The following is a 144,179-nucleotide window of genomic DNA, read 5'->3' as shown; positions in this document are numbered from 1 at the left end:
CTTTTCAATTGGAGTTTAGATGTAATTCACCCCATAGTTATGGACCCACATAGGGGGAGCGCACTTCTCTAACTTCCTTCTCAGAAGCTGGTTTTACAATGAGAACTTGCATAAACACAACATTAATTGCTCCGGTTCAGCAATCCTCATCCCATAATAGAAAATCAAACAACGATGGCTCAACCAACCATTTCATTATGGATACATATCTGCTCTTCCACATGCCACGTTCCCTTTCAGTGTCCTCTGTCCTTGCAAACGATCTGTTGGCCCACGTATCTGCTGCCTCCATGAATAACCCATTAATGGCACTTTTCCAAAGTGTGGGCTGGCTACCAATCCTTTTGCTTGTGAAGGATGCAATATTGTCATGGCCAGTAATTCCTTCTATAGCTACACCCTTTCTTGTGATTATGTATACTACTTTTAATTAGAGTGCATAGATCTAGTCATTCACTCCACAAATGGGCATATTACTGTGCTTTTAGACAGTGATCTCGTGTTACCGAAGTCTGGAGTCCATTAGCACTTCACTGTGATAAAGTGATGAATCTTCATATTCCATTGCAGCAAGTCAAGATCCATTCGGTGGCTCAGCATTGCATCCTAGCCGTGCGTTAATATCATTGTTAATGTTCCATTCAATGTGCTTTGTTTGCGTCAGAAATCTGGATATGTATTTAAAAATGTATTTCTGGAACCCCCCTCTCAGAGCCTATTCTGGGCAACGGCTTGCGCAGATGGGTGATGTCCATGGGAATCGAACCTTGACCGTCCGTCTAGCAGCCAAGTCCCCACCTCACTAACATAAAATATATATTTTATATTTTCTTATGACAAGGAACCCTCACCAAAGCGAGAAAAAATCCCCGCTGAAGCCCCCACAATCACCCTGCTTTACATGGCCCACCTTTGAAAGCTACAAACACATCATGCATCAGTGGGGTTTGATCCGATGTCTTCAACTCAACATCTTCACAACTACCCCGCTAGCCACACAAACACGATATTGCATGAGACGAGCTAAACACCTTGTGTTCAAGATCGATTCATTTAAGGCAATTAAGTTGTTCATGACTCGAGTACTTACCACCTATAAGAACTATCATGAATGAGTTTTTGATGAGCCAAACTGAGCTGAGTCATAAGTTGCTTGATTCTTTTACCAGCTCTAAATATAACGATGGGGCGGCATTTTTCTTTGTCTTTTCCTATTCAAATATGTCATAGTCCAGTTGAGCGAATCGCTTGACCTCTTTTGAAACAACTGGAAATTGCATTGGTTCGTGCCATGATTCTCCTTTATTATAAACATTAGTTTATAAAATCAAGTTGGCATTTTGATGTAACCTCCTTTGATGCTAAAGGAAAATCACACAACTGGCATTGACCTTTCTAACTACTGCTCGTATGCATTTCAATATTAAAAGGATAGAAAAGGAGAAAAGCCAGCAAGTGCCACAGGTCCAATGCACCCGCACATGACGAAGAATAGTCCTGCACGATGGCAATAATATGGAACTTTGAGGGGACATTTTTAAATACATATCCAGATTTCTGACGCAAACAAGGCACATTGAATGCAACATTAACAATGATATTAACGCACGGCTAGGATGCAATGCTGAGCCACCGAATGGATCTTGACTTTCTTCAATGGAATATGAAGATTCACCACTTTATCACAGTGAAGTGCTAATGGACTCCAGACTTCGGTAACACGAGATCTCTGTCTATAAGCACAGTAATATGCCCATTTGTGGAGTGAATGACTAGATCTATGCACTCTAACTAAAAATAGTATACATAATCACAAGAAAGGGTGTAGTTATAGAAGGAATTACTGGCCATGACATTGCGTCCTTCACAAGCAAAAGGATTGGTAGCCAGCCCACACTTTGGAAAAGTGCCATTAATGGGTTATTCATGGAGGCAGCAGATACGTGGGCCAACAGATTGTTTGCAAGGACAGAGGACACTGAAAGGGAACATGGCATGTGGAAGAGCAGATATGTATCCATAATGAAATGGTTGGTTGAGCCATCGTTGTTTGATTTTCTATTCTGGGATGAGGATTGCTGAACCGGAGCAATTAATGTTGTGTTTATGCAAGTTCTCATTGTAAAACCAGCTTCTGAGAAGGAAGTTAGAGAAGTGCGCTCCCCCTATGTGGGTCCATAACTATGGGGTGAATTACATCTAAACTCCAATTGAAAAGGATGCTTTTGATTTTGCATTGCCAGGAAAACTTGTACACTGGTGGGATTCCGGCGATCCCAAAGCCAGTTCCTAATGTGGATCACATTTAAATGTTAGATGTGGCAAAAAAAACTTCAGTTTGCTAAGTGGGTTGCGCATACAATCGATTGTAACAAATCAAGCACGACAAAGCTAGTGAACATACAAAATGATTAAAGTGATACCTCCCGCTGAACTTGATAAATTGCAGACCCCCTCTCTCTCCTGGTTTGCATGGGGTCTGCCCCGATGTGTTTTTTTGGTTTTACCTGCGTGGTCTCGATTTCTCTTTGCATGTCACAACAAACTCAATTTTTGTGTTCGACGGACTGCCTACCCGATCAAGACGGGGGTTGTCCTGTGGAGGATCTCGGAGCACCTGTTCAGGGGGTCTCTTGCTCGCAACTTGTGCATCCACAACCTTGCTCAGATTTGTTACGTTCGGATTGTGTGGCACAAGGGGTCGAGGACAAGTTCGTCATTTGGGGTATGTCCTTCACCGAGGCTGCACGGGCATTAGGAGTGCAGATTTCACCCAGGCAACTTTCTTCGATCCAGCAACAGATTGTTCCTCGAGTACAATCGGCGGACAAGGTTGCAAATAGCCTTCGTAGAGAGAAATCATTGGCCCGTTTGCAAGCCCAGATTCAAGAAGATGGATCAAGCTCAGTGCGACGCTCAGTTAGGCAAAGGCGCACTAGGGTGCTCTCTGATTTCTTATCATGAAGATGTGTATTTGGAATATTAGGGGCATGAATTGCTCTCGTAAGCGATTATTTTTAGCTAATTGGATTAGATATGAAAGTTCGGACATCGTTGCAATTTGTGAAACCAAAATGGAAGATATTTCGTTATCAGTGGCGTCTTACTTATGGAGAGGTGCAACATATGCTTTTAAACCGGTCGTTGGGTTTGCTGGAGGCATCTTGGTTCTTTGGAAAGCTTCTCTTAAGGCGACATTAGTGGATATTGGTCTCTATTCTATCTCTCTTTGTGCAAACTTGTTGTCGTTGCTACAAGATGTCGTCTTCACATTTGTGTATGGTCCTGTTGTGTCGTCCTCGCGACAAACTTTCTGGGCTGACTTAGACCGAGTTTTGGTTACCTTTGGAGCTCTTCAGTGCTTGGGAGGAGATTTCAATTGCCTATTATCTACGCAGGACTCTAGTCTACCGGTTCTTCTCAACTCTTCTATTAGGGGGTTTCAGGAGTTTGTTCAGCGGAACCAGCTGTACTCGGCACCTCATGTGGGGGAGCAATTCTCGTGGTCAAATATGAGGTCTCGCCCTTGCTTACGGATACTAGATCGTGTATTTCTCTCGCCAGATCTATTTCACGCAGTCTCGGATGTCACTGCTTGCATGATGCCGCAGACCATGTCCGATCATGGACAACTAATTGTTTCTTGGGGCGCAGGCTTTAAAGCATGTCGCAGGTTCTCCTTTGAGGAATGGTGGGTTCGTGTGCCAGACTTTCAGCAGCTGGTTGGTCAATCGTGGACTCAACCGGTTTCAGGATCTTGGGTGGCCATCCGCATCCATGCAAATCTTCTTCGTCTTCGGCATCGTATTAAGGAATGACTCATCGTTAACAACCTGAACAAGTTTAGGTTCATCGATCCGTGGGAAGCTGAGCTCTCCTCCTTGGCCCAACGTCAGGTCGATCTTGTTGGTGTATCGAAGGGTCAAGTGCTTCAATTGCAGGAGCGTATCGTTGCCCTCTCTGCCCTCATTGCAGAATGGAGAGCGCGAGATGAACTTAGATGGAAATTGAGGGCCAAAGTTACATGGTTGGCAAATGGTGATGATAATACACAATTTTTTCATATGAACGCATCAAATAAGTACAGAAAGAAACAGTTCCTCTCGATCGAGATTGATGGATGCCAATTTGATTAGCATAATTGCCTGCCAGCTATTACTTCTTATTTTTCCAGGATGTATTCGACTGACGTAGGCGTTGGGGGGGTCATCGACGATATGGGTTATAAGTGGTTGGTGGCAAACCAAGTTGTTCCTCAGCAGACTAGATTCACCGAAGTTGAGATTTCAGATGCTATTAGCAGCCTCTCAGGATAGAAGGCCCCAGGCCTTGATGGTTTTCACATAAACTTCTTCAAAGTTTTTGGGTCAATTGTTAAAGCTGACCTGCTCGAGTTGTTCGATGAATTTTATCGTAATGCCAGACTGCCTAAACCATACCATGTGACAGTCATTTCTTTGATTCCTAAAAGGCAAGGGGTGTCAGACATATCCAACTTCAGGCCAATTTCGGTGATGGGTGCTCTGTATCGCATTATATTTAAGGTGTTGGCTAACCGGTTGTGCGCTGTCATTGATCAACTTGTCTCTCCGAATCAGGGGGCTTTTATTCCAGATCAAAGTGTGCAACGGTCATTTATTTGTGCAACTGAGCTTCTTCACTCTTTACAGTCGACTGGAGCACCGTACTTCTTGTTAAAATTGGATTTTCACAAGGCTTATGATAGTCTGACATGAGATTTTTTGTTTGAATCTCTAACAAATATGGGGTTTGACAACTGATTTATTACATGGGTTAATGAGCTGGTCAAAAAATCAGTGTCGTCGGTATGCATCAATGGAATGAGAGGGGAAAAATTCAAGTTGGCTAGAGGCGTGCGACAAGGTTGTCCCCTAGCACCCATCCTCTTTAATATCGCGGCAGAGGGTTTGCCTATTCTCATGAAAAGGGCAGAACAAGCAAGCTTCTTGAATTCGTTGGGCATTCCTGGTTTTGTTGGTCACACAATTCAATATGCAAATGATACTTTAATATTTGGTCATGCGAATGTTAATCAAATGTCTAGGTTGTGTTTCATTATTAAAATATTCGCTGCAATGTCTGGCCTTCGCCTGAACGAGAGTAAGTGCGCTCTGGTCTTACTCAATGCTGACCCTCTCTTCCAATCGGCTGCTGCAAGGATCTTCAACTGCCCGATATCCGACCTTCCTGTTAATTTCTTGGGTCTATCATTGCACTCACTGCAGCCGTTGAGAACTTCGACTTGGATGTCTACTATAGAGCGGGTGCAAGGGAGATTGCAGTCTTGAAAGGCCCGATATTTATCTTTTGCGGGACGATTGACACTTATTCGCCATGTTTTGGCCAGATTACCAGATTGTCGTATGAGCATGTCCATTTTACCGACGACAGTAGAACGAACGATTAACTGTTTGCTTTCGCACTTTCTTTGGTCTGAGAATGCGTCTCACAAAAAGTACCCGTTTGTTTCTTGGCAGCAGATCGTTCTCCCGAAGCAACAAGGCGGCTTGGAGATTCCGGCTCTGAGAAAGAGGAGCATCGTTTTAGTCTTGAAGTGGGCTTGGGTCGCTTCCACATCTCCATCTTCTTGGGCTACGTTTGTTAGGGAAAAATATAGTAGTTTACGTGACTCCCTTCTTTCGACGTCCAGTTGAGTGTGCCATTCGTCCCTCTGGTTGGAGTGGCGGAAAACACTTCGCTCCTTCAGTGACAGGGATCTTAGGCCTGGCCATGGCCACCCGTGACTTCACTGGGCCATGGCGAGCGGAAATAGGTTCTCCATTAAGCAAGTTTACTATTCCTTGTTGCCATCCGGGATGGATTGGTTTTCCATTGATTGTATATGGGGTAAGGGGCCCGCTCCAAGGGCAAAGGCGTTGGCGTGGTTAGTGGCTCTGGATTGTGTTCAAACCCAGATTAATGTCAGGAAACATGGGCTTCAGTTTCCAAGCATGTGTGTTTTTTGCGAGAAGGCGATAGAGGACACAACTCACCTATTTTGGTTTTGCCCGATAGTTTTAGACCTATTTTTTCAAACTTGGGGTGCACTGCCGGTTCAAACGCGTTCGAGTTCTGTTATTCGAGACCTCTTGTTTGGTCCCATGAGTTTACGAAACAAAAAAAAAAGGGAGATTATTGTGTCGGGTATGGTTGTTTTCAGCATGGTGGGTGATATGGACTTAAAAAAACAATATCTTTTTCAGGGGCATCAAATTCAATTTTGGAAGGCTACGTCAACGGGTTATTTTTGATGTGTATCTGACTCTTAAATTACATAGTAGAGACGGGGGTTTGAGGGTTTGGATCTACTTGTACTCTGAACTGTGCATAGTCACCATCTAGATGGTGGCTGTCTTACTCTTATGTTCCTCTCTCATCCAATATTCGGTTGGATGTATTTTGGTAATGTTGAATGATAAATGTTCTCTCTCAGTACTATAAAAATCCCTGAATAAGAAGCCAAACAAGATTTTCATAATCCCCCATGGGTTGAAAAAAAATTGGCTAGCAGGGGCTGTGTGAAGATGCTCCAGATGGACACCTGATCAAATCTCATTGCTTTTAGAATGCACCCCGGGCACAACTTTTACTGGTCTGTTCCCGTAAGAAATGGGGTCTGGTGGACTGCACAAAGTTTACTTCATATGGAAGCGGGCCCATTAAGTGACTTATGTCCCTAGGAAGTTTCCTTGTCATAAAATAAAATAAAAGATTGTCATACAGAGACACACCTTGTTCATTGATTTATGTTATTGTTTCGACAGACTTTGTTGGACACGATCTGGGTCGATCTATTTTGCCTCTGTACTTTTCAAAGCAGCTTTTCTTAGTTTTACATGGGAGTATGTTGAACTGGGAATCCTCAAAGATATGCACTGACCCTTAGCTTCTTAATCCTTGTATAGGATCCCCTGGATTTGTATACTGGGTAGCTCTCTTGTCATCATTGAACAGCAAGGCATCATGCGGGACAATTTACCAAGATATTGCTGGCAAAAACAGCAAAATATTTTGTGGAGATGAAAGGCTAACATTGTCTCTCTCTCTCTCTCTCCCTATATATATATATATATATATATCTCGGTGCGAGTCAATGTTATCAAAATCGGTCTGAATCGCCTTGAGTCCACCCCTTAATAAAAGGAAACAGGTTGGGCCCTTAGTGAAAGAGGGGACATGGCCCCCTTTAAAAAAAGAAAAACAAAGGGTTAGGGGGCATGGGCTAGTGGAGTATTTTAAGAAACTATTGATTTTTTCTTGGAGGCAAGGGCTAAACCTTCAGAGTTTTACACTTCCAGGACAGCGACCGTATGCACGGAAGGCAGAGCCAGTGCATGCGGCTTGGTCTCTGATCTTTTAGGGTGGTTTCTTCATGGAACTAAAAAAAAAAGAAACCGCTGTTTTTCGGCAAATAAGCAGAATTTCAGCTCTAAGTGGTCAAATTCTACCCTTAATTGATTCATTAACATATTTTAAAATATATTTGTATAGATAATATTAAATAAGAATATTGCAATGAGGATAAGAGAGGTTTCACATGGTACAGAGAGTGAAGTATATGTGTGGGAGTGAAAAAATATCAAGATCAGTCGATAAAAAGCTAAGTCAGATCATAACAAGCTCAAGGGTCTTGTTTAGGGCCCTACAGCACGGGAGGGGGGCATTAAGAATTTTTTTTGGGGGTGCCGAGAAACTTTGTTAATGGCACAAGTGAGTTAATAAGCCTGCCTCCCTATAGAATTAAGAATGGCAAAATTTGTCCTCAACAATGAGGTTAAATTTTTTTTACCTTTATTTACAAGGGGTTTAAAAAAAAGTTTAAATATTATTTTAATATGTTACTGAGATGTGTCATCTGTTGATTAAAAAATTGGCCGATTCATTTCACTTTGCTCAGAGTCTGAATCAAAATCATTTTGAAAATTGATTCAGGCGGCCCTGGTACTGACAACATTGATGAGAACAAGAAACACATGCCACTTTTAATGTGTGCATTGAATATTTCTGACATAGCCTGTTGCCATAGGGTAGTCTCTAATGGCAGCCATGAATAGACCCTGCTATATGCTCATGGAGCAAATTGAGCAAAGTGCTTCTGACCTTTTAGTGGCAACAAAGGGCCTCTAGCTTTCTCCATAACAGAGAATCACCCAGGATTGGATTTTTTGCTGGGTACCTGACATAAAATGAACAGCATACTCAGGTCCAGTCAAAAGATGTGGAACCCCAGTGATATTTAGATTGACCCGAAACCAACTTGAGTAATATGCGGGTCAAGTTTGATCAATTATTTTCATTGGACAGAGGCTCTGCCAGCCTATTTTAAGTACAAAACATATAGTTGAAAGCACTTTTTAAATTATAGGTTTATTTTCAGAGTATCCACCAAAACTTTTTTTTTATTAGTATCAGCACCAAACTTTCTACGGTCCTCAAACTTCCTTCAAAGGAAGTGACAGTTAAAACTTGCTGTTAGATATCAGTTTAAAAAATATCAACGGGGTTCCGCGTGGTTGGTAGGAACTATCAGTGTACGTCTCCCTATGGTGGGACGTTGCAGGTTCGAAACCCCCAATGATATGTTGAATAATAACTGGTGGGGTAGGCCTAACCCCAGCTTGCCTTTAAAACAAAATGATATCTGTTAAGGGACTTATTTAATATATACAAACAGCTGATGACGAATCAGTCACAATGCATTCACTTCCGTCCAGCTGCTTCAGAATGACCTGATACCGTTCAGATGCAATAGAAAGCTAGGGAAATTCAGCTGCTACAGTAGAAAACCAGATTCAATTTAGCTGGCTATGCTGGAACCAGACCAGCCGCCTGTATCGAATCATCTTGTCCTACAGAAGTGCACTTAAGACCTGCACCTCCCTTGATGTGACTTTGGGTTTGTGCGAGCCAAAGAATGTCGAAAAAAAGAACTCCAACAGGACAGGCTAGCAGCAGTGGCACCAATCCAACTCATGTCTTGGTGTGGCCATTTCAGTAGCAGGCATTCTCGTAGGTCCGTTTTGATTATGAAGAACAAGGTCTGAATTGGTGTCGAAGACCCTTTGAAATACCCTGTTATTCCTCTCAAGCCATAAACAGTGCCACATACACAAGATCCAGAACCTCCATACGAATTTTCATCACTTTGGTCCTAGCTTGTTGACAGTACTAGCAACGAGCAAGCATCTAGGAGTAGTGCTTGATGACACACGCGTGCACGACAGTGATACCTACACCACAATACAAACCCGAGACACACACTCATACGCTGATACACATGTATACACACAACACACGCACCCAGGTACATATACCTACACACGTACACACGCACACACAGTTACACATACCTACAAGGTACACACTAGAGGGAGGAAGGAGCAATGTCGTTGTGATCAGTCCATCAAAACTGTAATCCATAATGCTGCGCTAGCTATAGGATTACTTTGTTACCCCCAATCCATACCATTGGTTGTCCAGGCCATTTCCTGCTTGCTACATCCCTAATTTCTCATCTTAGTTGTTTTAGGATTCTCTCTATTCCGTACTGTTGGTTCTTAAAGATACGATGATTTCTCTCCATCCATATTAGCTTCCAAGCCAGTAGTATCCAAGCTCACCAAATAAACTTCTAGCGTTTACCATTTGAGTTGAGATGTGCTGCAGTGAGGAGGTCTATGGGAAAGACGTAGTAGTCCCATGCAACGTTGCAATCGCCTCAAGCATGACGACGTCGTAGGTCACATTCTCAAAAGAGATGTTAAAGTGATTCTTTCTCACTTTTACTTAGAGAGCACATGTAACACTCCGATTTAAAACTTTGGTAGTCCAAGTTTGGTTGGTATACTTCTTAGAGAGAAAAAGTACAAAGTTTACACAGAGAAACATGGTTAATTTTTTTTATTATTATTATTCAATAGCTCACTTTCTCTCATAATGTTTATCATTAATAACAAAAGAAAATAACAAATACATTATTGTTCAATGACATGAAAGTAAAAACTACCAAATACTCTATAAAAAAAGAAATTGATCAAGTCTTGCTTGTACTAGTATGCTAAAAACCTACAGTTGTAATGAAACAAGGGGGTGAGTCTACAACCCAATAAGAAATAATTATAAGCAAATAAATACTTAAACTTATAACTGTAGTGGGCTCTAAGATCCTAGTCTGAGTTTAGTTTTCGACACACCACACAAGTTTGTATATTTTAATTACCTCCCATTTACTCTCTTAAACACTCTGATCACACCAAACTAATCCTAAGTTGATTATACCGGTCATAGGCGTCTATAGTAGTAGCAACCCACGTAGAACACCTAAATTCTACATGTTGGCCAGATAATGAATCATACACTCTCAGTGGTTTTCGGACCACCAAACACTGCAGTGAAACAAAAAAAGAACCCCTCGGGTAGCTAGTTGGGAGGTCAGACTCAATCATAATCTCGATATAATTTATGTTATATCTTAACCATGATGGTTCTCAACCATCTATGATCGTCTAGAGTCCCTAACCATTGTGTTCAACACATAGACTCACATTCTCAAACTCCTATTTCACTCATTCTCTTACAAGTGATATTGTAAAATGATCATGGCATATCTCATTCTTTAATCTCATGATGACATTAGGACCCACATTTATCTCATAATAAGCACGCAACGATATAAGGTCTCCACATCGTTAAATCATGGGTGACCCACTCTCCATGGTGGCTACACTTTGGTCGCGAACCAGACAACTCTTACCACATGTCACCACTTTCAGGATTTAAAGGGTTATGCATGCTAATCTTAATATATCCATTCATATAAAATAAATAGAATAAAAAATGAGACTCAAGTCTAAATACAATCTCATCACAATGCATGTCATTAGCAGTATATCACATAGATATGCTATCACAAGAATAATCTTTCTAACATGTATGACATACAACAACTAATATGTATTTTACAATTAACATGTGTATCCAATCATCTCATAATATCATGCATGATCAATTTGTGCATATTATTTTCACACTTAAAAGCTATCATGCTATTTATGTTAATTCATAACATGCAACGTAAAAATATTTATTTACATCTAAAATTACTTATAATATCCCTTACTTCAAATGTGAATATTATTCTCTAACCACAATCAAGTCTCAAGGTGCTCTAACAGTAGGATCTGGTCATAACACAAACATGTTTGTATTAATTCATATAATCTCTTATATTTTAACAAAATTACCAAAATACCTCTCCCAAATTGCCTCATGAAACGCCAATTTTTGTATCACTAATTTGACTAAAACCAATGAATAAATAGATTATCGTCTACGATATCAGTCCAACATACCAAACCTCACTCAATTTTGAGTTCGGAGTGCAAAGAAGTGCTTATTTTATCGAAATGAATCTTGGGTACCCATAAGCATATTTTGGTCATTTTGAATTTATTTTTAAAATTCAAAAATAAACATAACTGATCCATATCCACTTCTGATCTAGATCCAAAACTGACTATTTAGATCCAAACCTATCACTCATTTAGATCCAAAACTGTCTGATTGGATCCAGAATAGTTCGACTGGATCTAAATCTAATTTTGATCTAGATCCAAAATTGATCTAAATTTAGAACTAATTTAAACCAGGTCCAGTTCTGTTCAGGATCCAGAACAATCAGTCTGAATCCAGACCCATGTCTCCTTAGATCTATCTTTATTTGGATTGGTCCAAACTGACTAGATCCAGATCTAGATCCAGTTAAATCAATATGGACCAGAGATCCAGTCAGACCGAACCAGTTCGGTCTGACATAGGTTGATCCAAATTGGTAGGTCCAATTTTTTTTCCTTCTCCTTACTCTTCTCTCTCTGTTGTTCTCTCTCTCCCTCTGTCGTTCGCTTACTGCGTGGTGGAGGGAGAGGGACTGCGTGAGGGCTTTTATAGCCCTCACACAGAGTGAGGGATGAGGATAACCCTCACCCCCTCCCACGGATGTTGGGGGTGAGGTTTATTCTCACCCCTTTAGGGTTTACCGAAGATGAATCCCCTAAATGGGGAACCAAGCCTTTTTTGTTTTTTATGCTTATCCCCTTCAACATTTTAGTTGGAGGGGGTTTTACAACACATGCTGGCTATGTGCATACCTCTTCACTTTAATCACATTCGCTTATTTGCATTGACCTTTCCATGCAGTATTTGCCAACCCATAAGTAAACCTCGTAGCGGAAGAGATCTAGCCCATAACGCCTTCTAAGGAAGCCATAAAATCGAAGGAGCACATAATGTTCTATAAAAGGAAGAGGCAGTAAATGATCCACTGTTATTCAGTGCCCATGCTAGCCCATTCTCATGCTGTGATAGTGAAACTTTTGATAGATACATCATGAGCTCTGTCCATTGGGAGGCAATCAAATCATTCGGGTCCCTTAATAAAATATCCCGTGTTGAAGATTCGACTCCTTGAAATAAGGAGGCTTCTATTATCGTATTCATAGAATACAGTTTCCTTGAATTTAGGTGGTTGTTGTTATAGTGATCCTATCATTTCTTTTTACCAAATATTACCTTTGGTAACATTGGTTGTGTTGATCCGTTGGTATTCTTGAGGATTAGAATATTGTATATATGAGTCATGAAGTGGAAACAAAAGATATAACAATAAGAGAATATCGAGTGATTTTCTACCATGGATGTAGGCTATATACCGAACCACGTTACTTCCTGATCCTTTGATTGCTCATTGAGAATGCTAGCCGATCCTCACTTACCTTCATTCTGCTCAACCAAACAACCAAGCTATTTTTCCTTTCTGCATGCTATCATGGATGTCTCACAATGCTCTTTGAATGCTAAGATGGTGGTTCAAGAGCAGAATCCCACCCTCAAAATTACCTCTGCTCCATTAAATGGAACTAACTATCTTAGTTGGTCAAAAGTAGTTAGTTTATTTCTTAGTGGCAAAAAAAAGCTGAGATATGTTATTAGAAAAATCGCATGTCCAAGTCAAGATAACGCCGACTACGATGAATGGAAATCGACTAATCACTTGGTAATGTCTTGGCTTCTTAACTCTATGGATCCAAGCATTGCTTAGGGAATTTTGTTTCTGAAACTGCCCAAGAGATGTGGGAAAGCATTCGTGATGTTTACGGAGAGCAAAATAATCTTTGCTCAAATTTATCAAATCCAACAAGAAATCTCTCTTTACAATCAGCAAGAAAAACCCTTTCACTTCTATTTAGGGGCTCTCAGAGGTCTATGGGACGAACTGGCTCAATATTGCCCTATCACTACTGATCCTGAAATCATAAAATGGCGTAACGAGGATAAATTTTTTAAATTATTGGCGGGTCTTAGACCTGAGTATGAATTCCTCAGAAGTTAGATTCTTTTGTCAAAACCGTTGCCTACACTGAACAATGTTTGTTCAATCATTCAACGTGAGGAAACTAGACAAAAAGTTATGAATCTCGTCTCTCAATCATCTGAATCTACGACTAAGAAAATGGTGTTCAAGTTTGATCTCCTTTCTGCTGATACTGCTATGTTCAATCAAAAGGATATTCCAAAAAAGTCCAGATTAAAGTGCAACTACTATAAGAAAACCGGTTATACGAAGGATCGATGCTGAGAGTTGTATGGCAGACCTCCTAAAATTCGACCTAAGGAATCTTATGTGGCAAACTTAGTATCCATTGCTGATCTTACCAATGTCTTACAACTTAATATCACTCAGCCTGGTTCTCATGAATCAGCCATACCGTCTCATGATGATACAACATGTAATACGTTTTGACTTACTTCTAAAACTTTACTTGAGAAATGGATTGTTGACACTAAAGCATTCGACCATATGATCAACCAAGTATCCCAACTGCATGACATTCAACAATCTAATGAAAAAATCTGTCTGCATTGCCAATGGCAGCAAAGTCCCTGTAAAGGAAATTTGGTACAACTTGGTTCTTTGATGAATATGCTGATTTTAGAGTTCTCTATATTCCAAGTTTTCCCACTAGTCTATTATCAGTTAGCTGCATTACCAGAAGTCATGATTGCTTAGCTATTTTCTTTGCTGACAATGTGATTTTTCAGGATCAAAGGACACAAAAAGTGATTGGTAAAGTATACCAATGTGGTGGCTTATATTTTTTGGATGAAAGTGCTAAAGCCCTTGTGGCCTACAACCCCAAAGAATTAATCTTGTTGTGGCACACAAGATTAGATCATCCCTCAGAAAAGGTTCAAAACAAGTTACTGCCACATTTATCTTATGTTTTGGCCGCTTGTGATGCCTGAGAATTTGCTAAAGCTACTCATCTTTCTTTATCTCATTCTCATAGTAGATTTGAGGTTATTTTTCAATTAATATATTCTAATGTTTGGGGACCCGCCCCAGTAACATCTCATTTGAGATATAACTATTTTATTACATTTATTGACAATCATTTAAGTGCAACTTAGATTTATTTTCTTAAAAAAATGAGAAAGTTTCAAAAGTGTTTCAGGTTCTTTATCAACTGGTTCTCACCCAGTTTGATAAGAGAATCAAAGTCTTCCTGTCTAATAGTGGTTGTGAGTTTGTCAATGACACCATGGGAGAATTTTTTGCCAAACATGAAATCTTACCTCAAAATTCTTGCATTGGGACTCCTCAACAAAATAGAGTTGTAGAGCAAAAAAAGCATCAATTACTAAATGTTGCCATTGCTATTTATGTTTGAAAAGAATGTTCCAAAAGAGTATTGGCCTAAAGCCATTGGAATCACCTATTACATTTCAAATTGTCTTCTCAGATCCTCTATTGAAGGGCATGTGCCTCTTGGAGTTGTCTATGATAAATTCATATCCATTTCCCACCTACATGTGTTTGGATGCAAGGTGTTTGTTCATCTTCGAGCCCAAAACAAAGATAAATTTGATCCCAGATATGTAAAATGCATTTTTGGGGTCATTCTATAGTTAAAAAGGGCTACCGATGCTTTAATCCTCAATAGAAAAAATTCTATATCTCACGAGATGTACATTTCTTTGAGAATGAATATTTTTTTCATGAATCAACCACTTTTTTTTATGAGGTTCATCCACAGGGAGAGATTGGAATGAGACTCAAATTGGTTGTTCCAAATATCCAAAACTACAAACAAATTCCTGCTGCTGCAATCAACCCCACTCCTACCACTCAAATTGTGTAAGATCAAAATGTTGCTGATAAACCAACTGAATCCCAATGAAGTCATTGTTGGCCCCACCAGAAGATCAACCCGTATTTCTAGGCTTCCTGAACACCTGAATGATTTCTAGACCTATCTGGTGTCATCATCATCCACACACTCTACTTTCCATCATATCCAAAATGATGTCTTTTTTAAAGGCCTCTCATTATCATACATATCTTATGCTCTTAATGTTTACTCTCATCATGAACCTAACACTTTTCAAGAAGCCAACCTTGACCCAAAATAGAGAAAAGCAATGGAAAAAGAAATCCAGGCCCTCAAGAAAAATGATACTTGAGAAATTGTATCTAGATCGAAAGGAAAAAAACTGGTAGGATGTCGATGAATTTACAAAATCAAGTATAACAACAATGACTCCATTGAGAGTTACAAAGCAAGATTGGTTGCAAAAGGTTACATTCAAATAGAAGGAATTGACTATAATAAAACCTTCGCTCCAGTTGCTAAAATAAATTTCATAAGAATTCTTGTATTGGTAGCCACGAATAAAAACTGAAAAATGTACCAATCTGATATAAAGAATGCATTTCTTTATAAAGATCTAGAGGAAGACATTTATATGGAATTACCTCCAGGATATAGTGTTCAAAATCATGAAATGATAGCTTGCAAACTAAAAAAAGCTCTTTATGAACTGAAGCAGTCTCTACGGGCCTTGTTTGCCAAGCTAAGTATGGTTCTTGTTGAAATGGGTTTTAAAAGAAGTTTTGCTGATCATTACATGTTTGTGTCTATTCTGGGATAAAACGCTGCCATCATTTTTGTATATGTCGATGACATAATTATGACAAGGAACAATGAAGCCTTGATAGAGTGAGTAAAAAAGAGACTTCACAAAAAATTTGAGATCAAAGATCTCGAAACACTCAGATACTTCCTAGGTTTAGAAGTAGCCCATTAAAGGAAAGGGTTTTTATCTACCAAAGGAAGCATATTCTTGATCTTCTCAAAGATAAAGGATGCTAGGTGCCAAGCCAATAGACACTCTTGTTGATCCAAGCAACAAGTTAAGAAAGAAAGATGGAAAACATATAGCAGATATTGGGGAATTCCAAAGACTTGTTAGACATCTTATTTACCTCACTGTCACTCTGTCGGACATCACATATAGCTTGATAACTCAGTTCATGCATGAACCAAAAGAACCACATCTTGAAGCTACTTACAGAATCCTCAGGTACCTAAAAGGAACAACAGGAAAGAGAATCTTGATGAAAAGAAATGGCAACTTAAAAGTTGTTGGGTATACTAACGCCGATTGGGCTGGGACCTAAATGATAGGAGATCCACATCTGGTTATTGTGTATTCGTTGGGGGGAATTTGGTATCTTGGCGCAATAAGAAACAAAATGTTGTTGCTTGATCAAGCGCTGAAGCCGAATACCGCTCTATGGCTCTTGAAACCTGTGAGCTAATATGGATCAAGTCCCTACTTTCTGATATGGGAATCACAGTTGATGAACCCATGGATTTAAGGTGCGATAATCAAGCCGCCATCTATATTGGAGTGAATCCCGTCTTTCATCAACAAACACAACACATTAAACTCGACTGGCATTTTATTAAAAAAAAAAAATCAGGCTCAAGTTATTAAAGCTCCTCATATCAATAGCTTAGATCAACTAGCCGACATATTTACTAAAGCCTTGGAAAAAAAAGCATCATGGTATCATAAGCAAGTTGGGACAGATTGATATCTGCCTACAAACTTGAGGGGAGATTGTTGAAGATTCAACTCCTTGAAATAAGAAGGCTTCTGTTATCGTGTTCATAGAATACGGTTTCCTTGAATTTAGGTGGTTGTTGTTACCGTGATCCTATCCTTTCCTTTTACTAAATGTTACCTTAGGTAAGGTTGGTTGTGTTGATCCGTTGCTATTCTTGAGGATGAGAATAGTGTAATCTAAAGATAGAACAATAAGAGAATATCGAGTGATTTTCTACCGTGGATGTAGGCTATATGCCAAACCACGTTACTTCCTGATCTTTATTTTCAGAGCATTTGGTAATGTGAGGATCATAAAATCGGTTTTAACACCATGCACCCATCGAGTCTGACCAAACTTAATATACCTTTAAAAAACTTTGGCCTTGCTACATTATAGAGGTAAGGGAAGGAATCAGGAAGCAAGTTGTCTCCCCACCGTCTATGTTGCCAAAATAGTGTGAAGCTCCCATCCCCCACCACCACCCGTACCGCTTTGCAAAAATCTTCCATTACAGTTGACAAACCTTTCCAAACCCCGGAGCCCCTATTCCAATTGTAACTTTCTGAGCAGGTCCAAGGCCCACCCAATCAAATCATATTTTTTGTGGAATATAGTTGTTATTTGACCTTCCTACATATCTTCCACAACTAGTTTGCCAACAATGTTTTGTTGAATATGTGTAGGTTGTGAACCTCCAAACCCCCCAATTCACAGGGTTGAGAAATAGTATGTCAACTGACCATAGCATCTTCTGATTTTCCTGACCAAATGAACATTTGAAAGATGCAGTTAAGGTGCTTTTCCACGTTTGTTGGTAGCTTGAAAATTTGCAGAAAATGCAACACCAGAATATATGTTAAATCTTACCAAATTAATGCGACCCGCGCGCCCTAATAGTAGACGGGATGAACATTTTTGAACTTTCGCCCTTATGCGGTCATTCACCCTTCCCCAATGTAAGTCCCTTGATACACCCATATGTAGCGGCAGGCCGAGATACATCATTGGAAGAGAACCCACCTGGCAATTAAACATGTTAGAGGCTCGCTCTTGTAATTCGCCAGAAGGATCGTTCATCACCATGACTTGGCTCTTGGCCTCGTTCATGTGAAGTCCAGATATGTCTGCAAAGCATCTAAGTATATATAATCCATAATAATACCCACATATTCTTTTCTGAGTCTTCTCCAAACACCAATATATCATCAACAAACAAAAGATGAGATGTCGAGATGCTTTGTGATACTTTACAACCAATAAATTTTCCTTGAGCTTTCGCAGAGGAGAGCATGCATGATAAAATGCGTTTCCATTGCCATAATGAACAGAATGGGTGAGAGTGGGTCACCTTGGCGCAAGCCCCTTCTAGCTTTAAAGAATTCCCCCTTGTCCCCCATTAATCGACACCCCTATGCTAGCAAGCCTTAATTTGACCCATGAATGCCATTTTTCATCAAATCCCATCATCTGTATACAAGATAGGCAAAATTGTCAGTCCAAGGAATCAAATGTTTTTTCCAAGTCAATTTGCTTTCTTACCTGTGACCTTGATAGAATGAATTGCTCATTGGGCTATGATGCACAACTCATGTAATCGCCTCCCTGAGATGAAGGCGCCTTGTGGGGATGAGCTGAGGGGATTAATTACCTCCTTGACCCTTGAAGCAAGGATCTTAGAGACAATTTTGAACATCGTTCCCACCAATGATATGAGCTAAACCTTCCAATGTCATCAGTATTATGATACTTAGGAATGAGTATGAGAATGGACTTTCCCATTACTTTGATGAGAATCTTTGCATTCGCGTGAAACTCAGTCAAAGTCCCATGTTTCTTTAAAAAATTCTATCGGGAATTCATCCATACCTGGGTTTTGCCATTTGGCAAGCTCCATGCTACTTTCTTGATTTCCTCCAAAGAGAAGCCACTAGTGCTGCCTTCCCTTTTCTCTACATTCAATGTCTTGAATTTCATGGCCTACATGTCATAGCCTGTACTCATGCCTCCCCAGTAGCGGTTTTTAAAAAAGGATGTTGCATTTGGCAAGATAATAGTTCCTTGGAAAGTGTGGACATTAATCACCAAAGATACTAAATGATTGAATCTTCTCCTCATAGATGCACACATATGAAAGAACAGTATGTTAAGTTCCTCTTATTTTAACCAATGTGCTTTCGCCCACTGCATCAATTTAATGCAATCTCGCCTTCACCACTCATTTATGTTTTGAACCCAGTTGTTGACATTCCAATTTCAGAATTGAAGCCCTTGAGCTATCATTTACCCTCTCCTCTTTCAGCTGCAATGCCTTTATTTTTACTTCCCATTCCTCTATGTTCTTGAATTTAGCGCTACACTTGGCCCTGTTCCACTTAGTTAGCTTGTGCCTCACATGGGAGAGCTTTAGATGTAGCTTGATTTCCACATTTGCTTGAGCAAGGTGCGTGCCTCTTGCCACCACTGACTTAACGAGTCCAATAACCTTGTTTTCCTAAACCACCACAGCTCCATGCGAAAACCCTTAAGGGTTTATAGGGCCATCCCTAATCATAGCATGATCCGAGTTGGTAATTGGGTCAGCATGAAAGGACATGTCATGCAAACGTTATAACATTGGTAAAGAGACAAAAAACCTGTCCAATTTCTGCATAACCGGATATGCTCTCTTATTAGACCAAGTGTACTTTGGACCTTGCATTGGTAAATTCTATTGGTCCACAATTATCAATAAAGTTCCCAAACTTATGCAGGTTCCGCGTGTACCGCTGTGATCTGCTAGACTCCTCTATAAGCAAGATTGAGTTGGAAGTCACCTCCTGTACACCATTGATCCGTGAGAACAGGGAATAAGTTAGTTTACAACTTTTATTAGCTTCGTCCAAAATTTTCTCTTTAGAGGGATTTGTACAGGGTCCATACAGGGCAGTTAAGACAAATGCATTATTACTCATAGGATCTGATAGTAGGACAGAAAGCCCAAAACTCCCCAACATGAATGGCCATGCGAGAGAACTAAGACATTAAAATGCCAAATGATCTTCCTCTTGCTGGTCGAAACTCATACCCGCAATTCCGTCATGGATTGTTCATAAAAGCAGTAATCCTTGTGAATCACAAAGCAAATAAGTATTTCCATCTCAATATCTTGCTCTTTTCATTTGGATTCTACTTTGGTTTATAGGTTTCTTTTTTTGGTTTATCCATTGGAATTTATATCTTCACTAAGAAGTAGGTTTCCCTGAGTTGATGATATGGAAAATGCTTAATCTTTTTTCGTAATTTGCCTTTGTCCAATTGTGACCTGCTGACCAAGTTGTATCAGCAATGCACCCCCCAAAATTCGTGAGGAGATAGGAGAAACAATTCTTGGAAAATTGCTAAAAAGTTGTTCAGGTTGTATATGCTCAATGAAACATTGTGTAAAATTGTACAAGTTGTATTTGCTTAACAAAAACATTGTATGGAAATTGTATAAATAAAAATGGTCCGTTTTTGTATATATAGGTCTCATTACAAAGGGTTTCATAATCGAATATTTAAAATAGGTATTCAAATTAAAAATCAAAACAGTTATATTAAGAAAGAAACCAAAAACTTATTTTATTATACGTGAGAGGAAAAGAGTTGCAATCTCTCTCTCTCTCTCTCTCTGATAAAATCACAATACAGCAGAACACTGTGAAGAAGAATCATAGTTTTTCTATCTGTCCTTTCTGAGGTAAGATACAAATATCCATAACAGCATATCCAAATCCCTTGAAATCAGCTCTCAACAAATGAGATGATCACTCCACCTTATAGTCTTAGGCTGGTCACCGAACTTGGTGCTATCTTAATGTAGAAACTTTACATTTTACCATTTACATTTACCATCTAATGCACAGGTTTACATTTACCTATTACTACAAATATTTACACGACTTTCCTAATCTCTCTCTCTCTCTCTCCATGTTATTTGATGGGACTATAATAAGAATGAAAAAATAATAATAAAACAGTTATGTGAGAGGGAGCGATAAAGGTGTGTTTCCTCTCTTTTTTGTACGTGGGTAACAAGCTTTTTATACAAATTTGAAAAAGACATCCGTGTCCAATGTAATTGTTGTGTCATTTCGAAATCTTTCTAAAGCAAAAACATTTTGCTCACCAATACCCTTCTTCCGTCGTTAAGTAGTAGTAAAAGATATAAGATATACCGAGGTGGTATCCCATGTGGTAAGCGGGGTCCTGTGCTAAGCCGAAGGCCCAGGTTCCAATCCCTCTTCCACATGAGGCTTAAGAGATATCTGGTAGGGGGTCTGACTAACCCCAGCTTGCCTTTAAAAAAAAAATTAATTAAATAAATAAATATATATATATATATATATATATATATATATTTTATATAATATATGTCCTATTTATAACATATAAATGCATAAATACATTTAACAAAGCCTTGCAGCAATAGGTAGCTTTACTATAAGTCTTCTTTAGTTTTAGAGTGGTGGGAACAAAATATATGTTGATTTGGGCACACATACTGCAAACTGGGGAAGCTTTGTTTGATGAGAACACCTTGAAAGTTGAGAAAATTCTAATTCAGACAGTTGTTCTATGGTAGAAAATTCTAATTCATACTGCAAGGGGTGAGATTTGAGATGAGCTGCTTGTGGTTTCGCACATATTCGGCTGGGGAAGAGCTCTTTCAAGCTCATAAAATTGGCTTGACAATCCGAATGACTTGTATAAGCTCATTAAGTAGTAGTAAATATTCTTTAGACATATTTTATATCACATAAGACAGTGTAGAATAAATAGTTAAGTGTGTTTGGCTTGAAAACAATAGGTTTACAATTCAAATACTTTTCTAGAGTCCAAATCCTGTTATATATTTTCAGTTTTCAAACAATGTATTCTTTTTGTAAACGATCCATGTCGAACTTGGAGCTCAACATGAGATCGATTGAGCTCAGTTCAACTTGCCACAAAAGTGAGCTGAGCTTGAACACCTCATATTCAGCTTGTTTGGCTCATTTACCAGCCCTAGGTACAGAGGTTTCGTATTAACATAAAATGTTCACTCTTCCAAATTTACCTCTGATAGTGAGGCACTTGACCACCCTGGCTAGTATGTGTCTCTGCCACCGATCACAGCTCATTCAAGAGTTGACTCCAACAAGATGAACAGGATTTCAATAAAAAATTGTGCTGTTTATGCGTCTGTTCAAGAGTTATCTGGTGATTCGGTTCCACTAATCCCAAAATGTCATTGCCTTTGCCATGCCCGATCCATGATCTCATTAATACAAGTTGTTTTGATCAAGAGTTATCCCATAGATTGATTTAACATCGTCAATTTGATAAAATTCAACCATAAAATTGGGTTTTGTTGGCAATAAAATATGATTTTTAAATCAATAAAATTTAGCATTTTTACAGCCGTTGATTTTTGAATTGCCACAAAATCCTCTATAAATCAGATGTTGACAATACAAATGCTAATATTTACTAAATGGACCATGTAGATCACATCTATGGGGTCAGATTTTGATGAAAATAAATTGTACTATGATGGGTATGAAAATGGGGATGACATAAGGAATAAGTAAATTCTCACATGTACTAAATGAGTCATGTAGATCACGTCTATGGGTTCAGATTTTGATCAAACAACTTGGAACAATGAGATACCAAAATGTGGTATGAAAATAGAGATGGTACAAGAGATGAGTGAAACCGAGTTGGTGGGTAATTTGGATCCGTGTTAAATGAAACATGCTAAATGAGTTTTCAGGTTTTTTTCATTTTATTTTTAAAATTTGACCGTACAGGTCTATGTACTTGATTTTATAGGGATCTAACTCTTTGAAGTGTTTGGATTCCAACACATGGGTAGGTTTTTATAATGTTTGAAACATCAATAATCCAAAATCTTTGTAAAATTTTGAGGCTCCAAATATCATTTTTTTCATCCAAAACACATAATCCAGGTGTGAATTCCTAGTAAATCAACCATGCTCAACACATTTATGGGGTCGGAACTGCAAAAAAAAATACCGAAAGAGCAGAAAAACCTATTTAGCAAGTTTTATTTTAGCACGGACCCATTTCCCCCGAGTTGGTTATTTGGCCCATCAAAGAATCTTATGTTGGCAACTTTATTAATCCTGCAGGGTGGATCCACGGGCAGGGTAGCTTTGAATCATGCCATCTTACTCCTTTCCCCGTTTGTTTATCCCAATACCTTTTAAGATTTAGAACTACAAAGCGCAATTTTCCTGTAACCACATGGAAATATCACAAAAATCTAATTTCTGGATCTCTAAAGGCATGATCAATACCCATCCTTTGATACCATAAAAAATCTGAAATTTCTTGCCGCATTCCTGCTGTAGTGATAAACAATGTAGCCGTGATCAGCGATTCATCAGCTAAATCGCCAATGAATCACGATCGGGTGGAGAGAGAGAATATTGGTTTAGGTATAATATAAATAATTATTATTTTATTATATTGCCACCAAAAAGATTTTTGAAAAAGATAGCATAAATGTGAAAACTAAAATTATTATAAATATAAAATTATTAGAATTTAATGTGTGTTTAAAATTATTAGACTAATTAGCTTAATAAATTTAAATTTAAATTATTAATATTTATGTATATTAAAAATATTAGCTCTAGTAGGTTTTACAATAAATTATGACCGGCTATTTTTTAGAGTTAAGTACATTATATGCTTGTTTTTAATTTCATCAGTTTGCTGTCATAGATTATACATACTGATCTTTTGTTTTCAATTGGCATATATTTGAAAGTAATATAATTTTGACATAATATTGTTATATAATTAAAATATCAATGTGCCATCAATTTTAAGAATTCAATTAGATAAAAATTTCGTATTTATATTTTAAATGTAACTATATATAACTTTTAATGTGATATTCCTAATGTTGCCGATTAATCACGATTTATGATTTGCCTATCAATCACGATTTGGTGAGGACTTTGCATGCCAAGGTGAACCGATTTATCTCAGGATTAATCAGATTTGCTGAGGTTGATAAGCGCCGAGTAATCGGCGACTACGAGTTTGGCTATTATGTGATAAAAAAGAAAAAGAATTTTTATTTATGGGCCAACCTTTTGCCCTTAATTTCAAATACAGTCATTATATTTCTGAAATTCCAAATGTGGGCCAAACTTTATTCCATAAAGTCAAATTGAGGACATCAGATCAACATCTACCATCTTTAAAAAAAAGTGATTCCTTAATTTTCTGTATTGTCCCTTGAAAAATGAAAATTAATACTAATTCATTCTTAAAAAAAAACAGTAAACTGTTGAAAGTATTAATGATGAAGGTTATAACTTATAAGTAATTTGACTTGTGATTTAACTTGAATTAAAGGACAAAAATAAATGCAGGTCCATGTTTGGCAGCTTTCAGGAAGAGGCTCATATTTGAAATTTCAGAGAAGTGAAGACCATATATGAAATTACGGGGAAAAGATTGGCCGCTAAATATAATTTCCACAAAAGAAAAATTGAAATTAAACGCATTGTATCACATAGTCTAAAGTGGCATGTCCAGTAGGGGGTCAACGGGTCTGACCACTGCCAGAAAGGGGCGGGTCCAGATCCAGATCCTACTAGGAGCTTCTGATACTAGATCCAAACTTGAATCCAACTGGATCTTCCACTGGCAAAAAATACCAATTTAATAAAGACTATGTACACAGATCAAACCTGGTCCATACTCAGTAAAATAATACTTTTTACGTTTTTTACATTGAAATCTGAAAATAATTTTTACTAAGTTTATATATATGGTCACTAGAATATTTTAACTGGAAATATGTGAACCTGAGTTTGAACAAGCATTTCCATCACTGTTTTTTTTGTAAATGGAACCATTTAGATGCACTTGGATCATATTTGTTGATAAAAAACATGATTTATAAGTCTTGAATAGGTATGAAAATTTTAAACCATAAATTTTTAAATCTTATAAACCTACCTGCATGTCAATAGGACGATCCTTTGATTAATATAAAATCAACTATGTATAACACATATGTATGGTTAGATTTAAGAAAAACATGAAATAAATCCTTTAACAACCTGGTAGGCCAGAAGTGGCAACTACCACCACATCTCTCTCTCTCTCTCTCCACATATATATATATATATATATATATATATATATATATATATATATATATATATATATATATATATATATATATATATATGTGGGAATAGGGATGGTCCACCCCTTGTTTTCTTCTTTAAAACTTGTATGTTAGTATAAAACCTATAAATTTTGGATATTATTAATAAATAAATAATTCATCTTTATCTTTGAGTTAGAAATGTGTTTCTATCATTTAAATCAAATTTATTAATGTTTAAATGCTCAATTACTCATTTCTGGCTAACAAGGTTAAAATTGATATTTTTAAAACTATTTCAGATATTTAATAATCAATTATATTACTTTTAATCAAAAACATGTTTTTTAAGAGTTTTGTAAAATATTGGTGTGATATCATTGAATTTTAAAATTTACTAGATGAATTTAACAAGTTAAAAATCTTATTTTTTAACCAAAGAGCATTTTGGTCATTTTAATAAAAAATACTATTTAAAATATTTAATCTATATTTTGGAGTAACCAAATTTGGTGAGATGGAGATGTTGGTGTATGCAGCGTTTTCTGCTCAACAGTTAATATTTATTGGTGATTTACCCTATCTTTCTAGATTTTGGGAGATTTTATAGTTTTAGAGTTTTTGGCATTTTCGATCATGCACCAAGTGTTCGGTGCATCAATGCTTGGGCGATCTTTACGAATTTCGAAACCCCTCGATCTTTTGAGTTTCCATCTGTTGTTCTTCACATTATTAAAGTAAGTTTCTTTAACTGAACTTGTAGAGAAAATTTTTAGGCATTAATTGCGTAAGCATAATGTTATTGTGCTAAATAATTCACTGAATTGCAAATACAATTTATGCGCACACACCACATGTAGTTGTGGATATGTAGGGTTGCTATGGTTGCCTATATGTTTAACTGATTTGAGTATAAGATATACTAAAAATATGTTACTTACGTTAAGTATCAAAACAATTATAAGTCAATCAAAACAATTATAAGTCAATGTGCATTGAATACAATGCAAAATGCGAATCAGGTAAATGGTTATGGTAAGTACTTGGTGTAAATGTATCACCCAATAAATTTATTTTTATTGTATGCAATACTTTTCTGCTCACACACACCACTTAGTTATGGATATCTAGGATTGTTGTGATTGTAGTTCGGAGATCATGTTGAGCACGATTTGAATGTATGAGAATATAAGTAATTTTCTTGTCGTAGTTTGGAGATCATGCTCGTCATGATTTTAGATAGTGGAATATGAAATATGTTTGTTTCAGATACATGTTTGAGCATATATTTATGTGAATGAATGTTGCCTAAATTGATGTGTTTGACATGACCATATTGAATGTTAGTGTGAAATAATATTTGTGTAATCATGCACAAAAGCATGAGCGATAGAATCGTGTTCATGATAGGATTATACAAATAACGTTATACATGGACTGATATGTCGCGTGCTCTCATGAACGAACCATAATTTGTGTGAATGCTATATATATATATATATATATATATATATATATATATATATATATATATATTATATGTGAGACACAATATGCATGAAATGGTTGCTTTGCATATTAATTCATGTGGTAAAATAATGCATATATGACTTGAATCCTGTGTGCATAACTCGAACTACGTAAAAGTTACATTATGAAATGTGCATGTTCACGTATGTATGCATAGAACTCATATTTCATTTACACATGCTTCGAGGTTCAATTTACGAAATGCAATATTCTTTGTGGTGATGATATAATACGTAGGATAATATGCTTATGTATAATATGATTTAAATACCATGTGATAAGAAATTATGAATATATGCTATAAATGTTTAAGTTCAATAGTGAACTATAGTTCATAAAACCTCATTGGTTAAATGTGGGATGGTCCACCCCTTGTTTTCTTCTTTAAAACTTGTATGTTAGTGTAAAACCTATAAATTTTGGATATTATTAATAAATAAATAATTCATCTTTATCTTTGAGTTAGAAATGTGTTTCTATCATTTAAATCAAATTTATTAATGTTTAAATGCTCAATTACTCATTTCTGGCTAACAAGGTTAAAATTGATATTTTTAAAACTATTTCAGATATTTAATAATCAATTATGTAACTTCTAATCAAAAACATGTTTTTTAAGAGTTTTGTAAAATATTGGTGAGATATCATTGAATTTTAGAATTTACTAGATGAATTTAACAAGTTAAAAATCTTATTTTTTAACCAAAGAGCATTTTTGTCATTTTAATCAAAAATACTATTTAAGATATTTAATCTATATTTTGCAGTAACTAAATTTGGTGAGATGGAGATGTTGGTGTATGCAGCGTTTTCTGCTCAACAGTTAATATTTATTGGTGATTTACCCTATCTTTCTAGATTTTGGGGGATTTTATAGTTTTAGAGTTTTTTGCATTTTCGATCATGCACCAAGTGTTCGGCGCATCATTTATTGGGCGATCTTTACGAATTTTGAAACCCCTCGATCTTTTGAGTTTCCATCTGTTGTTCTTCACATTATTAAAGTATGTTTTTTTAACTAAACTTGTAGAGAGAATGTTTAGGCATTAATTGCGTAAGCATAATGTTATTGTGCTAAATAATTCACTAAATTGCAAATATAAGTTATGCGCACACACCACATGTAGTTGTGGATATGTAGGGTTGCTATGGTTGCCTATATGTTTAACTGATTTGAGTACAAGATATACTAAAAATATGATACTTACGCTAAGTATCAAAACAATTATAAGTCAATCAAAACAATTATAAGTCAATATGCATTGAATACAATGCAAAATGCAAATCAGGTAAATGGCCATGGTAAGTACTTGGTGTAAATGCATCACCCAATAAATTTATTTTTATTGTATGCAATACTTTTCTGCTCACACACACCACTTAGTTATGGATATCTAGGATTGTTGTGATTGTAGTTCGGAGATCATGTTGAGCACGATTTGAATGTATGAGAATATAAGTAATTTTCTTGTCGTAGTTTGGAGATCATGTTCGTCATGATTTTAGATAGTGGAATATGAAATATGTTTGTTTCAGATACATGTTTGAGCATACATTTATGTGAATGAATGTTGCCTAAATTGATGTGTTTGACAAGACCATATTGAATGTTAGTGTGAAATAATATTTGTGTAATCATGCACAAAAGCATGAGCGATAGAATTGTGTTCATGATAGGATTGCACAAATAGCGTTATACATGGACTGATATGTCCCGTGCTCTCATGAACGAACCAAAGAATATTGCATTTCGTAAATTGAACCTCGAAGCATGTGTAAATAAAATATGAGTTCTATACATACATACGTGAACATGCACATTTCATAATGTAACTTCTTCGTAGTTCGAGTTATGCACACAGGATTCAAGTCATATATGCATTATTTTACCACATGAATTAATATGCGAAGCAACCATTTCATGCATAATGTGTCTCACATATATATATATTATATGTGAGACACATTATGCATGAAATGGTTGCTTTGCATATTAATTTATGTGGTAAAATAATGCATATATGACTTGAATCATGTGTGCATAACTCGAACTACGTAGAAGTTACATTATGAAATGTGCATGTTCACGTATGTATGCATAGAACTCATATTTTATTTACACATGCTTCGAGGTTTAATTTACGAAATACAATATTCTTTGTGGTGATGATATAATACGTAGGATAATATGCTTATGTATGATATTATTTAAATACCATGTGATAGGAAATTATGAATATATGCTATAAATGTTTAAGTTCAATAGTGAACTATAGTTCATGAAACCTTATTGGTTAAATGTGTGATTTTATGATTTAAGTGTCATATGAATTTATGTATGATGTGATGCATATTGATTGTATACATGCATGTACCCGTGTTTGGGGCTATCGACCCTGAGAGTGGTTAATTCTATTGATGCATATATCAAAATAGTTTTTATTGGATATGGTACCCATTGAAGAACTATTCCCAAAAGATTCTCTATGAGGGTATGCATGACCACATCAGGTAATTTGGCTAAAGCGATAAGTCTCTGTGAAGAAGTGTATTATCCAAGAGCAGGTAGCCCGCGAAGATGCTATATTCCTATAAGGAAGTGCATTATTCAAGACCAAGAAGACCATCTGTCTAGGGCGGTAACTCCTTGTGTGGTTGTACATTTCTCAGATCAGGCGATCCAGCATGAATCTTGTGAACATTTATATGATTAAATAAAATGTGATCCAACATGAATCATGTGAACATTTATATGATTAAATAAAATGTTATGATGAATTATGATGATCTTCTGAGTTAATTGAGATAGCCAATTATGAATCTATAGATTTGGCTAGTCTGTTGTAGCATGATTATATACTGAACTCAGATGTGAGAATCAAATCCCTGTTGATTTTAGATCTTAATATGAGGTTATGATTATGACGCTTATGTTAACGTATAGGTGAATGATACATCACACCTACAAATGACTAGTTTTGACTTATTAGGTGAATGATACATCATGCCTATATAGTTTCATTGCAAATGATTGCATTATAATTGTCAGAGTGAATATATCACACCTATATATCATGATTAATGTATATCATGAATATCTAACTAAATTACTTAGAAGGTATGTGCATGTGTTTCACGCTGGAATGGTCAAATATGATTTGACTTATTGTTTATAAGAATTATGAATATATATGAAAATGAAACAATGATCTCAATGTCTTAGATGTATGTATATATATATATATATATATATATATATATATATATATATATATATATATATATATATATATATGATGACTTGTATGACTTGAATGCATATAGATTATGCTTTATTATTTGAGTTAAGGTTGAATAGAATATTAAGTGATGGATTTTATCACATGTCTGATACACTAGGACACTCATTTTTGAGATGGTAAAAAATCAATGACTCACAATTCATAAAAGTAAAGGTGGTTCAGAAATAGTATAAAACCTAACATTTGAGTCATCATTAACACATAAAATAGTAAATAGAACATGCTAAACAACATTCAAATATCATATTTCACTATTGGAGTTGAGGTCTATCTAAGTCAAATGCGTACCACTCTAAGTGTATTGCCTAAAAAATTTAACTCAAAAATCTGTAATTTTTTTTTATATAAGGCCTTGTCGATGGCATTATACAAACCAGACTAAGCTTTATAGAGTCAGCTTGTACGCACACGCTAGCGTTTAATAGCCTACTAGAATAGAGTTCGAGAAAAAACAACTAATAACAAGAACCTTTAATAAAAAAAATACATTAGTGCAACTTAGTTAGCATGGTTGAGCAAAACAGGAACAGGAAGCCAACATTCATCAATACCAAATAAGCAATTATCAGAATTTAACCACATTAAAGCTACTTGCATCATGATTATATTATTATAACTGTTTTTTCTTTTAATTATCCAGAAGATAAGGGTTGCTACCAAAGGTTAAACCAATAACCAACATTGTCCAATAAGTCACCCTATCACAAAATTCCCTAAAACAAATGTCAGCATAGGCAGTGAAGTCTTCCCTGCATGAAGTCATAATAGAAATTATCATGGGATTGCAAGAAATCTAGCCTGAGCACTTTCAGAAAAAATCAACAAATCATACAATGGATTTAAAAATGGAAGATGAAGATGATGTTGAAGAAGAGTACACAATTTTGTCATTCAACCATCCACCATATTCATCATGAAGAACCTAAGGAAGATCCAGATAGTGGAGAGTAACATGTGGTTCAATGCCTGTTTTTTCCACCAATGGAAGGTCAAATTACAAAAGAGAAAGAATCCAATGATTGAAGCTTGTTAGGAGCCTATGCAGTATTTTAGGCCCTTAGGATTGACAGCTCCTCATCCTCTTGCATTGCAAGATAAAGAAATATGATAGAAAATACTCTGCAAGTCTAACATATCATTTGTGAGTAATAAAATAATCAGAAGCTCTACCTGGAAGAAGTCTTGACCACAAGATGGAGAATCTGTAGGCATCTAACCCCGTTTCGTGCATGAGCTTCACATCTTCCTGCAATGTTTTAGTGTAAGATTCATGCTCAAGAACATAAGGTTGTTTGTCCTTTTCAGCCAGTAATTTCAAATAAAAAAGTGCAGAAAGGGATCTAATATAAAAGTCAATATGATTGTTAATATATGTTTGGATAAGATAGCGGTTAAGTATGAATTTTTATTGAATCATGGTTAGTGTAGACAAGGCCGACATTCATTAAAGTCAAGAATTAACTAATCTATCACAAATAAAGAATTGGCGATCATTAAGCATCATGTAAAGCTAATTGACCATTCAGTGCATACTTAGTGATCATTGTAGTATGTTTTGGAACAATTTCATTGCAGTTCTCAGTCAGTTGAAATAACCCACTTAAGTGGTGACCACATAAAGCATTGAATCAAACACTTCTTTGGTGTGAAGGTAGTAGCTCTTAGTAGCCATCAACTCCTAGGAAACGGCCGAAAAGAATTTGTGATCTAATTATTGAGAACCAAGTAAGTTCTTGAAAAAACTTATGAGGTTTTCAGATGACTGCAAAGTAGACATCTTTTAGAAGCTATATTAGCCTATCCTCTAGAGAATGTGGACTTAAATAATATCTACAGGATGACATAAAATCTGGCTCAACAGGTTCCACAATAATAAATGCCTCCAAGAATCACATCGTGTCATTTTGTGTTGATTTTCCTATTGATATATAACCAAACATTGATGGCCTGCGTTTTGAAGATCTTTAGTTCCATCCGAAAAAGGAAACAAAGTTTTTTTTTTAGTGAAAGAAATTTTATTATCTGACAATTAATAAAGTAAATCATGATATTGATCAATAACAAAATATTTATGTGGGGCATGTTGGGCTACATTTACAGCAAGAAGAAAATCTATAAGAAAAAACTACAATAGAGATGAAAAAATTAAGTGGGTATACCTTAAACTTATGGTATTGATTAGCAGCTATGTTTGTTGTGCTTTTATCTCGCATTTTCCTTAGAACAAACCAATTTCGCTTTCAAACTTGTAACACAAAGTAGTATAATTTATCCTATAAAACTTGTAAACAAATATGAATTATCTGAGCTACTTCCTTCATTCAAACTGTCACAAGCTTAGACAAATTTGGATTTCCAAAGTACAACAATTTGCATTTTAAGGAATTGAGGGTTACCAGCATTAGTAAAGGTGCCCCAAATACTAGGAGTTATGCCATCCTCTGCAGCTGCTCCTTCAACCTAGTTGGCATCCAGAATTTCACTTTCATCAACTTCACAATAACTAAACAAAAACTGTTAGACATACAATAAGAAACATACCCCACCTGAAAAGCAGACGTTGCATCACCAAAAACAAAGTTTGGTGGGAAATTATCCCAGCTGAGTTGGTGGGTTAATCTGGCAATATTTTGTAGTGTAAATTCATTAACAGAAAACCCACGTTGTCCCTCACGAAAGAAACCCTAATTCACAAACTTTTTTTGGCGATCCAAACACAATTGATGCATTGCATTGGTATTTTCAAACATGCTTCCTCCCCAATAAACCCTTATTTTCTTTAGGTTAACAACAACCAACAACTATTCACTCACCAACTTAGTAGAGGCAATCCTCAGGGGAGAAGATGGTTATGGAGCGGTGGTAACCCGCTCCTGTTCCATGACTCATTTTTCTTCTAGGGTTTCCTTGATCTCTCTGGTTTTAGAATTTCCTGGATCGAGATCAATCTCCCTACACCTACAAAGAGAAAGAGAGAGAGAGAGAGAGAGAGAGAGAGAGAGGATTAATGAGAGATTAAATGGGGTCTTTGACCCCAATTAACTTGATATACATGAGTTGTGCCTCACCCAAATCCTTTTTATAGACATCATTCTATAACGACAACATAATTGTTGATCTTATAGAGTAAAATCCTATAACAACAAAATTCAGATCTCGCTGTTATTGTACGCAGGGGTAAAGCATTTAAAAGGATATCCAGCTCGCCATTATTGATGAAGCTAATAGCGACGAGATTCATGATCATAGTAGAGTAATAAAAGCAAGATATTTATGTCACCGTTATTGCTTGATCAATAGCAGGAAAAAAATCTCATTGTTATAGATTTATAAATAGCGATGAGATTTTTTCTCGTAAAAAAAAGTCGTTACTATTGACCCTCATCCTTGTAGTATTTATTTCTATAAAATCATTCATCTAGATCATATATGGTGAAATTTAAGAAAAAAAATAAAAAAGCCATGAAAAGCATGGTTCATACCTCACTAAGGCTTTCTTCAAACCATCGAAAGCATCTTGGCACGCTCTTGTCCTGAGCCATACCCGATTCTTCTTTAGAAAATCGGTGAGGGGCACAACAATGAGAGAATAGCCTTCGATGAAACGCCGATAGTAGTTTGCCAAACCAAGAAATGACCACAATTCTGGCACTTTGCAAGACGGAACCCATTCCTGGATGACCCTTATCTTTTGTCCATTCATGCGCAGCACACCACGCTCCACAAGGTGGCCAAGGAAGCTAATCTCCTCTTGCCCGAAGAGACACTTCTCTTGCTTAACATAGAGGTCATTCTTCTTCAGCACCTGAAACATTGTTCGCAAGTGCCCGACATGTTCCTCCATGTTGTTGTTGTAGATCACGATGTCATCCAAGTAGACTACCACGAACTTGTCTACGTACGGGTAGAAAATCTGATTTATTAGGGTCATGAAAATAGCTGGAGCATTTGTCAACCCGAATGACATTACTAAGAACTCGTAAGCACCATAGTGAGTGACACAATTTGTCTTCGGCTCATCACCATCTGCAATTCTCACCTACAAATAACGCAATCTCAAGTCTAGCTTTGAAAATACTCGAGCAATGCCCAATTGAGCAAACAAGTTTGATATTAAGGGCAATGGGTATTTGTTCTTTACTGTGACCTTGTTCAAAGCACGATAATCCACACATAACCGTTTGAAACCATCATGTTTAATCTGAAAAAGAATTGGAGCACCAAATGGGGCTTTTGATGGATGAATAATTCCTGCATCCAATATCTCATCTAACTGCTTGCGTAGCTCTTTTAGCTCAGTTGACCCCATACGGTACGAAACCATTGCAGAAGGCTTCACTGCTGAGGTCAACTCAATCTTGTGGTCAACTTCACGTCTTGGCGGAAGTCGCTTCAACAATTTCGGAGGCATCACCCCTCGAAACTCCTCTAATAGTGGGGCTAGGGTCGGCGGCACTGCTGCTTCTACCTTCCCTTCTTCTTGCGCACACTGCAACTAAAAATGTATGCTCCCCATGCTTGACACCCTTCTTCAGCTGCATTATCAATAGTACTGAAGACTTGCCTTTCTGCGTAAAGAACTGCACTGTGTGAGACAGGTTTGCCCCATGATCGTCAACGTATTAAAATTTAACAGCATCAGAACATTCTGGCTTCACAGAAACTCCATACCCAAAATCACCTTGAAATCGTCCAGAGGCACCACAGAGAAGTTGGCTTTACCGACCCAACTCCCCACTTGAATAACCACATCTCTTGCTTCACCAAGGATGGGTTTGGCCTCAGAGTTTACCGTTTTGATGGTCCTCTACTTTGGCTTAAGCTTCAAGCCCAACCGCTCTGCCTCTTTCCGCGAGACAAAGTTGTGTGTGGCCCCAGAGTCTATCATTGCTAAAGTAGCCTTTTCATTCATAATGACTTCCAAGTACATAAGTTTCTTACTGACCTGCATGTTCTTAGCCGCGCAACTTCTAGCTATGTTAATCAATCGCATGGCCCCATCCTTGGTTACATCGTCTCAGTGTCACTGCATTCGGTATCGCTGCATTCTTTCTATGTAGCATTGGCTTTCCCATCGTCCTTCACGAGGCGCTTTGGGCACTGCCTGACGATATGTCTATCATCATAGAACCAACATGTCATAACTGCACCCTTGTTGATGTTGTTATGCTTTGTGAAGTTCTGTTTCTTTTCGGATTGATGGCGTGTCGACGCCTTACCTTTATCATCGCGCCGCTCGTCTTTCTTGCTTCCGTGGTCAGGCTTCTTCTCAACTTTGGTTGATAGAGTGAAAGGCTTGCGTTGAGTGTCAACTAAGCGCTCGGTCGTCACATATGTATCTTTCAAAATACGGGGGTTGCTCATTTCCACTTCAAACTGTGTCCATGGTTGAAGTCCCACAATGAACCAATTAAGCTTGTCGTCTTCTTGCATGTTAGGTATCTCCAGCATAAGCTTTTGGAATGTTCTGACATAGTTTTGCAATGAACCAGAGTGTTTGAGCTCACGAACCATCCGGTACGCCTGCCTTTGCGCATTTCTTGGCATGAAATAGTTGCGCAACTCTATTTTGAAGTCGTCAAAGGTGTCTATCACGCATTGACCCCTCTTCATGTCGTTGCGCTTTTGCCTCCACCAAGTGAAAGCATCTCCATCAAGTAAGGCTGCTGCGACCTTAATCCTCAAATCCTCAATGATCACATTCGGGATATCCAAGTAGTCTTCTACTTGGAACAAGAAGTTCTCAATGAACTTGCCATCATGAGAACCATTGAATTTTGTAGGTTTTGACACATCAATTCTTGATGGCCTCTCACTATTTCCACCATTTAGGGTCACCGTTCGCTGCAAGGTATGATTTTTCAACTGAAGCTCCCCTACTTCAGTCTGCAAGTCAGCCACTGTAGTCGTCAACGAAGTAACCAATCCCATTAGTAAGTTTACCTGCTCTTGCAGGCTCGCCACCACATCATTCAGTCCACTGAATGATTCACATGCACATGAAATCGCTTTCTCATGCGAAGTCACATCTTCTACCAGCTTGTTAACAGTTGCAGTCAACTCTTCTTGGCTCCGAGGTGAACTCATCTCCTCAGCTTCGGCAACTGCCTTGCCTTTGGTATTGCGCAAGTTTTGATAAGGCGTCATGATGTCTTGCTCACAAATCGCAGCATGTCGGCGTATCTATCGACACCGACTCCGGAGTCCCTTTCCCAACACGAGAACGGGCTCTGGTACCATTTGTCACAGACCTATTTCTTTCAATGAGCCAGCGCGACGCGATGATCCCTCCTCACCGCTGCAAGCCTACTTGTCAGCTCGTTTGTCGATCGTGGAAGCTTGTAATCAGAGTGCAAGAGAGCAAAAGAGAATAGAGGAAGAGAAATTGCAATCACAAAAAGCAATCACAACGAGGGTGAACAAAAGAAAGCTCAACGCATTTATTTCATTCACAATTTTGTCCGCAGGCGATTACAGTTCCAGTATACGGGCTGCCCCTTCGGGGTATTGATTCACCTGAACTGGACAACTTAAATCAGACTTAACAAAAGCAAAACATACTCTAAGCGCAGCTGTATAATGTAAGTCGCAAGGGAACAGTCGTACTCCTTTATTTTATTATACCTAGCTGTCAACCACTCTCAATCCGATACCTATTGCTCTACAGTTGAGGATTTTTCATCTGCATAAATCCATCCATTCAAGCATGAACCCAAGAGACCCAAAGACCCAACGACTTCAACGCATAAGTAGTAATTTTTTTTTTGGTTTTGAAAGGCAAGCATAAGTAGTAATTTTGATTGGGAATTATGCTCAAAAAAGACCCATATGCTACAATAATGCCAAACAACTTTACATTTGTTACATCAATAATGGTAAATATTTCACCAAAACATCCTTGCCACTTCACTCTAGGATACAACAACTGTTGCACCGTGCCTGCCTACAAGTAGGGGTGGGCAACCGTCCGGCCCGGCCTGCTAATAGCCTGGTTCAGGTCAAACCATTGGGAAAACCTGAGCCCACACGCTAATTAATTGACCCAGGCCGAGCCTATTATATTATATAAAATATAATATATCTTATATTCTATAGTATATATAATATATTTTATGTTATATAACTTTTATATATGTATAGGGCTGCAGGCTGGCTCATGTCGGCGCGATTCCATCTGGGTTTGGGCCCAATTTATAGGTCCAAGCCTGGCCCATCGCAGGTTGGGCCGGACCGGCCAAATGCCCACCCCTACCTGCATGGTCTCCGTTTGTCTGGTAGGATCGGCTTTGCCATCAAGTTGACAGAAAGTCACAAGATACAAACCCATGGGTACCGTCCCTTGCCACCAAGGTAAGTTGGGTGTCCTCTCTGGTGGTTGATGGGAGGGAGCGCTCTAGAGTTTTACCCATTAGAGGTCAGCTAGCGTACAGGCGGTGATGAAAGGCTTTTTTCTTGGACTGAAAAAAAAAAAAGAAAACTCTTGCAACAATATTGTTGGTATGCAATGAAAGTTGTGCACACATTTCAAAGGCAGCGGTTCTAAAATTTCAATCACAAGAATTGTAGAGGAGCAAACTTGGTGGGCTGTAAGTAAGACGAGGTGCATCCATTCATCATCCAATGCTGATATTAGAGTACAGCTGTTCTCTGCAGGGGTGCACGCAATACATCAAACACGAGTTCAAGAAATTCCTTGAGATATAATAATAACAATGGCGTCCTTATTATCAATAAGGGTTGATGCATGGACTATAAGACACAAGCTATGATGTCACACCTTGATGAAACGGGTAGGCTGATTTTTCGTAATTTGCCAACACAGCACAATTTGGATGGGCTCTTATGTTTGGATTTTAGCAGCATAGGATCGTAGAAGAAGCTAAGTTGTCTCACACTGAAGTGAGAGCATGACACAAGACCAAAGACGCGTAATGAACAATAGGTCAACTTTGGAACATGTTATCTCAAGAATTTATAAATTAGAAAATGGATCACAAGGGATGTTTACATCCAACCACTTTTCTAAAACAAAATGGGATAAGTTGATTTAACGCAACCCAATATCTCATATCATCACAATTCGTAGATAACCAACAATCGATAAGGGACTCTTGTGGGATTTGAAAATTCATCAAAAACTAAAAGGATCAATATTCATGTTCTCGTTGGATCGTTGAAAACAAAAACATAAATCGAATCTTGATGCGGAAGCATAAATTCATTAGTGCTCCGGTAGATCTTTGACAGGTAAGATTTTTCAAAACCTATATACATTACCCTATTCCTTTCTCTAAAAATGACTGAATTCTCTTGATGATAATGAGAAGTCTAAAGAGAATGTCCCTGTATAAGGTTTGGGAACCATAACTTAATTTGAATTCAACTCTGTCTTCAATTCAACCTATTATAGAGTTGGAGATAAACAGAACAACTTTCTCCACATAATAAAGACCATACTATATGAGATATCATATGACACAACTTGATCAAATCACGTAAACTGGGCCTAAACCACATACAACCTATAATATGTGATTATATATATATAAGCCCACATGAATTTTTCCAACAACTCTTACTACTATATATTATTAATAATATCTTTAAAAAAAATCCATAAGGGACTCTACTTGTCTGATAGGACCAGCTAGTCGCCTTGTGTTGTTAGGACGTTGCAAGTGAAAACTCAATGGTATAGTTGTATAACTGGTAGGAGTCTGCCTAAATCCAGTTGGACTTTAAAAAAGAAAAGAAAATAAGACTCACCTAACCTTTAAATTGTGTTCCAATCCGAACAGTGAGGAAAATTGACTGAAATAAGTGTGAGATGGAGCTGAACTGGCTGAGCAAGAGTCAAGTCACGAGTTCAATCCACTAGTAAACGAGCCAAGCCTGAACATACCTAGAACAACAACGAAAGCACTCTTACCTTTTGAACTTGTTTATGAGCCCTATAGTATTTATCAATGTTTCTAATATGGGAATCTGACCTGTATCGTTTGGCCAATAATTCAGGTGAATTGGCCAATATTGATTCTCAAGTGAATTGTTCAAAAAACAATAAAAAATATGTGTCAATCAGAACATGACAGGTGTTTAAGATATTAAAATAATATTAAAAAATTAATTTTAAGCTTTATATTTATTAAAAAATAGTTGATTCAGGTCAGTATGGTATCGATTTTTTGGCAAAGAGATAAGTATCGGCTGATTCAGCCCCATACACATCAATACAGACAACACCACATTCGGACCCGCTGCCCTCTTTTATCTGAACAATATTCCTCTCTTATATTTCTATATTAATTTCTCTCCTGGTTGCTGGAAATTAAAACTTGATACTCCTTATGATTACTGAACACAAACTTACTAGAGCTGCATGGTGGGGTCTATAATTACCACAGAGCAAGCTTTTTCAGTTCTTTTTTTTGTTATATGTGGGCATGTGAGTATAGTGCCTTCTGTTGGAATTATAAGCTAGACTCTTCGTATTTCTTCCTCATTTTTGGAAAACTCATTTTACATTAAGGGTTGTTGGAATTATAAGCTAGACTCTTCATATTCCTCTTTTATTTTAGAAACTCATTTTACATTAAGGCTGCTTGCAGTTTTCTATGCAAACTCTTTGGGTTTCTCTCTCATTTAATTTTTCTTTTTGAAAATGTAAGTCTTTTAGTTTTTTTATGTTAGAAATTTACTATATAATTAAATTCTGGTTGAGTTTGAATGCTATATATATAGCAACCATGTATTATCATTTTAACAAGTCATTGGAATGCATTGAAGCCTTTTGTAGCCTTCTCCTTCTTTTGCACCATTTTTGTGTGTTTTTCATTCTAGAGAACAATCTTCTTCTTTAGTTTGTTATTTTATTTTCAACACCTTCTAGTTAGAGTTAGGGGTATCAACGGGCCAGGTTTGGTTTGGACTGAAGTAAAATCATACCCTAATCTGATTTGAGATGATGGTACCACCAGGTTCGAACTCGAGTTCAATCAGATCCACCATAAAAGAAACTATACCCAGTCCTTATAAGAATTACATGAACCAAACTCAGACCATAACTAGTAATTAACATAATATTTTTTTATCTTTTTAATATTGAAAAATTGTAGATTTTAGTCAAAACTCGGGTCAGGCATGGATTTAGTTTAAAATTTCACAAACCATACCCGGCTTCATATATATATATATTATATATATATATATATATATATATATATATATATATATATATATATATATATATATATATATATATATATATATATATATATAATCAGACATTATTTATCATCAAACCCTGACCCTATAGGGTTTGGTACGACCCATTGACACCCCTAGTTAAGTTGCATAGTTTGATAAGCATAAAACTTTGTCACGTCCCCCATCAACTTTGCTATGGTGTGATGAGTTTGGTTGCCGAATGGCCATCAATGCTCATTTATCGGCAGGCAATCCTCCGTTTCCTTTTGCCATAAACGCCAAGATTTACCTTAACGAGTTTCGGTACTTTGAAACCAACAATACATCCAGGGGTGTGCCACAACTCTCCGACCTAACTTCATAGGAGTTTTCTCATCGTTCACTCCCAGGTGGTATCCCATGTGGCTCAGGATCGAATCCCTCTGCCATGTTGTTCTGTTAGGGATCTGCCCTTTAAAAAATAAAAATAAAAAAGATATATATATATATATATATATATATATATATACCCATGCAACGACAACAAAAAGAGAGAAGAAAAAGAAACATGGTTAAAGTAAAGAAATGCAGAGCGAGACAGCAAAAGACTGACTGGTGTAGTCTCTTTCTGTCGCGACTTGGACAACGCGCAGGCCGTCTAACACAACGGCGGAAACACGTCGGAATAATTTTCCCTCCCCGCCCACCACCGCCGTCTGCTTAAACGCGTTCTGTTGACCATCCCCACAATTAATTCAGCTCCCAACTTATGCGCTACGCTGCATGCAAATCGCACCAACGCGCTTAGCCTTTTACGGTCTCCATCACTCCCAGCAGTCACTCACCATCACAAAGATCGGACACGCGAGCTACCATACAAGGCAAAACAAAAAACTTAATTAGAATAATTAATTTACTTTTTTTTCTATTACGTGGTGAAAACTGGGCACTGAGTTGAGAAAGAATATTCAAACATTGGGGATACAAACTTGAAGTGAAGTGGAAACAAAGATCTCGCATTACATGGTTTAGATGCATTGATCAAAATTTTAAGCTTTTTCCATTTGCGGGCTTCACACTGGATGAAGATATATATAGCTTAAACGAGCCGAGCCGAACAGTTTGTGAGAAGAAGATAAATAGCTTAATCTTGGATATACGTTATTAGTTTGTCTTAACTCGTTTAAGCTAAACGAGCTGCTCGTAACTCGGTTTCCTATCGATGCAATCGTAATTAACGAGCTGAACCGAGTTCAGTTGCGACCTGATCAGTTCGTTTACCACCTTCGCTGCCACTAGTATTGTATTATTCTTATATTAGTATATTCATTATTGTGGTATGTAGCTCGTCAATCATGGGAGAATGAGATGGCATGTTAGGAAAAATTGGTCTTCAACCATGGCTACAAGTTAGAGTCATCCTCTATTTATGCCTCTGCTTACCTCTCCACTCCACTGCACTCCACTCCCACTCATCTCTCTCCCTCTCTCTCAAAAGAGAAGAAGAAGAAGAAAGAACAATGCCGCCAACACAAAGTGTGATAGTGATGGTGGTGCTCTCCCTCCTCCCCTTTCTCTCCCCAACTCCCACGACCCTCGCCCAGACAAACCCGGCGCCGGTCGTCTCCCCGATAGCCGCCTGCAAAACATCCCTCTACCCGAAGCTCTGCCGGAAGATCCTCTCCACGGTGCCCTCCGCCACTAACCTCACCGACTACGGCCGCTTCTCCGTGAAGCGCTCCCTCAAGCGCGCCCGAGCCACCTCCGCCATCCTCGCTCGCTACCTCTCCCGCAGAGCCGCCCTTCGCCACGCCGACGCCGGCGCCCTCGACGACTGTCGCTTCCTCTCCGACCTCAACGCCGACTTCCTCTCCGCCATCTCGGTCGAGCTCGGCCCCTCCTCTGGCAGGGCCACCTCCGCCTCCCAAGCGGAGCGCATCCAGACCTACATGAGTGCCATTGTCACCAATCACCAGACGTGCTTCGACGGGCTCAGCGTCTCGCCTGGCGGCCTGTCCAGCGAGCTCGCGGGGGAGCTCTCCGGCGACGCCGTCCTCTACAGCGTGTCCCTCGGCGTCGTCACCAACGCACTCTCGACGGAGCTCCGCCACGGGAAGAAGGGCCAGAACCTCCTCGCCGGTGATGTCTCGGCGCAGGTCAGGGAGAACGTGCAGGTGCGGGGGTGGGTGACGGTGGCGAAGGACGGGAGCGGCAACTTCTCGAGGGTGGCGGACGCGGTGGCGGCGGCGCCGAACGGGACGAGGGTGGGGCAGGGCTACTTCGTCATATACGTGAAGACCGGGGTGTACCACGAGTACGTAACGGTGGCCAAGATGAAGAAGTACGTGATGATGATCGGGGAGGGCATCGGCCAGACCATCATCACCGGCAACCGCAGCTTCGTCGACGGCTGGACCACCTTCGGCTCCGCCACCTTCGGTCAGTCTCTCTCTCTCTCTCTGTGGGTTGGGGACACCAAGGGTAGATTTGTCACTTAGCAAAAGGCAAGGTTTCGTACCACTCGGAAATCAAAGATCCCATTATTGCTCCGATGGGTTTGGCAGCCTTTTTTTGGCGTAGACAGTGAATCATTGATTGGTTGGTTGGGGGGCAAAAAATCCAGGATGGGTTTCATCTTATGTCCAGCCGAAACATTTGGATGGATAGGATCAGTCAACAACCAGGTGAAAATATGGACCAATCTTAACCGCTGATTGAACGGTTAAGATTGAATGTGGGATGAAGCCATCCTATGTCAAATGGTTGGGGGGGGGGGGGGGTTTCTGCTTAAACTTTGGAAAGCCAAATATTTTCTTCTTGGAGATGGTAATGATGATTTTCGGTACTAGAGCAGCTACTGCCATACTGTATACCGTCTATGATGTTATATTTCGTCACCATCTCACATCTCACTTGATCGGAGTTGTGATTGGGGCCCACTCTCACACATCTCACGGTTCCCAAGGAAGATGTGTGGTGGGGATTAATATATCCGGATCGTTGGTGACTGCTGTCGTTGAGGATTCGCAGGGGCCTCTATGAGGTTTCCCCTTGTTCATCTTACACTGTTGCATATATTTTCTGGGTTTGTCTGGTTTTCTTGTTTTAAGTTCAGACCTGGCTTGGTTTGTTGGTTGGCTTAAGCCATTTTGGACCCACCGGTCATACGTCTGGAATGGTAAGCGGGCCCACATGGGCCTGGGTTTTTAACAGGCCGCTTGGCCGTATGTTTTCCCTCCAACCCAACCATAATATCATTACGTCAGGGATTGTTTCCTTGTAAATGAAAGGAGAGCCGTATTAGTATCTCCAAAGAAGAGGAGAATCCTGCCGGTGGTCTTGCTTCATGACTTGAGGACTTAGAGAAAAGTCCTCTGACCATCACATTGGCTGGCCTCGGGTTGGGAAAATAAAACGCTTGCGGTCTCTCCATTCACCAGGAAGTACACCCAGCTTCGACCTTACCGCAGAGGACGTCACTCTTGAATTTCGAAGTTGTGACATCCTGTCAACTTGGTGACGTTCACGAGCAGCCCTTACCAGATGAGTGGAACCCTTATGGGCAAAGTCCTCGAATCTTTATTTCACTAAAAAGCAGGTGTTTTGACTGCCATTTTTTTTTGTTTTTTCTAAACGAGTCTTTAAACAGAGTAAATCGACTGTAATTAATAGAGTTTTTATCACATAAGAGAGAGAGGGATTCAGTAGTAACTTCTATGTTTCCAAAGAAAACAGATGCAAATTGGAATCTCCAAATACAATAGGTTTCTTTCTCTCTCCAGTTGCTTTTAATGAAACATGACCCTTGGTACAATATTATTTATTATTTCTTTTCCTTTAAGGTGACAAGATGCGCCTTTCTAAGTGCATCATTTGTAGGCAATCAGGGGTTTGTCCAGTGGACTCACCGACAGAACCACAGTATGCACCTTGGTTGGTTTTATGACCCGACCCGAGGACTCCCCAGGTTGACCCTACCAAGAAAATAAAAAATTCTCTCTTAGTGATCTCGGCTAATTGTATTAGACATGTTGGTCGTGCTGGTTAATTATCAAGGAATATTCCTCCTTGCTTCTATAATAGACCACTGGATCTTTTTAAGTGACCTGGAGTTGATTGCTTCTTTGAATCTAATATAATCCAAGTAGATGCAGATCCATCTCATTTATCAAAAGGTTTAGGTTTGTATCTGATTGGACATCGGGTTTTTGGATCCAGACTTGGATAGGAGGTCCACGACCAACTATCACCCTATTTTAGACTTGAAATTAATTACTTTCCAATTTCTACCCTGGTTTTCTACCTTGAAACTCACATAAAAGCCCAACCATTCATGTTATTGGATCTTGAGAGTGAGCTTGTGAGGTATGATTGAATGGATTTCAATTTCACAAACAAAAAGGGGAAAGAAGGAAAGCCCCGGTCCTGATCTGCGTACTGTGGTCCTACTTAAGCGTGAACACCCCCACATTGTTTTTTCTGCACTCATGAATCACCCACGGGTTTGGACATAAGCAGAGCCATGTGCTTGTTTAAGGGTCGTATTATCCTTGTACTTCTTGGTTCATTATTGATGGTTCTCCATTTGACTTGGGTTATTTGGGGGGCTGACATTATTTATTGCTATGATGGATCCCCAAGCATGGTCATGGGTTTGCCACTTTGGACCATGGTTGGTACATTGTCACTGGCACTTGATGTGGCAGGTCCTGCAACCACATGTGCACCAGTCACACCATCGGGCAGCAGGGTCAACGTTTGGCACGGCCTGTAATGGATCACACCCATTGATCATGCCTTGTCATAGACTGCTTGTTACTTTTGCTGTACTGTACGTGTCATCGAGCTACTAAAAGACTAAAACCATATTTTGAAAGGGCCTGATGCCTCCACTGTGTGTGGGTCCATGGGGTGTCCAAGATAATCTGTTTTTTCCATTCATCTTCCAGTGGATGCATTCTATCATAGTCCTAACTAGACCTATGTTAACTTTTAGCTAGTAGTCAGTATCTTAAATTTTACTTAACGTAGCCATATTTGAATTTTATAAGATTTCACCATGAGAAGGATGTGTACCTATATTTGTGACTCGTGGAACCTTCAATTCCGCTGATGTAGCTCTCCATTCTGTCATAGGTCTAGTTATACCTATATCAATATTACCAAAGCAGTCAATCACCAAGCTAGAGCAGTGCCTCTTTTCAACTCCAAACCTGTCGGTGGCAATCATTTGGTTGATTTACGTACCATTTTGCTGGGAAAGCAACAAGAGATTAGTCTTCAACAATTTTAAGTTATTTGATAGAGGCTCAAAATCTACAACCAAGGAGGATTGGAGGGCTTCTCTTCTCCAATTCTTGGCCATATAATCGATGGACCTCATATATTTTGTTCTTTATAATTTATTCAGTAAGAAATATGCTTTACACAAATTTTATGAATGTTTTTCGAAAAAAACTACGGTTCACAATGCAATTTTTAGTGCTTTCAAAAACAAATCTAAGCATAAAAATTTATAATCCAAAACAACTAACTCACTAAATGAATGATAAAAATCCATATGTAAAGTATGATCACTGAAAAACTCGATCCTTGGGTGGTCGACCGGTTGTAGATTTTGGACCTTCTTTTGGTTGGACGGTCTCCTTTTTTTTGACCTTTGATGCCCTTTTAAACATAGTTGTCCAATAGCACCCTTGTCAATGTAATTGCCCATTGAAGCTCGTTTGTGAGCCAATCTAAAATTCAAAATTTTGCCATAACATGACATTGTGAGCAAAACCTTTTTGAATTGCAGCTGTGGCGGGAGAGAGGTTCGTGGCAATGAGGATCACATTCAGGAACACAGCAGGGCCTTCCAAACATCAGGCAGTTGCTGTCCGGAACGGCGCCGATCTCTCTGCCTTCTACGAGTGCAGCTTTGAGGGATACCAGGACACGCTCTACGCTCATTCTCTTCGCCAATTCTACCGTGACTGCGACATCTATGGCACCATAGACTTCATATTTGGCAATGCAGCTGCCAACTTCCAAAACTGCAAGCTTTATGCTAGGAAAGCTATGGACAACCAGAAGAATGCAATCACTGCACAGGGGAGGACAGATCCCAACCAGAACACAGGGATCTCAATACAGAATTGCACTGTAGAGCCTTCCCCGGAGTTCAAAGGTAACATATCGAGTTTTACTGACACGTACCTCGGCCGACCATGGAAGAACTTCTCAAGGACAGTCTACATGGAAAGTTACATTGATAGCTTCATCAACCCGGCAGGGTGGCTAGAGTGGTCAGGGGACTTTGGGCTCAGCACCCTCTACTATGGTGAATTTCAAAATTTTGGTCCGGGTGCGAACACAACCAGGCGAGTCAACTGGCCTGGGTACAGAGTGATGAACGCCTCGGATGCTTTGAATTTTACTCTGTCCAACTTCATCAAGGGTGATAGCTGGTTGCCGTCTAGGCTGGTGCCTTTTGTCTCGGGTTTGGTCTAAGTTAGAATACAAGGTCAAACTAGCAGAGGGTAGTCTTCCATGGGGCTTTCTTTCCTCTCTTGTTTCTTTCTAGTTTCTAGTTAATTGGGAAAATTGGGGAAGTATAGGAGTAGCTATGTTTGATTTATAAAGGATATAGTCCTAAAGTTCAATAAAAAAATAAGGGAATTTTTATGCCAATGATATGAGCAAGCTATAGCCAAGAATAAGTGTAATTGAAAATATGAGCCAGAAGGGCCATAAATGTTTGCCCTTTAACAGAAAGGGCACATTTGGCTAGATGAATGTAGTTCTCATCTTCTTGAAAGTAAAGAAGTAAAAGTGCTTTTGAAAATTTTATAATTTGTGTGTGAGTGAGAGAGAGAGAGTAAGGGAGGCAAATCTTTTCTTATTTTAATTTTGATGTGGGTGTCATCTCGGTAAAGATGTGTATTCACCTTTTTTTTTATTTATAACCCAAAGAAACTGCATTCGTCATGAAGATTTGATCATGCAAGAGGCCTATGACATGCATTGGCTGGTCGTCTTGCCGGCAAGAGGCCTATGCTATGGATTGGCTTGTGCAAAGGGGCAACACCCATGAGAATCCAACTTTAACTGCCTGTCTAGCGGCCAAGGCCCCCACTCCACTACCCCAACCCCCCTTTGGTGTATTCAGCTGATGAAGACAAAATTAGCAGCCTATTGGTTGTTTTCCACCACGTGCCATTTCATTATCTTTACTTTTAGCATAGGACATTCTTGGGAAAATGACAATAACATGGTCTCCCCTCTAAAAAAAAAGATTTGAGTCCCTTATCCAGCTAGATGCATGAAGGCCACCTAATTGGCACCTAGAGATCTATGTAGGGTATGGAGATACTCCTTCCCCAATCAATTAATACAGTTTGGAGCCCTCTTTCACACACAGAGACACATACGCAGGGAATCACTTTGGCATACCAACAAACGACCATAATTGTAATTGGACTTAGATGGCCAAATGGGCTGCTCTGTTATTATTTCTCATGGTTTTGAGGGAATTCACACTCGGGCAACTTGTACATGTTGCGTGGATAAGAAGGAAACTTTATTGGAAGAACACACCTCATGCAGGGCAACTTGTACGTGTTGCCTGGATAAGAAAGAAACTTCATTGGAAGGATACACCTAATGCAGCCCGGGAGGACACCCACGTGCCCAGCATAGGGGTGCGCCTTCACCTGGTTTGGCGGACGGGCACCCTGGTCAATGGGCCATCCTTTCGGGTTTTCTCATCATTTTATTTGCTTGCATGGATTGGATTGACCTGAATGGAATGAGATCTGAGTACCAACATATGGAGACCCGGATCCGATTAAGGGCTCTCTTTATAAATTCTTAAGAGAACCCTAAACTTGATTATGAAAGTTTGATGCTTCTTTAGAAAGCACCTCCCTCTCTTTTTCCTTCTCTCTCCCTTTCTCACGTCTCCCTCTCCAAATCCCTGGCAGCAATACCCCCTTAAGCGTTCCCAGGGTGCCATCTGCATTGACAGCGAGAATATCGTGGGTTGATGTCTTTAACAAGGTCTCTACTTCTTTGGCTGCATTTACGACACTCTTTGTCCACCCATCTGTCCTCATCCTGTAAGCCTTGGTTCATTGACACAAAGGTCAGCAGCCATATGATTTTCATCAGTGGATCAGCTGATCCAAGTGTCGCTAAAACGCTAGGGTCCCTAACAGCATACTGTTTCCGTGTCCCATGATGGTTTTGTTAATGTTTTACCTCATTTAACTCTCAAAAAGGCTTTATGTGCTCCTTTTAAATTTAATTTATTGTTAGTCAGTTAACCAATGACCTGAATTGCATTGTCACCTTTGATTCTCATTGGTGTGTTATACATGACTGGACTTCAAGGAGGATGGTTGGAGCGGGTGAGAAACAGATGGGTTGTATTACCTTCAAGCCGTTGGCCCCATTGCTTCAGCTCTAAGCTTCTCATCAACTTAAGATTAATTTATGGCATTGACGACTTCACCACCGCTCTTCTTCTCGTATGAAACTTTTAGGTGTTTATGATTCTAGTAGTTTATAAACTCGTCATTGAGAAGTGTGTCCTCGTGCTAAACAAGCGTGTCTTCCATTTGGTGTCAGTGATATTTCTACTTCATTTTCATTTAAATTAGTTCACTATTTAATTTTTAGGGGCCTTATTGTCAACCATCTTTATCCGGTGCACATTATTCTTGTTGATGATTTCTCTGGATGCACTTGGATTTATCTCATGCATCATAAATATGAAACCAAATCATTGTTGCAATCTTTTCTTAGAATGGTTCAAACCAAATATCACGCATGAATTAAAAATTTGCATTTTTGATAATGGGATATGAGATGCAATCCTTATATGATAATGGAGTTATATATCAGCATACTTGTGTCTACACTCAGAAAAATAGACTTGTAGAGTAAAAGCACAAGCACCTCATTTAGGTTGCTTAAGCTCTTCGATTTCAAGCAAATATGTCATTTAAATTTTGGAGAGAATGTGTTTTCGCAACTGCCTACTTAATCAATACAACTCCTATTCCTTGGCTCAATGGTCAGTTTTCTTTTGAGCAACTATTTAATAAAAAGCACTCATATAGTCATCTTGTGCATTCGGTTGTTTGTATTATGCTACAAATTTAGACCTGTCGAACTCTAAATTTGATACTCCTGCTTAAACGCTGTAATTTTTTTTGGGCTATCCTCATATAGTCATCTTTATGTGTTTGTTTTTTTGTTTTATGCCACAAATTTAAAGGTGTCCAAGTCTAAATTTGATTCTAATGCCAAACGATGTATTTTACTTGGCTATCCTTTCACTCTAATGGCTTACAAGGTTTACGATTTAGATTATCACGTCCTTTTTAGCAGCCGTGATGTTGTGCTTCATGAGTCTGAATTTCCTTTCCATGTGTTGGAAGAGGAGAACCAACTGTTGTCTTGCCAATGCCCATTTCTGGCCAAGCAGTTGAGCAACTAAATCCCTTGACATCTCTTGAATCAGGAACCAAACTATGGTCATGATCCGAACACTACAAGTCATGAGATTGATCCATCTCCTATATAAGAATCTCAACCTATAGTAGAACCAGTCTTAAGACGGTCTTCTAGACCAAACCAACCATCAACCATGTTGAAGGATTTTTACTGCTCCATTATCTATAACTCAACCACCTCAGCGTGTCCCTCGAAAGATGGTCCCACCAAAGGTACTCACTTTACTGTAAAGTGGCCTCGGTGAACTTGTTTCGTTTGACAGCCCGAGGCCACTTGACGTTGGAAAAAGAACATTTTCGCTATAGCTTTCGTCATTCAAGAGTACAGTGGATGAAAGCATCTGTGCGTTCCACGGAGAGAAATAAAAGCACAGTACAAACAGCAGAGTAGGATAGGACACTTTTCGGGGTCCCCACGCGTGATGGAGTAAAGGACAATGAGTGTTACGCTTTGTCAAAGTTTAGATCCCTAACATTGTCAGAGCAATCAAATATGGTAGGCGGATCAAAGATGTCCGTATACGACGCTTGTGATGGGATAGGGGCTTTGTTAGTAAAAGAATTTGAGGGTTGGAAATAGAGTAAAAGTATCATAGTTCACACACGCACACACAAGTAACATATGTTTGCAACCCGTGGCTAGTGAAAAAATATAGATTTCTTTCAGTTTTTTTGCACATCTGACCCTTCAAAGATGGACATATTAAGTTTAACCCTCTCTTCATACATTTGTTGCAAGCAGCCTGAAGGTCGGCCTCAGAGCAGTAGCCGACTGCTGCATAATCGGGGGAGCTTCTACAGTTGCTGTCCTGCATCGCAGGGGCCGAAAGGGATTCTTCACCTGGCGCTGTTGGCTTCTACTCTCTTGGAGACAAGTCTAGCTAGAAAGGAACAATAGGTGATTCAGGGGTCAATCCCCACATGCCAGGACACAACTCTTTCAGATGGATTGGGAACTCAACAGGAGCGATTTAAACATAAATGGTCGGACGATGATCAATGTTGGGTGTAAGAAGAGGAGAAGAGGAAATTCAAATAAAGAAAAACAACGGGGACAACTCCTTTATGAAATGTGTTTAAACTTTGATGATGTGGAATAGTCCCATATTGAAAGATTTTAAAATAGTTGTGAGCTTTGTTACCTACAAGAGATTCTCACACGTGTTTCAAAGAACAAGAGAGTAGGATGGCTATCATACACGTGTGCGCTCACCCACCGCATCGCGTTGGGCCGGGCCGAGTTTGGGTTAAGAGAAATGGATAACGGATCGATCCATTATCGGGTCATGACCCCTCATATTATGTAACGGGGATCTTCCACGTTTTGTAACCATTCGTGGGTTATAAAACGTGGTTAGGGCTGGGTTTACAGACACACAAAGTCGCCTGACTCTTGTGAACTTCATTTTCTCTCTCCCTGCTGCTATATCTCTCTCGCTTTCCAATGTTTCTCAGAAAGGGGTTTTCTACGACAACAGTTCAGAGAGGTTGTCTTCGAAGGATGATCTACCGTCGGATTGCACCGATCCGGATCGTCGAGGCTATTGTATCCTGAGAGAAGGATGCTGAACTCTATTTGCACTGTATGTGGGGGCGAATCTTCTCTAAAGAGAGTATTTTCATACGCGTTAGCCTGTTACATAATACTAACATGTTACTGTTGTTTTTATTATGTTATATGCATCTGTTTGGTCACTTGCATTCATCTGGATTTTGGTATAATATGAAAATCGACATGTTTACTCCTTGTTTATGTTTCGATCGACTATTAATCATGATTATAGTGTTAATACCTATTCTGAATTCTATCATGATGTTGATTGTGAAATGATTTAATCTGAAATATGATCCAACAGTCTTAGAGAAGATTCTAAGCATGTCGACTTTATTTAGTTTTGTACCAAAAGTGGATGTATACGGTATGCCTAAAAAATTTGCCGGTTAGAATTTCAAGCGTTGGCAACAACGCATGAAAATTTGGTTCACGACTATTGGTTTGTTATCTGTTCTAGAACCCGAATGCCCTTCGGCTTCTGAGACTGGCCCTGATCCTGATGTGGTTAATGCAGTTGTAGAGTAGAAAGAGAAGGACGATATATGTCATGGTTGCATTCTGTTGGCTCTGCCCAACACCTTATTCGATGTATATTGTTCCTCGTTTACCACTGCTAAAGCCTTATGAGATCAACTTGACAAAAAGTACAATATTGAAGACCAAGGTCTTGAGAAGTACTTAGTTGCCAAGTTTTTGAAATATCAGATGGTAGGGGGCAAGTCGGTCATTGAACAAGCACACGAGTTTATGTTGTTGCTTCATAGTTTGGCTAAGGCTGATATGAAACTTTCGGAGAAGTTTCAAGTTATGACCGTCGTGGAAAATTTTTCTAAGTCTTGGGTAGACTTTGGTATGTCTCTCAAGCACCATAGATGAAAGATATCCCTGGATGATCTTATAATAGCCATAGCCATCAAAGAAGAGCATAGGAGTCAAAAATAAGTTGTGATGTCAACTGAACAACCTAAAGTGAATATGATGACCAGATCTTTTAAAAGCAAAGGACAAAAACCAAAACCTGCAATGAAAAACTAATTTAAACCTAAGGCCAAAATCTAGAAGAAGGCAAAGAACAAACTGTGCTGGAACTGTGGACAGGTTGGGCACTGGGCTAAGGAATGTCCTTCCAAGAAGATCAAGGCTCATAGACCACAAATAGAATGCCTTAAGTCAATATGGTGACTGAGGTCGTTGAGACCAGTACTGGGCATGTTTCTGTTAACCTGCAAATCTATCATGTTTATGAGCTGACTAAGTGATTGGTTGACAGTGAGGCTAATGTGCATGTTTGTGATAATAAGTCTATCTTTATCTCATACCAGGCTGTTGTAGGCAGATCTGTGACTATGGGCAACTCAACGACTGCAAAAGTGTTAGGGATTGGATGCGTGGATCTGAAGTTTTCTTCAAGGCGAGTTCTATCTCTAGACAGAGTGCACCATGTGCCTGTAGTTAGAAGAAACATTTTAAGTGGTTTATGTCTAGTTAGAGAGGGTTATGAATTTAATTTTAAATGTAATAAAATTGTTATTTTACACTCTGAAACCTTTGTTGGCAAGGGGTATTTAGATGATGGTTTATTTAAACTTCGAGTTGAACATGTTTGCAGTAATAAATTAGAGGATGATGTTTATTTTGATTCATTGTCTAATGTTGCTTATAATATAGAATCATCTGATTTGTGGCATAATAGATTGGGTCATGTGAATTTTAATTCTGTAAAATGCATGATGAACTTGAAGATAATTCTTGAGCATTTCATAGATAAAACAAAAAAATATGAAATTTGTGTGCAAGCAAAACAATGTAGAAAATCATTTCATACGATTGTTAGAGATTCTGAAATATTGGATCTAGTGCACACAGATATCTATGAGTTTAATGGAATGTTAACCAGAAATCATAAAAAGTACTTTATCACTTTTATAGATGATGACACTAAATATTGTTATGTGTATCTGCTAAAATCAAAAGATAAAGCTTTTGATGAGTTTCTTATTTTTAAGAATGAAGCAGAAATACAAACTGAAAGAAAACTTACAAGATTGAGGTCTGATAGCGGGAAAAATATACTTCTAACAAACTTGATGATTATTGCAAATCTATTGGCATAGTTCATGAATTTACCACTCCATATTCTCCTCAATCTAATGGGATTGCAAAAAGAAAGAATAAAACCCTAACTGACATAATAATTGTTCTACTTAGGAGTTCTGGATTACCCACCTATATGTGGGGGGATGTTCTGAATACGATTTGCCATATTCTGAATAAAGTTCCTTAGAAGCATAAGGACAATAACCCTTTTGAACTCTAGAGAAATAGAAAATCTAGCTTAAAATACCTTAAAGTGTAGGGGTGCCTTGCAAAGATACTTGTCCCAGATCACAACAGGAAAAAGTTGGATCCTAAAAATGTAGATGTTGTCTTTTTGGGTTATGTAGAGAACAATTATACCTACAAGTTCTTAGTAATTAAGTCTGAGATATCTGACATAGAGGTAAACTCTATTATTGTGCTTCGAGAAGCTACATTCTTTGAGGATGTATTTTCCATGAAAGTTGGTGTACCTCAGAATCTTTCTTCTTTAGATATAGCTTCAGCTTTTGGTTCCATTTCCGAACATGTGAAAAAGATGACAGATGTGGGGGTGAAGTCATTTTGTTCCCACCCTAGACTAATTGAGTCTGAAGAAGTAGTTGAACCAAGAAAAAGCAAGAGACCTCGAATTATCAAGGATTTGGGAAGTGATTATATCACTTACCTTATCGAGGATGATTCCCCCACTTTTTAAGATGCTATGGCTTTACCTGAAACAAGGCATTGGAAAGAAGCCATAAAGAGTGAAATGGACTCCATTGTCTCTTATGACACTTGATAACTGGTTGACTTTCCTTGTGGTAGTTTCACTATTGGGTGCAAATGGATCTTTAAGAAGAAGTTGAAACCAAATAGATCTATTGATAAATACAAGGCGGGACTAGTTGCCAAGGATGCTTATTACACTGGCTTCCATTTATGATCTTTCGATCTATTAAATGGACGTGAAGACTGCCTTTTTACATGGCGATCTTGAAAAAAAGATCTATATAGATCAACCTGAGAGTTATGTGACTCTTGGTAATGAAAATAAAGTTTATAGACTTGTTAAGTCATTATATGGACTAAAACAAGCCTCTAAACAATGGCATGAGAAGTTTGATAATGTTATTTTATCATTTGGCTTTATTGTTAATGAATCTGATAAATATGTTTATTGTAAAGTTAAAAGTGATTCATGTATTATTTTATGCCTGTATATAAATGATATTCTATTGTTTGATTCTAATATGGGAATTGTGAATGAGACGAAGTCGTTTTTTAGTAGTAAATTTGATATGAAGGATATGAGTGTTGCAAATGTGATCTTAGGCTTAAAGCTAACTCATTCAGATGATGGTATAGCTATTTCCCAATCTCATTATGTTGAGAAAGTACTTGCAAAATTTGGCTATAACAAAGGGAGATCTGTAGCAACTCCATGTGACCCTTCTACCCCTCTCTATAAGAATATGACTGGTGTCTCTGTATCTCAATTAAGATATTCTCAAATTATTGAAAGTTTGATGTATCTTTCAAATTGCATGAGACCGGATATTTTGTTCTCCTTGACAAAATTAATTAGATACATGAGTTTTCTAAATCACACTCATTCGAAGGCATTAGACAGGATACTTAGATACCTGAAAGGAGCCATTTTCTTGAGTTTGCATTACAAGAGATTCCCTGTCGTTCTTAAGAGATATAGTGATGCGAGCTGCAGAGCCATGAAGTATGAAAGTTATGGCGTAACAGGGTATGTATTTACCTTAGGTGGCAGCGCAATTGCATGGAGATCAGTAAAATAGACCATCTTGCCACGATCTACTTTTGAGACTGAGCTTTGTGCTTTAGATATCACAGGAATTGAAGTTGAGTGGTTAAAGACACTTCTTGATGAACTTCCTTTAATGAGCAAACCAATTCCTGCAATATCTGTGCATTGTGACAATATAGCCACAATTGCAAAAATCAAAAGCACAAAATATAATTAAAAGTAGAAAAGACACATCCAAGTCCAAATAAAATCTATAAGGGAACTGGTGTCTTAGTTAGTAGTTGTTATGGACTATATTGGATCCAAAGAGAACACAGTTGATCCATTAACGAAAGGACTAGATAAGTCATTAGTCCTTAAATCCAGAGAGGGGATGAGACTGAAACTCATCAGTAGTTCATCTACAGTGACAACCCAACCTATCTGAGTGGAGATCCCACAAAGTAGGTTCAATGTGGTAATAACAAATTATAGGGTGAACTAGATAACACCTTTTTAATGTGATACTATATATCTGTGTTTGTTTCCCTGATTACTCTAGAAAGGTACTGTAGTTACAAGTTTTGGAAGAGTTAAAACTCTGAATGAGTTCAAAGCCTTCTTGGCGAGATATTAGCAGTGCATCTCTGGAGAAGTCCACCTATGTGAGTGTGACTGTGTGACCGCAATTTAAGGAATTGGGTTATTCCTGAAGTCACTCATGAAACAGGATTCGGAAGCATGACTATTAACGCGTCGTCCCTAAAGATTACAACCAGAACCTTTATCGTGTTGTTGCTAATGGATACTCTTACACCAAAGGTTCAAGTTCAAGACTTTAGTTCACTTCATTCCTGTGGGGGTAAAGTTAGTCAACTAAGGTAGTGGTTCAAACCGAAAGGTACCATTACTGAAAGCATGATATGTCATACTACAGATTACTCCATCTTGCATCTTGGTTTCCTCCTATTTTCATTCTTTGAATTTGTGGGGGAATATTGGGTGTAGGAAGAGGAGAAGAGGGAATTCAAATAAAGTAAAACAATGGGGATCACTTCTTTATGAAGTGTGTTTGGACTTTGATGATGTGAAATAGTCTCATATTGAAGGATTTCAAAATAGTTGTTAGCTTTATTACCTACAAAGAGATTTTTACACTTGTTCCAAAGAACAAGGGAGTGAGATGGCTACTACACACACGCGTGCGCGCGCCTGTTCGCAGAGCCGTGTCGAGCCGAGCTGAGCTGGGTCGGGCCGAGCTCTGGCTCGGGTTCGGGTAATTGGCCCTTTAGGGCCATATCCATTCTAAGTCCAATGATCTTTTTGTCACGGATTACTATTTTTATTTGGATTAAATAATGAGTTAAGAGAAATTGATAACGAATCAATTCGTTATCGGGTCACGACCCCTCGTATTCTGTAACGGGGCTCTTCCACGTTTTGTAATCGTTCGTGGGTTATAAAACGTGGTTAGGATTGAGGTTACAGACACACGAAGTTGCCTAACTCTTCTAAACTTCGTTTTCTCTCTGCCTACTGCTCTCTCTTTCGCTCTCCTGCGTTTTTCAGAAAGAGGTTTTCTGCAACAGCGGTTCAGAGAGGTTGTCTTCGAAGGATGATCTACCATCGGAGTGCACCGATCTGGATCGTCGAGGCTATTGTATCCTTGAGAAAGGATGTTGGACCCTATTTGCACCGTATATATGTGGGGGCAAATATTCTCTAAGGGAGTACTTTCATACGCCTTAGCTTGTTACATAATACTAACATGTTACTGTTGTTTTTATTATGTTCTATGCATCTGTTTGGTCACTTGCATTCATCTGGATTTTGGTATAATATAGAAATCGAAATGTTTGCTCCCTGTTTATGTTTTGATTGACTGTTAATCATGATTATCATGTTGATACCTATTCTGAATTCTATCATGATGTTGATTGTGAAACAATTTTATCTGAAATATGATCCAACAATCTACAATCATCAAGTGCTTCGTGAGATAACAAAATTGAAAGCTCTCCAATAACGCAACCAACTTTTGTTCGGAAGCTCTCCTGACTCGCTAGCTCTTTTGATGGTAATGGAGCAGGTTTTGCCTGTTCAGATATCACAGGAACACCCCCATGCCTAGATGAAGGTTGTCGTTTGAAACGTTTGTGGCCTGGGCCATGGTTGGGCTCGTCGTAAAATTGCGGTGGAGATGAAAAGCTGGATGTTTGGCAGCAGCTCAGTTGCAGAGTGGGAGGAGATTTGGCATAAATGAACTAGTATGTAACTTCTCATTTTGTTGTTCCCAAAGGACTTAATTTGGAAAGACAAACCTCTCGATTGGAAGCATTTTGTACAACACATGTAATATTGCCCATTTTGTTGATACATCAATACACTGGTAGGGGTTTGCCTAACCCCAGCTTGCCCATAAAAAAAAAATGTCATAATTGCCTCGTCTTGTGCTGATATCTAACGAGCGATACCTTGACTTTTTCCTGTACTATTACATACTTTACTTTTGACTTATCAATGATATTGTTTTAAACCGGACTAAGCACTACAAGACTCGTCTATATTAACCCATTAGAACCAAATTCACGAAAACAGTAAAAGACAAGAACCCGACTCAAAAAATGAGTATACGATCAAAATACATACCCTAAGACACTACACCTAAAATGAAATGACCAAAAGCCTAGCAATGCTAAAACAATAACTTATGCAAACATACTCAACTCAGACCAAACTGAAAAAAAAATATGGCTAAATTTTGGGTCGTTGGTTTGAGCACCCAAATGAACCAAAAACAGGAATTTAAAGCTTGCAAATATGATTTAAATATATTTTAAACATGCAGCAAAAGATTCAAACCTAACTGGCGCATTCAAGTTGGTTGAAGTGTTTCACCAAACACTTAGTTTGCGCCTCAAAAACAAAAATTTGATATGATTTTTCTTGTACTTTTCAACATGAAAATTTTGTGATAACATACATAAATCCAATTCCAAAAAAAGGTTCGATCATTCAACACACACATATATATATATATATATATATTCAAATTTACCAATCAACATTTAATTTATTAATCAATCACAAACTCAAAGTCATATTCAACGGAATGCAATCAGATTCAATATGTAGATCAAATTCAAATAGCAAATAGTCCAAGGATATCGATTCCATCGGGCAGTACAATAAATAGGTAAGCAATCAATTTTAAAAATTTGCTTAACAACAAATTTCTCTGTTCAAGAATGTTACCATAGTCTTCAAATATGACAACATAAGTTTCAAGAATGAATGGGGGTTCAAATCAAAGCTCGGTTGATGGGTGAAGTTCGACGAAGGGTGAGACATCTTCAACTTTGCCGACTTACAGCACTAGTCAAACGAAACCCACACCAACAGCTCTCGAATCAGCACTCTAGAGGCTCTAGCAGATTGCCTTCCTTGCCGCTTCTTAATGGAGCTTGATCGTTGCCAATGGCAACGAAGGAGGTGGGAAAAGAAAGGATACACACATGTTCAAGGAAATCTCTTCTCAGTAAAAACAAAAACCAACCCATCTCACAATTGGGCATTTCTTAAGAACCCTAAGGGAAGAGGGAGAGAGCCGTTGAGGTCTCTCTACCTCTCTATTTTCACGCTGCCACCCAAGGGCCCAATAGTGGGTCCTTTAGGCTTAGGGGTGGCAAAATCTGACACGACCAGCCAACCCGCTTGTTAGGCGGGTTCGGGTTCAGGTTCGGGGTTTGCTTAAACGGGTTTGTGTCATAAATGGGTTGACCCGTCTAACTCGTTTATTAAACGGGTCGGGTTTGTGTTAGGGGTATGTCAACCCGGCTGACCTGTTTAATAAATGGGTTAGGCGGGCGGGTCAACCCATTTACCCGAACCTGACCTGTCAACCCGTTTACCCGACCCGACCCATTTATTAAATGGGTTAATCGTGTTGTGTCCGGTTACCTGTTTAATAAATGGGTCGGGTTCGTGTTTGCGACAGCTTACCCGTTTAATAAATGGGTCAGGTTCGTATTGAGGTATGCTGACCCGTGAACCCGATCCGCCAACCCGACCCGATTGCCACCCCTACCATAAGGGATACCACTTGGGTGGTATCTGTAAAGCACAGCACACGAAACTTAGTATAGGACGCTTTTGTGGTCTCCCATGCACGATGGAGGAAAGGAGAATGAGTGCTCCACTTTGTCAAAGTTTAGATCCTTAGCATTGGCATAACAATCAAATAGGGTAGGCACATCAAAGTTGTCTGTGTACGACGGTTGTGATGGGATGGGGGCTTTGTTAGGAAAAGTAATTTGAAGGTTGGTAATAGAGTAAAAGGTACCATAGTTCACACACGCACATCATATGTATTCAATCCACCGGAAATCCTTCCGGTGAAAAATAAAATATTTTTGTTTTCTTTTTTTTTGCACATCTGACCCTTCAGATCTGATAGACAGGTTAAGTTTAATCCTTGAACATATTTTTGTTTTTACATCAATACACCGGTAGGGGTTTGCCTAACCCAAGCTTGCCTTTAAAAGTTAATATTTGGTAGGAGTTGTCATTGCATGTCACCTTGTATTGGGACATTACAAGTTCAAAACCAAATGGTATGTTCTATAACTGGTGGGGGTTTGCCTAACCCCATCTTGCCTATTTAAAACAAATATATATTTGGTGTTATAGAAGGTACGGTACGAAACTATTGAGTATGAATTACCTTCCTTTCATACATTTTAAAGCCTCATGCACAAGTTCATTTTCATGCTATGAAAACTAATCACAAGCCATACATGAGTAAAATCATACGAATCATTCACAAAAGTAAAGTACAATTCAAGAGCATACTAGGTCTACTTACCGTGCATAAACAAGTCAATTTTGAATAAGGTTCACCTTAAGAACCACTACATGTTCATAGGGTCTACTTTTGAAACCCGAACAACTAAGAAAATATGTGTCTCACACTCAAAATTATGTGGATAGAATTTTACCCGACCTATAAAATTTGTTGATAATTCATACATTCGTACCTGACCTCAAAACCGTTTTAGATGAATTTATAAAAAAATTGGAATGGAGGTCTATTTTTTGTTGATTGAACAGGCTTGCCCGATCTTGTTTGTCCACGCAAGCTCAATCTGGGTACCAAAGTAGTAAAGTAAATTTTAAAAAACTTTCTACGAGTAGTTTGACTTGTCTACAATGATCTCACCAGAATTTAGAGCAAAATACATGATCAAAATTTAATTAAAAATTCTGTACTGTGATTTATGTCCCTAGACAGTTCAAAATACAAACAAACACAAAATTTGGGTCATCTTGCTTGATTTTTAATTCAAAAATAAGTACAATGAATTAGAATACAATGTTATTATTATAGGTTCACATATGTATCAAGAATCAACTATAAAAAAGATTAGATCAAAATATGACATAATCAGAGGGCTATAATTTTTCTAATGAAAATCTATTAAAACAGGGTTATTGTCTTAGATAAATTTTCTATTTTACCTTGCAGAGGTCATAACTCCTTTATCCGAAGTCAAATGAATATAATGTTTGGACCAAAATCTTCATCTATGTGAGTATAAGGTTCTCATAAAAATTCAAATTTTGTTCACAGTTAGATTTATAGAAATCAAATTTACACAAACACAGGTCAAAACAAAATTTACATAAAACAACATATTATTCAAGAACCACATCAAGAATAAAAACATACATAAAGATCCACCATAGAAAACCTTAAAAAACAAATTGGATCTTTTACAATATTATCTAATCATGCTTAAATTCATCTAAATATTATACATACAAAATCTACAAATCAAACCATGCTTTCATACATAAAACACATCAAGCAACCATAAAGAACATGGTTTTTTCAAAACCGATCTCCCTAAAACCTATTTCGAGTTTTGAAACTATAAAAATGCATCAAGAACAGATCCTATTCAGATCTGGACCAAAATATGGGTTAAAGGATGCATAAGAAACTTGTTCCTATGCATGGATTGTGTACCCTAGCTCGTACATACATCCAAGGCTAGTGAAACCCTACCTCGACCAAGCCGGGTCTATGTATCATTCATCTTCAAGCGGTACAAATCGTTCTCGCTACATCATGCACAAAGGTACAACTCCAAACACAACGAAAAATGATGGATCTCCACCTAGAGCGTGTGAGGAAGAAGAAGAAGATAGACGGGGAGGGGGTGGTTTTGAGGAGAGAAATAGAGAGAGTAAAAATCGTGTAGGGCTCTCTCTATCATTCCTTTTTATAATCTCCCACCAAAACCCTATTTGATCCCAGCCCTCCATCTCTGGATTGACCCTCTAATCTACTTATAACTTAAAATTTGTAAATTTAATTAAGTTAATTAAAATCCATGTGGGAAGAGTGTGCCACATGGCACTTCCATGTTAAACCCTACATCAAGCGGAGGCCTTCACTCATCAGTTGGGACATGGTGACCTTCCCTATTCAGCGCGGGGATTTGGGCATTAGGCTTGTTCGTCATAACACGGACCTGCTCATGAGATTGTTATGGTGAGCTCGCTCCCCAGCTTTGCAATGCAAGTTGAAAGATCTGCTTGTGGCCAAAGACCAGCTGCACGGTCATCCCTGCAACTGGAATTTAGGCCTCACCTTCATGGGCTGATTCATTGGTCCAACGGTTGGCAGAATTTCAGGGCACATATCGACTTTGACAGTGCAAACCCTGATAGTGGATCATTGTGGATGGAGGTATGAGGAAACATACATGTTGTCATTAGATGAGAACTCAAAAATACATGGCATATCAGAAGTTAATTGATTCATCAAGACAAGGTTCTTCTTAATCTTAGTAATCACCAAAACATTATTAAGTTTTAGTGGTTGGGTTCTATTTCCAACTTTAGCATAACCAACATGAGTGATGAGTTTAGCGCCATTACCTACCATGATTTATTTTTAACCATAATATTTTGAACAAGATCCAAGATTACCTGAGTCAACAATAATGTGAGATGTAGCTCCTGTATCTAGGAACCATATTTGATCTTTGCTATTTGCAAGCTTTATAGCAGCCAGAGCCTGTGAGACGTCCTCTGCTTGATACGCATGATTGAACCTATGCCAATAGTTAAGAGCATTGTGATTGAGCTTGTTGCAAATCTGATAGAGAACTCCTTTCTCTTTTCCTTGTCCTGTATTTTTTCATGTTAGATTAGAACTTTGATTTTCAAATTTTGATCCATCTTTATTGGATCGACTTCTTGCTTGGATGACTTGAGTAAAGCCACATCCTTTGGAATTGAATTGTTGCTTCTTGAATTGTTGATTGTTCATTTTCTGACCAACGAAAGTTGTGCTATGATTGGCGCCATCCTCTGAATTAATGAACCACATCTTCGCATCCTTGCATAAACCTGACCATATCACTATATAAGGGAATGGTCAGTTTCAGCATAGTAGTGACAAAGACATCATAATCAAAGCCTAAGTCGTTCAACAACCAAAAGACCTTAGTCTCATCCGCAACATGTTTACCTATGATAGTGAGTTCATCACATATTTTCTTGAGCCCTTGATTATATTCATTCATGGATAGATTGTGCTTCTTATATGACTAAAGTTTTTGACTGAGAAGAAACTCACACTCTTTAGATATGTGACCAAAAGCTTTTACCAACATGTCCCAGACCCCAAGGCTCGTGACAAGACTCAATATCGTTCGAACCATTTCTTTAAGAGCTTCATCTCACAAGGTCAAAGGAAGGTTTGAGTGATTCAATATCGCTCAAACCATTTCTTTAAGCGTATTATTTCTTTTTTTAGCTACATCATTCTAGTAAGTACTACCAGGCATGGTATACTGAGGTACAATACTTTTCTCTTTTAGAAATCGTTCTAATGGCTCTTTCTTTTATCTCATCTCAGTAAAGCGACCAAAATATTCGCCACCTTTATCAGACCTGATAACCTTAATAACTTTACCGGTTTGTTTTTCTACTTCTTTCTTGAAGTCCTTAAAAACCTGAAAGACTTTTGATTTTTTAAATAATAAGTAGAGATACATATATCATGATTAATTGTTAGTAAATGTGCCAAAATATTTTTCACCCGTATAACACGGTGAAAAAGGGCCGCAAACATCCGTATGTACTATTTTCAACTTTTTATTATTGCGTTTGGTATCTTTCTTATACGTGTTAGACTACTTAGTCTTTATGCAATCGACACATGACTCTATATTAGTAAAATCAAGGGATCCAAGGATTCTCTTTTTAACGAGTCTTTAGACTCTCTCTTTTGAGATATATCCTAACCTCTGATGCCAAAGTAAATATGATTGATCTTCTTTTAGGCCACGTTTATTGCTAATCAATGTGTTCTCAACAGAATGAGATTCCTGAATTTCGACTTTGATTTTTAACCGATACAAACTATCACACATATATGCAGAACCTATATTAATAATTTTTTTAATAATAACAAGCTTGGAGTTTTCAAATTTAAAACTAAAACCAAACTTATCAAGTTTTGAAATTGAAATCAGGTTTTAACCATAGGATGAAACATAGAATGTATCGACCAAATCCAATATAAATCTCGACTCCAACATAATTCTGTAGGTCTCAACGTTCTTGACATGCGAATACATTCTATTTTCTGAAAAGATGCTTCTTTCATGCTCTATTGGTTCCCTCTTATTCAGAAATTCCTGCAAAGAGTTAGCAATGCGCATCATGTCATCAGAATCAATCTACCAACTATGCAATGGAATATGAATTAAATTGCACTCATGAGAAACAAATGACTTATTACCTTTATTTTTTAGTCACTTCTTATACTTCAAACAATTCATCTTCTTCTTATAGAAGAAACACTTTATAGAAGAGCCTCCTAGTTAAGATTTAGCTTTTGCCAGAGAGTTGAAACTCACTTCAGAGGTTTTCTTCTTATTCTTCCTTTGGAAGGAGTTTTTCTTTGGCCCCGATCTCTGTTTATTCTTATGAGAGGCCATATGCGCAATTGGCACCCTCTCACCCTTTAATCTCTCATCTTATTCAACACACTTGGCCAAGAGGTCATTAAAAGACTACTTGTCATTATATGTATTGTATGAGATTTTGAAGGGTCCATACTTAGTAGGTAACGACGTTAAGATCAGATGGAGCAAGGAGTCAGAGATGGCAAACTTCATGACATTTAGTTGAGATGCAATATTCCTCATTTCCAAAATATGTTGTCGGATGTGACTGTCACCAGTATATTTCATAGACACTAATTTGGACATGAGTGTATTGTCTCTTGCCTTATTAGAAGTGATGAATTGAAACTCAATGGCTCCAAAAAATTTATTCACTGTCCTATAGTGAGGAATGACACCTCAAATATTCTTAGCCACTCGAAATTGCAAAAGCAACAGGCTAAGTCTATTCGAGCTCTCTCACTTCTTACAGGCAACCTTCTGATCGGTTGTATTCTACTCTGTAAGAGCAGAAGGTTTGTCAATTCTAAGGGCCAGATCTAGATCCATATAGCCCAAAGTGAATAACATAATTTCTTTTCAATAAAAAAAAATTGATATGCCGAATAGGGGGATATTATTAGAACCGTCGAAAAGGAAGAAACCTGATACAAGAAAAAAAAACAAAAAGACATTACTATTATTGTTCAGATGAGACTCGTGATGAAAATTTAATAGTGAGACCCTTTATTTTTATCTTTTCTAAGACAAGCATAGTTGAGTCATTATCGTTCCACTTTGGTGGAAACGCTAATACTCATAGTTGCTCCATCTCTTTAATTATCAAGGAATTAGATTCAGTTGGTAAAACTAGTAGATCATGTAACCAGAGACAATTCAACATTGTACCTTTGGGTACGAACATACTTCATGGGCTGGAATACACATTTACTATTATACCCTGTATGAATTTGGAACACAACGACCTACCCAAAGGTAGGTCGCTGTGTTCCAAATTCACATACAATAATAATAATGGATCTTAATATTGTCTAAAGAATTCTTAATCAACACAACTCAGATCACTTTGGTGATTACATGAATCAGTCATTCAAGATCTTTTACCAAAAATATATTTGTATTATAGAGCATGCCCATGCACATGTTTTAATGCATGTATATTCATGACAAAATATATTTTATATCATCAAAATATTAGTTCATGCTTCAACTTATAAGCGTAAACTAGTTTTGATAATAAAATGTCATGAATTTAGTCATAATTCATGCCTAAAACATTATGCATAACTTAACCAACATAAAACACATGAATTAACATGCATAAGTCATGCATTCTTTAGAATAAACACTTTATAAAGCATGAAAAATAACAAAAACATGCTAATATGGGTAAAACTTGAGGTCCTCAAGCTGAAACCGGTTTAAAAACATCTCGAGTCGGTCCAAAACGGTACTGAAATGATCATCAAAGGGTCTGAATCAGTTTTGAACCTTATGAATTGGTACCAAGTGTAAACAAAACTTCATAAACCCTATAACTGAATGAGAAAATCACGACATCTTCATAAAATTATGAAAAACAAGGTCTTTACCATTCAGAACCGGTGAAAAATCGAAAGAAATCAGTCAAAAATACCTCTGAACCGGTCTCAAGAAGGGGCATATCAGTTCCTGATCCGAATTAGGTGTAAACAGTATTTGGACCCTATTACGAATCTAAATAGAATCTAGGTCTGACCAGATCCAAAGAGGATCCACACTACAAGAAAAACGTTAATTAGCGATGGAATCTATCCGACGCTAATCCATCACAAATCCATCGTTAAACGAATTAGCGTCGAATAGAGTCCATCAAAAATTCTTGGTCGCTAATTAGCGACATAACTGATCTGTCGCTACTTTTGTCGCTAATTTACGACAGATAATCGACAGACATGATCCGTCGTGAGTTCGTCGTTAAATTTGGTTTTACGATAAATAAATATTCATCCATAATCCATCGCTAAATTGGCAACGGATATTAGCCACCGATAATATCCATTGCTAATCCGTCGCAAAAAAAAAATACAAATAAAAATTAAAAAAAATTCTTTGCGACACCAACGATCTAAAATGGGTTGCCGACGACCTCAGGAAACGAATGGAGCTGAGAGATGAAGACAGATCATCACCAATGGACCTCTCCAACTCAGTAGTTTTGCTGGAGAAGTGTTTGTCGAGGAATTGCTCATCGATCTATAGTAATGAGGGAAGCGATGGCCAGCCGCAGAGGTGCGACGCAGGTGCGCTGAGGCCCGTGAGGCATCGGTGAAGCAGGCAGAGACGATCGAGTGGTGGTGGAGGGAGCTCGGTCAGTACTAGCGAGAGCTCCTACCGGCGGGTGTTCTAAGCCTCATTGTCGTCGTCGGTGGGGGTGAGGGGTTGCGATCGTGCTCGATATTGAAACTCGCGAAGCCATGAGATTGCCGAGAGAGCAGCAACAGGTCTGGCTGGAGTACAACCAGACGTAGGCATGGTTGCGCTCATAGGTCTGGCCAGAGAAGAGGATGACGGGGTCGGCCTTATGCGATCGTGACACCGATGATGGGGAACCAGAAGATGGTGATGCACTTATATAGGGTTGAGGTGCATGACGCTTTGTGCTTTGATTGGTAGAAAGTTGCCGCACACGTATTGCCAATGTGGCAACCAACTACAAATTAGCGACAAAATTCTTTCGGCGCAAATTCGGGATGGATAAATTTTGTCGCTCATCCGTCGCTAATTTACGATAGATTATTTTTGTTGCTAATTAGTGATGGATTTTGAGACAGAATTTATCTGTCGCTAATTCCAATTTTAAGGACGACTAGTTTTCTCTAGCTAACCCATCGCAAATTTACGATGGATTATTTATGTCACAAATTTTCGTCGCTAATTAACATTTTTCTTGTAGTGCTAGGTCTGATCCGATCCAAAATTGGATCTGAGTCATTCAGATTAGATCCAGACCCAAATACTTGATGGGCCTGGATCATAACTGGGTCCAAATAGTTCTGGATCTTAAATTTTGTTCAACCAGATGGGACCAGACCCAGAACCAAATGGGTACGATTCTGATCCAACCGGGTCAGATCTAATCACTGATCTGAACCCCAACCAAATCCGGATTCAACTAGAGGAACATATCCTAAGTCTGATCCAAAACACTGGTTCAGACCCAGACCCGCTAGTAAATGGGTCAGAGTCCACAGGATCAGACCCAAACCTGGATGTCTTGTGTGTTCGGGTCTGGTCCTGGGACAAAACCTCAGACCGGATCCAGGTGGATCCGGGGAGACCGGATCCAGGTGGATCCGGGGAGACCTGATCCACCCAAAATGGGTCGGATCGGGTCTCTAACAGGTCAGAGTACCCAGTCCGACCCGAATCACCCATTAAGAATACTAAAAGGCGTGCATTCGATTCTTTTGAGAAACCAAATGCATTCGCTTTTTCAGAAAACCGAACGTCTCGACTTGATCGACAACTTGCCAGCAACCCACGTCGCTTGCCAGCGTCCCGCGTCGTCTGCCGACGACCCAGTGACCACCAATGTCAACATCATCGACGACGAAACCTCCATCAACCCCGACGGCAGAGGAAACTCAGGGAAAGAAAAGGTTTTTTTTAAACCCCTTTTTGGTGATCAACCGAGAGGAGTCCGGTGACATCGAACCTTGCACATTGGGAGGTTATCCAACAATGGCCGACCCCGATTCTCCAACAACATGAAGAATCCCCATTGTTTGATGACTGTAGAAAGAACAGGGAAGGGGTTTGCCACACATCGTCGTCAATCTGGCGAAACACCCCCCACCCTCGACGATGATCTGCGGCAACCCCGACACCGATAAATTCCCCTGAAGCCTGACGACCATGGGTAAAAAGGTGATCCATTTTTTTTTTGTGGATGTGATGCCAAGAATTGTTGTCGCCCCACAGCGACAGACTGCCGAAAAAAACCAGTTGACTCATGGTGACAATCGATGTCAACCTATAACTTACGTCGCTCCACGACGACAATTGCAATCGACTAGCAGAACCAAAAGAAAAAACTTGACGCGCAACAAAAATGTGCAATGTGGGCCCATAACTCAATGTAGGCATATCTTCAGAATCAAACACACAAAGCATACCTGAAGACACCATGAAAATGATGTGCGGGTGCTCGGCATTCTCCTCAGTCGATCGATGCCTACGATGAGCCTAGGCCTTAGGTCGATGGTAAGCAGGACCCTATACCACGTAAACCTTATGTGAAATTTGGGATAAGCTAACAGCTATGAATCTCTCATCATTTTCATGGCAGCCTACCCCTTATATAATGAGGGGAAAAGGCAGTTACTCTTTACATTCATGTAACTCCCACCCACTAACTCCCCATGGCTCACTAAGAGGCATGTCAGGGTAACCCAATGGGTTGAACCCAAATCCGTTATGTCCAGCACTAATGAGAACAAAACTTGCTCCATAATTGCACTCGTAAAATAGATGAAGTCGTTGAAGTCTTGTAATATCTCAATTCTTCATGTTACATCAGACGTGAAATAGATTAAGTCCTCAATTTCATCTCTTAAGAATGACATATTTGTTCGATAGTTAAACTCTCGCTTTTTGTCATATGTGCCACTGAGAACAAAATTCGCTCACCAATTAGTTTCATGGTCTAGTGGTTAGGTTATTGGACTCTGATTACAGAAATCCGAATTCAATCCTCAGTAAATACCCAAACCATGGGTTGACTGACTCTTACTTTTACACATATCACGTTTTGATTGACACGTAGTATTTTTTTGGCCGATTTAGAAGATTCACTTGAGAATCCGTATCGGCAGATTCACTGGCCAAACGATACAGGTCCGATTCGGATAATGGCACCATTGCTTTGGATCTTCCACTTGATGGATTTTCTCTTTAATTGTCTGACATGTCATAGTTTTCTCACGTCAGAGGCAAGCATTTATGGGAGCCTTCCTTCAGTAATGGCTTCGCCAACTTGGGTCGTGTGGTTAGGTTGCTTGTCAAACTTATTCTCCTCCTTTGAGTTGGGCGTGATTGGGTGAACCTGGTGTTTATTTTCCTTGCTTCAGCACATTTCTGCACCCACCAAAGGCTGCAAATCTGACAAAACCATTTGCATATGGGGGTCCACAACCAAACAAAGATGGGGCTCTTGGGGATGTCGACGGGCATGGGTTAAACCTAGATTCTCATTGGACAATAGGCAGAGTGGATCTCAATCCAGATCAAAAGTTAGCCAGAGCTAAAATTTTGTATCTAGTCCTCAATTTGTTGGAATTTATGGCTCTAATTAAATCCAATTATAAGCTCCAATGGACCCATTCTTTGTTTTTTGGAAGTAGAAAATGGACCCATTCTTTGTTTTTTGGAAGTAGAAAATGGACCCATTTTTATACCAAAGAGTAAGTGCAAACCATATCCTGAAAAATAGGCGACAAGTGTGTATAGGTTATTTATTCCCCACTTACTTACTGAATTGGAATAAAAAAGATTAAAAAAAAATTATTGCTGTGGGAAATACCTACCAAATACTGTGGGAAGCTGGTACCAGTCACTCATGCAAGGCCATTCTTATGACTAATTACAAGAAGAACAACTAGATTTATCATTCTTAATTTCAAAATATAGAAATAAGGCTCATTTTCGTATATTGATATTTCACATTGGATATCCAATTGCTTGATGCAATAGGCTATTAGTTTTGTCCTTTAATTGATACAAATTTTAGACCTCCTTCAACCATTATATGCTAGACTTTGTGTTCCATCCTTTTCCTACCAAAAAAAGTAAACCTGCTGAAAGCATGACTTAGCTTCTGCAACTGTTCAGAACCCTGGAGAGAACATCCTATCACAGACCAAAGTGAACGACTTTAGGACTTGGCTCAGTTCAGTTATCACCAATATGGACTCATGCCTAGATGGGTTCGACAACACAACTGGTGGGTTCAGTAAAAGGATGGAGTCAGCACTAAGTAACTCAACCCAGTTCACCAGCAACAGCCTAGCCATTGTCAGCAAGATCTTCAGCATTCTGAAGACCCTCAACATCCCACTTCACCGCCGGCTTCTCGGCTTCCCGGGCAAGCAATCTTCACCTTTGTCAAGCGAATTCCCGGCGTGGCTGATGTCGAAAGACCGGAAGCTGCTTCAGGAAAATCCTATCAATATATAGTGCAGCTGATATAGTGGTCGCTAAGGATGGGTCTTGGACTGAGACGTCAATCTCAGAGGCCATCAAGAAGGTGCCATTGAAGAGCATCAAGAGGTTCATCATACACATAAAGGCAGGGAAATACGTCGATAACATCGTGATCGACAATAAGAGGCAGAACGTCATACTGATCGGAGATGGCATGGACACCACAATCATCTCTGGCAGTCTCAACTTCGTCGATGGCACACCTACATTCTCAACTGCACCTTTTGGTGAGGATCTTGCTGCCTAGATGTGTGATCGATGAGCTGACAGGTTGAGTTGGTCCAAGCCTAGATGGTTAGAGCCTAAGGTCAAAGGTTAGCCTGCCACTCTGCAGTCAGTAATGGAGGGTTTTTCTCGAGGGAAAATCAGGTGCAATCACATTGCACACTTTTAGCGTGATGCAACACCTCAGAGCCTACCATCCGCTGTTGGGCCTTACAGCTGCCTGACCTTATCTTGAAGATGGTAGGCTCTGAGGTGAAGCGGTATACTAGAGTCGTTAGTTTCATTCTCACTAACAAGAAAAGACTCCGTAGGCAAAGCATCCAATGATGGGAACAAGGTTGTTAAATGCGATGAGGCGAAGCGAGGCGTTGAGCCTGCGCTTCGCCTCTGAGGCGTACGCCTCTCACAACTGGAATGGAAGTGAAGCGGTGGGAAGGGAGGCAGTAAGAGAAGGACCACCCGCCCAGCTGGTACGGAAGCGAGGGATATGCCGGTCGTCCGGTGGTCGGAGAAGACTGAGCAGCAGCTGCAGCACAGCAACTCCGGTGGTCGGTGGTCACAACTGGTCGGAGGTTGATGAGGGGCGCATCACAGCAACGCCTCAGTACCTTGAGCGTGCGTCTCGCCTCTGAGGCGTACGCTTCAGGTACTGAGGCGTACGCCTCTCACAACACTGGATGGGAAAGCCATCCCTAATGTGAAAAAATGCATAAGTAAATTCATTCATGGGTATAATTTGCATAGTAAATGCATGGCCAACATTGGAAAGTAACTCATGATTATTGTGGGTCCCACTGGGGTGTTTGTTTGACCCGCTATGAAAATGGAGGGTTTCACGTAGGGATGGCAGTGGACCGGGAGAAAGCGGAGCCTCGCCCCGTTTGGACCTGGGATGAAGGGTATGAAACGGGGATGGAGGCGGGGACGAAGGTTAAAATCCATCCCCGTCCCGGGGTGGAGGCGGGGATGGACGTGCACTTTTCCCCGCCCCGCCTCATCCCCGCCCCGACCACTTTTCCCCGCAATATCCCCGCCCCGCCCCGCCTCATCCCGGTTTGAACCTGGGATGGAGGACATGAAACGGGGATGAAGGCGGGGGTGGAGGATAAAATCTATCCCCTCCAGGGAGGCGGGGCGGGGGTGGAGGATAAAATCTTGAGGAGACCTTGTCCCCCGCCCTGCCCCACTGCCATCCCTAGTTTCACAAGGATGTGTAAATTGGGTGAAACAAACGACCCCACCTGATCAGCCCTTGTTTTTCTCTTTGCCAATGTGATAATAATAATAATAATAATAATAATAATAATAATAATAATAATAATAATAATAATAATAATAATAATATCTTTTTCTCAATATTTTTATTGGGATATGAATTGTGTATATTTTAGATTCCATAGTACAGGGGATCAAATTACAGGAATCAAACATGCGATTATTTTTCAATCCCATCAATTTACTTAACCTTGATTTTCCCATGAAGCTGTCACCGGAAGCGGATTCATGGCCAGATTCGAGAACACGGCTGGCCCCAGCAAAAAGCAGGCAGCCGCGATCCGGGTCGGTTCGGACCAATCGGTGTTCTTCCGGTGCAAATTTGAAGGCTACCAATACACCCTCTATGCCCACTCCAACCGGCAATTCTACAAGGACTGCACCATCTCCGGCACCGTCGACTTCATCTTCGGCAATGCAGCCGTCGTCTTCCAGAACTGCATGATCCTAGCGAGGCAGCCAATGAGCAACCAGAAGAACGCTGTCACGGCCCAAGGAAGGAAGGACCCGAACCAGAACACTGGGATATCCATTCATGAATGTCAGATTGATGGCAATGGTGTTACAGCACCAACATATCTTGGCAGGCCATGGAAGCGGTACTCCGTGACTATTATCATGAAGACTAAGATCGGAAGCGTGGTGAATCCGGCCGGCTAGTTGCGGTTTAATGAAACCATCCCAGCCCCGGATACCATATTCTATGCCGAGTACCAGAACGAGGGGCCCAGTTCGGGAACAGCCAACAGAGTCACTTGGAAGGGATACAATCCAGCGATCACTGGAGTTACCTACTCGGCGGGCTTATGACATGCTAAGAACGGGGAGAGTGTGCGTGCGTGTGAGTGTGTGTGTGCGTGTGATTGGAACTGGACCTATTGTTAAAACCACAACGCTTTTGTTTTTCTTCTTCAGTTTATCTCTATACATTTGTATTCATTGGTTTTGGTTTTCCACAGGAAATTGTCTGTATAATGACTCTTCCCTAAAATTGGGTTTGACATGGTTTGATCACTAGTCGAGTTATCCAATTTCTTGTGTGTGTAAGGGACTCGCGCTATTAGAAACGTATCTTTCCTCCCATTACCTGAACTAGCGACCTCTCCTTCCTTTTACATTTTCTACTATTTTGCATGATGCCCATTTTGATTTTTGTCGTTGTAGTACCTTGTTTGTGCTGTTTTTCTTTGAACATTCTCTGTTGCTAGATGTTCCTACCCATAGTTGCCAGAAACAGGTTAGGCCACTGATACGGATACGTGAGGGCTTAAAAAGTTACAGTACATTTTTATTTAAAATGCACATTCAAACAGTTCCTGAAAAATATTGATACAGTTTTTAAAAGAATTAGTACGAATTTCTCATGTAAATCAATCATTGTTATAGGTTATATTATTTTATTACTCAGTGTTCTTATAAAAAAGGAAATTGTTTTCGATGGAAAAAGTGAATGGAATTAAAAGAAAATATGTACATAAGAGGACACATGCTATGCAGTTTGTGTTTAAACGTCAACAAAGCACAAAAAAAAAAAGAAAAAACCGTTAGAACAAAGGGTTTGTTTGTTCAAATAGAGGGTGATGATCATGAAATTTCCCTTGGCCAGCAAACGCGGATAGCGTCCACAACGTCTGATCTAATTAGCCGAGCAACTTGACATGAGTTGTACAGCAGTTCACTGAAAATCCTGCTATTTCTTTCCTTCCAGATACGCCACCAGGCAGAGCAGATTCACCTTCTCCAGATTTGTGATCACTTCTCAGAATCTTGGAGTTCCAGCCTTTTTAGTACGTCGATCCTGAGTGTTGATGCTTCCTGTGAGCAGCAACTGCGAGAAGAATAGTACCCGAGAGGAGTGGCATCTCAATTAAAGCGCCTTGGGCAGCAACCAGTCTGCACCGTGTTCAAGTCTGTAGGCGGATGCGACGAAGTAACAATCATTGCTGCAGAGGGTCTAAATCAGCTATTGTACGTTGGTCGATGCACTTTGTTGGTGGAGAAGATAGATTGATTTGTTTTTATTTATAGGTTGATTTGATTGACCACAGTTTTAATAATTGCTATTTTGGAACTTTATTAATTGAAAGTTGCTAAAACAGGGTGCTTCATTGTTGGTATGTGTATTGTTGTGATCTTCATTGTAACACAATGAATAACATCATCTCCCTACCTCTTCTCCAGTGAAGTAGGCTATAGTCGAACCATGTAAATCTTTTGTTTTGTCATGAGTTTCTTCTTTCTTGCTGCATGGTATCTGAGCAGGTTATTTTGATCTAATTCGCCATTGAAAAAGAAAACAAGGTGTTGTCTTCGTTTTTTCTCTGTTTTATGCAAAATTCTGCAGAATTTTGTTTCTATGCACTCTCATGACAAATTCATTATCTCCCTAACCGTAACTCAAAATTGAGCAAGGTCGGTAGCATTGGGTGCGTATCGTTCGCACCTAGATCACTGCATTTTTTGGCTATTTTTTGACTTTATTTGAGGGGTCAAAAGTGATTTCAAACTCAGTAGATTCCATTTTTTTGTCCTTGTCTCATCATTTTTTGTGTTTAATCGCATTTGCGCTCTTTACCTATGGGTGAATCCTATGGGTGAATCGGACGGTAATCCTGGTTGAAAGCTTTCATCTGTCCTCTTGAATGGTATTAACTACATACCTTGGTTGAGAGCAATGACATTGTCTTTTGATGGTAAGAAAAAGTTGGGTTTCATTAATGGAACAAAAGTGTGTCCTGTTGATATTGGTTATGAAGCTTGGATTTCTAGTAATCAACTTGTTCGATTTTGGATTCTCAATTCCATGAAACCTCAATTTTTTAAAAAATTTACCTTCTCTAAATCTGTAAAGGAATTGTGAGATTCTATAACAGATTTATACGGTAGTCAGAATAATGTTGCTTACATATTTGAACTTACTTGAGATTGCAACAACACAAAAAGGTGAAAAGACATTCAGTGAACATCTTGGAAATCTGAAAAGGATGTGGGATGAATTGAACATGTATCGTCCACATACTATTAACGCCAAGACCCTTTTGCAAAGAGTGAAAAAAGATAAAAAAAAATCATTGCTCAGTAACCTGAAGCTTGAATATGAAAACATCAGGAGTAATATTCTTATGGATGCCACCCTTCCTTTTCTTTCAGTGCTTATGTCATTATTCAACGTGAAGAAACTTGGAAGAAGACTATGAATGTTGAACTAAAATCTTCATATGAGAAAGTTGAATCAAATCCTCTTTTGGTAAAGAAAGATGATAGAAGAAAACCTTTTGGTACTAAGGAAAAAAAATAGTCTTACCATTGTGAGTAATGTGGCAAAAATGAGCACACCAAGGATCGATGTTGGGAATTATATCCTCACTTCAAATTGAATTTTGAAAAGAATAAGAGAGATCATGTTGTAGTAGCCGATGCATCCATCTCTATGAATCAGTTGAGTTATCTTCTTCAACAAATCAGTAAGTCCATGTCTTCAGAACAAAGTTCTTCTGCCTCTACCCATGCTTCAGGTAATTTACAAGCTTGCCTTACTTCATCTTTTAAAGTTAATTATTGAATTATTGATTCTGGAGCAACTGATCATATGACCCATAGCCATTCATTTGTGCACGAACTTGTTCTTAGGTCTAATAAGCATAATGTTTTCATTGCCAATAGAGTTACAGTTCCTATGTTAGAGAGTGGCAAAATTGATTTTTTTTCAAATAGTTTAACTTTTGATGTACTTGTTGTTCTGTCTTTTCCAACCCAACTTCTTTCTGTTGAAAAAATTAATAATTTCTTGAACTGTGATATTATTTTCTCTCCTAATTTTGTCATCTTTCAGGATCAAAAGTCAAAGAAGATGATTGGTGAATAAATTTATTCACATGGACTATACTTACTCAAACCCACAAATAAAATGTCTCATATTAGCAGCTTTGTGGAAAATCACATCTTGCATAAATAGCTTGGACATCTTTCCAACTATGTTTTGTCGAGTCTTTTTCCTTCTATTTCGATTGAGTCTAGTGTCTATGATATTTGTCAATTTGCTAAATAAACTCACTTACCATTTATTAGTTTTATGTCTATATTTGTTGAGCCTTTTGAACTAATCTGTTTTGATTTATGGGGTCCTGCTCCAATTGATTCATATGTTGGATATAAATACTTTGTGTTATTTATTAATGATCGATCTCGTGCTATATGGTTATACTTGCTAAAATAAAAAACTGAGTTGTTATCTGCTTTCAAAGATTATCATAATATGATACTTACTCAATTCAATGCCAAGGTTAAGCTTTTTGAGTCTGACAATGGTACATAATACACCAAGGGACCATTTTTTTGAATATCTTTGAAGGCAAGGAATTATTCACCAAACTAGTTGTGTTGGAACACCACAACAGAATGGGGTGGTAAAGAGAAAAAATCGACACATCCTTGAAATCAGGAGAACTCTTATGCTTCAAATGAATATCCGAAAAAGGTATTGGTCTCATGGAGTTTTAACTGCGATATATCTGATTAATCAACTTCCTAGTCGAGTAATCAATTTTAAGTCACCACTGGAAGTTTTGAAGAATCGAATGTCTGACATATCTCATTTGCGGGTGTTTGGTTGTGTTTGTTATGTGCACCAACAAGCAATCTATTGTGATAAGTTGGATGCTCGATCAAATCGGTGTGTAGTTTTTGGGTATTCTTTCACAAAAAAAGGATATATTTGTTATGATGTGGCATCTCAAAAGCTTGTTATTTCTCGTGATGTACGTTTTGCTGAAGCTGGACCATATTTTCAAGCACTGAGTGATGATGGGAATCAGTCTTGAGGAGAGTACTTGTCGGATTTGGTACTGCTTTCAACAATAACTTTTGATGTCATTGCCCCAAATATAGATGTTATACCTCTAGAAAATGAAGAACTCCTATAGTTGAACCAACCGTTCAAACAGAAGCACCTCCAACTCGACGAAGATCAAGCAAAAAGACTCGTCATCCGAAAAGAATGAAAGATTTTTCACTTATCATACTTTGTCTCTTACCCTATGTAATCTTATTTGACATATGATAATGTTGCTCAATCTCACTTTGCTTTCTTGAGTGCAATATCCAGTGATCAAGAATCAAAGACATTTTGAGAAGTTAATTCTAATACTATTTGGAAAAATGCTATGAATGAAGAATAGTAGGCCCTTGATGAGAATAAAATGTGGGACATTATTAGATTGCCTACAGGGAAGAAAACAATTGGGTATCCTTGGGTATACAAAATAAAATATAAGAGTGATGGAACTGTGGAACAACATAAGGCGAGACTTGTTTCTAGAGGTTTTACTCAAACTCATGTAGAAGATTACAAATTAAGCGACATTTGCGCCTGTTGCGAAGATGAATATGTTTCAAGTCCTTATATCTCTAGCAGTAAATCAGAACTGAAAATTATTTTAGATGGATGTTAAAAATGTGTTTCTACATGGTGATCTAGAAGAAGAGGTTTATATGAGTGTACCACCTAGTCACCCACAAGAATTCAAACCAGACTTAGTGTGCAAATTGAAAAAAGTGATTTATGGACTTAAACAATCAGCACGAGTCTGATATGCGAAACTCAGTTCAGTTCTCATGATTAATGGGCTCAAAAGGAGTGCTTCAGACCCTTCTCTATTTGTTAAGAAAGGTATTTATGGTACTACTATTATTCTGGTATATGTTGATGATATTGTGATCACTGACAATGATCTAGGTGAAATATCAAAGCTCAAGACTCTTTTGCATAAGCAATTTTTTATCAAAGACTTGGGGGTTTTTAAATATTTTCTTGAATTAGAAATTGCCTACTTGAAAACGGGCATATTTCTTAATCAACAAAAATATGTGCTAGATGTGTTACATGAAACTGGAAAATTAGGAGTAAAGCCTTCAGACACTCCTACTAACGGCGGTGCTAAGCTTGGTGATGATGGTGTATTATTGTCTAATATTGGTCAATTTCAAAGATTAGTTGGTAGACTAATTTATTTAACCATTACTCGACCAGATATCTCATATGCTATTAGTTTGGTCAGTAGATTTATGCATGCACCAAGAGTTAATCACATGAATGTTGTCAACAGAATTCTCCAATATTTGAAGGGTTCACCAGGAAGAGATATATGGATGCGTAAGAATGGATATAGTTTCATTATTGCCTATGCTGATGTTGATTGGGTCGGATGTCCAGTTGATCGAAGATCTACAACAGGATATTGTACATTTGTTGGAGGTAACTTGGTAACATGGAAGAGTAAAAGACAGAATGTTGTTGCACAATCAAGTGTAGAAGTTGAATATCGAGCAATGGCATCAACCACTAGTGAAACTATTTGGCTTCGAGCTTTATTGTAGGATTTGGGTTTTGGTTCATCTCAACCAACAAGAATGTTTTGTGATAATTAAGTTGTAATGCACATTGCTTCAAATCCGGTCTATCACGAGCGAACTAAACATATTGAGGTGGATTGTCTCTTCATTCGAGAAAACATTCAAGCTAATGTTATTTGTACTCCTTTTGTTCACAGTGACCAACAGGTAGCAGATATCTTTACTAAAGGATTATCCTCTGCCAAGTTTCAAGAAATATTGTTCAAGTTGGGCTCTATCGATATTTTCACATCAACTTAAGGAGGAGTGTTGGTGGAGAAGAGAGATTTATGGAGAATTTGTTTTTATTTGTGGGTTGATTTGATTGATCACATTTTTAGTAATTACTACTTCGGGACTTTCGTAATTGAAAGTTGCTAAAATAGGTTGCTTTATTATTGGCATCCTATCTTCATTGTAACTATATGTATTGTTGTTGTGATCTCCATTGAGACAGAATAAATAACATCTCCCTACCTCCTCTCCCATGGAGTAGGCTATAGCCCAACCACATAAATCTTTTGTCTTGTCATGAGTTTTTTCTTTCTTGCTACACACTTGTATGTTGTTTGAATTTCGAGAAAACCTTAAACAAGGTTCTTCCAAATGGATGTCCCTCGTTTTCAAGAGGCATGTGGTTGCCATGACGTAGAGGCTCCATCAATGTGCTATTTGTGCTTGACAAAATCCAACATTGGTAACTCTTCGGTGGCAAGCCGCCACCACCAGCCACATAAGATTTCAGAATACCCAACTTTTTTATTCCTAGGCTGCCTCTGGAAATAGGCATGGAGACCCTATTTCAGGCCACCAAAGCTTTGGTGGGACTTGGGCCACCCCCATAGGAAGGAACGACATAGATGTGGAATCTTATCCTCAATCTTCTTCAGCTTAAAAAATAGACGCATCATATGGAGGGGAATGTTGTTAAGAACATGTCGAATCAGGATAATTAGACCCGATTTTGATAGACAATTTTCCTGCTAGTTAAGAAGCTTCCTATTTACTTTACTTTCAACATTGGCCCACAAAGCAGGAGTGGCTCTACCTAGGTTAACGAAGAATCCAAAATAGTCAAAGGAAAAAGATACATAACGACATCCAAATAAATATTCTACGAAAGATACAATCTTCGGAGGGAAATTAAGCAAGGTCAATTTATATTTTTCCTCAAAGATGTTCATGTTGTACAACCTTTCGAACACTTTAAGCAGTATTAACGTGTGTGTGATATGAGATCGTGATGCACCACCAAAGAGGAGGACAACATCAACGAATTACACCATGGTGAAATTGTCCAAGTAGTTGGATAAGAACCTAGATGAGGCTGCTTTCCTAAGCAAGGCATTAAGGGCCTCTCCAACAATATTGAACAACATGTGGAAGTACTTACCTCTGCTCTCCGTTGATTGAAATCACGATCTGAGCATTAGTGACCAGATCAAGCACCCATTTGATAAATCGTAACCTGAAGCCCATCGATTCCATGGTTTATTTGAGAGAAGAGTAAGAGACTGAGTCAAATGCTTTGAATAAATCAATTTTCAGGATAAAATAGGCCCTATTTCTCTTGTTGAAGGTGTCAACCACTTCATTTTCCAAGAGCCACCCATCCTGAATCTTTCTCCCAAGAAGGAGGGTGCATTGGTAGGGCGAGACAATAATTTTGAGAATCTTATTCATCTGAGTAATTTGGCAAGCAACTTGTATAGGGCCCCTAATAAGGATATTGGTCTGAATTTGGTTATATCCTCTGCACAGTCCACTTTAGGGATGAGGATAAAATCAGATTTGTTCAATTCTTTGAATAGCGTCCTGTTGAAACAAAACTCATACGCAAGCTCACAAAGCACATTCTTGCAGAATTCCCAGAATGACTTGAAGAAGTGAGCAGGGAACTCGTCAGGGATCGGGTCCTTCCCTGATTGCAAACACCATAACACTCCTTCGATTTATTCTTCATTGAAAGGTCTTTCCATGCATGCTTCTTGAAATCTCGGATGAAGGCATTGGGACGGGAAGACCTTCCAACTTCCCAACATATATGGCCCATGATATGAGAAGAAGCAAGAGGAGGCAGCCGGGATGATCTCTTGGCGCGAGAACGTCTCCTCACCATTGTGGAGTGAGAGGATATGTTTCAGACTTTTGCGGTGTGATGCCCTGAGGTTGAAGAACTTGGTGTTTTGGTCACCCCATGAAGCTAATTAACTCTGGACCGTTGCTTCCATCTGATTTTGTCACGGATACGCCATTCACGAATCATGGATTCTAATCCATCAGATCTGGATGGGATAGATGGATGGAATAGAAGTGGTCAAACTCTGGTTTTTTGTTCATCATTGAGTTCATTCTCCCATTCGTGCAATTGCTGAAAATGCACCACACCATGTAATTTGATCAAATCCCTGATGCAGGGCCTTAATTATCAGAGCTTATCGGAACCTGGCCCACTGGCCGTCTGTTTGGACTGTCTAATGGAGTTCGACCATCTCGATGAAATTAGAAATATGAAGCCACCCGTCTTTAAATTTGAAATGTGCAAAGTTTTATCATGTGGAGGGCTGTCAACTGAATGTATTTAGCAAAAAGTTTATTGAGTGAAATGATAACTGAACCATTGACCTATGTAACAAAAACCACAAGACTAACTACTACACTTAGTTGGTTATATTTCGAAAAAAAATTATTATATTTAGATGTTACAATTAAATGCATTGTTTTAGTTAAACATTTTAAATAAATGTCAATGATGGTGATAATGGTTCTTTGATCTAAATAAAAACTTTAAAACTCACATAGTTACCATCATAGCAATAACTAATTGATCTTGATTCTTGAATTAGTAAAAGTTTTGTCAACTATATATAACCACATCAACTTTTGGGTCAAATGAAAATGCATCTAGTTTGTGTTTAGGTATTTATCGGATTAACTATTGAGGAACCAAATAGACCCAATTGCATTATAGTGGGTCGAGTGATTGTTGGGTTGATTGGCTTATCATAATTCAAATATAGAATTATTTTTCAAAATATAATTAATAATAAGCTTTATGATGTATTGGGTAGAGTTGTTGTTTTTATTAGGGAGGCCAATGATTCAAATATCATTGTAGGCAATAAATTTTTTATTATACATTCAGTTAACAGCCCTCCACACAGTCAAACCTACTTTCAAAATCCTTCTAGAGTAAGGGTAAACTAGTAATTTTATTTTGCAAGTTATAAGATTAAAATGGTAACTTCATTTTGGTTAACCCAAGAACAACCTAAAGTTAATTTATGATTGGGGTCATTCGATTAATCTAAGTAAAAACTTTGATGGGCATTTACAAAGTTTGAAATGTTTGGTGTGAATATGAATTAGGCTGAAACATTTGGGGGTGCGTGTATTTGAAAATTTCTCTTGTTTTTTATTTTGGCACGTCCACAAAAACATAAAATATTACATAATCTCCTTTCTTGACTCATGGCCGTTCTTGTCTAAGAATACAAACACGCGTGTGTGCAGCACACACACTCACACGAAAGCATGTCCACAAGTAATGCAAATAGAAGGACGGTCTCACATTAAGCAGTACGTACGTCAACATGAATAATACCCAATCATTTGCTTGATTTTTATTTCATTTAGGAATAAGCATGCATGTATCGAGACAAGAGACTTCCATTGTGGATTCATGAATTTTCATAGAATGATCCTGCACACACACATAAACAAACACAGGGCTTCAGATTAATTCTTGTAATGTGATCGACGATGATGACAGAATCCCGTACGACCCTGAATCGATTTTCAAAACGATTCAGGGAATTGGCCAATTCCGATTATATATGAACCAAATCAAGCAGAATCGTCCAATTTTAAACCAAAAGATGACACATGTCAGAAAAATACAACAACAACAACTATGCCTTCATCCCAAAACAATTGGGGTCAGCGATATGAACCAAAAAAGAAATTCATTTTGGGTCTTCCACATGAATCCTTTTCCTTCAATCATTTCTATCCAATGCCATGTCCTCGGTGAGGTTCAAAGCATTCATATCCTTTTCTATCAACTCCGCCTGTGTATAACTGTTTAGTTATACACTGTCGCTCCCAAGCCCGGATAAAAGAGGAGGGTTGCGGTAGGCCTGTGACAGCCAGCATAAAAACTTAGTCATACCCTATGACACGTGTCAGAAAAATATTAAAAAAATATTACAAATATTTTAAACCCTTTTTTATAAAAAAATTATTTAAAAAATAAGCCGATTCAGCTCATTTCGTTTCATTTTTTTGCCAATACGATACAAATTGGCTGTCAGGACGACTTGACAACATTGAGGAAAACAAAAATTCAGTCATTCAAATGGCCATATAGCAGCGCTCCAAAGGGATTTGGCGTAGTGGGATGAGACCTAGGCCACCAGGCAGGTGGTCTAAGTTCAAATCTCATGAATGTCAGCAAGCGTGACTCACTGGGAGCAAGGGGTAATAAGCCCACATAATTTTTATGCCGTCAAGAGAGCTACTGTAAGTACTGCAGGCAAAGCTAGTGCGGTTAGGTCTCTGATATATTGAAAGTAGTTTCTCTCTGAATATATAAAAAAAAATGGCCATCTAAAGTCCATCCCCTGGACTTGGAACCAACCTCCCAGGGTTCAAATGATCACTTTGAAGCTATGAATCTCGCCTCTAATGACTCACATGACACGCTATCATACATTGAATATTATTTAGTAATCTCAAGTTTTTTAAGAATATTTTGTTTACAAATTAAAAAGTATACAATATCTTAATTTGTCCTCGTATCCTGGTTTTCAAAAAGACATGCGTATTCATGTCTCGAATCCCTATCGAGTCCGCATGCGTGTCCCAGTTGGTGTAATCTAATCGTTTGTTATCTTCCCCTTGCTTATCTTGGGCCTATGAGTGAATTGACTATGAAAAGTTTTGTTTAGTTTTATTGCAGGATAAGTCTTTGCATATTAATTAAAGGAAATTGAATACCATGGTGGTGGCCACGTTCCTTTATTCATGGCTGCTAGTTCTTTGTTGGTGTTTCATAAAAATTGAAGTCATCCATTTTAATCGAGTCCTTGACAAACACTGTACAAGTAAACCATGAGCAGTATCTGATCTTGATGATTTGGTCATTGGAATAATGTCCTGTTTAAAATTGAACCAGCCGAACAGGCCTGTTTAATTTAAATCCAGAATATTGGACCACTTATTCTACTCAAGACTATTCTAGTCATATGAGGTAAATATCATATTATATTTCTAAAATGACATGTTCCGGACAAGGTTCAGCACCGAGAGGGGGCTAATTAAGAGCTTACGGTTCCTCGACAAGGCGTTGGCTGGGAAGGAAGGAGAGACATGGCAGGCAGTTGAGAAGTGGTTCTACCAGTATGTTACAAATGAAAGGCTGTCCAGAGACAATTTTGGCCGCTCTATAGGTGATTTGAACTGTAACTTTGATGTTAGTGATGTGATAATAAGCTATAACAGAATAATCAATTAATAAGGATTTTGATATATGACCTAAAAACCCAAGATTGTCATTTTTTCACCGCAAATCAGAACATGAAAAATCCTTTTCAGCTAGTCTTTTTTCATTTTTATAAGTTCATTGAAGAAAATCCATTTGCCAATTGAATTTCTCTTACCCCTCTTTTTGTTTTTCTGCCATATTTCTTAGGAATCCAAAGAGGTTATGATAAACCTGCAAGCAAAATTTGTTGGACATATGGATCGGGTTCAACCCATTGGGTGACCCGGTTTGACATTAAAAGCATTGTGGAGTAGTGGGCTGCATAATGGAGGATGATTAATGCTTAGTAGAGGAGGTTGCGTGAATGTAGAGTGTCAACATTCATTGAACCACCTCCCTTACCTCCACTATATAAAGAGATGGTTGGGCAATATATGATGAGGGACATTGCACATCCTTAGCCTAGCCCACGTCAAGTTTATTGGGTTCAGGGTTCTGCTCACCGTCGACCTAAGGCCTAGGCTCATCGTGGGCGTCGACTGGATGAGGAGAACGTCGAATACCCTGCACGCGCTCTATGGCAAATACATGTACGCTTTCTGTGTTTGTTTTATAGAAATCACCAACATTAGGTTATGGGCCCACCATGCTTTCGGCTGCGTGTGTGGGCAAGGCCTGAGATAAAATCTTATATAAAATCAATAATTTTTATTCCAATAGATTTTAGAAATTCTTTCACTTTCCTGGAGTGAGAGATGACACCTCAAATATTCTTAGCTACTCACGATTGCAAAAAGCAACATGTTAAGAATATTCTAATACTCTCACTTCTCATGGATATCATTTTGAGAGCTCTCACTTCTTATAGACAGCCTTCAGAACGGCTATTTTATTCTCCGTATGAGTGAAAGATAAATCGCTTTATATGAGATTTATATTGAAAAGGTATATATGAGACCTCTTATTATTCACCTTTTTTAGACAAACATAGTTGAGTCATTATCGTTCCACTTTGGTAGAAATGACAATACTCATAATTGCTCTCTCTTCAATTTTCAATGAATTGACTTCGAAAGAGAGAGTTCAAAGACTCGTGAAAGAGGAAATCCTTGAATCTCTTGATTTTACGAATATAGAGCCATGCGTTGACTGCATAAAGGCTAAGCAGTCTAACGCGTATAAGAAAGATGTCAAACGCAATAATGAAAAGTTAAAAATAGTGCATACAGATGTGTGCGACTCTTTTTCACGATGTTATACGGATGAAAAGTATTCTGTCACCTTTATAGACGATTACACACGGTATATGTATCTTTACTTATTATTTGGAAAATCGAAAGTCTTTCAGGTTTTTAAGGACTTCAAAAAAGAAGTAGAGAAACAAATTGATGAAGTTATTAAGGTTGTCAAGTCTGATAAAGGTGACGAATATTATGATTGTTTCACTGAGATGGAACAAAAAGAATGGTCATTAGCGCAGTTTTTAAAAGAAAAAGGCATTGTACCTCAGTATACCATGTCTGATAGTGCTTACCAGAATGGTGTAGTTGAAAGGAGAAACTGTACGCTTAAAGAAATGGTTTGAACGATGTTGAATCACTCAAACCTTTCTTTGACCTTGTGGGGTGAAGCTCTTAGGACAACATTACATATTTTGAATAAGGTTCTTAAGAAGGTTTTTCAAAAGACTTTTTACGAGTTATGGACAGATAAAAAACCTTCTTTATCATATATGCGCATATGGGGATGTCCGACAGAAGCTAAATTGTATAACCCACATATAAAAGTTTTTGATCCTAGGACAACTAGTGGTTTCTTCATTGGTTATCCAGAAAGGTCAAAGGGCTTTAGGTTTTATTGTTCATCTTATACACCACAAATAGTGAAAACAAATAAAGCAAGATTTCTTGAAAATGGTTCTATTGGGATAGATGCATCTCAAAATATTGATTTTGAGAAAATACAAGATTCAGGTTTCACACCTGCTAAGAATAAAGACCCAATTTTTTCTATCATTGTCCCTTTGGATAGTGTAAGAGAAAGTCTGGTCAATGAACATCAATCCCAACTAGATCTAGTTGTTGATGAGGATATACAACAACAACAAGATACAGAGGCTCATTTTGAACCACCTGTAGTACTTGTATGAAGGTCCACTAGAATCAGTAAATCTGTTATCCATCCAGACTATGTGGTGTATTCACAAGAGTCAAATAATTTCATAGACATTGATGAAGATTCCTTCACATTTGCAGAAGTCATTGAAAGTGAAAGATCAATACATTGGATTAATGTCATGAAAGAAGAGCTTGACTCTATGACAAAGAACCAAGTGTGGGAACTTGTACCTCGACCTGATGGAGTTAAATTTGTTGGTTGTAAATGGGTCTATAAGACCAAAACAGACTCTAAAGGTCATGTGGAGAGGTACAAGGCTAGGTTTGTTGCAAAAGGTTTCACACAAATAGAGGAAATTGATTATAATAAGACTTTTTCTTTTGTCTCAACTAAGGAATCATTGAGAATAATCATGGCCCTCGTAGCTCATTTTGATTTAGAGCTACATCAGATGGATATGATAACTGCCTTCCTGAATGAGAATCTAAATGGGGCGGTATACATGCAAAAACCTTCTGGTTTCAGTATAAATGACTCGAATAACTTAGTTTGCAAATTGAATAAGTCAATTTATAGACTTAAACAGGTCTCCCGCTAGTGGAATAAGAAGTTCAATCAGGTAATTATGAACTTTGGATTTACTGAAAACATTGTTGATCAGTGTATTTACATTAAGAGTAGTGGGAGTAAGTTTATAATTTTGGTTTTATATGTTGATGATATTCTTCTTGCAACTAATGAATTGAGTTTATTACATGAAACAAAAGATTTTATTTTCTCTCATTTCGATATGAAGGACATGGATGAATCCACTTATGTCCTTAGAATTGAGATCCGTCATAACAGAACTAAGGGTGTCCTTGACCTCTCTTAGAATTCCTATATCATTAAGGTTCTTAAAAGATATGGGATAGAGAATTGTTCTCCTGGTTCAACACCTATAGTGAAAGGGGATAAATTGAGCTTAAAGGACTATTCTCAGGTTGATATTGTGAAGGTTTAGATGGATGATGTTTCATATGTTTCGGCAGTTGAAGGTTTGCAGTACGCGCAGACCTGCACTCGACCTGATGTAGCATTTGCTGTGGGAATGCTTAGTAGATATCAGTCAAATTCAGGCATTGCGCACTGGAAGGCAACAAAGAAGGTCATGCGCTATTTATAAGGAACAAAAGACTATATGTTGACTTACAGGAAAGCTAACCATCTAGAGGTCGTTGGATACTCTGATGCGGACTTAGGAGGATGTATTGATAGTAGAAAATTCAATACTGGATATATTTTTTTATTAGCGAGTGGTGTTGTCTCATGGAGAAGTGAAAAACAGTCTACCACTGTTGCTCATACCATGAAGGCAAAATTCATTGCTCTATACGAGACTTCGTCACAAGAGGTCATTTGGATAAGAAACTTCATTATAGGTCTTGGTATTGTGGACTCTATTGAGAGACCACTAAAGATCTTTTGTGATAATGAAGCATCCATATCCTTTTCAAATAACAAAAATACTCAACATCGTGTCGACACATAGAGTTAAAATATTTTGTTGTTAAATAAAGGATTGAGAATCATCTAGTATGTATTGATACAATTGGGATGAAAGAAATGACTGTGGATCCCCTTACTAAAGGGTTAGAACCAGGATTGTATTCCCAACATGTAAAGGGGATGAGTCTTTTTTATTCCTTCTGATGTATGACAATACATTAAGTAATCACATTTGTGTATATGAATTTGATTCACTATGTCTTTGTATATTATTGATTTTGCATAAAGGATCTCTCAAATGAGTTAGAGAGAATAGCAAAATAACAATATTAAAGGACCAATAGAATAGGTAGAGAGACCAATCTATTTATAAAGGTAATTTCAATATGCTTAAGCACTGAAGGTGAATTGTAGTGTAGTGCATGTAAATATGACATTTCATAAAGGAGTGTTCATCTTCATGACTCATTTGATTCATCATTGTGATAAATGGTAGCATGTGAACCCACATAAAGAATTAAATCGAGATTACGGTATAAACCTCGATTTAGTGCACTTTTAGTGTCAATGGGTCAAGTGAAAGAATGTTGGACATATAGATCAGGTTCAACCCATTGGGTGACCTGGTTTGACATTAAAAGCATTGTGGAGTAATGGGCTGCATAATGGAGGATGGCTTACGCTTAGTGGAGGAGGTTATGTGAATATGGAGTGTCCACATTCACTGAACCACCTCCCTTACCTCTACTATATAAAAAGGTGGTTGGGCAATGTATGATGAGGATCATTGTGCATCCTTAGCCTAGCCCACGTCAAGTTTATTGGGTTTAAGGTCCTGCTCATCGTCGACCTAAGGCCTAGGCTCATCATGGGCATCGACCGGTTGAGGAGAACGCCGAATACCCTGCACGCGCTCTATGGTGAATACAGGTACACCTTCTGTGTTTGTTTTACAGAAATTGCCAACAATATTTTATTCAATTTGAACATATGAAATCCAAAGGCATTATTATTTCGACACAGAAAAACAGTAGGAAATTATGTTTTTTCTTGTAGAAAGAATATTTAAGAGATGAGTGCATGATCCTTTGCACAGCCTTTCATTTTTTCTCCACTTATCCTACTTCCTACCCCTGCTTTCACCTACTTTCATGCCTGGTTGGATGCTTCTAGTCATGATTCCACTGAAGTTGGACCTCTTAGCATTTCAACTTCCAAATGGGCATCAGTTCGATTTATTGGGGTTCTTTCACAAAGTCAAGGATTGTAAACAACTTATTGATAGGAACCCCAAGCCGAACTATGTATTCCTGGTTATCATAAAAGAAATAATTACTCGTTCTAAATGAAAGATCTTCAGTAAAATCCACTTATTTAGTGCTATTACAGATGCATAAACCTGAATGAGAAAAAGAAAAGGCAATTTTGATGTTTCTAATCAGATTCAACTGTTCTGAAGGTATGTATGATACAAAGGATTTTTCAGCCCAGCTCTTTGATGCACTAGCAAGGCACTAGAACATAAACACATCAGATGGCATCACCAAGGATGAACTTAGAGAGTTCTGGGAAGAAATGTCTGATCAAAACTTTGATTCTCGGCTTCAAATATTCTTTGACTTGTTAAGTATTCGACAGCCATAACAAGCATTTTCATGTAGTATGGTAATTGTGGTTATAGGATTATCTAGGTGTGACAAGAATGGCGATGACAATGTTTTGGAAGAGGAAGTTAAGGAGGTATGATCTAAACACCTTCTGAATTTCACATACACCATTTTCAGTATGTTGACCCCCAGACCGTCAGGTGATTATTTTGAGTGCTTCTGCCAACAAGCTTGAAAGCTCAAAGGACATGCTGAAACCTATGCAGCACTGATAATGGAGGAACTAGACCTTGACCACCTGGGTTATATAGAGGTAAACTGTTTATCTATCAACAATTGAAATATGAAGCGAGAGAGCTCAGCTCTATGTGAGATTCAAAACCTATTCTCTCTTTCTGCAGATATGGCGACTGGAAATGTTACTACAAGGAATGGTAAGATCACAAGGAAATGAAAGCTTTATTAAGCGCAGTCAGACACTCGGCAAGACCATGATACCACGGAGATACAGGAACCCAGTTAACAAGTTTCTTGAAAGAGCTAATGAATTTGTACATGATAACTGGAAACGAATATGGGTCCTTCTCTGGATCATCATAAATGTGATTCTGTTTACATGGAAATTTTTACGGTACAGACAGATCTGCATTCCAAGTGATGGGATATTGTGTCTGCATAGCCAAAGGTGCAGCAGAGACCCTCAAGCTGAACATGACACTAATACTCTTTCCTGCATGTAGAAACAGCATAGCAAGTCTCAGCTCGACCGTTCTAAGCTCAATAATTCCCTTTGATGACAACATAACCGATATTCGATTTAGCTAACTTTCACTGGTGTAATACTGAAAGGCACTAAAATTAATTAAATATGCTTTCCTTATGAAAATTGATTAAAATATGTTGGTCAATTTTTTTCTGTAGTTCATTAATTAAGGACACTAAGCATCCATTATAAGTCAATCCCATAAACAGGATACATGATTGCACATCTCTTTCTCCCTCTGCCTCCCACAGGTAGCTGTGCAACTTGGAAAGATGTCTGCAAGGTTTGAGCATCAATCCCTTTGCTTGCCTTTGTTATTATCAATCATCCTATTGGCTACTTGGGCTGTTCTTCCCATACATGCTCAGGACCCGGATTTAATATCAAAGGCATGTCATAATGGTATCCACTATGAAGTCTGTAACGCCACCCTGAGGGCTGTGCCAGAAAGCCAGACGGCTGACCTTTATCAGCTCACTGCGATGGCCATAAATTTGACAATTGCAGAAGGGATGAAGATCAGTTCCAACATATCATCCTTGTTAGATGGGGTTTACCAGCCAAGTTTCGCCGAAACACGCTTGAAGGATTGCGCTCAGTTGTACTCCGATGCTGTCGACAACCTCCGCCGTGCCGCAAAAGATCTGACCTACAGGCTGTTTTTTGATGTCAACCTGCTTGTTACCGCAGCAATGACAAAATCTTCCACCTGCGAAGACGGTTTCAGTGAAAAGAAGGGGTACAAATCACCACTCACAGAGGAGAATTCTTACTTTTTCATTTTGTGCAGCAACGTCTTGGCAATAAACGCTCTTCTTTCTTAAGATCATTGAGGAGTTCTGTTTTTGTTGTTGTCTTTGATTCTACAACTGTTACTGTATAAAGCTGTTTGAATCAAGGATACCAGTTCCTATTTGGAAAACCATGATCTGCCTTGTGGGAGTTTGAATCGGAAGTGGCTAGGAGCTTGGCTCAAGCTAAAGATTTGGTGAGCAATGGAGAACCTCTCGTCGATTATCTAATTACAAACTAGTTTAATGCTCTTATTTTTCTTTTTCAATCATTTATAAAATGTAATTGTTATAGCGAGGGTTCACATTCATTAGCAGTTCAGATCATTAGGATCACATATAGCCTAACAATGCGTGCATAATTGTCTGTGAAATAATAATGACATGCAGAATGAGGTAATCCAGAGGAATATGATTACATCATGCTAATACGTATCATCATTATCATCTTCTTCTTCATTGTTTTGTCGCTGCTTTTACTACTATTAGTACTGTTCCTATCCGCATGTGCCATCAGATTGACACATTTTAGTAATGTACATGTGGAAAATTAGTAGCCTCTAAATAGTTTTATGTCCTAAACATCTAAGCAGTAAACACTTTCGAAATACATGCATGGCTTATTTAATAAAAACCATGCTTAGAATTGAATCGATTTAACAAGAAAATCTAATTTTTCTTTCAACAAGTTTTAATGCAATATCAGTCATTGGTTTTGGGTCACTTTAAAAACATGTTTAAATATGAAAAGTACCTAATCAAATGCATATTTTCTTCCAAGTGAGCTATAGAGAATATATCTGTAAATTCATATTTAATCTAACACTGGAAACTTTGCCCTTTGAAACCATTTAATATGGTTTACGAGATAAGACTGTGTGTGTGTGTGTGTGTGAGAGAGAGAGAGAGAGAGAGAGAGAGTTTCAAAAGTTAGGCCGACTGTCAAAAAGAATTTGCAGCAAGAATAGACAGTAAAATATTATATGATACTATATATGCAAAAGCTACAAGAAGCTTTATATATTATTGGAGGAAGATGCGGGAGACAATGAGAAGATGACAATGTGTCTTGCAATGCCATGCGGGAAATGACCTTTTGAGCTGTGTCATTCGTTTTTATTTTATTTTATCACAAACATCCAATAAGGAAGTATGCAACTCAATGAATCAGAATACCAAAAAACGATACAATGTCTTATAAAAAAACCATTCTGAATTCTACTCCATTATTATAGCACTGCATGAACAAGATAAGGTGGGTTTCACATGTAACTCGTCTTGACCCAATCTGGATGCCTTTGCTGATTTGGGCACTACAGCAAAATGTGATCGAGCTCATTAACATGAATAATTCCTTTTAGGGATGAAGCAGGAAGAACAAGTTCAAGAACTTGGTCACATTTCACATTATGCCAAATTTGTGGAGTTCAATGATTCTGCAAAACATTAACGGATACGACCGTGCACCTGTCCTATTTTTTTTTAGAGAAGCAGTGCACCTGTCCTACCAACTATCTACTTGTGAAAGTATCATTGCTTGCCGTTACAGACAGTTTAGTTTGGTTAGGATTACATTGCATACATCACCATTACAGACACTTTAGTTTGGTTAGGATTACATTGCATACATCATGTGGGCTAAGAGGAGTCTCTGATTTTCACTGATCCTTTTTTTTTATATTTACACGGAGAAACCAACCCAAGATCAGTTTTCACTCCTTTTCTTTTTTATATTTACACGGACAAACCACCCCAAGATCAGAGACCTACCCATGCTGGCTTTGCCTGCCGGACGTATGGTCTCTGTCGACGGGCAGGTTATATGTTCCCCCCAGGAACACGCACTGCAGCTACAGTGCATGTTCCTGGGTCCTCACTGAGCACTATGTGGCGTTCAGTGGGGTGTACGGGGGAGCGGTACACCGCCGTACATCCTGCAGGCTGATGTACGACGGTGTATGGCTCCCTCGTACACCCCACTGAGCCCCACGCGACGCTCAGTGGGGACTCCGGAACACGCACTGTAGCTATAGTGCGTGTTCAGGGGGTGCACACGCAACACCCTCTCTCTCTGTCCTTACAGCGTAAAGCTCTATAGGCTTACCCCTTGCCCCGAGGGAGTTGGAATGAACTAAAAGTATGTCTTTGAATACCGTAGACACGTGGCTCAGTGACAGATCTGGCATGGGGCCCATGCCGGACCCTGCGATCACTCAAATGGATCCACATCTACCATAGCAATGCTAATTTTCCTGACTCGATCAACCTGGACATGCATGATCTAAGTTAAGAGGATCTCAAATTGTGGATGAGAAACAAGACCTTTTGGCTCTTCAGAACAAGGTACTTAATCGCACCCTGAGGCTAAGGAGGCATTTGGATGCCCTGGATCTCCTCAAGGATTAGGGGCATGCAAGTCAAGGTGTGGATTTTGTTAGAGAATGACCCTTCAACCTGGATAAAAAAAGCAAACATGAAAAAACAAAAGGAAGAAAAACAACCATGAAAACAAAGATTTTATGTGGTTGGGCAAGAATTGCCTAAGTCTATGACTGCACTAAGTTTTTTTAATTGACTGAGATATACAATACAGAAGAGGCTGCCTTATTAAATAGGAGTCTACATTTTTTTACAGTGTTGCTTGTGATTCTAGATACAAAATTATAGAACTACCTCTAAAAAAAATTGTTGTCAAGGCTAACGCCCTAAACCCCCACCTTACGGGCAGGGGGTCCACCCCCTGCAACCCTGGGCCATCTTACCTCAAAATTGGATCTACCAAAATTTAGGCTTTTATATCAAGGTAGGAAATATCGTCCACACTCCTCCAACTGGCTCTACATCTGTTTTCTTTTTTTATGATGAGGAAACCCTCACCGAGGACTAAGCTGCTTAATGGGCCTGCCCTCCTATGAGGTAAAACCTTGGAAGAGGACACGACCACCATTGCCTTAAGTGTCCCATCCGTAATAAAGTTGTGGACATAGCTGCATGTCAGCAGGGTCTGAAACGGCATCTTTGGCTTAACGCCTTCACATATACCTTACTGGCCAGGTGTGCGATCCCATCTGACTCGGTTTCAAATGAATGATCTCTACCTCAGTTGGGAAAAGCAGGCAGGGTCATCGGAGTAGAGATCCTCGAATCTTAGATATGGGGATCTCTGGTCTAAAATCTAGATTCAAACACCCCCGAAGTGATTATAGAATAAGGTCAGATCATCAAGTTAGGACATGCACATAGTTATCAAACTTGAAAATTGATTGCAAGGTTGGATTACAAGTACTTGCACCATAGAATTGTGGATGTGGACCTTTTAAATTTTGCGAATCTTGTAGAAGTTTTTATCCTTTGAGATTTGTAAAATGCACTCTAAATACCGGATTAGATATTCCAGTTAAATTCATTAGTTTTTTTTTTAGAAAAAAGGCAAGTTTGTATTCATGTAATATAGCAATTATACATTATATATTTACAGCGTTCATGACAGAACTAAAAACAGAGCAAAACATATTTTCTTTTGTCCATCTTTTACAGCAACCACACAACCTAGTTGAAATTGTTGGAGCACCCTGTTTTCAAATTGTTGGTTTCTCTGATTTCGCTGCTTATTCTGCAGTGGGTCCTTAGCAAGTTTGGGGCAGCCTCGTCGAACCTTATCTCATTTTGATGCCTCCACAAATGGCGCCGTGGCCAGCACCCAACACCGTCATATCAAATTACTTTTGCTCCCTTCCAATGACTCAGTGGGGGTTGCTTTCAGAACAATATATGAAGATCCTACAACCAACTGCATTGGACAAACAGGTGTTCTATATTTTCATGTGCTGTCTCGCAAAAACTGCACATGCTAGCAAGTTGAATCATTTTAACAATATTTTATTTTAACATACTTTCAACTTTAGTTAGGTTTTACTGATTAGTTATGATAAAATCATTATTTGGTCTAAAATAAAATTTGATCAAATAGCAAAACTCATCAAAAACATTTATCTGGTTTGAGTGTCCCAAGTTATGCATTTCATTGCAATTTGTTCTATAATCAGGATAAAATGCTAAGTCATATTTGCTAATAATCCAATAAAACCCATGCCTTCAAAATTAACATATTATATTAGCAATGTCTAAATATCAAAGCATAGCTTTATTAGCTAGATTCAAATTGATTAAACACTATCAACTAAACATTTGTCTCCAAACAAATAGTTCTTCTAATTAAACAAGAATCATTATTAATAGACAAATTGATAAATTTGTTTTGGTGGGCATATGATGTACATCTTATAAGGTAAGACATAACTTGGACTTAAAACTAAGTTCAACACTCCCATTTACTATAAATTGACTTCAAGATAATATCTTATATAGACTACTTGACTACCACCAAGATTTTATATGTTTCACATATACTTAATTGGATCATAGATATAGTATTTATGTACCAACCTTTATTTGAATTACTATCGTCATCGAGTATGCTTGCCTTGACACCATTCAAATACAATGGACTTACTTTAGCAAGGTGATTCAGTTTGTTAAAACAATATATTTTTTAATAAACATTTGCTTGTTATTTATCTAAAGATTTGGTTTAAGTCTTGGGTTGCACTTGATTTAATTTATTCATTTAAAATTTATTTTTTAAATTTGAACTAGCAATATAAAAAAAATACTTGTAAGAAAATCTACTCTGCTTGTTACCTACTTTGTACAGTTGTGTCTAGAGTCTGTTTTGCTTTGGTTGAGTCATGATGTAAGTGTTGAGTCACTTGTAACTTTTTTCAGGCCACCCTTGTACTTTGGTTCGGGTGGATCAATTGAAGGGTTAATCCGTAGATCTGAACTGTAATGCGCCTACGGGCAAAATAGTGAATGAATGTAAATGTGTTGAGCTTTTTTTGTTTACCCTCGTTGTGATTACCTTCACGTGATTGTAATTTCTCTCCCTCTCTTCTCTTTCGCTCTCTTGCACTCTCTATACTCAAAGCTTCTATAGCGGCAAGCGAGTGACCAGATAAGTTTACGATGATAAGGAAGGACCGTTGTGTTGCACTAGCCCATTGAAGAAATAGGCCCGTGATAAGTGGTACCAAAACTCATTCTTGAGCTGAGGAAGGGACTCTGAAGTCGGTGTCGAGAGATGCGCTGACAGGCTATGATTTGTGAGCAAGACATCATGGTGCCCCAATACAATTTGCGTAGCACCAAAGGTAAGGTAGTCACCAAGATCGAGGAGATGGGTTCACCTTGAGGCCAAGAGCAAATGGTCGAGATTGTCAATAGACTGGTGGCTGATGTAACTTCGCATGATGAAGTGATTTCACGTGCATTAAAGTTGTTCAGAGGACTAGACGATGAGGTAACAAGCCTGCGAGAGCAGGTGAACTTGCTGATGGGGCATGTTACATCGCTTACTACGACAATAGCAGCCCTGCAGATTGAAGTAGGGGAGCTTCTTATGAAGAATCACACGTTGCAGCGGACAGTGACCCTAAATGGTGAAAATGGTGATAGGCCATTGAAAGTAGATGTGTCGAGGTCAGCACAATTTAATGGTTCCTGAGACAGTAGGGCCATTGAGAATTTCTTGTTTTAGATAAAAGACTATCTGGATATTCAGAATGTATTGGCCGAAGACCTCAGGGTGAAGGTTGCAACAGTAGCTCTGCTCGACAGAAATGCTATAGCCTGGTGGAGAAGGAAACGTAGAGATATGAAAAGAAGTCATTGCATCATTGATACATTTGAGACCTTCAAAACTGAGCTACGAAACAACTTTATGCCGCAGAATGTACAACGCCAAGCATATCGAATGGTGTCGAAATTGAAGCACACTGGAGCCTTGATAGATTACATCAAGACGTTCCATAAGCTTATATTGAACGTACTCAATATGCCAGATGATGACAGACTCAACTGATTTATTGTGGGACTACAGCCGTGGGCACAGTCTGAAGTGGAAAGTTGCAATCTCGAGACTCTGGAAGATGCATATGTGACGACTGAGCGCTTAGTGGATACTCAGCACAAGACCTTCACTCCATCAACCAAGGCTGGGAAGAAGCCAAACCATCGAGGCAAGAAAGAGGATCGACGTAACAAGAAGGGTGAGGCATCGACCCAACACCACTTTGATAAGAAGCAGAATTTCAAGAAGTACAACAACGACAACAAAGGGCAGTTTGTAACTTGTTGATTTTGTAGCGATGGGCATATTGCAAGGCAATGTTCGAAGTGCCTTATGAAGGATGATGGACAAGCCAACACAACACAAGCAGAGAGTAGTGATACTGAGGTCGTGTAGCCCAGGATGGGACTATGCAGATCATAAATGCAGTTAGAAGCTGTGTAGAAGAAAGCATATCGGTCAGCAAATAACTTATGTACTTGAAAGTCATTACTAATGAGAAATCTACTATAGCAATGGTAGACTCTGAGGCCACACACAACTTTGTCTCGTGAGAAGAGGTAGAGCAGTTAGGCTTAAAGCCCGGGCCAAAGCAGATGACCATTAAAACAGTGAACTATGTGGCCAAGCTCATCCTTGGTAAAGCAGGAGATGTGGCTATTTGAATTGAGAATTGAGCCAGCAAAGACAACTTCTCAGTAGTGTCCCTGGACAATTTTTGGATGATTCTGGGCATAGAGTTTCTTCGCAGTCATAATGTAATGATGCTGCCGAAAGTGAACTCATTGACAATTATGAGGTCAAACTCTTCACACACAGTGCAGTGCCTCACTCTTAGAGGCAAGACTTTAATGCTAAACCCGATCGCAATTGAAGAAGGGTGTCAAGCAGAGAGAGCAGACATTCTTAGTTGTTGTGTGCATTGAAGAAGGGAATGTTGAAGCAATAGTGTCACTGACCCTTGTCTCACTATTGGCAGAGTTTCAAGAAGTGATGCCCCTGAAATTGTCAAAGCATATGCCGCCAAGACGCGAGGTCGATCATAGGATTGAGTTGACCCTGGGAGCAAAGCCCCCTGACATGGTCCTTTACTGCATGAGATCGGTAGAATTGAAGGAGTTGTACAGGCAACTAGACAAGATCTTAGAAGTAGACACTGTTTGTCCCTCAAAAGCACCATTTGGCGCTCATGTGCTTTTTCACGTGAAACATGATGGTTCCAAAAGGTTATGTGTGGATTATCATGCACTGAACAAAGTCACGATGAAGAACAAGTATTTGTTGCCATTGATAGCAGACTTGTTCAATCAGTTAAGCAGTGCCTGAGTCTTTTTGAAGTTGGGTTTGCGATCAGATTACTAGCAGGTGAAGATTATAGATAGTGATGAGCCAAAGAAAACTTGTGTCACTCGCTATGGTGCCTATGAATTTTTGGTGATGTCATTCGGGTTGACTAATGCTCCAGCCACGTTCACAATATTGATGAATAAGATTTTTTACCCTTAGATAAGTTCGTGGTAGTCTATCTTGATGATATTGTGATCTACAACGGCAACATGGTTGATCATGTTGGGTACTTGCGAATAGTGTTTCAGGTGCTGAAGGAGAATAACCTCTGTGTCAAGCAAGAAAAGTGTCTCTTCAGATAGGAAGAGATCAACTTCCTTGGCCACGTTGTGGGGCGTAGTTTGCTGCACATGAATGGGCAGAAGATAAGACCCATCCAAGAATGGAATTTGCCAAACAAAGTGTCAGAGTTGTGGTCGTTCTTTGGCTTGGAAAACTACTATCGGTGGTTCATCGAAGGCTACTCCCTCATTGCTTTGTTCCTCATGGATTTGTTGAAGAAGAATCAGGTATGGCTCTAAACAGAAGCTTTCTAAGATACCTTCGATGGCTTGAAGAAAGCCTTGGTGAGGGAAGTTGTGCTGTGATTTTCAGACCACACAAGACCCTTTGAAGTTCATACAGATGCTTCTGACTTTTCCATTGGTGGAGTTATCATGCAGAAAGGACATTTGATTGCTTACAAGAGTCAAAAGTTAAAGGATGCTAAGAGGCACTATATTGTGCACGAGCGTGAGATGACGGCCATCGTGCACTACCTCAAGACATGACGGTACTACCATCTAGGTGTCCAGTTTGTCATCAAGATGGACAATATCTCCACGAGTTATTTTCAGATGCAGAAGAAGTTGATGCCCTAGCATGCTCAATGGCAAATATTCTTGGCTGAGTTCGACTTTGCTTTAGAGTATAAGGTGGAGAAGATCAATGTTGTTGTTAATGCCATGAGTCGTAAGGCAGAATTGGCCGCTGTGCAGGTAGAGCCTTCTGAAGTTCACTTGGAGGACACACTATTGGACTGCATCCATGAATGTATGTAGCAGGACCCGACAGTACAACATCTTGTCTCTTTCGCACAAGCGGGAAAGACTCGACGATTCTGGTATGAGATGACCTCCTTGAGACTAAAGGAGGATGCGTCTTCGTGACTCGGTGGGGGAAGCCTCCGCCATAAACTGCTTAAGGAGTGTCATGATACACTATAGGCTGGCCATCCATGTTAGGAGCGGACCTTAGCACTTCTTGAGTGCGGTTACTATTGATCGCAGATGAGAGACAATGTGGAGGGGTATGTGTGAGCGTGCCTCGTCTGTCAGCAAGACAAGGGGACCAACTAGAAGATTTAAGATCTTTTTTAGCCTCTACTTATTTCAAAATATCCTTGAGAAAGCATTTTCATAGACTTCATTATTAGTCGGCCGAAGGTAGATGGCTTCAGCTCCATCCTCGTGGTGGTGGTTCATTTCTCTAAATATGTCACCTTTATCCCAGCTTTGAAGGAGTGTCTTGCAGAGTTGTTCGCCAAGCATGTTGTGAAGCACTGGAGTGTACCAAGAAGTATTATGAGCGATCACGATGCTTGCTTCACGAACAAATTCTGGTGTGAAGTGTTTTGGCTACTCGGCTATGATCTACTATTTTCAACAAGTTTCCACCCACAGACGGATGGGCAGACAAAGCACATTAACATACTGTTGGAGCAGTACCTCAGGCACTTTGTTAGTGCCAATCAGAAAGACTCGGTGAAGCTCTTCGACGTGGCCCAATTCTGCTATAATCTTCAGAAGAGTGAGTCTTCTAGCCAGAGTCCGTTCGAGATAGACACGAGGCAGCAACAGCTGACTCTGCATACTCTAGCCGCACATGAAAAGGGAAGGTCATCCTTTACCTATCAGTTTGTTTGAGACTGTCACAAGCAGACCGAGCTGGCGAAGGTGTTTCTGCACAAGGCTGCTAAGAGAATGAAGAAGTGGCTAGACAAGCATCGTCGGCTTGCTGAGTTTCGTGTTGGGGACCAAGTGTTGGTGAAGCTTTATCCTGATCGCACAAGCATATTTTGTGGATGGCACCGCAGACTGATCAGAAAGTATGAGGGACCATTCACCATCACTAAGAGAGTGGGCAAGTTGGACCTGTCCCCAGACTTCAAGGTGCACCCAGTGTTTCACGTGTGCAACCTAAGACCATTCTATGCGGACGAGGGGGATCTAGAACGTAGTGTGCCACAACGTGCTCCTATTCTGCAGAGGACCCCGACAACACAACGGGCTGAGATGCGTCTCAGCAATATCCTTCATCACAAGGTCAACTACTTGGGTGAAGCAAAGAAGTATTTTGTGCAGTGGAAGGAGACAACGGAAACGACATGGGAGCCAACATTCCAGATGAAGAGCTGCTATCCAGTTGAAGTTAGGGTTTGACATGAAACATATAGCACCGAGGGTGGCGCATGATTTGAAGGGGGGAGCATGTTCCCTTATGACCTACTTTCTACAGTTGTGTCTAGAGTCTGTTTTGCTTTGGTTGAGTCATGATGTAAGTGTTGAGTCACTTAGAACTTTCTTCGGGTCACCCTTGTACTTTGGTTTAGGTTGATCAATACCCTAAAAGGTTAGCCCATAGATCTGAACTATAATGTGCCTGCAGGCAAAATAGTGAATGAATGCAAATGTGATGTGCTTTCCTTGTTCACCCTCATTGTGATTACCTTCAAGTAATTGCAATTTCTCTCCCTCTCTTCTCTTTCGCTCTCTTGCACTCTCTATACTCAAAGCTTTCATAGCGGCAAGCGAGCGATGGGATAGGCTTGTGGCGATACGGAAGGACCATCACGTTGTATTGGCCTATTGAAAAAATAGGCCCATGACACTACTCTCGATTATAAAATCATCAAGATTCATACTCTCATAAAATAGATAATATCATTAAGTAAAAAACTATCATGACTTAGATTTATAAACTTAGGGTTTCATGCAATTATTTGATGCAACAAGTCTTGTTGCATCGGTTTATGTACCAATGTTGGGGCCTTTAAAATATAATGTGTAAGATTTATTATAAAAGATTTTATATTTTTAACTTAATCAGATCTAACTTTGTTGGTTTGAATCTTCGCCAAGTTGGATCATTAGATCCAATTAAAAGATCTTTAAGCCTAAGGACTCCTCTCATTGGCTACATGGAGTGGCTCTTGTATTCGCAAATAGAGAGAGAGAGGTGTTGTCTCTTCTCCCTCTCTTTTCTTTTAAATAAAAAAGTAGGTGGTGAAAAAGGAGTAGGAAGGTGGTGGTTGTTATTTAAATAGGTTAAGTAAGGTAGCTTGGGTTAGTATAATATTTTAACTTTTGACTTTTTATTTAATATGATTAGTTGTTAATTGCTTTTATGAAAGTATGTAGTTTTAAATATTAGTGAGTAGACATTGGAACTTGTCCAACATCTTTCCCTTCTCTTTCTTTCTATTTAAACTATATATAATAAATGAAAAAAAGTATAAGTTTTCTAATAAAATAAAATTTTTGAAACCCCTCTTCTTTGTGTGCTTAAGTAAGAGACGCTTGAAAGAGAGTGAATGTTTGATGGACCGTGAGCTTGTGTGCAACCTGGTTCGAGCTCACCATTGAGTGCTATTAGTTGATTGCACATGTTTTGGATAGCTCATGCTAAAGCCACTAAGTTGCAGAACCCTTGGCCGGTTCTCATCATGCCACATGCTACCAGGTCATTGTTTTAACTTACTAATCAGTGATTTCGTTGATGATGGTTCATTTTTTGTGTCGGTCATGTTACTACCACCAATCATGTTGTGTGTTCTAACCTTGTCCACCATGGGCCTCAACCATCTGCATTACTATTATATTTTTATTTAGGAATTGATCCTAGGGGCTTATGAATCAATATTTTCTCATGCAAGAGGTCCACCATAAAATAAAACTTTTATCAATAACTATTATTTAAGCATGATTTTGGATATTTTTTCAGATATTTCAAGTAACAATTTCTTGAATTGGGTATAGATCTTAAAGAATAATTCATTATAGCTTTAATCTAAAATAAATTGTGTGTTGATCGTATAAGATAAGCAATTAACACATTGGACCATGTTAAATAGCACATAGTCATCAAAATATGTTTATTATACGTAAAACATTAGTTTAAATATGGTATCATACTTGATATCCAAGTCTCAAAAATTATGAATCTAAATCGAATATGAAAACGACGATCATGAATCAATTAGATCAAAATGACTCACGACATGGTCCAATCTTATTTAAATATATATACTACCCAAAAGCAAGCATGTGACATTTAAAGATATCAAGGACAATTGTATCTGATAAGAATAATGTGTATGGGTCCATATCCAGAAAGCATAAGAAGAAGGTTAATAGCGAAATGAAACAAATCCAAGATCTGGTGAAAGCCATAAATTAATATACTGCATATTTTATATGCATAACTACAAATAAAGGTTAGATGAATCACAATCTCATACGGATCTAAAAAACCATTTTGAAAATGGATCCAAATCAAACGAAAAAACTTTAATGAGCTTAGGTAAATGCACTATTTTTAAAAATAACGCTTATGGCAAAACAAATTAACCCTAATTTCAAGAAGATCAATTATAGCTATGAATTTGTATTCTATATAAGATCCAAACAACAAAATTTGGATCTAAAAGTGGGTCCAAATAAAAGAACAAAAACATAGTCATTTCTACCGTTTAATCATGAAAAGCACTTATATTTTTCATATATATTATAGTGGTTTCTAAATATAAAAATGTTTTAACATATTTTCAATGATTCTAATAGGTTGACAAAACATAGGATCGCCTAAAACATTAGGCATATAATAAGCATTTAGCTAGTTGTGCCAAATTGAATATTAAGTTAAAAGCATACCTCATGGTATTCGTTTTTACCTTTTGATGCAGTCGCCTTGTTACAAAACTATCACTTTAAAATTGTTAAAAATTTATCGTAGTGGGTATGACAACTAAACTTGAATCAGGTATATATGAAAGTACAAGTTAGACATGCTATCTTTAAATTGATAGTTACTGCGCTTAGGACCATGTTCTTGGTGTAATGAGTATTCATGCAACCTCATTCTCAAGATACAAGATCTTTCACCTACTCGTGAAAGTCGGTCTATACCCTGCACTGGGTGGACCAAACAACTCGATATAACTACCTTAAATAACCTCTTGATTAGGCTAGGTAGACCCTGGACTCAACTTAGAATTTGACCCATAGACTAGGCTTAGATCTTAAGCTCAACTTAGGTAGAGCCTTAACTAAGTCAATGTATGCACCTACTAGGGAGAGGTACAAAAAGAACACCAAAGAGATAGAGAGATAGGGCTCATATAATCCAAAAAACACAGGAAGCTCATGGGAGAGAAAGCGAGAGAAGAGAGCTTGTGAGTGATGAGAATAATAAAAAAAGATTGGGCTATATATAGGCTTCATCCACTCCAGCCTCATAAAGGGGGTCAAAAGGTTAGCAATGAATGACTCTTGATGGCTAACAATTAATAATAAATGCCCCAACAACTAGAAGAATGGAGATTATGGGTTCACTACAAGAAATCTGTGGATTAGAGACGGTCGTAATCCGTCGCTGAACAGTTTAGCGACGGATTACTTTCATCGTAATTTCTAGTCGCTAATTAGCGATGGAAAATATATGTCGCTACTTCCATCGCTAATTTGCGATGAATTAGCGAATGTCATGATTCATCGCAAGGCCGTCGTTAACCTGCAGAGATTTGGTTTTGCGACAGATACACATCAGTCACTAATGTAGCGATGAAATTGCGACGGATTATAATTCATCGCAAAACATCGATCGATTCAATTTTCCGATGGATAAATATATGTTCCTAATTCGTCGCTAAATTAGAGGCTGATACTAATTAGCGATGGATAATATTTGTCGCTAATCCGTTGTAAAAAATTAAAAAAATTTGTTTGAAATATAAATATCGAGAAAAATTTTCTCGTTATATAATTTATATGTCATGTGTATAAAAAATAAAGTACACATAAAAAATACATATACAAAGCAGCTGAAACAATTTATCGATCCACTATAATCCTCGTCAAGTTCTAATTATTTATAAGTGAATATTTACAAAGAGTTTCTTTTGAAACAACAATAAGGTACAACAAATTCAACACATGTGTCTAATCATCGTCAAGATTCTGAGCATCATCTTCTTCATTGTCTTGATCTTCCCATTCATCCATGCCTTCATCAACTCCTCTATGTTGATTATCTCCAGCATCCTACAAGAGAAAAGAAAGGTTAGTATTGATAAACAAAATATAATGAAATAAATTATATTGCACATAATCTAAGGCAATCAAAGTAACATGAATGAATTACACATAGACTGGCTAGCAATAAAGTGAAGGACATTAACAGAATTCAGATGTGTGTTCTAAGGCTGACAGAAAAAAATTCATAGTGATTCAATCATGCAGATATGTGTTCTAAGGTTGTCAAAAAAATATCATAGTGATTCAAGCATGCATATTTGTGTTATAAGGCTGTCAAATAAATGTCTTTTGTATCACAATCATGCTTGTATGTGTTCTAATGTTGTCAAAAAAACTCTCATAGTGATTCAATTATGCATATATGTGTTCTAAGGTTGTCAAAAAACTTTTATAGTGATTCAAGCATGCATATATGTGTTCTAAGGCAGTCAAACAATTTCATAGTGATGAAATCATGCTTATATATGTGTTCTAAGGTTGTCAAAAAACTTTCATAGTGATTCAATCATGCATATATATATATATATGTGTGTGTGTGTGTGTGTGTGTGTGTGTGTGTTCTAAGGTTGTCAAAAAGCTTTCATAGTGATTCAATCATGCATATATGTGTTATAAGGTAGTCAAAAAACTTTCATAGTGATTGAATCATGCTTATATGTGTTCTAATGTTGTCAAAAAACTTTCATAGTGATTCAATCATGCATATATGTGTTATAAAGCAGTTAAAAACTTTCATAGTGATGAAATCATGCTTATATGTGTTCTAATGTTATAAAAAAGCTTTCATAGTGCTTCAAGCATGCATATTTGTGTTCTAAGGTTGTCAAAAACTTTCATAGTGATGAAATCATGCTTATATGTGTTTTAATGTTGTCAAAAAACTCTCATAGTGATTCAATCATGCATATATGTATTCAAAGGTTGTCAAAAAACTTTCATAGTGATTCAATCATGCATATATGTATTCAAAGGTTGTCAAAAAACTTTCATAGTGATTCAATCATGCATATATGTGTTATAAGGTAGTCAAAAACTTTCATAGTGATGGAATCATGCTTATATGTATTCTAATATGGTCAAAAAACTTTCATAGTGATTCAATCATGCATATATGTGTTATAAGGCAGTCAAAAACTTTCATAGTGATGGAATCATGCTTATATGTGGTCTATTGTTGTCAAAAAACTCTCATAGTGCTTCAATCAAGCATATATGTGTTCTAATGTTGTCAAAAAACTTTCATAGTGATTCAATCATGTTTATATGTGTTATAAGGCAGTCAAAAACTTTCATAGTGATGAAATCATGCTTCTATGTGTTCTATTGTTGTAAAAAAACTCTCATAATGCTTCAATCAAGCATATATGTGTTCTAATGTTGTCAAAAAACTTTCATAGTGATTCAATCATGCATATATATGTTATAAGGCAGTCCAAAACTTTCATAGTGATGAAATCATGCTCATATGTGATGAAATCATGCATATACTAGCTTGAAATCTAACGACATGAAACAAATGACATGAAACTTTCATACCTAACAGGCACCTGCATACAAAGTTCTCCTATCCCGAAAAAAGCTGCACAACTCATTACGAACAACATCAAAAATTGCTTCATGTAAATAGTCACGCATTATATTCTTAACAAGCTGGCGGACGCCATCCCAAGAATTAGTCGGGTCAATCGGACGCTTGGAGTTGATGCTGGCGGGAGAGCTCTGAGAGCCTTGGCTGGAGGAGGCAACGACTGGTGTGGTGTTTATATTACTCTCAAACCCGAACACACAACCCTTTTTGGGTTCACCGGTTGCAATCACCCATGCTACAGGATCAAAAGGCGGATGCTGAGTGGAGTCATCGTCATATCGCTCTACCATCTGATGCTCGTATGACTCCTACAAAGTAATGATTATAGTATGGATTAATAATTAAGAATTATAATATTCATGGTAACTTGTATATTACAATGCTTATTAAATACATACTATTGTCGCTCTCACCTTCTTTGATACGAACTCTCTCATGCTCTTACGTTTATGTGTTTCAATAAATACATCTTTGTAAGGCACAATGCCTCCTTTTTATGCTTCCTGTGTGGTTAAATGATAAAAAAATCATTTAAAAAGTATGTAACAGTACTTATAAATTTGACAATATATATTGATGAGTTACCATTTTCTTCAGGTGGCTCCCAAAAGTTCTAGATCAACCTGTGTGTAAATGGGCATCGGGCATCTTCACTCGGTTTTGTACAGCCTTTGCTGAGCGGTTTCGAAATTCAAGCCCCACTCACTTGTCACACATTGCATCCCAAAAATCTAACCTGATAGTAGGAAGGTCATGGCCCTTCCACTGCAGTGGATCATCTATCTCACCAGATGCTTTTGTTGTTGCAGTTTTCATATTATGCAGCATGTCTGCAAATCGACTAGCAGCCACCTTCTGCCACACCCACCTTATATCATGCTTCTTCATCGCAATCGCGAAGCGATTCGAAGCCTATAACTAATTTCAGAAAGTTAGTAGACAAGACTATAACAAAAAATTAAATATAAAACACATTATCTATAATAAATGATTATATACCATGAATGAGGATGACAATCTATCCAACACCTCATTCGGGTGCTTTTTTCATTGAGTGATGGGTCCTGGAAGATGCTGAACTAGTGACTGCCTAATCTCTCGTATTACTTTTTGTGGCTCGAACCCTGTGCTGCACATGAATTGGTACATATTAACTGTCGATATACACTATTTATAAGATAAGTATTGGATAAGTAAAAATAAAATACTTACAGTTGATTATCGATATACACTATTTGAATGAGTCATCGTGTGTCAAACTGAGAAGATCCTGCATCTGGCGTTGTCTCGTGACGTGTATGAATAGTTGGTGTAGGTGGGTCATGTGTAGGCGAAACATCATCTATAGAAAAATAAGTTAGAAATTCGCATAATGTACATTTAAACTAATCAAGTATACAATTAGTTAAATGATATACCTATCGAAGAAGCCCATGAAGATGAAGGCTGAGACTGGCTATCACTGGGTGCTCGACCACTGTGACCTCCACGAACTATATTCTAACAAATAAAATTTTTATTTGGATCGATTGCACAACTCTATATCTTTATGGATACATAATCAAATCGAAAATAACTTCATGCAATACATTTAAACATTGCAATACATTCAAATTATTCAAATCATTGCAATACATTCAAATCATTCACATTAAACATTGCAATACATTCAAACATAAGGTATATATTACAAGATGTATTTCACTAGCTCGAGTATGCTTCCTCATCACTTGTTTGACTTTCATATTCTTCTTCCTCCTCCTCCTTCTCATCTTCATCCTCTTCTTCTTCTTCTTCATTGGGTGCTCATCCGCATTTGGATCACATTCTTTCATACGTGTGTCATCGAACAATGGAGATATGACATGCATACCACGTGTGACATCGTGACTATAAGAGAAGTCATATATATCATCTGATTGATAGTAATCACCCCCTTCAACAATCTTGTCTTCTTGTAACTGATCATACTCGGTGTATAGTTTAGACTTCACCTTGTAAACTGTCCATCATTCATTTCTATATAACTTCCTTGCATTCGGATATGAAGTATAGTAAACTTGATGAGCTTGTGAGGCTAATATGAATGATTCATATGTTCCAAACCTTGATTTATGATTCACATCTAAAATGCATGAGGCTTTGTCGACTCTTGTTGTTGTGGGATCAAACTAATGACACTTGAATAAAGTTACCCTATTATTTATGCCTAAGTAAGTCAACTCCATTATTTCTTCTATAACACCATAGTAGACATGTTCATTTTCACCGTAGCTGCTACTCTTGACACACATGTCACTATACATCATTGACTTGTTTACACTTTAGTCTTCTTTATGGAATCGATAACCATTTACGATGTACCCGTTGTAATGTTACACAACTTTGATCATACCATTTTGTAAATTACATATTCCTTGGTCATTAACATCACCATGGTGAATCTACAAGCATAAACAATGACTCTGATCACGACCAATGAAGTAACTTATTATTGTTTTACACAAAAAGAATGTATGTCATCGTTCTTAGCAACTCTTTCAACCATACTACAAACTTATTTTCACGTTCTTTCTATACTTTTGAATCAGTGAGATGTGGAAGTTCTCTTCACAACTCCAGATCAAATCATCTGCACTTAATAAAGATTTATATTACCGAACTATGTATGCACGTATAAAACTTAGTGTTATATATTAAGTATGCATACTCGATGTAAGGGTTGATCACTGAGCAATTAAAAAAAATATAGATTTGTGTTGTGTCTTGCTCTTGATCTTCCAAGAGTCTTGACTGACAACTACCAACGGCATGCCCAAGTGGTTAAAACATCGATAGTTTATCAGCTACAGTAAATTATTTTCCATCATCATTACGAGGTGGGCAAGTGTAACGTGTTGGAATGTGAAGTTCAAAGTACATAGATGAGAAATTTGGAATCTCTTCTAAAGTGTATGTCTTACAAATAGAACCCTCCACTCTTCCTTTATTCTAAACCTTTTTTTTGGGTCAAACATGTATCTGTCAATAATATACATCTCGTAATACAATAAATTCTCAATAGCATTGAAGAAAAAAATAAAATATATATATATATATATATATATACATTTCAAATGGGTACATCCATTGATATTGCACAGGACCACCAACCCTAAGTTCATATGGCAAATGTATGATCACATGTTCTATAACATCGAAAAATGCTGGCAGAAATATCTTCTCTAGCTGACAAATAGTAGTGATGACAGAATCCTAGAAATTCTTTACCTCAATTACTACAACTTCCGATGCGTACAATATTCTAAAAAATCTATTTAACTCAGATAATACCCTCCATGTAGGTTTGTCTAACATATCATGGAATGCTAGGACAATAAACTGTTGCATAATGACATGACAATCATGGCTCTTCAACCCATATAATTGTCCCTCATCTATCTTCACAGCCCGAGCAATGTTAGAGACATATCTAGTTGGAAATTTCAACTGTCTCAACCATTGGCGTACCTATTTTACTTGATTTGGTCCAAGCACGTACCTTGTATTTGGTTTCAATACTTTGCCATTGTACTATTTGAGTTTCAATTTTGGTCTTTTACATATTATTTTTAAATCTATACGGGCCTTCAGATTATCCTTTGTTTTTCTTTTGACATTCATTATTGTATTAAACACATTATCAAACACATTTTTCTCTACATGCATCATATCCAAATTATGTCGTATCAATAAGGTTGACTAATATGGTAGTTTTCAAAATATAAATTTCTTTATCCAATTGTGATCCTTCCCAAATCCAAGGAAGGGCGTCAGACTACGGTCATCTGTCAGTCTATATGGAAAGTATCGCAATCATCTTAAAATCTCTATGCCAGACAACCGTATAGGTGGACCTTCCATTTCAGTTGTGCATGTTTGGAACATATTCTTTTGTTGTCAAAATGGATGGTCCTTGGGTAGAAATCAATAGTGACAATCAAACCAACACGGCTTCCTTCCATGCGTTAATCTAAAAGATTTTGTATCCTCCATGCAGTACGGACATGCCAACCTCTCATGTGTACTCCAACCAGATAACATACCATATGCAGGGAAGTCACTGATTATCCATAGAACAACAACCTTCATATTAAAGTTCTGTTTTTTGTGGGCATCGTATGTGAGAACACTGTCATCCCACAGTATTTTTAGTTCATTAATCAATGGCCTTAAATATACATCAAGATTTTGACCCGGAGAGGTCGGACCAGGGATCAATAGAGACAAGAAAAGATTTTGACGCTTCATACACAAGTTTGGAGGAAGGTTATATAGGGTGACAAATACTGGCCAACACGAGTATAGAGTTGATCTATCCCCAAATGGATTAAATCCATCTGTACATAAACCGAGCCTAACATTTCTCACTTCCATTGCAAAGGTCTGATGAGTACGATCAAAGTGCTTTCAAGTTTCTGCGTCAACAAGATACGTGATCTTGTCTTCATCATGTCAAACTTTATTTGCATGTCATCTCATGTGTTTAAATATCCTGAAAGACATATATAATCATTGAAATCTAGGTGTGACAGGGAAGTAGCAGTGTGACTTGTATGACACTTCTTTTGACCTTGTGCTACCATTGCCTCTTGTCTTTGGCTTGAACCGAGGATGCCCACATGACGAACATGATCTGCTATTTTCTTGATCTTTGAAATACAACATGCAGTGATTTGGACAAGCATCTATCTTTTGATACCTCATACCTAAAGCGTTGACTATAACCTTCGCACAATAAAAATTTTTTTGCAATTTTTCATCTTTGAGCAACATACTCTTCATAATAGAGCACAGACAGTCAAAACATAATTGACTCAAATTATACTCGAACTTTAAATTCAGTAGTTGAAGAACTATAGACAAGATAGTATGACTCTCACAACCATTCCAAACTGGCTCATCAACATCTCTAAGTAAATCATAAAATTTACTAGCTGCATCATTTGTTGCTTCTTTCTCTACCCCAGTTGGTACATCATTAGAACCCATAGCAAAACCCAGTTTTGGTTCTGCGGCATCAAATATCAAATCCATATATGAATTATTGTGCACAACATCCACTCGTGCATCAAAATTGTTTCAAAATTCTTCACCATGAAGCATTTAATTCTGATAATCACTCACAAAACCCTTCATGTATAGGTGATGTCTAACGTCATGAGGTTCTACAAATTGATTGTTCTTACACATCGTGCAGAGGCACCTGATCCGACCTGTGGGGTCCACTATACTAACACTTGTCATTACAAATTTAATAAAACTGTCAACATCATTCATATATTCAAGTGATACCTCATTGTCAATTATCCTACTGTACATTCATTCACAGTTTGCAGTCATTTTATCTTATGATGTTACGGATACTATCCTAGCCAGTTAAAAGAGAATCATAAGAATGCTATGATGAAGAAAATATTTAATTTATCATACATTCATGGTGGATATAATGATTTGATATATATATCACACACACACACACACACACACATATATATATATATATATGATGTCATTCAATCACAAAAACTATGATGCATGCATTGACAACTTAATATTTTCATGTGCAAAATCATTCATTTGAAGCATTGATAACTTATCATTTATTTTCATGTGCAAACCCATTTATTACACAATACATTCATTTGAAGCATGTTTTCATGATACAATTTCACATGAAAAGCATAATCAAATTGAAAATAACTTCATGTAAGCATGGTACAGTCATATCAAACATTGCAATACATTCAAATCATTCATATCAAAACAATGTCAAACATGTACTTGTGGCAAACACACTTCAATATCCCGCTAACTACTACCATGACTAGCATGGATATCGAACTCAAAAAATAAGAGCACTTACATTTTCATACATTCAAATCATGCTCAGCATGATCTCCGAACTCCATCAAAGCAGTCTTAGATATCTACGACTAAGTGAGTGTGTGAACAAAAAAGTATTGTATCCAAGAAAATAAATAACATGTGATGCACTTGCATTACTTACTCACCACGGGTATGTACCCGATTTTCCTGCTATTGCTTTTGCATTTTTTTTTATTTCTTTTTTCATTGCATTTTTAGCCGCATGTGATGCTTAGCACTAAGTATCACGCAACCTGCAAAGCACATTTATATATGATCGTGGGTCGGCTGCGAAGTGAGGCTATCAGAAGAGGAGGGCGACAAGGTCACCAACGTGGGTCAGTTGCTACGCCGAGCTCGACCTCAACCTCAACTGAGAGGGAGGTAGGCTCGGCTACCTGGTCAAGCCTGACCCCATCAGAATAGAGAGAGAGCGGGAAGTAGGGAGGGCCCAAAGGAGAGGGGGAGGGGTGGCACGGAGCCACCTGCCAGACCCTTCCCGTACACAGAGAGAGGGAGGAAGGTGCGACAGGGTGACTATCGACCTCCCATCGGCCCTTCGATAACCAACATAAGGGGGAGGGTAACGCAGAGTCCACCAACACTCTGTCGGCTATCTGACAAACCACAATAGAGAGAGGGAGACGACAGAGGGGGGGGGGGGGGGGGGTCAGCCACCTGTCGGCCCTTCGACAGACACAGAGGGAGCAGGAAGACACGGTAAGGGTTGTCGACCTCCTGTCGTCCTCCTAGCGACATAACAGAGGGAGCGGAAGGGCACAGTAGGGGTTGTCGACCTCCTATTGTCCTCCTAGCGACATAACAGAGGGAGCGGAAGGGCACAGTAGGGGTTGTCAACCTCCTGCAATCCTCCTAGCGACATAACAGAGGGAGCGAGAGGGCACGGTAGGGGTTGTCGACCTCCTGTCGTTCTCTTAGCGACATAATAGAGGGAGCGGGAGGGCACGGTAGGGGTTGTCGACCTCCTGATGTCCTCCTAGCGACATAACATAGGGAGCGAAAGGGCACGACAGGGGGGCGTCAGCCTTCTGCCGACCTCCCAGCGACATAACAGAGGGAGAGGCAAAGCACGACAGGGGGCCATCGACCTCCTGCCGACCTCCCAACGAGCCCACAGAGATAGGGGAGTGACACTAAAAGAAAAATGCTAATTAGTGACGGAAATTTATGATGGATTTTTTCCGTCGCAAATTTATGATGGATTAGCGAGAGAAAACTATTTGTCGCTAACATTCAAAATATTTGCAAAATTAGCAATGGAAATATCTCCCTCGCTAAATCTGTCGCTAATTAGCGATAGATTAGCGACAACATTTTTCCATTGCCAAAACACTACAAAAAAATACTAATTAGCGACGGAATTCGTGAGAGAATTTTTAGCGACGGAAGAATTCCCTCGCTAATTTTTTATTTAAACCGTCCCACCTGAGACATGAAATTTTTCCTCCTTCCCCCCCCCCCTTCAAAATTTTCCCTCCCTCTGTTTTTCCCTCCCCCGTTCAATTTAAACTGTCTCCACCCAAGGCGCTTCTAAGGATGCCAGAAGCCCTGCCCTTCCTCTGACGATGTGCAGCGGCCTCTCGCACCCTCCGAGCGTGACAATGGCATCGGCCCCCGAAGGCCAAAGACTCGCGAGATCAACTCCCGCTACCTCTCCCCCACGCCATCCTCCTCCTCCCGGCGGTGCCCCTCGCCAGTCTCCACCGCCCGTCCTGCCTCTCCCTCGCTGAAGCCCGTCTCCACTATGACCCCGAAAAGGTCACAATCGCCCGATCGACATCGCTTTTCTACCCCCTCCCGCGCGTCCACTCCTTCGTCGGCAGTTTATTCTGTGATGCGGGTGTCGGAGGTCCTCTGGCCATCGACATGGAGCTTGTCAGTCTCCTTCCAAGGGGAGTCGTTCTCCTTTCCGATCGGCCGCCGCGAGAGGCCGCCTGCGGCTGCCTGCGTCTCTTCTCCCACCGTGACTGGCTCGCTGTGGAAGAGCATCCCGACGCCGAAATGTGCCAGTTCTGTGAAAAAAAATTGCTCCTTGTCGGAGAACGCGCAGGCAGAGAGCAGTTTTTTTTTTAAAAAAAATAAAAATTTAACAATGGGTTAACGATGGATATTATCCATCGCTAATTTAAAATAGCAAAGGACTCGCGATGGATCATGTCTGTCGCTAATCTGTCGCAAATTAGCGATGAAAGTAGCGACAGATAAGTTTTGTCACTACTTAGCGTCGAAAAATTCGTGATGAAAGTTATTCATCTCTAATCTGACGCTAATCCGTCGCCAAACTATTTAGCGACGGATTAGCATCAGATTAGTGACGGATTTAGGTCATCTCTAATCCACAAGTTTCTTGTAGTGTGAGGGAGGGTGCGGCAGGGGCCGTAGGCCTCTTGGTGAGCTAACAAAAAAAAAAGGGGGGGGGGGGGAGAGGGAGGGCACGGCAGGGGCCATCAGTCTTCTGTCGGCCTCCCGTCGAGACAACAGAGAGAGGGAAGAGGGGGAGCATAACCAGAAGATGGGGGAGAGGAGGAGAAGGGAGAGGCGCGACAGGGGGCCGACGACATCCTGCTGGCCTTCCGTCAACAAAAGAAGAAGAAGAGAAGAGGGGAAAGAGCGTACCTGGGAGGGAATCAGAGTCGGTCAGCATTATCGCACACAGCGTACGAAAGAGGTCCAGCCATACCGGTGAGGTGCAGCCGTACCGGTGAGGTGCAGCCGTACCGGTGAGGTGCAGTCGTACCGATGAGGTGGCCGGCCACTGCCGCTTCGTGGGTTGCGAGAAGGAGGCACCGACACGAGAAGAGCGAGCAAGAGGAGGAGATGAGTGTTGCTGAGAGAGAAAGATGAGGGTAAAGAAGAAGGGAAGGGAGGAGGTCGTCGGAGAGGGAGGCAGTCGTCGAAAGGGGGAGAAGGGAGGGTGAGCAACGAGGCGAGAGAAAGGGATGAATAAAATAAAAAGGGAAAAGAAATGTGGCTCGCATTAGGATTTTATGAAAAATTTAGCGATGGATTAGCGACGGCTAAATTCCGTCGTAAATTTGCGACGAAGTAGCGACAGAAAAAATGGTGTCGCGACGGAGTGTGAGACAAAATTCTTTCGTCGCTAATCTGTCGTGAATTTGCGACGACATTTGTGACAAAATTTTTTCATCACAAAATCTGCAACTAATTCCAAATTTAGGAACAGATAGTTTTTTCTCGCTAATCCATCACAACTTTGTGACGGATTATTTTCGTCACAAATTTTTGTCGCTAAATAACATTTTTCTTATAGTGGTTGTGGTAAGTAAAAGGATGAAAAAGAAAGTTAAAGATTCAGAGATAAACCTAACACAGTCAAATCCATTTAGAAAATAGGTGAAGTCAAAAGTCAACCATCTAGAATAAAGATAGAAGATCTAAGAACATTAGAACAATAAAGGAGCCATGCAGGAATGTTCGATTGGGTCAATAGAGACTCCAACAACTTGGGTTAATTGAGTCTTAAGTCCAAAACGGTTGGTCAAAGCTATTAAATTGGTCGGTCAGAAGCTAATGAGGGACATTCTTGGTCTTAGAGATAAAATCATCCTAAGTACAAAAAAGTATAGTCAAAAGTGAAGACAATATCAAACCAAATCGAGGTGGGTCGAATCGAGCCTAAACCCAAATCTAAGTCGAATGCTAAATCTAAAGTTTAAATTTCAAAATTCAATTGATATGCTCTTAATGTCCCTTACCCATAAATGCAACTCCCAACTATATAAATACATGAGAGGTTCGCTCCGTCATTTAATGTTTGAGTAAACTTTTGAAAAGTTTGATAAGTCACAAAACTTAATTAAATGTAAATAAAAGAATAGACAAAGCTAGGATTTACCCAACAATTTTGATACAAAAACCCAACAAAGATATCTTTAAATTGCACCAGGCAACACCACATGAGCTATATTGCACTTAAACATGTCTTTTAAAGAAGACATTCTTGAATATCATTTTCAACCCCCTTCCCTACCTTGATACTGCTGATGGCTTCTTTTATTTTCTTAGTGGAAGACAGAAGCAAGCCGCCTAGGACCCTGACACATAAATATTGCCGGTTGACACGAAAGATCGATGTGTATGCGCAAACTTGGGGACCCCAAAGGAGAGAGAGAGAGAGAGAGTAGTAGTAGTACTAGTAGTAGTGGTTGGAAAGTAAGCCAAACCACATCACACGGCAATGTTTGAAAAGTCAGTCAGACCCCATCAGGGGGAATAGTATGAACCTTCTTTTTATTTTTATCCTTCTCTTTTATGTTATCTTTTTTCAGGGGGGGCAATCTGGGGCCTGAGTTTGTATGACTCTAAATAATGCAGCTGCCACATTCAACCCCTTTTGTTTATTTTGTCAGTAGTCAAGCTTTAGGGATTTATGAGCCCCACACATACAATGATGCCATATTATTTCATTTCTTAGTTCGGTAGGGGTGACTCATCATCATCCTATACCAACCACCTCTATTGTGCTAATTCTTCCTATCTTTAATGAGCTTTCTTTCTTTCTTTCAAAGAGAAAAAAGATCATTAGGCTCTTTGCTCCAAATAAGACCAAAGCCTGGTTCTGGGGCACGTAAACGAGCCGAATGTATCAAGAATGAGGTGCTCAAAGCTTGGTTCATTTTTCTGGTCAGTGGAGTTGAACTTGACTTCATGACAAGCTTGAGCTAAATGAGTGGAGTTCAAGCTGGCTCATTTACAAAAAATATATATATATATAGTCTTCAAACCTAGAAGTAATAGGATTTGAACTCTAGACCTTTTAAGCACATCTCAACCTCTCACTCATTCACAAAAAAAATCCATTAAAAGCTAGAAGCAATAAGATTTGAATGCCTTTCAAAAAAAATAAGATTTGAACGATAAGCCTATTGTTTGCAAGCCAAACACTTCCGACTGTTTATTTTATGCTACATTATTTGATATGAAATACTATTTAACGAGCCTGTACGAACGAAGCAAAGCCAAACATCTGTTGTTCATGTTCGGTTTGCCAAGCTTATTTTATGAGTTCAAATAAATTCCTTACAAGCCGAGAATAAGCTGTACTATGAGCAGCTCGCCTTGTTTCCCAGCCCTACCTGGTTCCCCTTCTTGGCCTCTATATCATTGATAACAATTGGCAAAGATGAACTTCCATGTAATGGGATATCCAGAATTTCTGGGGTTATCCGACTTTCTACTATCATGAGGAGTTTCAAAAGTTGAACAAAGGCGCATATTCTAGTTAGTCATGAAAAATGAGAATGAACTTTCTAACTTATAAGAGCAAGAAATTTAGAAATCCAGCATTAGTTCAACCAAAATTTGTAAAAGAACAAAACTTTTGGGTTGTACTACACTTGATAGGCTTCCATGAGATTGAAAAATGGTCAAGAGTCTGCTGTTCTAAATTAAATGGCTTTCCCTGCTTAATTTGTTGATCAATGGCTTTGCTTGCATAATTTGTTTATCTTTTTTGGTTTTTCATTACCAATCAACTGCGTAAAGGTTCCTGTTGCTATATGGCCCAAGAGCTAAAGGTGTGTCGAACAAGGGAAAAGCATAACATAGGAAGGACACATGTGATATTATGAAGTAAAGAACATTATGATATTTTGGAGCATTGAGGGCACGATTGAAAGGGGAAAAAATGTAAGTAGTAAAAAAATGACAACTTTTTCAACCATTCTAAACGAGAGAACATTTTTGAAAGAAAAGTTTTTTTAAAAAGTTTGATTTTTGATAAGAAAAATTCCTCTACCCGGGGAGGTGGAGGAATTTTTCTTTATCAAAATTTCTTTTTTTGCATTAGGGCAACCATTCACCCACAACACATCATTCCATGTGATTGCCACAATAAGAGCTTTCTCCATCTTCATCTTTCTCTTGCCCACCACCATTTTCAGATCTCTCTCTCTCTCTCTCTCTCTCTCTCTCTCTCTCTCTCTCTCTCTCTCTCTCTCTCTCTCTCTCTCTATATATATATATATATATATATATATATATATATATATATATATATATATATAGTCGAATCACCTTTCTCTAAAAACCACTAGGATCTCTCTCTTGGGCGTGGTTGACACCCCTCTCTCTATATGGTCAAACCACCTCTTTCTAAAAACTGCCCACCACTATTCTTCTCTCTCTCAGATCGACCTTCTCTCCGTCTCATTTTTCTCACTCTGTTTTTCTCTTGCTACACAAACAAGCAAAGACTTTTTATTTAAAAAATTTATCATATCAAATATTCTCATTTCTATGAGAGCTATTTTTCTTGCTTCCAAACGTGCTATGAAGGAAAAAGGATAATATTTATTCAGGTAAGGTTGTTCTTTTCTACAACTTGAAGGACATCATAGTACTCTTTGTTTTGAGACCACAGTAGTATAAAGAAAGATAACTTTGTCAATTTTCTTTTGGTATTCTTTTTCACAAAAGGCCATATAGATGGTGCGAAACACAGGTGGGCTCCACAAGAAAGCACTAGCACCATGAAAAGATATATGCAAGGAAGCTGTCCAGCATACTTTTCTGTGATAATTAAAAATCTTGAACTCTTTAACTCATTCAATACAAGGCCACACAGTTAACGCAATCATCAATAAAGCTAAACACTAATAATTATGGCCTAGAAAAACTCCAGATGCAAAGGACAGCTCCTGATCGGCCAAGCTTACCACCAAACAAGTTCAGCACAAAAAAAATGGACTTCATCATAGTCAATTGCCTTTTCAAAAGCAAAAAGTGACCATTGGAAAAGATGCATTTGAGGAAGACAAGGGATATTCGTAAAAAAGAACACTGTGTGTAAAATATGGTAGTCCTTGTGCATATGTTGTATTAAGATTCTCTCTCTCTCTCTCTCTCTCTCTCTCTCTCTCTCTCATGGAATTTTTTAGGGTTGGACCAAATGTTGTCAGAATTATTGCAAATTAGCATGAATCTCCAATTCATATCTAATCACCCCAAAATAGAATTAGTAAAAAAGGGCTTCTTTGGACTCATAAAATCAGCCAATTCACCTCTAATCAGGCAGAATCAGCTCGATTTGGGCTGATTTGGCCATTTTGTTTAATATTTGTGCATCTTGGAATTGCTTCAAAAGTCAGTGCCATCTATGTCTTTGTAGGCTTATTAATTTTATGGATTTTTTTAAGTTTAAACAATAAACCTGACTAATTCAGATCGATTCAATTAGAATCTGAATCGTTTTGAAAATCGTTTCATGTCTAAAACCAAATCTGACAATATATTGGGCTGGACCCGGTTTCTGCGACAGGCTGAGTGGGTCGTTGATGGGCGGGGACAGGGTGCAAAACACTGGCCCAAGCATGACCCAATAGGAATCTAAAGGAAAATGGACACGGGCTGGTCCTAGTTTGGGCAAGATTGGATCGCCAAATGGAGTCCCAAGCCCCGGCCATACAAGTCAGGATGCAGGCCACGTGGCCCAATGTCCACCACTAATTTTTTTGAAAAAGGTTCCTGTCTTAGCCATAGAATCGTACGTCTAATCTGGCTGTCCAATCAATGCATTGAATATCTAGGATTAGTCTTAAGGGTGTCTACTGGTTGGGTTTTGCCCCGAACCCGACCCCTAAAAAGCCCTATAGGGTCCAGGTATGATGATAAATAAGATGGAAGGTTCGATTAATACATGGATTTGAGTATAGTTCATGAAATTTTATACCAGACCAAGCCCGAGTTCCAATTAAGACCCGCAATTTTTCAATGTAAAATTGATAAAAAAATATTATTTTGCCGGGTATGGCTCGGGTCTGATTCATGTAGTTCTTATTGGGTCCGGGTATGGTTTCTCTTATCGTGGGTCCGATTACACTCGGGTCTGAACCCAATACCATACCCAAAAATTAGGGTCAGGTTTGGTTTCACCCAAACCAAAACCCGACCCGTTGACACCCCTAGTCTTAATTCTGAAAAATTGAGATCAGGTGTAATGTGATTGTATACTAAGTGTGCTGCTGATCACCCACAATCTGTTATTGGGCTCCACAGCTGACCGCCTGTAAAATGATGGGTGGTGATCACATTGCACCTATATATCCTGTGTACGTGAACTGATGGCTAGGATCCGCGGATGGATCCCATCATATGTGGTATGAAGAAATTCTATGTTTTTGAAGAAAATGTGAATTTAACAACACCCGGTGTAGCTTATATAAGGGATACCTTGCGCACCATCATATCATAACATATTGGAAGTATTACACCAAGACAACCCCCCTTCTCTCTCTCACGTATTCACCATGAAGAAAGAAAAGAAAACCAAAATAATACGTTGGTCTTCCTTCTTTATCTTCCTTCTCATTCTCCTAGTCGTAATCCTTGCATTAACAATAGGAAGGACATCAACCAAGACCTCATATTCCGGCCATCAACCCACCAGCATCTCTAAGTTCATCTCCTCAGCTTGCCAACACACCCTTTATCCATCAACATGTGAGTCCTCTCTACTTGAGTCAACCCTAGCCGAGCCCGAACCTAGCCAACTCTTAGAACTATCAATCCGAGTTGCCATCCACAAGGTTGACCAAGCCCGCTCTCTAGCCTCGAACCTCAGCCAACTGGGTCAGGTTCCTGGCCAATATATCTTTTCCGGCATGGATGACTGTGCTGAGCTCCTAGATGACACTCTAGTGCAGCTCAATGACTCTGTCGGCCAGAAAAATAAGGCGGCACCGGATGACGTGCGCACGTGGCTCAGCGCTGCGCTCACGAACTTGGATACATGCATCCATGGCATCGACAACTTCAAAATTCCGGCCATCAGGGATGTGATGAAGTCCATGGCTGGGAATCTCTCACACTACATAAGCAATTCCCTTGCACTACATGAGCTCTTCATCCCCGAAACTCACCGGAAGCTTACTCAATCCGGGAATTTTCTGGCATGGGCCAATAGAAAGCTCTTAGAAGCCCCTGTTGGGGAATTGAAACCAGACATAGTGGTGGCTAAGGATGGAACAGGGACGTATGATACAGTGGGGAAGGCAGTGGCTATGGCTAAAGGTGGTGATAACAAATTTGTGATTTATGTGAAAGAGGGGGTCTATAGGGAGAATGTAGTGGTTAAGAGGTCCCAGACCAACCTGGTTCTCGTTGGAGATGGTAAGGGTAAAACCATCATAATTGGAAGTAGAAGTGTGGGCAGTGGCTGGACTACGTTCAGGTCTGCAACCTTTGGTAAGATTCTATCTATTCTTTTTTAATGATATCTTCACCCAGTGGTGAGTTTTAAAAGCAAGCCAAACCACCTGCCTGCTGCATGCCACCTTTAAAGTTATCGGAATTGTCAAATTTTTTTGTTCAAAATATTCTTTACTTTTTCTGGTTAAACATTTCAATGGTGTCGCCTTCAATTTATCAAAAGAATTTCTTGATCCAGCTGTTTGAAAACATAACTGTTTGACAGTTGATGATATGACATGGAGTTTTCATCTTCAACAGTGTAATGGAACTCGACTTTTTTGTGATTTGCTTAATGTGTGTGATTAGGGCTGCGCAACTCAGGTTCGGCTCAAGCTCAACCCATTTTAGCTCGACTCGAATTCGTCTGAAAAAATAAACAAGCCGAGCTTGAATAGCACTCAAGCTCCTCACAAGTTCAATTAGAAAGATTGAGCTTGTTCATATAGTTATTAGCACATCTAGGTATAGTATATGTAGATATTCTTTTGACAAAACAAACAACAAATTGTGTCTTACCTTGGGTAAGATGTTTATGGAAGAATATCGAGTTTGAATCCCAGCAGTCCTCCATTGATTTCATTTTTCTTTTTTTGTTTTTGAAGTTTCAAGCTTGGATCAAGCTCTAGATGGGCTTGAACAGCCAGTTTTTTACAAACCGAGCTCCATCCAGTAGCTCCAACCCAGCTCATGTGTTGAATGTGTGTGTATATGTATGTGTTCTTTCAAAAAACAATAAATAAAAGGTTTGTGTGCGTGTCTTCTTTCAAAAACAAAAACCAAGAGAAAAGGGTTGTCTGTGTGCTTTCAAAAACAAAAGAAACAAAAGAAAAAGTGTGCGTGTGTGTTTGTGTGGCTGACATGATATGATAAATTTCGCAAATCTTGCCAAAGATCTAATGATCATAATTCATTCGGTGCTAGACATATTTTGGACCAATTGATTTGGATGTTTGAGATATGTTTTCTGCAGTTGACAAAGAGTATAAGATCCAGGGTGCCTTTAAAAAGAGTGGTATTTTAGTGTATCCCATTGTCTTCGACATGAACGGTATTTTTGTGGCCCATGATAAGAATTTGGAGAACAAATCAGACAAGGATCATTTCATAGTTGATCCGAATCTGAAACTATTTAGCTATATCAGATTCCAGATCCAAAATAAATTTCGATGGAAGCTGGAGTAGGGTCTAATTTGTTAGTAATGCTGAATCCGGTCAAATAAAGATTGAAAATAAAATATTTTAGATCTGATAAAAATTTGTTGATCGAATTCGTATCCAAGTCTGAAAAAAACTGAACAAATAAGCCCAAGTTTGACATATGCATATAGAGATTTTGTTTCTAAGATCAATTTGAGAGAATACAGGGCATCACGTCTGGACCAGGAATCGGACCAAACCCGACCCATTAGTACCAATATGTCCTAAACCTTTCAGACAGCTGCCATTATCATGCCGAGGGGCAGCCACTTGTCCAATGTGGGCCCCACAGAATGGGAACATTTGCCTCCATGCATGCTCATTTCTCTTGTACTAGTACTAGGTACGTATTTTTTACGGAGTACCGACCATGGAAGTGAGAGCTGGTCCTCTACTAAAAGTTTAACCAAGACGAGTAACACGGAACAATGGACGGGTAAATTATCCACTGTTAGTCGGAAAAACGATATTCAGCGACAGTCACAACTGACGCTAATTGTCGTTCTTCCACCTGAACATTTACCGGTGGTCAAAGATGCTGCTAATTCTCTTTTTTTGCACACACACATATATATATAGTAACTCATTTTCAAACACAAAATGTTTGAAGATAGTTTGAACGAAAAATCACCGGCACGAAATTAAACGGCGATGCTGTGTCATTTTTTTTGCACGCTCAAGAGATTTAGCGGCGGTACAGAGATTGGGCATAATACAGATTTAGCGGCAGTACAACTTAATAGTCTTTTTTCAAAAAAAAGAGTGTGTGCTTTGAACAAGTTTGAAGGAAAACCCTTGGAAGATATATATATATATATATATATATATATATATATATATATATATATATATATGATGAGAAGCATTTATGTCCGCTACTATAAACCACGGGTGCCTGCACTTTCTCAATCTGACCACATGACACAGTTAAATAGAATTCGATTATGTGTTTTGGATGTAAAAGTTTAATTTTTTATGTTATAAAAATCAGATACATTTTGAGCTGCTGACCTTTGAAAAATTGAAAAGAATTAAACGCATATATAATTACTTCATCTAAAACTCGTTTCCTTCTAGCTAACAAATTAATGTATGTATATCATATCTGTTTAGTGCTATCCCTAGCAAAGCGACAATGCTGGACATCTATAGAGACAATTTGAGTCAATACAGCTTTCACCAGCGATTTTTCATCTAGATAGTATGTACGGTCGTCTATATGACATGTGTCTATATTTTGGGCCCTTATAGGGGTGTCAATGGGTCGGGTTTAGTTTGGAGCCAGGTGGAACCAGACCTGTCGGGTTTAGTTCGGAGCCTGGTGGAACCAGACCTGGCACTTATTTTTAGGTATGGTATCGGGTCCAAACTCGAGTCTAATCGGACTTACCATAATAGAAATCATACCCGGACCTAATAAGAACTACATGAACTTGAGGGACTAGGATGATTATATTATATTACATAGAAGAAAGGATGTTTCTGATATTGCTTTTATCTTCTTCTTCTTTTCATTTTTCATAGCGGTCTCGGGTAGTGGATTCATAGCCAGAGACATCACCTTCGCCAACGATGCTGGACCCGAGAACCACCAAGCCGTGGCACTCCAGGTTAGCTCAGACAGGTCTGCCATTTTCCGGTGCAGCATCATCGGCTACCAAGACAGCCTCTATGCCCACACGAGTCGACAGTTCTACCGCGAAACCGATATCCATGGATCCGTGGATTTCATCTTTGGCAATGCGGCTGCTGTCTTCCAAAACTGTGACATTCTCTCCAAGAAGCCCCTCTCGACTCAGAAAGTCACCATCACTGCCCAAGGCAGGAGCGACCCGAACCAGAACACCGGTTTCTCGATCCAAAACTGCCGGATCATTCCGGATCCGGACCCAGGTCCAGGTAAGGGAAGTTATCCAGCATTTCTCGGACGGCCTTGGAAGGAGTACTCGCGGGTGGTGGTGATGCAGTCGACCCTGGATGGCTTCATCAACCCGTCGGGTTGGCTCCAGTGGTCCGGAAGCTTTGCCCTCAAAACTCTGTTCTATGCCGAGTACATGAATTCTGGACCCGGGGCGGGGACCTCTGGCCGGGTTCGTTGGCCAGGGTACCATGACAGCCTGAGTGTTAGTGAAGCTACAAAGTATACCGTGAGTCAATTTCTCGCAGGAACCACTTGGTTGCCAAGAACTGAGGTTACATATGACCCTGGCCTGGTTTGATGGCTCCCTCAGGCACGTGTGATATGGTTCTCTTGCACGTGCGGATTTTTGTAATACCCAAATTGCACCTTGGTAGGTTTGTGGATTGAATTAAGGGTGTATCTTAGTAGTTAGTCCAGGATTTGTTGCCATAATAATGGTGTAGTGGGTATGGATCATGCCTCTTTCATATTGGATATAATAATGTGGTTTGGTGTTGGTTTTATTTCATGGCTCTTAAACAACAAATGGTGGGTCTGATAGTTGATTCACTCACTTAAACATCCAGTTTTGGGATATTAATAGTTTCCAAAAATCTGACATCAAAATAAGATTTTCAAAGATTTATCTACATAATACAAGGAGCCAATTCCTGTTGTTGCTGATCCAATCAATACTTGAATATATCCTATTGCCTATTAACATGTCTTTCTATTTCCTTGTTGGTATATGTCTTTCTATTTCTTGTATAATTTGAGTTCTTGATCTTGATCGTGTTTCTCATGAAATAGTTTCTGTTTTGATACCAAATATCCATAACAAGCAGTAAGGTTACATGTAATAACAAAAATACACCCTTTATACATTTAAGAGAAGACATACAAACTCAAAACCCAACTTAAAGTAGCATTGTTAAGCCATCTACGAACACTTGATGAATGATTATGGGCAACATCAAAATTGGGTTAACCCCCAAGGGGTGTTGGATAGTGGGGTGGGGCCTGGGCCGCTAGATGGGTGGCCAAGGTTTGATTCTCATGAGCATCTCCCTTGTATGGAAACCCAACGCCCAAGGCTGTGGTTTCTCGATCCAAAACTGTCGGATCATTCTAAATCCAGACCCAGGTCCAGGTAAGGGGAGTTATCCCCCATTTCTCACACAGCCTTGGAGGGAGTACTCATGGACGGTGGTGGCACAGTCGACCCTGGACGGCTTCATCGACCCATCAGGTTGGCTCGAGTCGTGGTCCGGAAGCTCATGCCCCTCAAAACTATGTTCTATGTTGAGTACATGAATTCTGAACCCGCGGCAGGGACCTCTGGTCGGGTCTGTTGGCCAGAGTACCATGAGAGCCTGAATGTGATGGAAGCTAAGGCACCACATGAGCCAGTTTCTCGTAGGAACCACTTGGTTGCCAAACACCGAGGTTAGATATGACCCTAGCCTGGTTTGATAGCTCCCTCATGCACATGTAGTGTGGTTCTCTTGCACATGCCGATGTATTTTAATACCGAAATTGCACCTTGGCAGGTTAGTGGATTGAATTGAGGGTGGATCTTCAGACAGATCCAGGATTTGTTGCCATAATAATGGTGTAGAATAGACAGGTGCAGAGCCAGAAATTTAATCTACAGTGGGCACAACTGCACAATGACTCGAGAATTGGCTTATTCACTAGTGACTCATGACTCAGGCGAGTCAGCTCAGTGACTTGTTCAGGTTTTATTAACTTTTGATTTTGTATAAAAATATGTATTATTAGTCAACTAAATACACAAAAAAAAAGCTAGAAAATAATATGATTTTCTCTAAAAACACTAAAATAAATCAAATAGCATCATGCAAAGATACAACTAAGCTACATCTAGTCATTTATTGACAAAAAAATCAAAGTACCGAACTGTTAGCCTAGTGTCTCCAATTAAAAATTATATAACATAGTTCATGTAAGCAGTCTAACAACATCCATAAAAGTCATTCTAACTTAGGGTCTTACTTCCAACATTCAGAAATTCATTTAAACATATTTTAATTTGTCCATCCAACATTCAAACATGTAACTTTATAACCTATTCATCAATTCATTCAAAAATATAAATTTATTACTTGCTCATAAATTTCTTTAAATAATTAAAATACAAATACAAACATATATCATTTAAAAACAAATATAAATTTCTTCTAACATTTAAAATTCCTTCAAAAACATTCTAACTTGCTCATCAAACATTCAAACAAGTAACTTTATAATCTGCCTATTAATTCATTTAAAAATATAAATGTATTCTATGCTCATAACTAAGCTTAAGCTTTGATCTTGAAATGCATTCAGCAAAATGTGATAGAAAAACACAAACATCCTATAAATAAATAGTCAATTAATTAGTTAATTTTCTAAAAAATTTATAAAGAACATCATAAATGTTTTATAAATGATTAAAAAAAGTACAAGCCATTCAAAGTGAAGAGAAACACAAAATATATTTAATAAATTTTATGTCTTTTAAGAATCTAGAAACTAATTTAAAAAATAACTCAATGAAAACCTCAATCCTAGCAAACATCATTCATAATTTTTATACTTAAACTAATTGAAACAAAAAATGACAAAACTCCTAAATTTTTAACTAAAATCAAGTATGTAGATTGTGTATAATGTTGATTAAAAAATATATAATTAACTAATTAATATGCATCTCATTAAAAACCTAAATGTTAATTAGAGAAAAACATAAAAATATCTAAACCTATATGATAATCAAAACCTTAATTCTTACATCATCAATTATGCACTTATGCTATTCAAGCATGTAGAATTATGTTTGTTGTTAATTAAAAAATACAAAAAAAAACTCTAAAACTTAATTAAATACTCATGCTATTTAAAAATAATAATTAAATGAAAACCTCAATCCTAGCAAACATCATTCATAGTTTTCATACATAAACTAATTGAAACAAAAAATAACAAAACCCTTAATTTTTTAACTAAAATCAAACATATAGATCATGTATAATTTTGACTTAAAAAATACATAAATAACTAATTAATATGCATCTCATTAAAATATAAATGTTAATTAAAAAACATAAAAACTCTAAACCTAAATGTTAATCAAAACCCTAATTCTTACATCATCATTTATGCACTTATGATATTCAAGCATATAAATCCATGTTTAATGTTAATTAAAAAATACAAAAAACTTTAAAACCTAATTAAATATTCATGTTATTTAAAAAAAAAAAATAAAAGCCGTAATCCTAGCAACCATCATTCGTAGTTTTTATACATAAGCTAATTAAAATAAAAAATAACAAAACCTCAAAATTTCTAACTAAAACCAAGTATGTAGATCATGTATAATGTTGATTAAAAAATAAAAAATAACTATATAATATGCATCTCATTAAAACCTAAATATTCACAAAAAGTCCTAAACCTAAATAGTAATCAAAACTCTAATTCTTACATCATCAATTATACATTTTGATGACATAAACATAAGAACGAAAAAGAGAATTGACCTCGTCTTATGCATGCTGCAACAAGGGCATGCGCAGTGCATTAGATAGTTATGTTGTTGGGGGTCGGGCTATGGGGTAGCGAATTGAGAAAAAAAGAGAGAGATAGTAGGGCCCCAACTATGGGGTCACGGGTAGGGGCAGAGCTGTGGAGAGAGGGCTACAGGTGGGGTCACATGAAGGGTGAAGTCATGAAAGTGAGGAGAGAATTGAAAGAGAAAGAAAGAGAGAGATATGAAAATCACGGGGGAAGAGGAAGGCCAGAGGCCCACATAGCCATAGAGGTGGGGTCGCGGGGAGGATGGAGGCCGAAAGGTGGGCAAGAATGACTCGAGATATATAGAAAGAGAGAGTGGGGGTCCTGGTGTGGAGTCATGAGAGGGAGCGGAGCGACACAGAGAGGGCCATAGTCCAACGCACTGAGGTGGGGTCACGAGGGAGCTAGAGCCCGAAAGGCAGTAGCAAAGAGAGAGAGAGAGAGAAAGAGAGAGAGAGAGGGACTGAGGGGTCGATCATGGGGTCACGGGTAGAGCGGTGGAGAGGGGGAACCATAGTGGGGAGGACAAAGCTGTGGAGGGTTTGAGAGAGAGGGGGCGGGGGATTTTTAGAAGAGAATATTGGGGATTTTGGGAAAGGGGATGCACAACCAGCCAGCCCCTTTAGGTTAGGCACCAGTGCCCACCCTAACACGGTCAGCGTTGGCACATGCCCACCCTCCCCTTAATGTGCCTCCGCCTCTGAGCCTAGCACTGTGGTCACAGTCATGTCTTCTTAGGGAGGACGTAGAGGATTTGGATCATGCCTCTTTCATATTGGATATAATACTATGCTTTGATGTTGGTTTTATTTCATGGCTCTTAAGCAACAAATGGTGGGGCTATGTTTCAAGCTGAAGGTACATTATTGAATCTCACCATCACATGGGAGTTGCCTTTTTGGGGTATATAAGTCTAGGTGATTGTTTCCTAACCTGGAGTTTTACCTCACAGGGAGGTGGGCCCATCAAGTGACCTAGTTCTTGGCAAGAGTTTTTTATGCAGAGCAAACCTGTGGATATTTGTGACCTTGATTCTACATTTTTGGGTTTGAATTATAATCCTATTGATTTGGTTCCCAAAAATGGTTCCTTCTGCAAGTGCAAAGTCTAGTCATGGTGATTGTCATATTCATAGATTCGGTAGGTTGACTAAGGGGCAAAGGAAGTGAGCACGTCTATTGTTTGATCTTGATCCCCATACATTCTCTCGGTCCAAATACAGTTCCACCACAGAGGGGGGACTATTTATTTTTTCTTTTGAAAGATAAGAGCATTTCAAATAATGAAAAACCCTAATTTGTTGTTTTTTTATTATTCTACTTGATTTCATTCAATAGATCGTAGTTTTCTCTAGTTTTAGATTTTATTTGTGGGGTTTAGGAGCAATCCTCTTGATCTTTTTGTCAGATTTGATATCAGCGCTTCAGTTATTTCCATGATGATTGCTCTCTTGTGGAGACAAGGATCCATAGAGGAATATCAAACAGATTTGGAGAGCCTCGAAGTTGATCAACAAAAAAACATGAGACTCTTGATCATAGGGGGGAAGACATGAGTGATAAGGAATAATCTCAAGCACATACAAGAAGTTTTCTCTTGAACAATGAAGTAATTGGAAGGCTTTTGATTTATCACCATCGTGAATGTAGAAGTAAAAATGCATCTCATAATACAACAAACATAGAAATCTGAAAAGCCAAAATGACGAAGGGAGTCATTGAGGAAATTTCAATCCATTGTATCATAGGCCTTAGCAAGGTCCGTTTTTTAAAAATAATTTATGGAGACTGGAGGCGGGTCATAGAATCTACTAACTCATGGGCCAAGAGAATACTTTTCTGAATGGTGTGCCCTTTTAGAAAAGCTCTTTCATTATCAGAGATGATGTGCTGGAGGATAGGACTCATATGATTAACTATGATCTTAGTGATAACTTTATAAATAGAGTTGCACAAATTGATTGGTTGAAATTTTACCAGGGTGTTATCACCTTCTTCCTTAGGAATGAGGGTGTTGATTCTCAAAAGGATTTTTCCTTTTCAGAAAAATACTTAACAGCTAAACATATATCCTTAGAAATAATTTTCCAAAAAGCAATAAATAATTTACCTAAAAAACCGTTGGAGCTAGGTGCATTATCCACTTCCAGGTCAAATACAGCTCGGGTAACCTCATCATCTGTGATTGGAGCAAGAAGCATGATGTTTTCTGTCGGGCTGACACCTAGTGCCACTGGTCCTTCAAAGGGGCCGCTATTGACATTGGTGCATGTAAAAATCTAAGAGAAAATTTTGAGGCCTCCTGAAAAATATCCTTTTTGTTAGACCACCCACGACCTATCCTCCTTTTGGAGCCACTGAATGTTTTTGCCTTGGATATTTTTATTTGACATTAGATGGAAGAATTAAGAGTTTTGATCCCCTTCTTGAAGCCAATGACACTGAGATTTCTGCCGTCGATCTTCTTTCTCCAAACGAAAGATGTCAGACAACTCCTCCTGAAGAAGATATTCTTTTTCTACGGCTTCCAATACTCCAGCAACATGTGTTTGCACTTAGATCAATGCTTCTTAAATTTGTTCTTTACGGGTGACCAAATCTCCTATGGCCAACCGTTTCCATTCTTTGAGGGCTCTACAAACAACCCTTAATTTAGACACTAACCTGAACATCAGACACCCTCGTTTATTAGTGAACCAAGCTCGAGCCACAGTCTCATAGCCCGAACCAAACTCTATAGGGTCCGGGTATGGTGATAAATAATAAGACCCAAGTCCAGACACAAAGGTCCATCAAATACATGGACTCAGGTATAATTTGTGAAATTTTATACTAGACCCGAGTTTTGATTAAGACCCACAATTTTTCAATGTAAAAACAATAAAAAATATGGTTTTAATGGGTATGATCCAGGTTTGGTTCATCTAGTTCTTAGCAGGTTTGGTTATGGTTTTTCTTATAGTGAACCCAATTAGACTCGGATCTGAACCCGATATCATACCCAAAAATTGGGTCCAAGTCTGGTACCACCTGGGTTCCAACCAAACTCGACCCGTTGACACCCCTAGCAAGAGTGAATAAAAATCCAAGGGGAAAAAGACGCGTGCGGCACCTGGCAACTCGATCAGGTCAGCCTTCCGAGTTCAGAAAGCACACAAACACCTCTCGCAAGGGTGTCCAATCACATCCGAGTATACACAATCTCAAAGAGAACAACAAAGAGAGAGAGATAGCAACAGAGACAAAGAAAGCAACTTTCATTCATAAGTTGGAAATTACAAAGGGGGGGGGGTAACAGAGAGAGAGAGAGAGTGGGGGAGGGAACCGTTACTTGGTTCACAGGGGATCTTAGGCCAAAGGCCATTTATAATGCACCTGCAGAGGTCCGAAGTGGTATTTACATCAGGGCAAGGAGGAATCAACGTGGCAGGGTGGAACACACTCCCCCGCCCAAACTGGCACCGTCCTCAGCGCCATCTTTTTTTTTGGTAGTCTTCGATTGCTTGCTGAAACTGGCAAATATTTCGTGGAGTCTCCCAACTGGCATCATTCACTGGTAGACCTTTCCATTTCATCAGATACTTCTTTACTTCTCCAAGATAGTTATGGACATGATCATTGATAAAATCAACTTCTCGTGAAACTGGCACTGTTGTAGAGGGGGCTCGTTAAGGAATAGGAGCCCGTTGAGGCAGACTGCGGCTCGGATCTTCTTCATCTTCGTTGAACGGTTTCAGATTGCACACATGAAAGACAGGATGTACCTGAAAGCTGGGAGGGAGGTCTTGTCTATAAGCTAGTTTGCCGATCCTCTAAACAATGGGGAAGGGTCCATCATACTTTCGAATGAGTCTCCGATGGTGTCCCCGAAATATAGTTGTCCTTTCGGGGTATAATTTGACCAACACTTTCTCCCCGACTTGGAATTCAATGGCCCGTCATCCTTGATCTGCCAACTTTTTCATTCGCTTAGCTGCTTTGTGTAGGAATGCCTTTGCTAGTTCTGTCTGATCATGCCAGTTCTTAACAAAATTATAGGCAAAGGGTGCCTTCCCTTGACCTCAAGCAGCTATGGAGTGCGGTGTCTGAGGCTGTTGTCCTGTCACAATCTCGAAGGGACTATGCCCTGACGATTTGCTCTTTTGAAGATTATAACAGAACTGAGCTATATCGAGTAGATCCTTCCAATTTTTTTGATTGGCATTCATAAAGTGTCTCAAGTAGTCCTCCAACATTCCGTTAATATATTCGGTCTGGCCATCAGTTTGGGGATGAAAATTGGTAGAGAAGTGCAATTCGGATCCCAATAACTGAAAGACTTCTCTCCAAAACTTACCTGTGAACCGAGCATCTCGATCACTAATAATGCTCTCCGGAATTCCCCAATACTTCACAATGTGCTTCACAAAGAGTCGAGCTATGTCCTTTGCTGAACAATGATTTGGGCCCGGCGCAAATGTTGCATATTTTGAAAATTTATTAACCACGACAAAGATGATACTGCATCCCTCAATTGTTGGTAAGCTGACAATAAAATTCATCAAGATACTTTCCCAAGGTCGACTCGGCACGGGCAGGGGCTCCAACAATCCTGTTGTCTTTTGATTCATGGCATTGTCTTGCTGACAAACCAAGCAGGTGCGCATGTACCCATCTATGTTATCGTGCATCTGCAGCCAAAAGTAAACTCGCTCTATCAGGGCAAAGGTTCTCTCTTGACCTGGGTGACCATCCCATGGGGAGTCATGGCACTACTTCAATATTTCTCGTCGTAGGGCCCCCCACCGGGGCACATAAACTCGGCCTCCGACTGTCATCAGTAATCTGTCTTGTTCCCAAAATCGCTTGGTTTTCCCCTCTTTTACTAGGGAAAGCAGCTGTTGCGCCATGGGATTCTCTCGTAAGCCCTCCCGAATTCTATCAAGAAGGTCACTTCGGGGTCCATTACCTCTACCAGCATCTTCCATCAAGGTTGTCAGTCTGTCCTTCCTACTCAAGGCATCTGCCACTACATTAGTCCTTTCAGGTTTATACTCTAAAACCATGTCGAATTTTGCTAGAAACTCCTTCCATCAAGCTTGTTTTGGACTAAGTTTTTTTTTGGTTTAAAAGTAGCTCGTGGCTACATTGTCGGTGTAGGTAATGAATGTCGACACCAATAAGTAGTGCCTCCAGGCGGTCATTTCCCGTTCATGCACTGTATATCGCTGCTCAGCACTGTTCAACTTTCGACTCTCGAAAGCTATTGGGTGACCATTTTGCATTAGTACACCTCCAATTGCAAAATCCAACGCATCTGTATAGACTTCGAATGGTTTTCCTTGGTCTGGTAATTGCAACACTGGTTCCTTGGCCATGGCATCTTTTAGATCTTCGAAGGCTCCATACCTCGTCACACAGGTAGTTTTGGCTTCGTCTCCTTCGACAATCCTGACTTTCCAATATCCCGAACGCAAGTCCAATTTCGAGAACACCCGGGCTTCCCTTAAGTGGTCAAACAAATCAGCGATCAGGGGCAGGGGATATTTGTTCTTGACAGTCAGCTTGTTCATAGCCCAATAGTCCACGCATAGCCTCTTGGACCCATCATGCTTGGTCTGAAATAAGACAGGGGCGCCAAAAGGGGCTTTTGAGGGGTGAATGATTATGGCAGCCAACATTTCGTCTAACTACCTTCTGAGTTCAACCAGCTTGGGCGGGGCCATTCTGTAGGGCACCATGGCAGGGGGTCGTGCACCTAGCACCAACTCAATCTGATGATTTACTTCTCTTCGCGGTGGCAAATTTCTTGGCAACTCTTGGGGCATTACTCCTTGAAATTCTTTCAACATTGCAGCTATAGGTGGCGGCACTTCCGTAGGAAGTTTTTCACTGAGTTTCTCTCGCATTGTCACTAGAAATGTTTGATCACCTCGTTGAAGGCCCCTCTTAATTTGCAGGGCAGAAACCAAACGAACATTTACTGCCCCCAACATCGAGGCAGGAATCATACAGGGGGATTCTTCACTCATAAAGCTGACTACATCCAAATGAGGCATAGGCACGACCTTGCTTGCTCATAAAAATTTCATCCCCAAAATGACTTTAAAGTCGTCTAACGGAACAATAGAGAAGTTTGTTCTGCCAACCCACTGACCAGCCCCAACTGCCACATTTCGAGAGATTTCCAGAATAGGTTGTGTTGTGGAGTTCACGACCTTCATATGACTAACTTTTTGTTCCCATTGTAGGCCCAACCTTTGAGCCTCATCTTAGGCCATGAAATTGTGAGTAGCCCCCGTATCGACCATTGCCTTCATAGCTTTTCCGCTGATGGTCATCACCAAGTACATTAGTTCCTTCTTAACTGTGGGGGTTGCATAGGAAGATCTTCCTAGCGCATTCACCCTTTGTATCACCCCCATCCTGACGTCCTCTTCCACCGGGGCTTCTTCCATCTCAATGGCATTAGCCGCCCTTCTTCCTGCATTCCCCGCGTTCTGATTAGGGCAATTCCGAGGAAAGTGATTTTTGTTGCAATACCAACATCAAAGATTTGGGGGTATCAGCCTGTTCCCTAGAATCCCCTCCTATCGTGCTTGGGGCTGATTTCTCTGATCTCGAGGAGGAGGTCGATATTGGTTCCCGGCTTGACCTCTGGCAACATTGCCTTGATTTGGCCGTCCTTGAGGGCCCCCACGATTTGGGTTCTCAACTATCTGTTCCGCTATAGTCATTGCACTTATCAAGTCTGTTGGTCTCATTCGAGTCAATTCCTGTTGAGCCCAGAACTGTAGGCCCTTTTTGAAGCAGTACATGTGATCCATTTCTGACATATCTTCTATATCAAGCATCATTATAGAGAATGCCGCTACGTATTCCGAAATACTTTATGTATGCCTTAAAGCCATCAGTTTGTCACGAGCAAGTTCCTCAGCGTTGTGTGGAAGGAAATACCCTCTGAGTTCCTTTTTAAAGTCAGCCCATGATTCAATCAGGACCCTTCCACGTTCCATGCCACGATATTGCATCCTCCACCATACAGCGACACTCTTAATCAAGTACCTGGTTGTCGTGCATATTCGATCAGCATCGATGTCAATCTCTGCTTGATCGAATAATTGTTCTACATCCCATAGTCAGTTCTCCACAATCTTGGCATATCTTTCACCTTTGAATTTTGCCGGTTCCACTGGTTTCAATTTTGGTCATTCATGATGAAACATCACTGTATTACCCCCTTGCAAATTATTATCGCGATTCCCGGCATTGGACACACCACCAATCCCATTTCCCAATAGTCTTTCTAGGACTCTATATCGTTCCTGAAGTTCCCGCATGTCAGTTTCCTAAGCATCCAACCGATCAGACAATTCCTGGACTGTGGCCCTTAGCTCTTCGGACTCAGCCCTTACATACTCATTCAATTTTTCAAAATCGTCATATGCACTTTCTAGCGCAGAGGAGCAACCATAAACGTCACTTGTCAAATCTGTCATTTTTTTCTCCATCTTGGTCACTCTTTTATCTAGAGGACCAATCGTTTCCTCAAGGCGAGACATTTCTGTCGACTCTACTACAGATTTTTCCTTCTCCACCTTTTTTTATTTGTGAATTTTTTTGATGAGTTCACCAAACTCTACATCCATTCTTGAACGTGACGAGGGTTTCAGCAAGTACCCCTCATTTCTTCTCCCAAATTCTCAACTAGGCTCTGATACTAATTGTCACGGGGTTATTTTGGAAGTCGCGTGCGGCACCTGGCAACCCGACCAGGTCACCCTTCCGAGTTCAGAAAGCACACAAACACCCCTCGCAAGGGTGTCCAATCACATTCGAGCATACACAATCTCAAAGAGAGCAACAAAGAGAGAGAGAGAGAGAGAGAGAGAGAGAGAGAGAGAGCAGCAGAGACAAAGTAAACAACTTTCATTCATAAGTTGGAAATTACAAAGGGGAGAGGGGAGCGACAGAGAGAGAGTGGGGGAAGGGACCCATTACTTGGTTCACGAGGGATCTTAGGCCAAAGGCCATTTATAATGCACCTGCAGAGGTCCGAAGTGGTATTTACATCAGAGCAAGGAGGAATCAATATGGCAGGGTGAAACAATATAGTAGTAACCAATAAAGCATTTTGATTAAAAACCGACTTAGGAAGAGTTGTCACACAAGAAGATAGATATTTAAGCATCCATTAATCATTCACGAAGCATCCCTGTAATCATTCATGAAACATCCACGGTGATTCCAGTTGATGAGCGCTTAGCTCTTGCCAAAGAGGGCGACCCTCAATATAGTTGTTCTTACCATAAACCCCAAAAGCTACTACCACATCCGATCCATCATCTACCAGAACAGTTATCAACTGCTTCGACATCCATAAAATGTCCACTTGTACTCGGTTTTTGTGCTAAAAATAGAGGATGTGACTCACAGTCGAGAACGCAAAATTACCTGGTGTTGAAAGTGGAGGGATGCACTGTGGCAGTCGGTGTTGGCTTATCAGCTAACTGGAAAGGGAGAGATGAGGTGGCAGACAGATGGTACAGAGTAGATGATGTGGGAGGACAACATTTTTGTGAAGGAATAGTTATGGATGTGAAAGATGGAGGGGATCAGGGGTGTGATGATGTGATGAGTTCTGGTAGGATGGGTTAAGGGAATTAGAAAGAGGGTAGTTACTGATTGCATCACTGGAGGTGTGTCAGAAACCGTCACCAGAACTAAAGAGGGTCGACAGATCAGACGTGCTGGGGGTCGATGCTATGGTTCAACAGCTTCTACAGGGCTTGTCTCCACCATCATACGACTGTCATAAGTCTAAATGACGTCTTCTACCTGCTTCCCAGGTTTGGAAGGCATCATAGGTTCCACCACCATTGCGTAAACATTGAAGGCAGTTGATGTTGTTCCACTACCTCTGTTGTGGCTAGGTTCCTCCGTAGGGTAGGGACCTCCTTCGATTTTTCTTCGTCTCTAAGAACCGAAATCCAATTTAGTTCAGAAGTCTGTGGAGACTTCTTCTGCTGAGGCCAAGTTTGACGATGAAGACAGACTTGCTGCCATTCATCCTTAGGGGGGGGATCGAGGATTTCTCTTGAGGCGATATTTTTGTTGGGGTTAAAACGGACGTATCGGGTCTCCCCACAAGTGTGAATCGAAGGAAACAATAAAGCAACGACAATGAAAGAAATAAAACCAAAACAAACCAACAACGGAAACAAAACAGTACACAATGAGGTACGTCCACGACGACCAATATGTCAACAACTTTCACTTTCTTCAAACAAAGATTACAGAGTGGCCAAGAGGCATAAGCCTTACAAACATACAAGATGTAACGAAATGAACAAGAGGATATACCTCACTGAGGAACAAAGAACAAATGATCTAAGAACCAGCTTGACAAAGTTGTCCTAAAAAAAATGTAGCAGCACTTCTTGCTTTTGTTCACTCCACACCCTTTCGATGCTCTAAAAAAGTTTCTCACACCTTTTCACTCTCTTCTACTTCTTCTTTTATTCTCTCATCCATCCTTTAAATAGAGGATGAGATCTGCATTTAATATGGAAGACTAAACGTCTTGCACAACTTACAATGCGCCTGAAGCACATTAGCACAAATTGCTATCCACCTAAAGCTACAAATTGCTATCCAGCGACTACTACAAATCGCTATGCAGTGATATCATAAATCACTATGCAGCGATACTGCAAATAACTATCCAGCGAGTACTACAGACACTACAAGAAAAATGCTAATTAGCGACGAACATTTACGACAGACAAAATCTTTCGCAAATTGGCGACGGAGTAGCGAGAGAAAGATATTCATCGCTAAAATATCATTTATTTGCGATTTTAGCGACGGAAAATATTCTATCGATAATCCGTCGCTAAGTTGTGACAGATTAGCGATGGATTTTATTCCGTTGCAACTTGGCGATGGATTAAAGATAGAATTTGGTTGTCATAAATCCATCGCTAATTTTCCCATAAATCCCTAATTTTTTCTCCTTTCTTTCTCTTTTTTGTTTCGTCTCCGCTGCGTTTCTCTGACCTGCCTCTCTTCTACCCTCGGCTCGCCGCCCGTCGCTCCCCCTTCGCCGACCTCGCCTTCGCCCGTCGCTCGGTGCTCCCCCTTCGCTGACCTCCCCCTTCACCAATGCCCAACGCTCAGGTAACCCCCGACTCCCCTGTCTCTTTCCGCCGACCTTCCTCTTCGTCGACACCCGATGCTCATGCTGGCCATTACATTTTTTGCCAGGGAGGGGTCGAGCCCCCTTCCTGTGTTACGGGAGTCACGGGAGGGGCTCGGTCCCCTCCCTATGTTTTTTCGTCAGAGAGGGGCTGAGCCCCCTCCCTGTGTTACGGGAGTCGCGGGAGGGGCTCAGCCCCCTCCCTATCTTTTTTTCTTCAAGGAGGGGCTGAGCTCCCTCCCTGTGTTACGGGAGTCGCGGGAGGGGCTTGGCTCCCTCCCTATGTTTTTTTTGTCAGGGAGGGGCTAAGCCCCCCTCTCTGTGTTACGGGAGTCGCGGGAGGGGCTCGACCCCCTCCCATGTTTTTTTTGTCAGGGAGGGGTCAAGCCCCCTCCCTGTCTTACAGGAGTCACGAGAGGGGCTCGCCCACCTTCCCTTTTTTTTCCGCCAGAGAGGGGCCGCGCCCTCTGCCTATTTTTTTTCGCCCCCTGTCTTACGGGATGAGAGGGAGGGGTCGAACCCTCTCCCTTTTTTTTCGCCAGGGAGGGGTCGAGCAATGACAGTGGAAGGAAACGAGTGTGAATCAAAGGAAACAATAAAACAATGATGGTGGAAGAAATAAAACCAAAACAAACCAACAACGGAAACAAAACAGCACACAACGATTTACGTGGTTCCCTCTCAACTGAGGTACATCCACGGCGACCAATAGTTCAACAACTTTCACTTTCTTCAATCAAAGATTACAGAGTGGCCAAGAGGCATAAGCCTTACAAACATACAAGATGTAACGAAATGAACAAGAGGATATACCTCACTGAGGAACAAAGAACAAATGATCTAAGAACCAGCTTGACAAAGCTGTCCTAAAAAAAATGTAGCAGCACTTCTTGCTTTTGTTCACTCCAGACCCTTTCGGTGCTCTAAAAAAGTTTCTCACACCTTTTCGCTCTCTTCTACTTCTTTTATTCTCTCATCCATCCTTTAAATAGAGGACGAGACCCGCATTTAATGTGGAAGACTAAACATCTTGCATAACTTACAATGCGCCTGAAACACATTAGCACAAATCGCTATCCACCTGAAGCCACAAATCGCTATCCAGCGACTACTACAATTCGCTATTCAGCGAGTACTACAAATTGCTATGCAGCGATACCACAAATCGCTATCCAGCGAGTACTGCAAATCGCTATCCATGTTAAAGCACTCTTCACCAAATCGTTATCGACAAATCGCTGATCCTCAATCTCTGAACAACTGAAACGTCATTCGTCTCAAAGGACTTCTACAAATTGCTATCCAACGAATACGAAAATCGTCCTCAAGAAGATCAGGCATCGTGCTTGAAATTCTACAACGATACTGAATGTGCATTGAACCAATAAATCCCACAAAGGAGGGAAACCCAACAATTTTATGAGGAGGGCAGGTGCTCTGCGAATGATTAGTGGAACCACATTGAGGGCGAAAGTGTATCCTCTACTCATATATAATTTCCTGAGAGAATTTACTCCTATTGAGAATATTGATTTCAATATGCGATTTAGGAACAAAGTCCTCAAAGCATTCAGCCGAAAGCCCCGGGAAGATGTATCCAAAGTTGCACCCTATTCGTCGCTTGAATTTTCATATCCATACCAGGAATCCATAGATGTGCCACTAACATCTTCCCCGATCGACCACCATGCATCACTTGTGACATCTCTTCCATACCTTGAAACCGAATAAGAAATAAGCCTTGACTAAGTGACGAGAATTTGAGGGGAGATCCCCATTTTTACATAGTGTGTAGTTCTTGAAACATAATCAACATGCTTTATCGGATTACCACTCGAGAACCCTGCAACATGTGTCCATTTGAATGGAACCAGCATTTCCCCGTAGTGCTTGGGTGTAATCACCAAGCGAATGCGATCACCATTCTGCACCATAGATGCTCTCGGTCACGGAGAAGCACTTGCAGTCTCCATACCTTCCACCACATTGGCCAATGATTTCATCTTCGAACTCAGTTCGGGGAAGAAGGAACCAGTTAACCTGGACAAGTCTAAAATGTCAATCATACACATGCCCAACTCAAACACGATGCAAATAAGGATCTGACCTGTTTTATACCTGAATCTTAGCTCACATGAGTCCAAAATTTCAGCCATAATTAAACTGGAATCAAATTGGGTCGACTTTGGACCTTACCTTTTCCAGGAAACCCACTTTACTCACTGAGCTCATTACTGTGAAAACCCCAAGTCCTCTTCCCTCACTGGGTAATATCTTTTGGGCAAGGGACGTACATTTAGTGGTGTCAACGAGTGAGGTTTGGTTCAGACCTAGTCAGAACCAGGCCCAGACCTGATTTGAGATGCTGGTACCAGGTTCGAACCCAAATTTAATGAACCCACCAAAAGAGAAACTATACCCGGATCTTATAAGGATTACATGAACCTTACCTGAACGATACCCAGTAAAATAATTGTTTACTCCTTTTTACATTGAAACTCGGGTCAGTTCTGGGTCAAGTATGAAATTTCCCAAACCATACCTGGTTTCATATATTAATTGAACCCTTGGAACCACACCCAAAATTTAATCAAACCTTCTTATTTATCACCAAACCCTGACCTTCTAGGGTTTGGCACAGGCAGGGTCCTAGGTCAAACCCAACCCATTGACACCCCTACTTACATCCATGGGTTTTTCAACTCATACGTCCCTTCAACTTGTTATAAAGCAGAACCCTTTAGGCCAGTGGCGGAGCCAGGGGTGGGCATGGGTGGGCAGTCGCCCACCCTAACATTTGAAACTGAGTCGACCCGTGACTCAGAAAACTGAGTTGACTCGGGACTCGAGAAACCGAGTCGACTAGAGACTCGGGCTCTCGATAAGTCCAGAGCCTGCGTTTTAAAGACACAGGCTGAAAGGGCGAGGGGTAAAACCCTCGCCAGTTTTCCTCTCCTCTGTGCTCTGCCCCTCCGTTCCGGCGTTCCCCATCTGTCATCGGCAACGGCAACCCCATTCGCCGGCTCTCCTCCCCTGTGCTCTGCAGCCACCGGCGACTGTGCCGTCGGCGTCCCTTCGGTGAACTCACGGTGCCGGTGCCCCCTCCGAGCTTCTCCCTCTCTGCTGCAAGCTCAGGCGACGCGAGCCACCGGTGTCGCAGCCGAACCTTCCTCCTCCGTCATATTCCTTTCGCACCGGCGACCATCGCTAGCCGCCGGCCGTCGCACTGCCGCAGGTAACCTCCCCCATCGCTAGCCGTCGGCTTCGCTCCCCCTGCCTGTGTAGTCATACACTTCAATTTCTCGTTTCATTTCTTCCCGTTACGTTACCTAATTGGTTACTTCAGTCAATTTGTGGTTCAAACTACCGCTCAAAGATGGGGCATTTCCCATTTGATACTCATGAAATAATTATTCCATCACTATAAGAAAATTGTTAATTAGCGACGGAAATTTGCGACGGATTTTTTCCGTCGCGAATTAGCGACAGATTAGCTAGAGAAACAATCTGTCGCTAATTCGCGACGGATTAGCGAGGAAACAACGTTTATCGCTAATCCGTCGCTACTTAGCGACGAATTAGCGACTGCAATTTTTTGTCGCTAATTCTTATTACAAGAACACCATTTCAGCGATGGATTTAGAGAGGGAACTCTGTCGTCGCGAATCCGTCGCTAATTAGCGACGGCTTAGCGACAGAGTATATTCCGTCGCTGTTTTGGTTTTTTGATTTACGACGGCTTAGCGACGGAATTATTCCGTCGCTAAGCCGTCGCTAAATGTCGCGTAAATCCCTAATCCCATCCCTCTTTCTCTTTTTCCTGTTTCGCTGTCTTGCTCCCGCTCGCCGCCCTCTCCCTACCGCCGCCCGTCGGCTCTCGCCACCACCCGGCCACCGCCGCTCGCCTGCCGCCGCTCCCCGTCCACCGCTCACCTGCCGCCGCTCCCCGTCCACCGCTTGCCAGCCGTCGCTCCCCTTTCCTGGCTGCGCTCTCTCCCCACTGTTGCTCCTCCATCGCCAGACTACCGTCATCCTTCGCAAACCCTGCTACCTGCGAACCATCTTCCTCAAAACCCTCTCACCTTCTCCTATCCACCTGATCCCTTCACCACCATCTTCCTTGAAACCCTCGAATACCCAAAAGGACAATCTCGTACATGATGCAAGATCGTCGGGGTTCAAGTTTTGCTCGATAGGGGTTTGAGCGACGGAGTTAGATCGTCAGGTTTCTATAGTTCTTGATCGACAGGGGTCTGAGCGATGGGGTTTGATCGATAGGTTTCGTCTGGGTACTACAACGAGCATCCAGTGTTGCCTTAGCGAGGTAAAGAATTCTGTCATCTCCCTTCCTCTTTATGTTGATTTTTGTATTTTCAATGCCTTTCAATATGGCCAGGAAAAAAAGATTCATCATGCAGGATATTGAAATTTTGAGATTTGTTGACTGTATTTGCTCATTGTTAGGTGCCTTCTAATTGTATTTGTGCTATATTTAAGATAAGTCTGCTTCTGCTACAATTCGTGTGTTTTTCACTTTAACATCATATTGCTATATCATGCAATTGTGGCATGACTATGATTTAAGCAATTTGTTTGTATCTGTTATAAGCAATCTTACAATGGGCACCCATTCCCATTGTCTTCTTCATCTTGATAGGCATCATTTCAGCCTTCACATTGTAACAGATTTGAGCACCACATGCATATTTATTGTTTGAACTGAGGGTTTGTCCATTTTTTCCTAGCACTTTAGTTTGTATCTTTGGCATTTCAGACAAGTTATCTTGGTGGTTTTAATTTCTTCAAAAGAGTGTAAAGAAAGTAGCAGTGATCATAATCATCCCTTTAAAGTTCAAGTTTTGATATTGGGAACATAATTGTCATTTGTACAGTTTGATTGAGGTCTGAGTACCAAACAACTAGATATAGATTGAATATGGTATCTGGGAGTGTACGCAGGGGGAGCATTGTGAGCTTTGAAAAATATTCATTTTAACACAGTGTTTTTTGCAGATTTCTCAACGGAACTCGCTTGTGCCCCGCCACCCGTGGTAAGTAAGTGACAAAAACACTTTATTGTTCAGTAAGTGCCCCGTGGTAAGTAAGTGCCCCGTCATCCCTTCACATGTTATTTAATTTATTGAGTGTAACACTTTATTGTTCACACACTCACTTAGTTGTTGATGTCTAGGACTGCTTTGTTGGAGTTCGGAGATCATGCTGAGCATGATTTTAATGTATGAATATGGAAGTGTTCTTATTTTTGGAGTACGGAGTCCATGCTAGGCATGGTAGTAGTTAGTGGGATATTGAAGTGTGTTTGTTGCAGGTACATGTTTGACATTTGTTTGATATGAATTATTTCGATGTATTGCAATGTTTGATGTGATTGTATCCATGCTTACATGTAGTTACTTTCAATTTGATTATGTCTTCCATGTGAAATTGTATACTGAAAGCATGCTTCAAATGAATGTATCATGTCATGAATAGTTTGCACATGAAAATATTAAGTTATCAATACATGCATCATAATTCTTGTGATTGTATGACATCATATATTGCATGATAAATTTGATATTTTCTTCATCATAGCATTCTGATGGTTCTCTTTTAACTGGTTAGGATACTATTCGTAACATCATACGACAAAATGACTGCAAACCATGAATGGATGTACCGTAGGATAGTGGACAATGAGTTATCGCATGAATATATGGATGGTGTTGACAGTTTTATTGAATTTGCAATGGCAAGTGTCAGTACAGTAGATCCCACAGGTCGGATTAGGTGTCCCTGCAAGATTTGTAAGAATAATCGATTTGTAGAACCTCATGGCGTTAGACATCACCTATACAGGAAGGGTTTTGTGAGTGATTATCAGAACTGGACGTTTCATGGAGAAGAATTTAGAAACGATTTTGATGCACGTGTGAATGTGGTGCACGATAATCCATATACGAATTTGATATTTGATGCCGCAGGAACAGAACTGGGTTCTGCTATGAGTTCTAGTGATGTAAGAACTGTCGTAGATGAAGAATCACCAAACGATGCAGCTAGTAGATTTTATGATTTACTTAGAGATGCTGATGAGCCACTTTGGAATGGTTGTGAGAGTCACACTATCTTGTCTGCAGTTCTTCAACTAACGATTGATACCCCTAGCATTCCATGATATGTTAGACAAACCTATATGGGAGGTATTGTCTGAGTTGAGCGGATTTTTCAGAACATTGTGCGCATCGGAGGTCGTTGTATCAGATGTAAAGAATCTCGAGGACTCTGTCATCACCACTGTTTGTCTGTTAGAAAAGATATTTTTGCCAGCATTTTTCGATGTTATGGAACATTTGATCATACATCTGCCATATGAACTAAAGGTTGGTGGCCCTGTGCAATATCGATGGATGTACCCATTTGAAAGGTATATGTTTTTTTATATTTGTCTCTTTAATGACAAATATTTAAAATTTGAAATGTATATTCTTGTCAGATGCATGTTCGACCTAAAAAAAAAGGTTCGTAATAAAGCAAGAGTAGAAGGCTCTATTTGTGAGGCGTACACTTTAGAAGAGATTTCAAATTTCTCATCTATGTACTTCGAACCTCATATTCCAACACGTTACACATGCCCGCCCCGT

The 144,179-nt window shown here is 39.2% G+C and overlaps 4 protein-coding genes, 1 long non-coding RNA gene and 1 pseudogene across 5 annotated transcripts; all 6 read left to right on the top strand.

The window, feature by feature from the left end:
• Positions 1-41,271: 41,271 nt before the first annotated feature.
• On the top strand, positions 41,272-46,973 carry LOC149834312 (pectinesterase-like). The gene is made up of 2 exons (XM_090011326.1): positions 41,272-42,586; positions 45,945-46,973. The coding sequence occupies exons 1-2, from the start codon at positions 41,521-41,523 to the stop codon at positions 46,637-46,639; spliced, it is 1,761 nt and encodes a 586-aa protein (XP_089867452.1). The 5' UTR covers positions 41,272-41,520; the 3' UTR covers positions 46,640-46,973.
• Positions 46,974-66,276: 19,303 nt separating this feature from the next.
• On the top strand, positions 66,277-72,574 carry LOC149834311 (pectinesterase 3-like; annotated as a pseudogene).
• A 16,320-nt stretch (positions 72,575-88,894) lies between these two features.
• On the top strand, positions 88,895-89,631 carry LOC149834310 (uncharacterized). Its single transcript, XR_016432522.1, has 3 exons — positions 88,895-88,985; positions 89,053-89,165; positions 89,254-89,631. It is a non-coding gene; the product is annotated as an uncharacterized LOC149834310 (long non-coding RNA).
• A 256-nt stretch (positions 89,632-89,887) lies between these two features.
• On the top strand, positions 89,888-90,439 carry LOC149834309 (putative invertase inhibitor). Its single transcript, XM_090009341.1, has one exon. The coding sequence runs from the start codon at positions 89,888-89,890 to the stop codon at positions 90,437-90,439; it is 552 nt and encodes a 183-aa protein (XP_089865467.1).
• Positions 90,440-99,622: 9,183 nt separating this feature from the next.
• LOC149834308 (uncharacterized) lies at positions 99,623-100,081 on the top strand. The gene has a single exon (XM_090009340.1). The coding sequence runs from the start codon at positions 99,623-99,625 to the stop codon at positions 100,079-100,081; it is 459 nt and encodes a 152-aa protein (XP_089865466.1).
• A 19,603-nt stretch (positions 100,082-119,684) lies between these two features.
• On the top strand, positions 119,685-124,301 carry LOC149834307 (putative pectinesterase/pectinesterase inhibitor 16). Its single transcript, XM_090011325.1, has 2 exons — positions 119,685-120,674; positions 123,402-124,301. Exons 1-2 carry the CDS (start codon positions 119,738-119,740, stop codon positions 124,094-124,096), a joined length of 1,632 nt encoding a protein of 543 aa, XP_089867451.1. The 5' UTR covers positions 119,685-119,737; the 3' UTR covers positions 124,097-124,301.
• Positions 124,302-144,179: the final 19,878 nt, after the last annotated feature.

This window comes from Nuphar pumila, chromosome 6 (genome assembly GCF_984573655.1).
Source record: "Nuphar pumila chromosome 6, dmNupPumi1.hap1.1, whole genome shotgun sequence".
NCBI classification, from domain to species: Eukaryota; Viridiplantae; Streptophyta; class Magnoliopsida; order Nymphaeales; family Nymphaeaceae; genus Nuphar; species Nuphar pumila.
This window is presented reverse-complemented; position numbering and strand designations above follow the sequence as displayed.

Bases quoted from the DNA above. Each gene is read 5' to 3' on its own strand.
- LOC149834312 (XM_090011326.1), top strand. From the start codon at position 41,521: ATGTTAGGAAAAATTGGTCTTCAACCATGGCTACAAGTTAGAGTCATC. The intron at 42,587-45,944 runs GTCAGTCTCTCT...TTTGAATTGCAG, and splicing joins CTTCGGCTCCGCCACCTTCG to CTGTGGCGGGAGAGAGGTTC.
- LOC149834308 (XM_090009340.1), top strand. From the start codon at position 99,623: ATGAAGAAGTGGCTAGACAAGCATCGTCGGCTTGCTGAGTTTCGTGTT.
- LOC149834309 (XM_090009341.1), top strand. From the start codon at position 89,888: ATGTCTGCAAGGTTTGAGCATCAATCCCTTTGCTTGCCTTTGTTATTA.
- LOC149834307 (XM_090011325.1), top strand. From the start codon at position 119,738: ATGAAGAAAGAAAAGAAAACCAAAATAATACGTTGGTCTTCCTTCTTT. The intron at 120,675-123,401 runs GTAAGATTCTAT...CATTTTTCATAG, and splicing joins GTTCAGGTCTGCAACCTTTG to CGGTCTCGGGTAGTGGATTC.